Raw genomic sequence first — 144,179 nt, forward strand, 5'->3', positions numbered from 1 at the left:
TCTACTAAGATATGTTCCTAGAGAAAATTTAGTTGAAAGTTGATAGTAGCAATTATGTAGACTGGGTCCGTAAACTGAGGATTGTCCTCATTGCTGCACAGAAGGCTTATGTCCTTAATGCACCGCTCGGTGTGCTGAACCTCGAGCGTCGTTTGTGGATGTTGCGAACATCTGACATACACGTTTTGATGACTACGTGATAGTTCAGTGCGTAATGTTGAACGGTTTAAAATTGTGGCACCAAAGACGGTTTTAAAACGTCGCAGAACATATGAGATGTTCCAAAGACTAAAATTGGGATTTCAGACTAGTGCCCATGTCAAGAGGTATGAGACCTCTGACAAGTTTCTTAAGCCTGCAAACTAAGGGAGAAAAGCTCAATCGTTGAGCATGTGCTCAGATTGTCTGAGTACTACAATCACTTGAATCGAGTGGGAGTTAATCTTCCAGATGAGATAGTGATGGTTCTCCATAGTCACTGCCACCAATCTATTAGAGCTTCGTGATGAACTATAACATATCAGGGATAGACATGATGATCCTTGATCAACTCGCGATGTTTGACACCGCGAAAGTAGAAATCAAGTAGGAGCATCAATTGTTGATGGTTAGTAAAACCACTAGTTTCTAGAAGGGCAAGGGCAAGAAGGGATACTTCATGAAACGGCAAATCAGTTGCTGCTCTAGTGAAGAAACCCAAGGTTGAACCCAAACCCGAGACTAAGTGCTTCTGAAATGAGGGGAACGGTCACTGAAGCAGAACTACCCTAGATACTTCGTAGATGAGAAGGCTGGCAAGGTCGACAGAAGTATATTGGATATACATTATATTAATGTGTACTTTACTAGTACTCCTAGTAGCACCAGGGTATTAGATACCAGTTCGGTTGCTAAGTGTTAGTAACTCGAAATAAAAGCCGCGGAATAAACGGAGACTAGCTAAAGGTGAGATGACGATATGTGTTGGAAGTGTTTCCAAGGTTGATGTGATCAAGCATCGCATGCTCCCTCTACCATCGAGATTGGGGTTAAACCTGAATAATTGTTATTTGGTGTTTGCGTTGAGCATAGACATGATTGGATTATGTTTATCGCAATACGGTTATTCATTAAAGGAGAATAATGGTTACTCTGTCTATTTGAATAATACCTTCAATGGTCTTGCACCTAAAATGAATGGTTTATTGAATCTCGATCGTAGTGATACACATGTTCATGCCAAAAGATATAAGATAGTAATGATAGTACCACATACTTGTGGCACTGCCACTTGAGTCATATTGGTATAAAACGCATGAAGAAGCTCCATGTTGATGGATCTTTGGACTCACTCGTTTTTGAAAAGATTGAGACATGCGAACCATGTCTATTAGTATATATGCATGAATAAAGTCCATACAGATGGATCATTTGGACTCACTTGATTTTGAATCACTTGAGACATGCAAATCATACCACATGGGCAAGATGACTGAAAGGCCTCATTTTCAGTAAGATGGAACAAGAGAGCAACTTGTTGGAAGTAATACATTTGATGTGTGCAGTCCAATGAGTGCTGAGGCACGCAGTGGATATCGTTATGTTCTTACTTCACAGATGATTTGAGTAGATGCTGAGAATATTTACTTGATGAAACACAAGTCTGAATTATTGAAAGGTTCAAGTAATTTCAGAGTGAAGTTGAAGATCGTCGAGACAAGAGGATAAAATGTCTGTGATATGATAATAGAGATGAATATCTGAGTTACGAGTTTGGCACACAATTAAGAAATTGTGGAAATGGTTTCACGACTAATACCGCCTGGAACACCATATTGTGATGGTGTGTCCGAACATCATAACTGCACCCTATTGGATATGATGCATACCATGATGTCTCTTATCGAATTACAACTATCGTTTATGGGTTAGGCATTAGAGACAACCGCATTCACTTTAAATAGGGCACCACGCAATTCCGTTGAGACGACACCGTATGAACTATGGTTTAGAGAAACCTAAGCTGTCGTCTCTTAAAAGTTTGGGGCTGCGACGCTTATGTGAAAAAGTTTCAGGCTGATAAGCTCGAACCCAAAGCGGATAAATGCATCTTCATAGAATACCCAAAACAGTTGGGTATACCTCCTATTTCAGATCTGGAAGCAAAAGTGATTGTTTCTAGAAACGGGTCCTTTCTCGAGGAAAAGTTTCTTTCGAAAGAATTGAGTGGGAGGATGGTGGAGACTTGATGAGGTCATTGAACCGTCACTTCAACTAATGTGTAGCAGGGCACAGGAAGTTGTTCCTGTGGCACCTACACCAATTGAAGTGGAAGCTTTTGATAGTGATCATGAAACTTCAGATCAAGTCACTACCAAACCTTATAGGACGACAAGGATGCGTACTACTTCAGAGTGGTACGTAATCCTATCTTGGAAGTCATGTTGCTAGACAACAATGAACCTACGAGCTATGGAGAAGCGATGGTGGGCCCGGATTCCGACGAATGGCTTGAGGCCATAAAATCTGAGAGGATCCATGTATGAAAACAAAGTATAGACTTTGAAAGAACTACTTGATGGTCGTAAGGCTGTTGGGTACAGATGGATTTTAAAGGGAAGACAGACAATGATGGTAAGTGTCACCATTAAGAAAGCTCGACTTGTCGTTAAGATGTTTTCCGGCAAGTTCAAGGAGTTGACTGCGATGAGACTTTCTCACTCATAGCGATGCTAAGAGTCAGTTAGAATTATAGTAGCAGTTACTGCATTATTTATGAAATCTTGCAGATAGGATGTCAAAACATTGTTTCCTCGACGATTTTCTTGAGGAAAGGTTGTATGTGATACAACCAGAAGGTTTTGTCAATCCTGAAAGATGCTAACAAGTATGCAAAGCTCCAGCAATCCTTCTAAGGATTGGAGTAAGCATCTCGGAGTTGGAATGAACGCTTTGATGAGATGATCAAAGATTTTGGGTTTATACAAGGTTCATGAGAAACTTGTATTTCCAAAGAAGTGAGTGGGGGCACTATAGAATTTTTGATGAGTGTATGTTGTTAACATATTGTTGATCAGAAATGATGTAGAATTTCTTGAAAGCATCCAGGGTTATTTGAAAAGTGTTTTTAATGGAAAACCTGGATTAAGCTACTTGAACATTGAGCATCAAGATCTATAAGGATAGATAAAAAACGCTTAATAGTACTTTCAAATGAATACATACCGTGACAAGATTTTGAAGGAGTTCAAAATAGATCAGCAAAGAAGGAGTTCTTGGCTGTGTTACAAGGTGTGAGTATTGAGTAAGACTCAAGACCTGACCACGGCAGAAGAGAGAGAAAGGACGAAGGTCGTCCCCTATGCTTTAGACGTAGGCTCTACAGTATGCTATGCTATGTACCGCACCTGAAGTGTGCCTTGCCATGAGTTAGTCAAGGGGTACAATAGTGATCCGGGAATGGATCACATGACAGCGGTCGAACTTATCCTTAGTATCTAGTGGACTAAGGAATTTTCTCGATTATGGAGGTGGTAAAACAGTTCGTCGTAAAGGGTTACGTCAATGCAAACTTTGGCACTAATCCGGATGACTCTGAGTAGTAAACCGGATTCGTATAGTAGAGCAGTTATTTGGAATAGCTCCAAGTAGCGCGTGGTAGCTACATCCACAAGATGACATAGAGATTTGTAAAGCACACACGGATCTGAATGTTGCAGACCCGTTGACTAAAACCTCTCTCGTAAGCATAACATGATCAAACCATAGAACTCATTGAGTGTTAATCACATGGTGATGTGGACTAGATTATTGACTCTAGTGAACTTTGAGTGTTAATCACATGGTGATGTGAACTAGATTATTGACTCTAGTGCAAGTGGGAGACTGTTGGAAATATGCCCTAGAGGCAATAATAAAATGGTTATTATTGTATTTCCTTGTTCATGATAATTGTCTATTGTTCATGCTATAATTGTATTAACTGGAAACCGTAATACATGTGTGAATACATAGACCACAACATGTCCCTAGTAAGCCTCTAGTTGACTAGCTCGTTGATCAATAGATGGTTATGGTTTCCTGACCATGGACATTTGATGTCATTGATAACGGGATCACATCATTAGGAGAATGATGTGATGGACAAGACCCAATCCTAAGCATAGCACAAGATCGTGTAGTTCGTTTGCTAGAGCTTTTCTAATGTCAAGTATCATTTCCTTAGACCATGAGATTGTGCAACTCCCGGATACCGTAGGAATGCTTTGGGTGTACCAAACGTCACAACGTAACTGGGTGGCTATAAAGGTGCACTACAGGTATCTCCGAAAGTGTCTGTTGGGTTGGCACGAATCGAGACTGGGATTTGTCACTCCGTATGACGGAGAGGTATCTCTGGGCCCACTCGGTAATGCATCATCATAATGAGCTCAATGTGACCAAGTGTTTGGTCACGGGATCATGCATTACGGTATGAGTAAAGTGACTTGCCGGTAACGAGATTGAACAAGGTATTGGGATACCGACGATCGAATCTCGGGCAAGTAACGTACCGATTGACAAAGGGAATTGTATACGGGATTGATTGAATCCTCGACATCGTGGTTCATCCGATGAGATCATCGTGGAACATGTGGGAGCCAACATGGGTATCCAGATCCCGCTGTTGGTTATTGACCGGAGAGTCGTCTCGGTCATGTCTGCATGTCTCCCGAACCCGTAGGGTCTACACACTTAAGGTTCGGTGACGCTAGGGTTGTAGAGATATTAGCATGCAGAAATCCGAAAGTTGTTCGGAGTCCCGGATGAGATCCCGGACGTCACGAGGAGTTCCGGAATGGTCCGGAGGTAAAGATTTATATATGGGAAGTCCTATTTTGGCCACCGGAAAATGTTCGGGATTTTTCGGTATTGTACCGGGAAGGTTCTAGAAGGTTCCGAAGTGGGGCGCACCTGCATGGGGGGACCCACATGAACGTGGGTAGTGGGGGCAAGGCCCCACACCCCTGGTCAAGGCACACCAAGATCCCACCTTAGAAGGAATAAGATCATATCCCGAAGGGATAAGATCAAGATCCCTAAAAAAGGGGGATAACAATCGGTGGGGAAGGGAAATGATGGGATTTCTTTCCCCCACCTTTGCCAACGCCCCAATGGACTTGGAGGGCAAGAAACCAGCCCCCTCCACCCCTATATATAGTGGGGAGGCGCATGGGAGCAGCACCCCAAGCCCTGGCGCCTCCCTCCCTCCCGTGACACCTCTTCCTCCCCGCTTGCGCTTGGCGAAGCCCTGCCGGGATACCGCTACTTCCACCACCACACCGTCGTGCTGCTGGATCTCCATCAACTTCTCCTCCCCCCTTGTTGGATCAAGAAGGAGGAGACGTCCCCGCTCCGTACGTGTGTTGAACGCGGAGGTGCCGTCCGTTCGGCGCTAGGATCATCAGTGATTTGGATCACGACGTGTACGACTCCATCAACCCCGTTCTCTTGAACGCTTCCGCGCGCGATCTACAAGGGTATGTAGATGCACTCCCCTCTCTCTCGTTGCTAGATGACTCCATAGATTGATCTTGGTGATACGTAGAAAATTTTAAATTTCTGCTACGTTCCCCAACAAACATCCCTCCGGGGGGGGGGGGGGGGGAATCATCACCGTCGCCATCACCATCGATCCTCTCATCGGGAGGGGGTCAATCTCCATCAACATCTTCACCAGCACCATCTCATCTCAAACCCTAGTTCATCTCTTGTATCCAATGTTTGTCTCAAAGCCTCAGATTGGTACCTGTGGGTTGCTAGTAGTGTTGATTACTCCTTGTAGTTGATACTAGTTGGTTTATTCGGTGGAAGATTATATGTTCAGATCCTTTATGCATATTAATACCCCTCTGATTATGAACATGAATATGATTTGTGAGTAGTTACATTTGTTCCTGAGGACATGGGAGAATTCTTGCTATAAGTAGTCATGTGAATTTGGTATTCGTTCAATGTTTTGATGAGATGTATCTTGTCTCTCCTGTAGTGGTGTTATGTGAACGTCGACTACATGACACTTCACCATTATTTGGTCCTAGGGGAAGGTATTGGGGAGTAATAAGTAGATGATGGGTTGCTAGAGTGACAGAAGATTAAACCCTAGTTTATGCGTTGCTTCGTAAGGGGCTGATTTGGATCCACATGTTTCATGCTATGGTTAGGTTTACCTTAATACTTCTTTTGTAGTTGCGGATGCTTGCAAGAGTGGTTAATCATAAGTGGGATGCTTGTCCAAGGAAGGGAAGTACCCAAGCACCGGTCCACCCACGTATCAAATTATCAAAGTAACAAACGCGAATCATATGAGCGTGATGAAAACTAGCTTGACGATAATTCCCATGTGTCCTCGGGAGCGTTTTCCTTTATATAAGAGTTTGTCCAGGCTTTTCTTTTGCTACAAAAAGGATTGGGCCACCTTGCTGCACTTTATTTACTCTTGTTACTTGTTACCCGTTAACAATTACCTTATCACAAAACTATCTGTTACCGATAATTTCAGTGCTTGCAGAGAATACCTTACTGAAAACCGCTTGTCATTTCCTTCTGCTCCTCGTTGGGTTCAACACTCTTACTTATCAAAAGGACTACGATAGATCCCTATACTTGTGGGTCATCAAGACTCTTTTCTGGCACCGTTGCCGGGGAGTGAAGCGCCTTTGGTAAGGGAAAATGTATATAGTGTGCTGAAATTTACTGTCACTCGTTACTATGGAAAGTAATGCTTTGAGGGGCTTGTTCGGGGTATCTTCACCCCGACCAGTAGAGGAAAGAGTTGCTCCTCAACCTACTGAACCTACTGAAAATGTTTACTTTGAAATTCCTTCAGGTATGATAGAGAAACTGCTAGCTAATCCTTTTATAGGAGATGGGACATTGCATCTCGATTTGCACCGAATCTATGTGGATGAAGTTTGTGGATTATTTAAGCTTGCAGGTATGCCCAAGGATGTTATCAAGAAGAAGGTCTTCCCTTTATCTTTGAAGGGAAAGGCATTGACATGGTTTAGGCTATGTGATGACATGGCATCATGGAACTACAACCGATTGAAATTGGAATTTCATCAGAAGTTTTATCCTATGCATCTTGTTCATCGAGATCATAATTATATATATATATATATATAATTTTTGGCCTCGCAAAGGAGAAAGCATCGCTCAAGCTTGGGGGAGGCTTAAGTCAATGTTATATTCATGCCCCAATCATGAGCTCTCAAGAGAAATTATTATTCAAATTTTTTATGCTCGGCTTCCTCTCACAATCGCTCCATGCTCGATACTTCTTGTACTGGCTCTTTTATGATGAAGAATATTTAATTCAAATGGGATTTATTGAAAAGAATTAAATGCAACTCTGAAGATTGGGATCTCGACGAAGGTAAGGAGTCAGGTATAACACCTAAGTTTGATTGTGTTAAATCTTTTATGGATACCGATGCTTTCCGTGAATTTAGCACTAAATATGAACTTGACTCTGAGATAGTAGCTTCTTTCTGTGAATCCTTTGCTACTCATGTTGATCTCCCTAAGGAGAAGTGGTTTAAATATAATCCTCCCATCGAAGTAAAAGTAGTTGCACCTATTAAAGTTGAAGAAAAGACTATCACTTATAATGTTGATCCTATTGTTCCTACTGCTTATATTGAGAAACCACCTTTTCCTGTTAGAATAAAGGATCATGCTATAGCTTCAACTATGGTTCTTAAGAGTGATACTAGAACACCTACACCCCCTGAGCAAATTAAAGTTGAACCTAGTATTGCTATGGTTAAAGATCTCTTGGCCGATAATATTGATGGGCATGTTATTTACTTCTGTGATGAAGCTGCTAGAATTGCTAGACCCGATACTAAGGGTAAACATATACCTGTTGTTGGCATGCTTGTTATTTCTGTTAAAATAGGAGATCATTGTTATCATGGCTTGTGTGATATGGGGCTAGTGCAAGTGCAATACCTCATTCCTTATACAAAGAAATTATGCATGATATTGCACCTGGTGGGATAGAAGAAATTGATGTTACAATTAAGCTTGCTAATAGAGACACTATTTCACGAGTTGGGATTGTTAGGGATGTTGAAGTCTTGTGTGGGAAAGTTAAATATCCTGCTGATTTTCCTGTTCTTGGTTCCCCACAAGATGACTTTTGTCCCATTACATTTGGTAGACCCTTCTTGAATACTGTTAATGCTAAGATAGATTGCAAAAAGGATGTTGTTACTATTGGACTCAGGGATATGTCTCCTGAGTTTAATTTTGCTAAATTTCGTAGACAACCCCACGATAAAGAATTGCCTAGTAAAGATGAAATTATTGGTCTTGCTTCTATTGCCGTGCCTCCTAATGATACTTTAGAACAATATTTGCTAGACCATGAAAATGGTATGTTTATGAATGAAAGAAGGGAAATAGATGAAGTATTCTTTAAACAGGGACCTATTTTGAAACACAACTTGCCTGTTGAAATTCTAGGGGATCCTCCTCCACCCAAGGGTGATCCCGTGTTTGAGCTTAAACCATTACCTGATACTCTTAAATATGCATATCTTGATGAAAAGAAGATATATCCTGTTATTATTAGTGCTAACCTTTCAGAGAAGGAAGAACAGAAATTATTGAAAACTCTGAAGAAGCACCGTGCTGCTATTGGATATACTCTTGATGATCTTAAGGGCATTAGTCCCACTCTATGCCAACACAAAACAAAATTGGAGAAAGACGCTAAACCGGTTGTTGATCACCAACGAAGGTTAAATCCTAAGATGAAAGAAGTGGTAAGAAATGAAATACTAAATCTTCTGGAGGCAGGTATAATTTATCCTATTGCTGATAGTTAGTGGGTAAGTCCTGTCCATTGTGTCCCTAAGAAGGGAGGTATTACTCTTGTTCCTAATGATAAAGATTGACCCCACAAAGAATTGTTACAGGTTATAGAATGGTAATTGATTTCTGTAAACTAAATAAAGCTACTGAAAAGGATCATTACCCTTTACCTTTTATTGATCAAATGCTAGAAAGATTATCCAAACATGCACATTTTTGCTTTCTAGATGGTTATTCTGGTTTCTCTCAAATACCTGTGTCAAAGAGGATCAAGAAAAGACCACTTTTACTTGCCCTTTCGGTACCTTTGCTTATAGACGTATGCCTTTTGGTTTATGCAATGCACCTGCTACCTTTCAAAGATGTATGCTGGCTATATTCTCTTAGTTTTGTGAAAAGATTGTTGAGGTTTTCATGGATGATTTCTCCGTATATGGAACTTCTTTTGATGATTGCTTAAGCAACCTTGATCGAGTTTTGCAGAGATGTGCAGAAACTAATCTTGTCTTGAATTGGGAGAAGTGCCACTTTATGGTTAATGATGGTATTGTCTTGGGGCACAAAATTTCTGAAAGAGGTATTGAAGTTGATAAAGCTAAAGTTGATGCTATTGAAAAGATGTCGTGTCCTAAGGACATCAAAGGTATAAGAAGTTTCCTTGGTCATGCCAGTTTTTATAGGAGGTTCATTAAAGACTTCTCAAAAATTTCTAGGCCTCTAACCAATTTCTTACAAAAAGATGTTCCTTTTATCTTTGATGATGATTGTGTAGAAGCGTTTGAAATACTTAAGAAAGCCTTGATTTCTGCACCTATTGTTCAGCCACTGTAACATCCCAAAATTCTAAATTTTGGAATTTTATATTAAATAAATATTTATGATTTTTTGTTTGATTGTTGTGTGATTGATTGACTGAAAGTGAGTGAAATTTGAAAGTTTTTGAAAGTTGAATGAGAGGGAATAAAAGGACTTTCCCAAAACTTTCATCTTTGCATTATGATCTTCATGAATTCAAATTCATTTCATCACAAAATCCTAGAGTGAGGATAATATGACTTCTTCCATTTAAATAAATGAAAAGGGTTTTGAAAAGATTTGAATTTTCCATTTGGAAATATTTCAAATCTAGAGACTTTATGCAACTCAAGGATTTTCATGAGAGAGGATAAAATGACTTCTTCAAATTATGTGAAATATGAGTTGGAAGTCTAAAAAGAAATCAAATTGAAAGTCATTTGGAAGTATTTTGAAACCCACTTTCAATTTTGAGTTATTAGGTTTTAGTCAAATTATTTTTCTCCAAAAATAAACTATATGGAAAATAGGGTGAAATGATTCCCTACAATAGAAAAATGGAGAGAAATTAATTTGAAATGATTTTGGTCTTTTAACATATTTTTATTTGATTTTAAAATGCAACAATAGCATTGTTTGCTTTTTTTTTACTTTTTGTATAGTTTATTTGTACATGAAAATATGTTCATGTTTTAGGATTTCTTTTTCTGAAAATATCTATATATTATATGCCTATATTAACGTGTCATTTAGTTTGTTTTCTTTGAGTTTACCCTTTGTCTTTATATTAAAAAAAAGGAGCCCGCCAGGCCAGGCCAGGCACACCGGCCGGCCCAGCGCTGGCACTAGGGCTAGCGCTCGCACGGGAGGGACTCCCCAGGAGCCGCCGCCACGGATCCCTCTCACGATCGCTCCCTCCCTCGTTTTTTTCTCTCTTCTCTAGCGCTGGGACCCACCCTTCTATTTCTTCTTCTCCACATACGCGTACTACCTGGATCGCTCCCGCCGCCGCCGCCGCACCCGATCTTCATGGAAACCCTACCCCGAGTTCACCCGTTCCCCAAACCTCATGTCCTATAAATACCCGAGGTCATCCTCTTCCAATTCCCTTTGAAAACCCACACCCCAAACCCACCATACCACGGACCGTCTTTGTTCCGATCTCGGCCACCGAAGTTTTTTTCGTCGGACGAGTGCATCGTCGATGAGCCTCCTCGAGATCCCTCCCTCTGTTCTTTGATTCCCCTCGCCTTTACGCATCTCTTTGACATGATTTCGGCACCCAGGTTCAACCGGAGCCACCACCTCAAGCTCGCAACGCCGCCGGAGTTCACGCAGAGCACGAGAGTTTACACGACGCCCGCACGACCCCGACGTCTCCTTGCCTCACCATCAACAGAAAATCGGACGCCCTCCCCTCTCTGTATCGCCTGGACATTACCGTCAACGCCGTCCTCGACCGGAGCTGCCGCCATGCCGAAGCCCTCTTCCCTGCCACGTCTGTTTCTTCTCTGTAAGCACGAACGCACTTCTTCTGTTCGCTTATATTTTTTTGATCGAATCGTTAAGTTGGATTAGATCGGTTAATAGATCATTTTATTTTTCATTAGATCGATTTTTTTAGCGGTTTAGTACAGTTCAGATCAAACCAGTAGATTGGTCTTAGTCTATAAAATATGCACGTGTACGTTCTGTTAAGTTACGCCCGAGCGAAATATAGTTGCGGATCGCACACCTTTCGGCCCAGTAGCGCCCGTTTGTTTATTTTAGTATTTTTTGTTTCTGTTTTTAAAACAGAAAAGTTTCAGTTTCGTAAATTCTACATATCTTAGGTTATTTAGAGTTTTTGATTTATTCTTTTTGCTCTAGTCTATAAATTACCTAAAGTTTCTGTATAAAATAGTTTCGGCCATGTTTTAGTTTTTAAAAATTGTTTTATATGGGTTTTAGTCAGATTAGTATTTCTGCTATAATATGAGGTAGAATTAATATTTTTAGGCGATTCTTTTTGCTGCTGCTTTGTTTTGACCTTGCCTAGCAGTAGGATTAATTTGGGTATTTATAGATTTTTTAAAATTAGTTTTTGACGAAAACAACACTGCACTAGTTATTTTTAACTTGTTGTTTTCTGTTGTTTTAATTATTTTTAAATTTATTTTCACCTCTGTTATAATTTATTTCAGATTTGTTTCTATAGTCATAGATGGTGAACTTTTATTTATAGAAAAATAAAATGTTTATTTCTTTTTCCTACTAGTTTTGTTTTAAGCATAATTAGAGTTTTAATTTAGCTTTTTATGTGTTTCCTTTTGCTAGTAAAACTTTATGAAAAATACTTTCTGTTAACTTAGTTGATTTAAATTTTATTTTCTGTTAAAATTATTAGTTTAGTATTTTCTTTGTTAAGTTTACTTAAGACAAAACTATTTTTGTAGTTAAGGCAAAAGGTTTTCTTAGTAGGTTCTTTATAGTTTTCCCCTATTAGTTCTTTCGATGTGTTATTTGTTCTGTATTGGGTTTTATTATTGAGTTTTTTTATTGTTAGATTTGCTTGCTAGAATGCTTGCTTATGTGAATGTCATGTTTGTTATGATAGATTTCATTGGAGAGTTTCGTAGCGTTGTTATCTTCATCAACTAACCAGGCAAGTTCACTTTGACCATGTTTTTCATACCTATGTTTTATTTGCATGTAGTAGCACCCTTTCAATAATCCCTCCAGTAGTCTTGTAGTTGAGTAGAATGCATGAGGTAGGAACCCATCTCCCTGTTATCAAAGCCCGGGACGTTATATAGTTTTAATGTTACGCTATAGTAGACGGGGTTTGGTATGAGTGCTCGGGAGTGGTGTGAAGGACTCTACGTCAATGACGACAACTCCATGATGGCATCTGCAAGGACTGCATCTCAAGACCTCAAGATTTTGAGACTCAAGACAAGAATTCAATACACACTACTGGGTGAAGGACGGTTGACGAGCACCCTGGAGAAACCAGTGGATGGCCGGGATGCATGGAGAAGCGCCATGACATCTTGCGGAAAGCTTCACCCAGACTCAAAGAGACGGAAGAATACTTCATGCCCGGAAGCTTACCTGTGCAACCGCAAGTCACTATGGCTCTAGCTTGGTTGACCTTAGTGGTGACTCTGGCTGGGACGGTGCTAGCAGATGTAGAACTACGGTAGGATTGGATGAGCACCAGACAGTGGTCAGAGGAACTCTTCGGAAGACCATGTTTCGATCGTCCTCTTCTCAAACATCATGAAGTGCGAGGACGAAAGGGGAGGGATCGAATCTTGCGGGTAAAGTGTACAAACCTCTGCAGAGGGTTAAAACCTAATCGATTAGCCGTGTCCCTGGTTACGGACAATTTGAGCCTCTGGACTTGGATCTATCTCGGAACTCTCAACACCGGACTGATAACATAATTGTGGGCAACTTATGATGATTTGGGCTATGAGACATCGGTTGGCGGAACCATGTCATTGTACATAACTCTATAGTGAAGACTCCTTATATTCCTTTGATGTAGAAAAATAAAACCAGCTTTTACGCAAACAAAACTCAGATACAGAGCCACAAAGCCATATTGCATATAGTATAGTTTATCATCTGTTTTTCTTACAATGATCTTGCCGGTACATTCAATGTACTGACCTACACAGCTGCAATGTATCATGTTGCAGGATTATTTCTTACGACGAGTGATTTTCGTTGTTGGGTTACGGTCTACACTCAACCTGCCGATGACGTTGATGGGACTCCACACCCGATTTAATGTTTCCGCTGAGATGTGGTATATATCAGTTTTACGTTATTTATACATGTGATTGCACTTTGATATATACATTGATGTACTGTGTGTGCCAGCATACTGATCCAGGGATGGCACAGATACGTAGAGACTTGACCGTCTGAGGTCGGGTCGCTACAGCCACCTGATTGGAATTTACCCTTTGAAATTATGTGTGATGCTAGTGATTATGCTGTAGGTGCTGTTCTAGGACAAAGAGTTGATAAGAAATTAAATGTTATTCAATATGCCAGTAAAACTCTAGACAGTGCCCAGAGAAATTATGCTACTACTGAAAAAGAATTTTTAGCAGTTGTATTCGCTTGTGATAAGTTCAGACCTTATATTGTTGATTCTAAAGTAACTATTCACACTGATCATTCTGCTATTAAATATCTTATGGAAAAGAAAGATGCTAAACCTAGACTTATTAGATGGGTTCTCTTACTACAAGAATTGATAGAAAGGGAGCTGAGAACCCCGTTGCACAGAACTTGTCTAGGTTAGAGTATGTTCTTGATGACCCACTACCTATTGATGATAGCTTTCCCGATGAACAATTACCTGTCATAAATGCTTCTTGCACTGCTCCATGGTATGCTGATTATGCTAATTACATTGTTGCTAAATTTATACCACCTAGTTTCACATACCAGCAAAAGAAAAAGTTTTTCTATGATTTAAGACATTACTTCTAGGATGATCCACACCTTTATAAAGAGGGAGTAGATGGTGTTATTAGACGTTGTGTACTTGAGCATGAACAGGAACAAATCCTATGCAAGTGTCACTCCGAGGCTTATGGAGGACACCACGCTGGAGATAGAACTGCACATAAGGTATTGCAATCCGGTTTTTATTGGCCTACTCTATTCAAAGATGCCCGTAAGTTTGTCTTGTCTTGTGATGAATGCCAAAGAATTGGTAATATTAGTAGACGTCAAGAAAAGCCTATGAACTATTCACTTATTATCGAACCATTTGATGTTTGGGGCTTTGATTATATGGGACCGTTTCCTTCCTCTAATGGCTATACACATATTTTAGTTGCTGTTGATTACGTTACTAAGTGGGTAGAAGCTATTCCAACTAGTAGTGCTGATCATAACATATCTATTAAGATGCTTAAAGAAGTTATTTTTCCGAGGTTTGGAGTCCCTAGATACTTAATGACTGATGGTGGTTCACATTTTATTCATGGTGCTTTTCGTAAAATGCTTGCTAAGTATGACATTAATCATAGAATTGCATCTCCATACCACCCACAGTTTAGTGGTCAAGTAGAACTGAGTAATAGAGAGCTCAAATTAATTTTGCAAAAGACCATTAATAGATCTAGAAAGAATTGGTCCAAGACACTTGATGATGCATTATGGGCCTACAGAACTGCATATAAAAATCCTATGGGTATGTCTCTGTATAAAATGGTTTATGGAAAAGCATGTCACTTACCTCTCGAACTAGAACATAAGGCATATTGGGCCATTAAAGAGCTCAATTATGATTTCAAACTTGCCGGTGAGAAGAGGCTATTTGACATTAGCTCACTTGATGAATGGAGAAGTCAAGCCTATGAGAATGCCAAACTGTTTAAAGAAAAAGTTAAACGATGGCATGGCAAAAGGATACAAAAGCGTGAATTTAATGTAGGTGATTATGTGTTGCTATTCAACTCTCGTTTAAAAATTTTTGCAGGAAAACTTCTCTCTAAATGGGAAGGGCCTTGCGTTATCGAAGAAGTCTATCGTTCCGGTGCCATAAAAATCAACAACTTCGAAGGCACAAATCCGAAAGTGGTGAACGGTCAAAGAATCAAGCATTATATCTCAGGAAATCCCATAAATGTTGAAACTAATTTTATTGACACCGTAACCCCGGAGGAATACATAAGGGACACTTTCCAGAACGTTTCAGACTCCAAAAAGGAATAGGTATGTGGTACGGTAAGTAAACCGACTCCAAAACAGTCATAATAGTAATTTTTCTCTGTTTTGGAATATTTAAGAAAATAGGAAAATAAGAAGTAGTCCGGGAAGGACACGAGGCGTCCACGAGGGTGGAGGGTGCGCCCCCTGCCTCGTGGGCACCTCGTGTGCTCTCTGGACTCCGTTTTCTTGCACGATACTTCTTTTGGTCGGTAAAAATTCATTATATAATCTCCCAAAGGTTTTGACCCTCGTATCAGCTAATATCCTCTATTTTTGTTTCGAGCTGTTTTCTGTCAGAATTGTCAAGGCCAGGCATCAAGTCGTCCCCCTTCTCCAACAATGAGGGCAACGATGCTTGGCTAATGAAGATAGAGCTGAAGAGAGAAGAACCCGGGGAGATCAACAAGGATGATAGGATCAAGAAGGCCATGGAGGATCAAGCTCCGGCAGCAGAAGAAGAAGACATCCTTCCACCTCATCACAATCTTCTTACCCCAACTGAGATTGAAGCTTTCAAGATGATTGAGTTAGCTCGCATACAAAACAAGTATCTCACACGTGAAAATATTTTGTTGAAGGAGCATATCACTGCACTCAAGGGCATTATCCGCAAATTGGAGGATCTCCTACGCTCGATGTGCGACACTCCATCATCACCACCATCTTCTTCACCACCAAAGGATAACTGAGTATCGGGTATGGGCACTCCCCTTGGCAACTGCCAAGCTTGGGGGAGGTGCCCAGGTATCGTATCACCATCACACTCCTATCTTTACCGTTTTTCTTAGTTCGATCCTTTTAGTAATATCTTGATCTAGTAGAATAAAAGTTTTAGTATGATTTAGTTTTGAGTTTTGATTTATGATCCCTCTATGTAATCGAGTCCGTGAGCTATATATATAATAAAGATTAGTTTTGAGTCAAGGGCTTGATTACCTTGCTATGATCGTGAGGGAATAAAAGAAAAAGAAAGAATAAAAGGAAATAAAGAGATCATATTGATCTTATGGGGAGTAATGACTTCACATATAAAGAGTATGATGAATAAAAGTTGTTGAGAGTTGACAAACATAGTTTTGGTCATCGTTGCAATTAATAGGAAGTAATAAAGAAAGAGAGGTTCTCACATATAAATATACTATCTTGGACATCTTTTATGATTGTGAGCACTCATCAAAATATGACATGTTAAAGAGTTGATGTTGGACAAGGAAGACAATGTAATGGGTTATGTTTTCTTATATCCGAAATAAAGTATATTGTCATGGAACATCCAACATGTCGAGCTTGCCTTTCCCCCTCATGCTAGCCAAATTCTTTGCACCAAGTAGAGATACTACTTGTGCTTCCTAATAACCTTAAACCCAGTTTTGCCATGAGAGTCCACCATACCTACCTATGGATTGAGTAAGATCCTTCAAGTAAGTTGTCATTGTTGCATGCAATAAAAATTGCTCTCTAAATATGTATGATTTATTAGTGTGGAGAAAATAAGCTTTATACGATCTTGTGATGTGGAAGAAATAAAAGCAAAGGACTGCATAATAAAGGTCTATATCAGAAGTGGCAATATAAAGTGACGTTCTTTCGCATTAAGATTTTTTGCATCCAACCATAAAAGCATATGACAACCTCTGCTTCCCTCTGCGAAGGGCCTATCTTTTATTCTTGTCTTATACCTTATACAAGAGTCGTGGTGATCTTCACCTTTCCTTTTTACATTTTATCCTTTGGCAAGCACATTGTGTTGGAAAGTTTCTGATATATATATCCAAATGGATGTAAGTTATCATGAACTATTATTGTTGACATTACCCTTGAGGTAAAAGGTTGGGAGGCAACACTATAAGCCCCTATCTTTCTCTGTGTCCGATTAAAACTCCATACCCATAAGTATTGCGTGAGTGTTAGCAATTGTGAAAGACTAAATGATAGTTGAGTATGTGGACTTGCTGAAAAGCTCTTATATTGACTCTTTCCGATGTTATGACAAATTGCAATTGCTTCAATGACTGAGATTATAGTTTGTTAGTTTTCAATGAAGTTTCTGATTCATACTTGACATTGTGAATAGATTGTTACTTTAGCATAAGAAATCATATGACAATATATAGGGTGGGTCTATTATGATAACACCCCTTAAGACCTTATTCTGCACATCAGTTTCTTATTCTGATAACACTCCCACCTCACCGGCCCACCCCACCCACTCTTCCTCTCCTCCCCCGACCTCACTTCTCTCCACTTTCCCCCCTCCCCCGCGTAGAACCACCTCCATCCTCCCCCGTCGCCCGCTTCCTCCGACCCAGCCGCGCGCCACCGCGCCAACCACCTTCCTCCCCCACCTACCTCCCACGGCCGGCGCGCCGCCCAACCACCGCGCCCCACCGTGTCGGTGGCCTTCCTCCCATCGCCGGCGAGCCACCCCTCCCCTGACCGCTTCCCAGCACGAACCGGCGCCTGATCCAGGCCTCGGCGGGCCCCCGCGATGTCCCGGCGCCGGATCCAGGCCATGGCGGGCCCCCCGCGCCGCCGCCCAACCTGCTTCCCTCGTCTGACCCCGCCCGACGCCACCTCCATACGCGGCTACCACCCTGCGCGATGTGCTGCCATGAAACCTCCCGCATGTGGCCGCCGGCACCAGATCCGGCCACCACGGCCCCCAGGGAGGTTGGGGAAGCAACCAGGCTCCACCTGGACCTCGGCGACCGGCCGATCTGAGGCACCCTGCCTTCCCGCGCCTTCTTCATCGCCTCCTCCCTGAAGGTGGCCGCGCTCATCAAGCTCGACCTTGTTGGAGCCGCAGTCCATCCCGGCGGCGTTGCCGTCCACACGGCGCGGAACTGCAGTCCCCTCCCTTCCATCCCCTACTTCTACCTCTGATCTCCCTCCGTCGCCGGTCGGTGCGGCCTCGGCTGACCGCGCCACCAGCCCAACTCCCCGCGTTGTCTCTTTTCGCGCCTGCACAGGTCCCTGCGCCGCCCTTCTCTAACGCGCCATGGTTCGGCCGCCGCCTCCTCTCTGTTCTCGACGTGGATCGGTCGATTCAGTGCAGCTCCCTGCACGTGGGCAGCTCCAGCCGCGGCGTGCAGTCCTAGCAAAGTTTGTTAGCGCTGGTGCTGGGGTCAACAAGGGACCCGAGTGCTTTGTATTTTTGGTGTTTTTGATGCAGTGCGTTGTCCTCTCGGCGCAGTACATAAGCATTTTTTTTAGATTTGGCCGTGTGTTGAATCTCTAGTTCGGTGGAGTAGAGTTTCTAGTAGTGCAGTTTTGCACATAAAATGGTGACCAACCTCAGATTACATAGGCACACTCCCAAATCGCCAGTTGCGGGCGAATGCACGTCAAGCAGTACTTTAGTGTGTGAGTGTGCAGTGCAGTGTGCCCCCCGGGACCCCGTGCAGCTCGGTTGCTGCCCCCATCTAGTTTAGTTGAGTCGCTCCTGCAGCATGTCACCAGCTCGATTGCAGCACGTTTGTAAGGGAGCATTCATTCTCTCTTAAAAATAAATTAAAAAATCTTCAATGTGGCTCATTGTTATTGTAGTTCAGCTTGCCGTTTTGCAGTGGGAAAACACAAAAAAAGAGAAAAGTGCACTGCATGTACAGATGTTCGCATGCAATTTTGTATTTTCAACGACTACAATAATAATTATTTACTTTGCAAGGACGTAAGTGTGTCAGACTGCTTCCCTAATCCAAGATTGGAGAAAGAAGATCTAAGAGGGACCTATGGAGAATGTAGTCAGAAATCCATAATAGAGTCCGACCACAACGAGTGAGTAAACAGAATTCCATACTCGATCTCCAAGAATGTGAGACCATTAACACGGTTAAAGCTAAACTGCTTGAAGCGCTTTCATTACATCAATGTGGATTACCTCTAGAGATAGCAATAAAGCTTTTTCAACTATTTGTAATTCGCGATTTAATCACGAAACGCGCCACTTCTAATGTAAGGATTGCCGTGCCTAAGGGCATATCGGTTGAAGTAGATTCTTCTTTTCTCGAAGATAGAAGAGCCCAGATTCCAAATGAAGAAATGGAAACTCGAAAAGGTAGGTTTGGCTATTCCTTTCTATTGAAAAGGAGTCAGCTGTCTCATATGGGTAGAACTTCTAAAAGGTTCTCGAAAAAGGGGTAATTTTTTCTGGGCCTGATACTTTTATATTTTGGCTTCCTTATTGCTTATGCTGTCAAATTGCCAAGAATTCAAAATGACAAGTTCCTCTTTACCCAGAAAAAAAGAACCACTTAACCCGCTTGGATCACGGCGAGACAGATAGAAGCATGTTCTATAATTTTGAAAGAGAAAAAATGATGTGGTTCATTTTGTAGTGGTGGTGTGGTTCACTTTGTAGTGCACTGCATGAAGTTTGTTTCGTTCCAGGATGATTGAAAAAAAAACATTTTGAAGTTCACTAGCAAAAAACAATGTGGTTCAGTTTCGAAAGTGTTGCGGTTCATTTTTGGTACTGTTGTGGTTCTCTTACACCAGGTATGAAGTGCAAAAAGAATGTTAGAAAAACAACAAAAAAATAATGAGGTTCACTTCTCGATACTGTTGCGGTTCACTTATGTTCGACGTGAAGCGCGATTCACTCGCTCGTCTTGAAATAATTTACGTCCAGCAAAAGAAATCATGAAGTGCGCTTGCTCGTCCGATGCAGTGTGGTTTTCCGTCTGAAGCAGTACGGTCGGCCGTATGATGTTATTCATCCCGTAAGTGCAAAAAAATTGTTATGGAAGCCAAAAAAAGTAATGCGATTCACTTCTTGATAGTGTTGTGGTTCATTTACACCCAATGTGAAGTGCACTCTACTTTCTCGTCCTTGAAAAAATTACGTTTGAATAAAAGAAACCATGCAGTTCTCTTACCCGTCTGATGCAATGCGGCTTTTCGTCCGATGCAGTGCGGTTTTCAGTCGGATGAAGTACCCACGTCGATTTAGGTGTCACGAAAAACAAAGTGTCCGCATTTCGGTAAATTTGAAATTCCTCTTAAACCGTAAAGAATTACAGAGAGTGTTCTACATGAAAAAGTTGCGCCTCGTCGATATCTTTCCAATAGCGTATCATTTGAATCATTCCGATCAGCGATTTGTAAAAATTTCATGAAAAACGGCCGCTGCCACTCGTCGTCCGCCGCATGATTTTCAAAATTAACTTAAAACCATAAGGAATCTCAAAAACATTTCAACATATGAAAGTTGTGCCTCGTCCATAGCTTTTCAACGGTATAGCACACGCCTTATTTTGACAAACGGTTAAAAAACTGGAGCGAAAACAGTACCAAAAATTTGAATTTTTTTGAAAAACAGAATTCCGCGATTTAGTAAATTTGAAACTGCTCTTAAACCATAACGAATTAGAGAAAACAATAGTTATGAAAAAGATGCGCCTCAACGATATCTATCCAACGGTGTATCATTTGCCTCATTCCGACGAGCGATTTAGAAAAAAAGTGAAAAAACGCTTGCTGCCACTCTTTGTGGGCCACACCGTTTTTGAAACTGCTCTTAAACCGCGGGGAATCTCGAAAAGTGTTCAACATAGTGAAGTTGCGCCTAATCCCTAGCTTTCCAACGGTATATTACATGTCTCGTTCCGATAAACTGTTAAAAAATTAAAGCAAAAACAGTACCGAAAAAACACTACGCGCAGTTTTTTCTGACACGAAGTTCACTAGTCTCGGTAATGCAGTGCTCTCGCTAAAGAAAGTGCAGTGCCCTCGCGTTGAGCATGCAGTGCGGAAGTATTATCAGAATAACTATTCTGATAATATTATCAGAATAGACGGGCTATATATATATTGCTGTTATAAGAATGATCATGATGCCCTCATGTCCGTATTTTATTTTATCGACACCTCTACCTCTAAACATGTGGACATATTTTTCGTTATCGGCTTCAACTTGAGGACAAGCGAGGTCTAAGCTTGGGGGAGTTGATACGTCCATTTTGCATCATTCTTTTATATCGATATTCATTGCATTATGGGCTGTTATTACACATTATGTCACAATACTTATGCCTATTCTCTCTTATTTTACAAGGTTTACACGAAGAGAGAGAAGGCCGACAGCTCGAATTCTGGGCTGGAGAAGAAGCAAATATTAGAGACATATTCTGCACAACTCCAAAAGTCCTGAAACTTCACGGAGGCACATTTTGAAATTTTAAAAAATACAGGCGAAAGAATCAACCAGAGGGGGCCCACACCCTGGCCACGAGGGTGGGGGCGCGCCCCCCTGTCTTGTGGGCCCCCTAGCAGGCCTCCGATGCCCATCTTTGGCTATATGAAGTCTTTGGTCCCAGAAAAAATCAGAAGGAAGCTTTCGGGACGAAGCGCCGCCGTCTCAAGGCGGAACCTTGGCAGAACTAATCTAGGGCTCCGGCGGAGCCGTTCAGTCGGGGAAACATCCCTCCGGGAGGGGGAAATCATCACCGTCGCCATCACCATCGATCCTCTCATCGGGAGCGGGTCAATCCCCATCAACATCTTCACCAACACAATCTCATCTCAAACCCTAGTTCATCTCTTGTATCCAATCTTTGTCTCAAAGCCTCAGATTGGTACCTGTGGGTTGCTAGTAGTGTTGATTACTCCTTGTAGTTGATGCTAGTTGGTTTATTCGGTGGAAGATTATATGTTTAGATCCTTTATGCATATTAATACCCCTCTGATTCTGAACATGAAAATGTTTGTGAGTAGTTACGTTTGTTCCTGAGGATATGGGAGAAGTCTTGCTATAAGTAGTCATGCGAATTTGGTATTCGTTCGATATTTTGATGAGATGTATGTCCGTAAATAGTCATACGTGCTTTATTAAAAGAACTTGCATGACATCTTTTGTCCTACCCTCCCGTGGCAGCGGGGTCCATATTGGAAACTAAGGGATATTAAGGCCTCCTTTTAATAGAGAACCGGAACAGAGCATTAACACATAGTGAATACATGAACTCCTCAAACTACGGTCATCACCGAGAGTGGGCCCGATTGTGGTCACTCCGGGGTTGTCGGATCATAACCGTAGTAGGTGACTATAACTTGCAAGATCGGATCTAAAACATGGATATAATGATGAATTCATAAACGGTTCAGATCTGAGTTCATGGCACCCGGCCCAAAGTGACAAGCATTAAGCATAGCAAAGTCATAGCAACATCAATCTAAGAACATAGTGGATACTAGGGATCAGTCCCTAACAAAACTAACTCGATTACATGATGAATCTCATACAACTCCTCACCGACGCCTACGAAGGAATTACTCACTCCCGGCGGGGAGCATCATGGAATTTGCGATGGAGACTGGTTGGTGATGATGAAGAACGAAGATCCCCTCTCCGGAGCCCCAAACGGACTCCAGATCTGCCCTCCCGAGGAAGAACAGGGCTTGGCGGCGGCTCCTTCTCATGGATCACGATAATTCTTTCTCCCTGATTTTTTTCTGGAAATATGTGAATTTATAGTATCAGGGGGTCGTCAGCGGGGCCACCAGGTGGGTACAACCCACCAGGGCGCGCCCTGGTGGGTTGTGCCCAACCAGGGCCCCCTCTCTGGTGGGTCTTGGCTCTAGAAATTCTTATTATTGATATAAAAAATCCTCACAAAGTTTCGTTCCATTCCGATAACTTTTATTTCTGCACAAAAAGAACACCATGGTAGTTCTGCTGAATACAGCGTCAGTCCGGGGTTAGTTTCATTCAAATCATGCAAATTAGAGTCCAAAACAAGAGGAAAAGCATGAGAAAAAGTAGATACGTTGGAGACGTATCAACTCCCGCAAGCTTAAACCTTTTGTTGTCCTCAAGCAATTCAGTTGATAAACTAAAAGTGAGAAAGAAAAACTTTTACGAACTCTTTTGCTCTTGTTTTCATAAATAATCTTAAACAGCACCCAAGTTTTCAGCCAACATTATAACTAACCATGTCGACAATAACTCTTAAAGATTATAATGACTCATATCAATGACATAATCAGCTAGTGAGCAATAATAAGATATCTCAAACAGCAACACGTTGTCAAAACAACCATGATATAATATGACAATAATGGTATCTCACTAGCCCTTTCTGAGACCACAAAACATGAATGCATAGCACCTCCAAAGTTCAAGCATCGACTAAACATTGTAATTCATGGTAGAAAATATCCAGTCATGATGCACCCAACATTAGCTATACACAATGCATAAATCATGACAGTTGTACTCTACTTAGTTTCTGGCGCTTGTTTTAGAAGGTGGTGACACAACATGAAAGTAAATAGAAAGTCCCTTCGCAGAGGGAAGAAGTGATTTGCAGAGGTGCTAGAGCTCATTTTTTTAAAACAGAGATAAATGATAATTTTGAGACATGCACCCTTCTTATTCACTTCACGACCATCAGTTATCAACATCTTCCATGCTAAGCACGCTAGTGGCGGTTCCCAAGCGATAAAAGTACAGGTTTACTCCCCCTCCACCATGAATCACACTCCACGACATGTCTGAAACAACGGGTGCCGTCCATACCAACATCAGTCCCGGGGGATTTTTGTTTAATTATTTGCATTTTGAGTTCGGGACTGGGAATCCCTATTTCCGCCCATTTTCTCGTGCGATAGCGAGTGAATAAACACTCGACCTGAGAATAACCCGCTTAGCATGGAAGATATCGACCACCTCCTGTCGTTCCATGAACGATCCAGGCACACAAAAAGGATAATTTTTAGAAGTTTTTAGAGGTGGCACATGCAAATTTACTTAGGACGGCATGGTAATACCGTATATAGGTAGGTATGGTGGACTCGTCTGGAATAACTTTGGGTTCAAGGTTTTGGATGTACAAGCAGAATTCCCACTTAGTACAGGCGAAGGCTAGCAATTAGATTGAGAAGCGGATTGCTAGAGAGCAACAACGATCATAACCATGCATTATGCATAAGTAACATTGTACACTAGTATGAGTAGGATATGAACACCATGAACATAAATATCATAGAGGCTATGTTGGTTTTGATTCAACTACATGCATAAACATGTGCCAAGTCGAGCCACTCGAACATTCAGAGGAGGATACCATATCATCATACTACATCACAATCATTTTAACGCTATGTTGATATCCAAGATAAATCATTGTCAACTCCCAGCTACTTATGCATGTCATGAGAAACTATAATCTCTAATTGTCATTGCAAACATGTTTAATCATAATGGGCTGAAGCCTGGATACTAGGTTAAACATATTTACACAAACAGAACAAGTCGAGTTCATACCAGTTTCTCGTTGCCACGTCCAGTTCATCGAATATCGTCATTATCGCCTTTCACTTGCACGATCGAATGATATGAAAATAATAGTGCAAGAGTGACGCGGACTAAGCTGGAATCTGCAAAACATTTTATTCAACATGAGAAGACAAGGTAAATGTGCTCTTTATTAGTTCAACAATTATTCATATGAGAGCCACTCAACATTTTCATCATGATCTTCTCCTCGGTACAACTCGAATAAAAGGAAAAGAAATTCAGAGAAACACACTGAAATATTTTTGGAGTTTTTGGTTTTCTTCAACAAGCAAATAAAAAGCAAAAACGAGAAAAACTATTTACACGGGAAAGCTCCCAACAAGCAAAAGAAGAACAAGGAAATCCTTTTGGATTTTCTTTTTAGTGCTACTACTAAGCGTGCATAGAAAGTAAATTACTACAACTAATTTTTTTGGGTTTTCTAAAGTTCTTCAAACACACAAGAAGAAAGCAAGAAAAATAAATCTAAGCATGGATGATACAATGAAAAAGTGTGAACACCGACAAACAGAATGATATGTGAACATGAATATAATGTCGGTGAGAAACACGTACTCCCCAAGCTTAGGCTTTTGGCCTAAGTTGGTAATCGATCAGTAGCCTGGAGGGTACTAGGGATCCTGAGGAGTGGGCATCCACTCATCCCACTACTGAGGTGCCTGTGCAGCCTTTGCAACAGCATGAGCATTCCAGTAGGCGAGGATGTCTGTAGGCAAAATCCGGTATCCGCCCCTGGCAACAGAATCAAACAAAGCAGGTGCAGGCAAGGGGATAACATCATGAGTATCAACGCTATAAACCAAGTTATAAGGAATGGCAATGTTAGGACAATCATGTGCAAGAAAGTGATGGTGATGCATGGCTGCCTGGTCTAGGTAAACCTTGGTCAGAGGGAAATCATGAGGGCGTATCTCAACCTCGAAGTGAGCCGCCAAACGAGTAGCAAAAATCCCACCATGTATTTTACCCTGAGATTTATTAAGATGGAGGTGACGAGCCACAATAGCTCCCAAGCTATAAGTGTTGTCGCCCTCTATTGCATGACGTAAAATAGCAACGTCTGGTGAACTAAGTGCACCCACCTTCTCCCTAGCAAGCAAGCACTTGGTAATGAAATATGCAAAGTAACGAACAGCAGGAAAATGTAAACCACCGGTAGTGATGGCTGACACTCTCCTCTCATCACCCACTGTTAAAGTGTGATAGAAGTCCTCAAACTCAGCCGGCCTAGGCTCAGCTAAGCTCCCATCAGAAGGGATCATGCATATGTTACAAAACTCAGTAAGTGGTATTTGATGGTTTTCAGCATATAAGTCAAAGCTCACTTCAGGAGGATTATTTCTAGGCAGGAAAGTAAAACTTTGAACATACATGTTTGTGAGGATTTGGTGTTGGTGACACTCATTTGCGATGAAGTCGGTGAGACCGGCATTGGCAATAAATTGCATGAACTCCTCATGAATTCCAGCCGCTTGCAGGAATGGGGTGTGCGGCCATTCGCACGACCGTACTTCCGCCAACCTCCGAGGGCGGAGATCACTGTCAGAAGACTCCCCAATAACACCCTTGGAGTTCTTCTTAGAGCCATATTTCCTGAAGATATTCATGTCCGCGTAAAATTTTTCCTATGGACAAAAATCTGAATTTTTAGTCCACAAAATTTTTCCAACAAAACTAATAGCAACTACTCATAGGGATACATAGAGGCCACAGCAAGCATTCAAACTACTTAGAACACTAAGAATTGAACATGCAAGCACATCTACAGCAGCACCAAGAGTAGCTATTTATTCAAAATATAAACTACTAGAACAAAAACTAATTGGACAAATGATGGAGTCACATACCAAGCAACAAATACCCGAAACAATTTCGGAAACGGAGCTTCAAGCAAAGAGATCGAAATCCGCGGGTTTGAGCTCAAGAACACGGGAGAGAGAGAGGAAGAGTGATTTTTTCTGGAGGTAGGTGACAATGTGGGCTAACACTACAAAAAAAAGACACATCCGTGACATTTTGGGCCGAACGAATTTTTTTCTGTCATACTTATGACACTTCTATGACGATAATTGTGACAAAACCCGGTATCATCATAGATGTGGTGGGGTCCTACTTCTATGACAAAAAATCATGACATAAACTGGGCTTTTCGTCCTGGGCGGGCCGGAGACGCAACTGCATGACATTCTTTGGGCCGTCCATGACGGAAAAAACCATGGTAGAAGCAAGGGCGAGGAAAATATCAGGGTGTTCCCGGTTACGGTGGGTGGTCGGGGCCGAGCGATGCGCGTTTCTCTCATACACGCACGCGCGTGGGTGCGAGGCGTTGGGCTCTAACTGAACCCGAGCGAGGCGTTGGGCTCTAACTGAACCCATGCGATTGCACTACAGGCTACGCGTTACTGAACTCGAGCGATCGATCGATGGCTGTTAACTGAACCCGATCGAGCGATTCCTTCGCTACTGCTACTAACTGAAGCCGATCGATGCTGCCTCTGGATGAACAGTGAGTGTTGCTGGGGCGGGGGGGTTTGGATGAAGACTTCCCGGTTGGGGTGGATGAACAGGACCCCGTGGTGTTGCCTCTGGATGAACAAGACCCCGATCGATCGAGCCGGTTGGGGCTGGATGAACAGGACCTCGTGGAGGGCTGGATGAACAGGACCACCTCGTGGAGGGCTGGATGAATAGTAGACGATGTAGGGCTGGATGAACAGTAGCCCGTGGAGGGGTGGTTGAACAAGAGCCCGTGGAGAGGGCTGGTTGGATAGTAGCCGGTGGAGTAGCACGCGGCGGAGGCTGGATGAACAGGAGCCCGTGGATGAACAGTCGTAGGTGGAGGCTACAGGAGGTCATTGGTGGATGAACAGTAGCCCGTGGAGGCTGGAGGGGGTCGACGATGGAGATGAACAGTATCCCGTGGAGTCCTGTTTTGCGGTACGCCCCACCCCTCCCGATGAACAGGACCACCGTTTCGATCGTAGCGCTCCAACACAAGTCCATTTCCTCCGTTTTGCGGTACGCCACACCCCTCCCGATCAACAGGACCCCCGTTTCGACCGTAGGAGGTCCGTTTCCTCCGTTTTGCGGTACGCCAGACCCCTCCCGATGAACAGGATCCCGTTTCGAATGTGGCCGGTCGAACAGAAGGCCGTTTCCTCCGTTCTGCGGTACGCCAGGCCTTGTTTCCATCGGTTGTTCCGTCCAAGCCCTCTCGATGAACACGACGACGCATTCCGTTCCGACCCAGCCGGTTGGCTCCCCATGAACACGAGACGACGCAGTTTTTCCGTTCCGACCCAGCCATGTACACGAGCCCTGGCCGTACGTATGCGCGAGTAGGCGTTCGAGACCCCGCCAGTATGTACGTACGTGTCCGTATTTTCTTTCTTGCACACTGGCTGCTGTACGTACATGTACATGCTACGTGTGCGCCTCTACATCAACCAGTATGTACGTACACGTTCGCGACCAGAATGACAATGCTACGTACGCTTCGACTAGGTGGGTCCCGACTGTCAGGCACTTCCTTGCATGCGAAGATGTAGCTGGTTGGTCCCAACAGTCAGGGGCGAATCGTTTTTTTGGCCCGGACGCACTTCATTGCGTGCGAAGATGTAGCTGGTGGGTCCTAGCAGTCAGGGGGAAACGTTTTTTTCGCGAAATACGGTTGCCCGTCCGGTGGGTCCCCGCTGTAGTGTGAGGCTGCCGTCCCCGCAGAATAACAGGGGGTGTGGGTGAGTACAGGGATGGCCTGGCCAGCGGTGGGAGTAGTAGGGGCGGTGAGGCCTCCGCCGCATCGCAGCCGGCCACGGGAGGCAGGAGCACGAGGCACGACCGACGCTGGTTTGGGCGGCTGGAGCAAGAAGACTAGAGGTTGAAGAAGCACTACGGCCGTTGGATGGACATCGTACGGTCACTAGAGCTAGAATCGTGCATATTGACTAAGTTGACAAAGCCCTCCGTCCCCGTCAACTTAGTAGGCCCACAAGTCAACCTGCCACTATACTAGGTCCTAGCTAGCAGGGGGATGATAACCCACAAGTATAGGGGATCGCAACAGTTTTCGAGGGTAGAGTATTCAACCCAAATTTATTGATTCGACACAAGGGGAGCCAAAGAATATTCTCAAGTATTAGCAGTTGAGTTGTCAATTCAACCACACCTGGATAACTTAATATCTGCAGCAAAGTATTTAGTAGCAAAGCAATATGATAGTAGTGGTAACGGTAACAAAAGTAATGGTACTAAGGTTTGTCTCCTAACACAACACTCCTAAGAATACTAAGGTCAGGGACACACATATGACATGCTTCATCTTTACCATTTATGCACCTACCTATGAAGAGAGCAAAATAATGTATAGCAGGAAAATGAATGCTCCCTATGGTAGCTTGTGCTATATCTTTAGATTCCCCCACAGTTATACTAGCAAGAAAATTTCTAAATTCAGATTTGCGGGGTTCACTAGCACTACCCCATTGTGGAAGTTTGCAAGCAGTAGTAAAATCCTCTGAGTCCATGGTATAAGATTTTTCATAAATATCAAACAGGACCGTTGGAGAATTACGTGAAGACGAAAATTCAAACCTCCTCACAAAGGAACTAGTGAGATAGTGGTACTGGCGGCATTTGTCTGCCTCGAAGCTCACAAGATCAGCGTTACGCAAATATGCGTTAAATTCTTCCTTGATTCCCGCTCGATCCATAAAGTTTTCTGAAGACCATTCACAAGGCCGCACTGGAGCATCCCTTGGTGGTTCATCATCAGCATCACGCATTGCAAGTCTGGGTCCTTGCTTCCTTGAAGAACCACCTTGGAACATTTTCCTAAGCATATTTCTTCCTCTAAAAAATTTCTGAAATTTTTAGTAACTTCAAATAAAAGTGAGCCAAGCTCAACAAAATTGATAGCAACTACTCCTACAAGTGACTAGAGCCTATATCAAGCATTAGAACTACTTGGAACCATATAAATTTGACATGCAAGCTCAAGAACATGGTCACCTAGGCAGCACAAATTTGCAATGAATAAAGCACTAGAACAAAAACTAATTGGACCAATGGAGGAGTCACATACCAAGGAACAATCCCCCCCCAAGCAGTTTTGTGAGAGGTGCTTTGAGCAAGGAGATCGAAAATCGCAGCAAAATGAGCTAGAACTCAGGCTTGAGCTGGATATTGGTGTTTGTGGGAGGAAGAAGGAGTGTGTGGGTGCAGGAATAAGTGGAGGGGGGCCACCGTTGGCCCACGAGGCAGGGGGTGCGCCCTGGGGGGTAGGGCGCGCCCTCCACCCTCGTGGCCAGGTGCTTGCCCCTCCTGCTGTGTTCTCAGTGCCAGATATTCTCAAATATTCCAGAAAAAATCATATTCCATTTTCAGGGCATTTGGAAAACTTTTATTTTCGGGGTATTTTTATATTGCATGGATAAATCAGAAAACAGACAGAAAAATACTATTTTTACTTTATTTCAACTAAATAACAGAATGTAGAAAGAGGGTACAAAAGGTTGTGCCTTCTAGTTTCATCCATCTCATGCTCATCAAAAGGAATCCACTAACAAGGTTGATCAAGTCTGTTAACAAACTCATTCCGAATAACATGGAACCGGAGAAATTTCGAATAACACTATGTTACCTCAACGGGGATATGCACATCCCCTATAATAAGAATATCATATTTCTTCTTGACAGTAGGTAGAGGAAATTCAAAACCTCCAAAAATAATCGATGGAATTTTTCCAATAGAATTGATACTGTGGACCTGAGGTTGTTTCCTCGGAAAGTGTACCGTATGCTCATTACCATTAACATGAAAAGTGACATTGCCTTTGTTGCAATCGATAACAGCCCCTGCAGTATTCAAAAAAGGTCTTCCAAGAATAATAGACATACTATCGTCCTCGGGAATATCAAGAATAACAAAGTCCGTTAAAATAGTAACGTTTGCAACCACAACAGGCACGTCCTCACAAATACTGACAGGTATAGCAGTTGATTTATCAGCCATTTGCCAAGATATTTCAGTAGGTGTCAACTTATTCAAATCAAGTCTACGATATAAAGACAGAGGCATAACACTAACATTGGCTCCAAGATCACATAAAGCAGTTTTAACATAGTTTCTTTTAATGGAGCATGGTATAGTGGGTACTCCTGGATCTCCAAGTTTCTTTGGTATTCCACCCTTAAAAGTATAATTAGCAAGCATGGTGGAAATTTCAGCTTCCGGTATCTTTCTTTTATTAGTGACAATTTCTTTCATATACTTAGCATAAGGATTCATTTTGAGCATATCAGTTAATCGCATACGCAAAAAGATAGGTCTAATCATTTCAGCAAAGTGCTCAAAATCCTCATCATCCTTTTTCTTGGATGGTTTAGGAGGAAAAGGCATGGGTTTCTGAACCCATGGTTCCCTTTCTTTACCATGCTTCCTAGCAACAAAGTCTCTCTTATCATAACATTGATTCTTTAATTGTGGGTTATCAAGATCAACAGCAGGTTCAATTTCTACATCATTATCATTGCTAGGTTGAGCATCATCATGAACATCTTCATTAATATTATTGCTAGGTTCATGTTCATTACCAGATTGTGTTTCAGCATCAGAAATAGAAATATCATTTGGATTCTCAGGTGTTTCAGCAATAGGTTCACTAGAAGCATGCAAAGTCCTATCATTTTTCTTTTTCTTCTTTTTAGAAGAACTAGGTGCATCCATATTATTTCTCTGAGAATCTTGTTCAATTCTCTTAGGGTGGCCTTCAGGATACAAAGGTTCCTGAGTCATGCTAGCAGTTCTACTAGCAACTCTAACAGCATAGTCATTATTCTTACTATTCAATTCATTGAGCAAATCATTTTGAGCTTTAAGTACTTGTTCTACTTGAGTGGTAACCATAGAAGCATGTTTAGTAATGCGTTTAAGTTCACCTTTAACATTGGCCATATAATCACCCAAGTGTTCAATCATATAAGCATTTTGTTTTAATTGTCTACCAAAATAAGCATTGAAATCTTCTTGCTTAACCATAAAGTTATCAAACTCATCCAAGCATTGGCTAGCAATTTTAGTAGGAGGAATTTCAGCTTTATCATATCTATAGAGAGAATTTACCTTTACTACCTGTGTCGGGTTATCAAGACCATGAGTTTCTTCAATAGGTGGAGGATTAAGATCATATGTTTCTTCAACAGGCGGTAAATTAAGACCATGTATTTCTTCAATAGGAGGTAAATTCTTAACATCTTCAGCTTTGATACCTTTTTCTTTCATAGATTTCTTTGCCTCTTGCATATCTTCAGGACTGAGAAATAGAACACCTCATTTCTTCGGAGTTGGTTTAGGAATAGGCTCAGGAAGTGTCCAATTATTTTCATTTGTCAACATATTATTCAATAAAATTTCAGCTTCATCCGGTGTTCTTTCCCTGAAAACAGAACCAGCACAACTATCCAGGTAATATCTGGAAGCATCGGTTAGTCCATTATAAAAGATATCAAGTATTTCATTTTTCTTGAGAGGATGATCAGGCAAAGCATTAAGTAACTTGAGAAGCCTCCCCCAAGCTTGTGGGAGACTCTCTTCTTCAATTTGTACAAAATTGTATATTTCCCTCAAAGCAGCTTGTTTCTTATGAGCAGAGAAATATTATCAGAGAAGTAATAAATCATATCCTGGGGACTACACACACAACCAGGATCAAGAGAGTTGAACCATATCTTAGCATAACCCTTTAGTGAGAACGGAAATATTTTAAGGATATAAAGATAGCGAGATTTCTCATCATTAGTGAACAGGGTGGCTATATCATTTAATTTAGTAAGATGTGCCACAACAGTTTCAGATTCATAGCCATGAAAAGGATCAGATTCAACCAAAGTAATTATATCATGATCAACAGAGAATTCATAATCCTTATCAGTAACACAGATAGGTGAAGTAGCAAAAGCAGGGCCAGGTTTCATTCTAGCATTAAGAGATTGCTGCTTCCATTTAGCTAATAACCTCTTGAGCTCATATCTATCTTTGCGAGCTAAAATAGCTAAAGTAGCTTCTTTTTCAAAAACATAACCCTCAGGAATAACAGACGAGTCTTCATCATCACTTTCATCTATATAATCAGTTTCAATAATTTCTTTCTCTCTAACCCTAGCAATTTGTTCAGCAAGAAATTCACTGAGTGGCACAGTAGTATCAAGCGTAGAAATAGTTTCATCATAAGTATCATGCATAGCAGAAGTGGCATCATCAATAACATGCGACATATCAGAACGAATAGCAGAAGCAGGTTTAGGTGTCGCAAGCTTACTCAAAACAGAAGGTGAATCAAGTGCAGAGCTAGATGGCAGTTCCTTATCTCCCCTCGTAGTTGAGGGATAAATTGTTTTCTTAGCGTCTTTCAAGTTCTTCATAGTGACCAGCAGATATAAATCCCAAGTGACTCAAAGAATAGAGCTATGCTCCCCGGCAACGGCGCCAGAAAATAGTCTTGATAACCCACAAGTATAGGGGATCGCAACATTTTTCGAGGGTAGAGTATTCAACCCAAATTTATTGATTCGACACAAGGGGAGCCAAAGAATATTCTCAAGTATTAGCAGTTGAGTTGTCAATTCAACCACACCTGGATAACTTAATATCTGCAGCAAAGTATTTAGTAGCAAAGTAATATGATAGTAGTGGTAACGGTAACAAAAGTAATGGTAGCAAAAGTAATATTTTTTGGTGTTTTGTAGTGATTGTAATAGTAGCAACGGAAAAGTAAATAAGCGAAGAACAATATGTGAAAAGCTCGTAGGCATTGGATCGGTGATGGAGAATTATGCCGGATGCGGTTCATCATGTAACAATCATAACATAGGGTGACACAGAACTAGCTCCAATTCATCAATGTAATGTAGGCATGTATTCCGAATATAGTCATACATGCTTATGGAAAAGAACTTGCATGACATCTTTTGTCCTACCCTCCCGTGGCAGCGGGGTCCTAATGGAAACTAAGGGATATTAAGGCCTCCTTTTAATAGAGTACCGGACCAAATCATTAACACATAGTGAATACATGAACTCCTCAAACTATGGTCATCACCAGGAGTGGTCCCGATTATTGTCACTTCGGGGTTGTCGGATCATAACACATAGTAGGTGACTATAGACTTGCAAGATAGGATCAAGAACTCACATATATTCATGAAAACATAATAGGTTCAGATCTGAAATCATGGCACTCGGGCCCTAGTGACAAGCATTAAGCATAGCAAAGTCATAACAACATCAATCTCAGAACATAGTGGATACTAGGGATCAAACCCTAACAAAACTAACTCAATTACATGATACATCTCATCCAACCCATCACCGTCCAGCAAGCCTACGATGGAATTACTCACGCACGGCGGTGAGCATCATGAAATTGGTGATGGAGGATGGTTGATGACGACGACGGCGACGAATCCCCCTCTCCGAAGCCCCGAACGGACTCCAGATCAGCCCTCCCGAGAGGTTTTAGGGCTTGGCGGCGGCTCTGTATCGTAAAACGCGATGAATCCTTCTCTCTGATTTTTTTCTCCCCGAAAGTGAATATATGGAGTTGGAGTTGAGGTCGGTGGAGCGTTAGGGGGCCCACGAGGTAGGGGGCGCGCCCTAGGGGGTAGGCGCGCCCCCACCCTCTTGGACAGGGTGTGGGCCCCCTGACGTGGATTTTTCTTCCAGTATTTTTCTTATTTTCCAAATAGATGTTCCGTGGAGTTTCAGGTCATTCCGAGAACTTTTGTTTCTGCACATAAATAACACCATGGAAAGTCTGCTGAAAACAGCGTCAGTCCGGGTTAGTTCCATTCAAATCATGCAAGTTAGAGTCCAAAACAAGGGCAAAAGTGTTTGGAAAAGTAGATACGACGGAGACGTATCAGGGGAGTATTCATTTTTTTGCTTAATAAGGAGGCACTTCCTTGCGTGCGAAGATATAGCTCGTGGGTCCGAGCTGTCAGCAGCGGTAACGTTTTTTTGGCGAAATACAGAGGCCCTTTCGGTGGGTCCCAGATGTCAGGTGGAGGAATCATTATTTTGCGCATAATAAGGAGGCATTTCCTTGCGTGCGGCCATGGACCCAGCTGTCAGCCTCTCCACGTACAGTTCACTTCAGATGGATGTCGGTCGTTGAGCACGTTAACCAGGCCGCGCCGAGAGCACCAGGGCGGTGGACGACGGCGAGGCCTAGGAAGGGAACCACACGGAGCCAGGGAAGACTCGACAGTTGTTTCCCACGCAGAGGGGAGTACGACTGTACGAGGGTTTACTGGTTCGTCTGCCGTCGCCGGAGAATAACAGCAGGTGTGGTGAGTAGAGGGATGGCTAGGCCAGCGATGGGAGTATAGTGGGGCGGTGAGGCCTGCGCGGCAGCACAGCCGGCCGCGGGGAGGAGGGAGCAGGCAATCCCGCCGGCGCTTGTTTGAGCGGCTGGAGCAGGAAGAGCAGAGATTGAAGAAGCACGACGGCCGTTGGATGGACATCCAACAGTCACTGCTTGTGCGTCAACCTTTTTTTAAGGAAAGCCTCAAATCTGTGGAAAACAGCATACAACCCATCTGCCATTATTTCTAATAATTTACAGCCCATTTTCTAATTGTTAAGGTTTTTTTGGAGCCCATATTCTTTTTGTTAGCATTACAACCCATATCGTGGCCACGGTTAAAAAATTATAAGAAATTTTGCTTATTTCGGTGCTGTCGAAACTGTTTTTAATCCCGAAATTTTGAGTCACATTCAAACTGATTTTAAAAATAATTGTATATCAATATAAAATCCAACATATTGTCCACGCATAAAAATCAATGCAATTTAAAATCTCGAAATGAAAAAAAGAAATTTGAAACTAATTGCCGGTTTGATGTGTTTTAAAAATGTACATCCCATTTCTCATTACTGATAGGCCATTTTCTCGGCCAGTCGAATGAAGCTCTCCTTGTCTTGAAGATTTCCAGCCCAACAGGCCTGACAAAGCGACTTACTTGGCAAATGACAAAAAAACTGGGTTGTGGCCGTGGACCCAACTGTCAGCCTCTCCACGTACAGTACTCTTCCGATGGAAGTCGGTCGTTGACCATATTGACCACGCCGCACCGAGAGCACCAAGGTGGTGGACGACGGCGAGGCCTAGGAAGGGGACAACGCGGAGCCGGGGAAGACGCAGCAGTGGATGCCCACACGGAGAGGAGTACGAGGGTTCACTGGTTCGACTGCAGTGTGAGGCTGCCGTCGCCGCAGAATAACAGGGGGTGTGGGTGAGTGGAGGGATGGCCTGGCCAGCGGTGGGAGTAGTATGGGGGCGGTGAGGCCTCCGCGGCACCACAGCCGGCCATGAGAGGCAGGAGTAGGCGGCATGACCGGCGCTGCTTTGGGTGGCTGGAGCAAGAAGACCAGAGGTTGAAGAAGCACTATGGCCGTTGGATGGACATCGTATGGTCACTGGAGCTAGAATCGTTCATATTGACTAAGTTGACAAAGCCCTCCATCCCCGTCAACTTAGTAGACCCACAAGTCAGCCACCCACTATGGTGGGTCCCAGCTAGCAGGGGGTACTCATTTTTTTGTGCGTAATAAGGAGGCACTTCCTTGCGTGCGAAGATATAGCTGGTGGGTCCGACCTGTCAGCGGGGGGAACGTTTTTTTCGCGAAATACAGAAGCCCTTCCCGTGGGTCCTAGCTGTCAGGTGGAGGAATCATTATTTTGCGCGTAATAAGGAGGCATTTCCTTGCGTGCGGCCGTGGACCCAGCTGTCAGCTTCTCCACGTACAGTCCACTTCCGATGGATGTCGTTCATTGACCACGTTGACCAGGCCGCGCTGAGAGCACCAGGGCGGTGGACGACGACGAGGCCTAGGAAGGGAACGACACGGAGCCAGGGAAGACTCGGCAGTTGTTTCCCACACGGAGGAGTACGCGGTTTTACTGGTTCATCTGCCATCCCCAGAGAATAACAGCAGGTGTGGGTGAGTAGAAGGATGGCTAGGCCAGCGATGGGAGTACGGGGGGGGGGGGGGGGGGGCGGTGAGGCCTGCGCGGCAGCATAGCCGGCCGCGGGAGGAGGGAGCAGGCAGTCCCGCCAGCGCTTTGATGTCTACTACGCAACCTTCTTCTTGTAGACGTTGTTGGGCCTCCAAGTGCAGAGGTTTGTAGGACAGTAGCAAATTTCCCTCAAGTGGATGACCTAAGGTTTATCAATCCGTGGGAGGCGTAGGTTGAAGATGGTCTCTCTCAAACAACCCCGCAACCAAATAACAAAGAGTCTCTTGTGTCCCCAACACACCCAATACAATGGTAAATTGTATAGGTGCACTAGTTCGGCGAAGAGATGGTGATACAAGTGCAATATGGATGGTAGATATAGGTTTTTGTAATCTGAAAATATAAAAACAGCAAGGTAACTAATGATAAAAGTGAGCACAAATGGTATTGCAATGCGCTAAAACAAGGCATAGGGTTCATACTTTCACTAGTGAAAGTTCTCTCAACAACAATAGCATAATTGGATCATATAACTATCCCTCAACATGCAACAAAGAGTCACTCCAAAGTCACTAATAGCGGAGAACAAACGAAGAGATTATTGTAGGGTACGAAACAACCTCAAAGTTATCCTTTCTGACCAATCTATTCAAGAGTCCGTAGTGAAATAACACGAAGCTATTCTTTCCGTTCGATCTATCATAGAGTTCGCACTAGAATAACACCTTAAGATACAAATCAACCAAAACCCTAATGTCACCTAGATACTCCAATGTCACCTCAAGTATCCGTGGGTATGATTATACGATATGCATCACACAATCTCAGATGCATCTATTCAACCATCACATATAACTTCAAAGAGTGCCCCAAAGTTTCTACTGGAGAGTCAAGACGAAAACGTGTGCCAACCCCTATGCAAAGTTCACAAATGGAACCCGCAAGTTGATCACCAAAACGTACATCAAGTAGATCACGTGATATCCCATTGTCACCACAGATAAGCACATGCAAGAGATACATCAAGTGTTCTCAAATCCTTAAAGACTCAATCCGATAAAATAACTTCAAAGGGAAAACTCAATCCATTACAAGAGAGTAGAGGGGGAGAAACATCATAAGATCCAACTATAATAGAAAAGCTCGCGATACATCAAGATCATACCATCTCAAGAACACGAGAGAAAGAGAGAGAGAGAGAGATCAAACACATAGCCACCGGTGAGGGTTCCCCCCTCCGGCAGGGTGCCAGAACAGGGTCCCGATTTGTTTTCGGTGGCTACAGAGGCTTGCGGTGGCGGCACTCCTGATCTATATGTTTCTCGATGTTTTTAGGGTATATGGACATATATAGGCGAAAGAAGTCGGTCAGGGGAGCCACGAGGGGCCCACGAGGGTGGGGGACGCGCCTAGGGGGGCAGGCGGGCCTCCCTGCTTCGTGGCCACCTCGAAGCTTCCCTGACGTCTACTCCAAGTCTCCTGGTTTGCTTCCGTTCCAAAAATAACTCTCCCGAAGGTTTCACTCCGTTTGGACTCCGTTTGATATTCTTTTTCTTCGAAACACTGAAATAGGCAAGAAAACAACAATTTGGGCTGGGCCTCCGGTTAATAGGTTAGTCCCAAAAATAATATAAAAGTGTATAATAAAGCCCATAAACATCCAAAACAGATAATATAATAGCATGAATACTTCAAAAATTATAGATACGTTGGAGACGTATCAGCATCCCCAAGCTTAATTCCTGCTCGTCCTCGAGTAGGTAAATGATAAAATAGATAATTTATGAAGTGTGAATGCTGGCAGGTGCACAAGTTTGATCAATGATAATTTCAATCACCTTTTCTAGCATCATCATATGTCATAACAGTATCTCATCTCATAAAACTTTTCATGATCAAGTAACAAACTATTCACATGTTAAAGTATAGATCATAAACTTTCTTGAAAACTAACAAACCGTGTTATTAGTCATCAAAGAATTACAATTCATCTTATTTTCAGGAAGAGTCTATGTCAGAGCTTTGATTCAGCAAACTTCACATACTCAACTATCATTTAGTCTTTCACAATTGCTAACACTCACACGATATTTATGGGTTCAAAGTTTTAATCAGACACAGAGAAAGATAGGGGCTTATAGATTCACCTCCCAACCTTTTACCTCAAGGGTAATGTCAACAATAATAGTTCATGATACCTTACATCCAATTGGATATATATATAAGGATCTTTCCAACACAATGTGCTTGCCAAAGGATAAAATGTAAAAAGGAAAGGTGAAGATCACCATGACTCTTGCATAAGGTATGAGACAAGAATAAAAGATAGGCCCTTCGCAGAGGGAAGCAGAGGTTGTCATGCGCTTTTATAGTTGAATGCACAAAATCTTCATGCGAAATAACGTCGCTTTATATTGCCACTTGTGATAGGGACCTTTATTATGCAGTCCGTCGCTTTTATTGCTTCCACATCACAAGATCGTATAAAGCTTATTTTCTCCACACTAATAGATCATACATATTTAGAGAGCAATTTTTATTGCATGCACCGATGACAACTTACTTGAAGGATCTTACTCAATCCATAGGTAGGTATGGTGGACTCTCATGGCAATACTGTTTTAAGGGATGTTTGGAAGCACAAGTAGTATCTCTACTTGGTGCAAAGAATTTGGCTAGCATGAGGGGGAAAGGCAAGCTCAGCATGTTGAATGATCCATGACAATATACTTTATTTCAGATATAAGAAAACATAACCCATTACGTTGTCTTCCTTGTCCAACATCAACCTTTTAGCATGTCATATTTTAATGAGTGCACACAATCATAAAAGATGTCCAAGATAGTATATTTATATGTGAAACCTCTCTTCCCTCAATATTCTTTCATGAATTGTTCAAGTGACCAATACAATGTTTGCTAACGTTCAATAAATTTACCACCTCTACTTCTTATATGTGAAGGCATTACTCCCCATGGGAAAGGCATATGAAACATATATAATTTCAGATTTATGACATTGAATCATTCAACCATTTACTCATAGGATATAAGTGAAGCACGCGAGTAAATGACAAACTACTCCAAAAAGATATAAGTGAAGATTTATGTAGCTATGTGAAGACTCTCTCTCATTTAATAATTTCAGATCTTGGGATATTATTCAAACAACAAGCAAAACAAAATAAAACGACATTTCAAGGATAGCACTCATCATGTGAAGAAGCAAAAACTTAGGCTCAAACGATACTAACCGATAATTGTTGAAGAAGAAAGGTGGGATGCCTACCGGGGCATCCCCAAGCTTAGATGCTTGAGACTTCTTGATTCCTCTCATATCACGGTTTCCTAAATCTCGAAAGCTTCATCCACACCAAACTCAACAAGAACTCGTGAGATAAGTTAGTATAAACCAATGCAAAAACCTTATCATTTTCTACTGTAACAAATCACTAAAATTATTATTCAACATTGCATACTAAATGCCTCTGCATATTTAATACTCCTATCCTCAAATAGAATCATTAAACAAGCAAACATATGCAAACATAACAGCAATCTGCCAAAACAGTACAGCCTGTAAAGAATGCAAGATTCATCATACTTCCCTAACTCCAAACGTTATGAAATTCTACCACACTATAGAAATTTATCAGAGCTCAATATTCAAAAAAGTTTCAACATTTTATCATATTCTGACTTTTCTAGGGAATTTTTGCAACAGTGGTAAACTTTCTGTTTTGAAACAGCAACATGTATACTTGCAAAATAAGCATGGTAACAGCTATCCTTGACATTTTTATTGAAACTAGAGATGCAAAACATTATTATAAATAACAGCAAGCAAATACTAAGAAAAATAAAATGACACTCCAAGCAAAACACATATCATGTGGTGAATAAAAATATAGCTCCAAGTAAAGTTACCGATGAACGAAGACGAAAGAGGGGATGCCATCCGCGGCATCCCCAAGCTTAGGCTCTTGGTTGTCCTTGAATATTAACTTGGGGTGCCTTGTGCATCCCCAATCTTAGGCTCTTGCCACTCCTTATTCCATAGTCCATCAAATCCTTACCCAAAACTTGAAAAATTCACAACACAAAACTCAACAGAAAACTCGTAAGCTCTGTTAGTATAAGAAAATAAATTACCACTTAGGTACTGCTGTGAACTCATTCTAAATTCATATTGGTGTAATATCTACTGTATTCCAACTTCTATATGGTTCATACCCTCCGATACTACTCATAGATTCATCAAAATAAGCAAACAACACATAGAAAACAGAATCTGTCAAAAACAGAACAGTCTGTAGTAATCTGCATCAAACGCAAACTTCTGGAACTCAGAAAAATCTGCCAAAATAGGAAGACCTATATAATTTGATTATTGATCTACTTCAATTGGAATCAGTATTTTATCACCTTCTGGTGATTTTTAACAATTGTTTTCGTGAGCAAAAAGTTTCTGTATTTTTCAGCAAGATCAAATAATTATCATCCAAGAAGACCTATAGGTCTTACTTGGCACAAACACTAATTAAAACATAAAACCACATCTAACCAGAGGCTAAATAAATTATTTATTACTAAACAGGAGCAAAAACAAATAACAAAAATAAAGTTGGGTTGCCTCCCAACAAGCGCTATCGTTTAACGCCCCTAGCTAGGCATGATGATTTCAATGATGCTCACATAAAAGATAAGAATTGAAACATAAAGAGAGCATCATGAAGAATATGACTAGCACATTTAAGTCTAACCCACTTCCTATGCATAGGGATTTTGTGAGAAAACAACTTATGGGAACAATAATCAACTAGCATAGGAAGGCAAAACAAGCATAACTTCAAAACTTTAAGAACATAGAGAGGAAACTTGCAATTATTGCAATTCCTACAAGCATATATTCCTCCCTCATAATAATTTTCAGTAGCATCATGAATGAATTCAACAATATAACCAGCACCTAAAGCATTATTTTCATGATCTACATGCATAGAAATTTTACTACTCTCCACATAAGCAAATTTATTCTCATCAATAGTAGTGGGAGCAACTCAACAAAATTACTATCATGTGAAGCATAATCCAATTGAAAATTAAAATCATGATGACAAGTTTCATGGTTATATTTATTCTTTATAGCATATGTGTCATCACAATAATCATCATAAATAGGAGGCATGCTTTCATCATGCTCATCAAAACTGGGGGGACAAAAAATATCATCTTCATCAAACATAGCATCCCCAAGCTTGTGGCTTTGCATATCATTAGCATCATGGGTATTCAAAGAATTCATACGAACAACATTGCAATCATGCTCATCATTCACATATTTTATGCCAAGCATTCTATGTAATTCTTCTTCTAGTACTTGAGCACAATTTTCCTTCCCATCATTTTCACGAAAGACATTAAAAAGATGAAGCATACGAGGCACCCTCAATTCCATTTTTTGTAGTTTTCTTTTATAAACTAAACTAGTGATAAAACAAGAAACTAAAAGATTCGATTGCAAGATCTAAAGATATACCTTCAAGCACTCACCTCCCCGGCAACGGCGCCAGAAAAGAGCTTGATGTCTACTACACAACCTTCTTCTTGTAGACGTTGTTGGGCCTCCAAGTGCAGAGGTTTGTAGGACAGTAGCAAATTTCCCTCAAGTGGATGACCTAAGGTTTATCAATCCGTGGGAGGCGTAGGTTAAAGATGGTCTCTCTCAAACAACCCTGCAACCAAATAACAAAGAGTCTCTTGTGTCCCCAACACACCCAATACAATGGTAAATTGTATAGGTGCACTAGTTCGGCGAAGAGATGGTGATACAAGTGCAATATGGATGGTAGATATAGGTTTTTGTAATCTGACAATATAAAAACAGCAAAGTAACTAATGATAAAAGTGAGCACAAACGGTATTGCAATGCGCTAAAACAAGGCCTAGGGTTCATACTTTCACTAGTGCTAGTTCTCTCAACAATAATGACATAATTGGATCATATAACTATCCCTCAACATGCAACAAAGAGTCACTCCAAAGTCACTAATAGCGGAGAACAAACAAAGAGATTATTGTAGGGTACGAAACAACCTCAAAGTTATCCTTTCTGATCGATCTATTCAAGAGTCCGTAGTGAAATAACACGAAGCTATTCTTTCCGTTCGATCTATCATAGAGTTCGTACTAGAATAACACCTTAAGATACAAATCAACCAAAACCCTAATGTCACCTAGATACTCCAATGTCACGTCAAGTATCCGTGGGTATGATTATACGATATGCATCACACAATCTCAGATTCATCTATTCAACCAACACATAGAACTTCAAAGAGTGCCCCAAAGTTTCTATCGGAGAGTCAAGACGAAAACGTGTGCCAATGCATAAGTTCACAAACGGAACCCGGAAGTTGATCACCAAAACATACATCAAGTAGATCACGTGATATCCCATTGTCACCACAGATAAGCACATGCAAGACATACATCAAGTGTTCTCAAATCCTTAAAGACTCAATCCGAAAAAATAACTTCAAAGGGAAAACTCAATTCATTACAAGAGAGTAGAGGAGGAGAAACATCATAAGATCCAACTATAATAGCAAAGCTCGCGATACATCAAGATCATACCATCTCAAGAACACGAGAGAGAGAGATCAAACACATAGCTACTAGTACATACCCTCAGCCCCGAGGGTGAACTACTCCCTCCTCGTCATGGAGAGCGCCGGGATGATGAAGATGGCCACTGGTGAGGGCCCCCCCTCCGGCAGGGTGCCAGAATAGGGTCCCGATTGGTTTTCGGTGGCTACAGAGGCTTGCGGCGGCGAAACTCCCGATCTATATGTTTCTCGATGTTTTTAGGGTATATGGACATATATAGGCGAAAGAAGTCGGTCAGGGGAGCCACGAGGGGCCCACGAGGGTGAGGGGCGCGCCCAGGGGGGCAGGCTTCCCCTACGTCTACTCCAAGTCTCCTGGTTTGCTTCCGTTCCAAAAATAACTCTCCCGAAGGTTTCATTCCGTTTGGACTCCATTTGATATTCCTTTTCTTTGAAACACTGAAATAGGCAAGAAAACAACAATTTGGGCTGGGCCTGGGGGTTAATAGGTTAGTCCCAAAACTAATATAAAAGTGTATAATAAAGCCCATAAACATCCAAAACAGATAATATAATAGCATGAATACTTCATAAATTATAGATACGTTGGAGACGTATCACACTTGTTTGAGCAGCTGGAGCAGGAAGAGCAGAGATTGAAGAAGCACGACATCCGTTGGATGGGCATCCAATAGTCACTGCTCTCATGTGCATTATTTCTAATAATGTACAGCCCATTTGCTAATTCTTAAGATTTTTTTGGAGCCCATCTTCTTTTTTAGCATTACACCCCATATTGTGGCCACGGTTAAAAAGTATATGAAATTTTGCATATTTCGGTGCGGTCAACTGTTTTTAATCCCGAAATATCGATTCACATTCAAACTATTTTGAAAAATAATTTATATAAATATGAAATCCAAATAATTGTCCACGCATAAAAATCAATGGAATTTAAAATCTTGTAATGAAAAAAATTGAAACTAATTCCCGGTTTGATGTGTTTTAAAAATGTACAACCCATTTCTGGGCAAACCAAATGAAACTCTCCTCGTCTTGAAAGATTTGCAGCCCAGCAGGGTTGATAAAGCAAGTAGGACTCGTTTGGGTATTTCTAAAAAAAATAGAACTGGGCTAGCCATTTTCAGCAAGAAAAAAACACAACTGGGCTCATGATGTGGTAAACATAAATAAAACCCTGGCTACACGGGCCATAGCTCCCGCACAGCCCCATTGTTACCCTGATCCGTCACTAAAACTCGTATAAATAACAACTGCTTGTTCCTCAAAAAAAAAGTTGCGACCTGCTGGGTCCCTGGTGTCAGCCGCTCGTAGTGTAATTCTCTCGTTTATTGACTACGTTGACAATGGCGTGAGCCCCATATGTCCAACCATTAGGAGGAACCATATTTTTGGGCTTGTAATATAGAGGCACTTGCTTGCGTACTGCCATGACGCTGGTGGGTCCCTACTGTCATCCTCTCCACGTACATTCATCTCCTTGTTCCTCTCGGTTGTTGACGACGTTGACAACGCAAGAGGGCGGTGCACCGCGCATGGCAAGCGAACCAAGGCCGCAAGGCGGAGGACGACGGTGAGGCCTTGGACGGAACAAACAGGAGCTGTGGAAGATGCGCCGGTCCAGTCGTAGGCGGAGGGGAGTACGAGGGCTGACTGGTTCGGGTGCGGGTGCGTGTTGGGGCTGACGTCGCCGGAGAATAATAGGACGTGTGGGGGAATAGAGGGAGGGACTGGCCAACGTTGGAGGGTACGTACGGTAGGGCGGCGGAGGCGCAGCCAGCCATGGGAGGCGAGAGCAGGCGGAGCCGACGGGGTGGTTTGGTTTGGGTGGCTGGAGGAAGAAGAAGACAAGAGATATAAGATACACAACAGATGTTGGATGTCAATCCAACGGCTGGTAAGCAGAATCGTTTGCTGATTGGCTAGTAAGTCGACACCACCTTGGATAGGCTATTTCCTCGCGGGTCCCAAATGTCAAAATCCAAATCTGTCACGGTCATGCAGCCTTTCCTATGAAAAGTTACAGCCCATTTGATGTGCTAGTTCGAAATAAGTTTGTGGGAGCTGGTGGGGGCTAATCACTTGGCTTCTGTAATGCACAGTGAGCTCAAGCAGCCGGCAAGAGTGATGTTATTTCCCTTGGTTGGGATTTGTTAGTTGTTACAATATTTCACTCTAAATTAAACGACTGGCAAGCCATTTGCCTTGCTTCAAAGAAAATATGACAGTCACAGCCGAGTTGAAAAGGGCAAGAACATGTAACTCCAGCTTACAAACTATATAAAAGCACGAGGGTTAATTGTTCATCAGGTTTACAAAAAAACCCAGGTTGAAAAGGGCAACAACATCTAACTCCAGCACTGTTTTCGGCAGTCACAGTCAAATGGATCGGTCAGGTCCATAGAATGAACATCCTGGGTCGTAAAATTTACCGGATTATGACCACAATATGTTGTAAATAGAATCCCGGCACATTTAGAAGCTCTTTTGCCCACCTGAAACTCCTTTTTTGCTCTTCCACATACCCATCTGTCAAAACCACGCTGCTGATAAACTTAAGCCTGATGGACAATAGTAACCTCGCATTCAGCAGGAAGAATGTGACAAATCTAGTGTTTGCACGGTTGGCTACATATCGTTCTAGCGTTATTGTCTTCAATCGTATCTCATGAGAAGTGAGAAAATCCCGATGCTTACGAATCCACCGATTGGTTATAACTTTCTTACCCCGTCCTGTTGCCTAAATAGACATGAAGATTGAAAACAGTTGAGGTCCAAAAAAAGAGTGTCGAAAGAGCAACAGCTGAACGGTTATTTCTAGTACACTATATGCGGGCTTCCAATGTGCGTGAAATTATCACCTTTATATACAACTTCTCCAGACATGGAAAGCATTGCAGCAAGCCAATAATCTTGTTCAGATCAAAATTATTCATTTGGATATATAAGATCTTGACAGAATCCAGCACCATTGATAGGCCATCCATGGAGAAACTCTTCATTGAGCATAGAACATAATATTAGTACAAAATGTGTACTCCAAGATGACATATAACTTATGCGCAGAAATTTAAAATGCAGCTTATGGTTACAAGTGTAGATGATAATATAAAGTACCTGAAGAACTGTGGAGCCAAACACCATATTGAAATGAGCACATAGATCATGTATTACACCCAAGGTCTCCAGTTTAGGCATAGAGAGGACGGTTATTTGCAACGGTGAATAACTAGGATCAAGGATCAATCTTTGAAGTGAAGGGGCATCTTGGATGATGAGCTGCCTTCCGTCAAAAGAAATTCCAATTCTTACAAGGTTAGGCGACTTTATTTGGAGACAACCGATTCTAACTATGAAAACAAGCACCAAGCACTCCAGGGCAGGGCAACTGGAGTAGATGATGCTGTGCAATGAGGCCTCCAATATACGAACCCGCACAAGTGAAAGTTTCTTGAGAAATGGGAGTCGAAGGTTTAGTACCAGATTGTCTGGTAGGTCGCACAGCGCAAAGGTGGCATTGTGGAGATAGGAGGAAAACCGTGAGATGGACATCAGTGCTGAGGGCACAGGTAGATGGCGTTCGGTATCTGGTAGGTGATTTCCAGAGGAATAGTAGAACTCAAGCAACTATAGTTCTGTGAATTCAGGGGATTTCAGCCAGACGTCCACCGTACAGGGCATGGTATGCTTGCTCAGGTAGCATGACAGGATGCAGAGGCTTTGAACGGAGCCCTGGTGGGAGGAGATGATGGCTCTGGGGATTTCAAAATCATTGAAGAGAGATAGCTGACGACAATCGAGATTAAGGGACACGGCGCGCCATAGAGGGCACCACCGAATTGAGAGGACTTGGGTGTGGCAGCAATCCTTGGTGGGGAGAAGCGAGATGATCTCCCCAAGGACGGTGTCCGGGAGATCGCTGATGCGGTCCACCCGAGATTCTATGGGTTCCTGGGATCCGGTGGGGGCGGGGTTGCCGCTTCTCCCCGCGCTGCTGGGTGCGGGATCTACAACAGGCGTCGCCGCTGGTGGGAGCCTCATCTTCTTGGCGCTGGGGTCAGCCGACTCCATTTTCCTCGAGGGCGTTGCGTCACGCTCATGGATTTGAGCAGAGTAACGAATGACGAGCCTAGTTGTAGTGCGAGTGAAGAAGAAGGGGAGCTGGGGTTTTTCTGTAGTAGTGAGGAAGAAGGGGAGCTGGGGTTTTCTGTAGGAGTGAGGTGAGGAATTTGGAGGTACAAGTGGAGCAAGCTGACGTGAGGTGGGTGGGAGTGAGGAGGAAGAAGAACACCCAGGTTTTTTGGGGGGCGGTGTGCTGGGTGTGGGTAGCGCCTCTCATTCAGTAAATATATGGACTTTTGAATTGATTTTACTATTTACTAGGGTGGATGGGCTGTTTTGTCTTGGGCCCAAAGAAACAATTACTACTAGTATAGTGGAGACACTCTACAGCTACCGAGAAAAACAATTACTACTAGTACAGTGGATACAATACCGCTTCTGGCTCCTCCTAGGTCATCGAAACGTCTCCCTCTATTGAATGCCGTTATACTTTTGTTCACCGACATGCGGGCCATGCAGCGCGCGGGCCCAAATGCCATCCACCAAATTAGAAGGCAGTATGCAGGCGGAGAGTCACCCCGGTCGTAGCACAACAGTAACGAGCCGGCGTATCACAAAACCCCACCTCCCCGCAGTCTAAGTTTGACGGACGAAGCAACCATCATTTCACTCTTCGCTGAATCCCCTTCTCCCTCGTCGTCTTCAAGAAAGGCAACACTCGCATCTGCCACTGTTCTTCTCTCCCAACGAAGGGAAGGTAAGCGGATCCGTGATGTTGGTATATTTTCGTTCAGAGAAAAAAAGAACTTTTGCAAAGCAGTAACCGATCCTCACTCTCTTTTTTGTTTCATTGTCATTGTGATTGTGTTTTCCTTTCAGTGGTCTCCTAGTATTCGTCAGTTTCATGATGGACCAAGGAGAACCAGGCAAAGATCTGCCGATATTGGAGCAGACGCGGGAGGCTGATCCCCACGAGACAGAGAGCTCCAAGAAGATGGAGGCAGCCACCGAGTCGACCCCAGATATGCTCACGGCCACTACTGAGATGGTCAACGCCCCGTTTGGGGTTACAGCCCCCGTGGCACTACAGGAGCAGTTTTTCCCCTTCGAGGATGTGTTCCCCCCCGCTGAGCTACCCAAGGTGATTTTCTTCTTTGCCGATCTCGATTGTGGTTTTTCATCTAAGTATATGGTGATGAATAATGCAAAATTTTATTAGCTTCGATGCCATGCTATACATAGTGGTTTAAATAACTTGTGTTTCTTATACTGGAAAGTAATTCAGAATTTGTTTCTATTTCAATTAGAGCCCTGATGCAGACAAGGATTGTGTGGTTGTACATGTCACTCGCTATGAGGTGGATGACCTGATTATACGCACTGGGAAAACAGAGTTTTTAGGTTGTTGGATCCTGGAAGCCATTTGCGCTTATACAAATGAAGAGTTGTATTCCAGGCTCATTGTTGTCAGGCGTGTTGTCCAGGGTGTACTGAAGCACAAGAAGTTCAAAGCTACTCCTTCGTTTGTGAGGCATACTGTTCTTGTCAAGCTTACGCAGGAAGATGACGTGGCATGCCTCCACAAACAAGTTTATGAGTGGCAAGGCCACAAGTTTGTCTTCATGAAGGTTCACAGGATTGAGCTGCTGCCGGACGTCCTCGATGATGTTCATGGCAAGGTCCGTCTTGTGTCCAGCCCAAATTAGATCGAGGCATGAAATAGTTGCCCCAGCTAGTGTTTAATAGTAGTTTGGATTGTGTCTAATTATCCGAACCTTGCCTGTTATCGAGCCCTCTGGGGCTAGTACTCTGTTTGAATCCGTCTATGGGAACTACTGCTACTTTTGTGTGCTCGTGAATCATGTGAGAACCATCGTAATTGTTGCCGAAACAGATGCGTCCTCACTAGTTTTTTCATGAATATGGCATGGTAAGACATAAGTTGTCACGGTTTATCATACGAGTAGTGTGTGTTTTGATGAAATAGAGTACTCGTTCGAGAACTATGCGCTGACATATACATAAGTACTTGTAAACACTATTGGTGCTACCCCACTTGTAAGCAGTTGTGCAAAACACGGCACATTGGCTCAGCTTGCTTCAACACTAGGCTATCGACCAGCTAACAATCAACAATCTGCTATCTGACATATAAGCAATTATGTATCTTGTTACAGTGGTTCATGCAGTTAACTAAGGCCACAATGTAAATTCCAAATGTTCACACGCTAGTCCAGCGTTCATGGAACACTCACATTAAACTCGTCTTCATAAAAAACTTGAAAAGCATAAGTTAAGCAATTTTATACATCTCAATGATTCATAGAACATAACAAACATCTACTAGTTCACAGCAAAAGACAAAGTTGTGAGAAGGTTTACAAATCAGGAAAAAAACAAGCAAGGCTTCTCTGAGCAAAGGGCCTCCCGGCAGGCTTAAATTTCCTGGAGTTCACTCTGGTTTTTTCTTGTTGCCACCATCCAGGGTTAGGTTCTCTCATTCCAGAATAACCAATTATAATTGTGTTCTCAGCTGGAATGCTGAACTGAACCATGTAGTGTACTGAGCAGCTGAAAGTCTTGTGCATTCCACTAAATTTAAGCACCGCTATTTGCAGAAATAAGCAGACCACAATGCCTCTTGTCCGTGCACCTGTCCAAAAAACTGCCAAGCAGCCGTGCCAGCTAGTCCTCGGTCCATGGATGAACTGGTAGAAAGTGCATTCCGGACTAGGATGCAGTTGTTTTCGCTCGTCCCTACACTGCAACCAGGAAGTAAAACATACGAATCAACTTCTTTTATATTGCGTTGGTCATTCTACCTAGTAACTACCAATGTAGGAATACCTAGAAGACGGGTGGTTAGACGACGACAACGAGGGATAGCCATCTCATTTTGCACAGTTCTATTAAAACTGAGGTGTGTGCTTTTGATTGCGCGGATAGAAACGATACGGAGACAGACATCCCGAAACGATATGGAGACAGACATCCCTGTTTGCGCAAATACAAAATACGGTTATTTAAACAGTGACAGATATTTGCAGTGGCGTATGATTAACAGCAGCATCTATTGTGTTATAATTGGCACTAGATTGACAGTACGAAAGTGTCCTTAAGTAAGTAGCATCACACCACATCAACACTGCCAATAGATTAACATGCAAAACAATAGCATTAGTATTACTGTCATGAGAGTAGCACATGGTCAGTAAATGTGCAATCAAATTTGTGCAGTTCCACTGGGATGAAGCAATGTTAGCGGTGTGAGATTTAAGTGTAACTGCAAAAACACAATTCATTGGAAATAAAGCAAGACGGAAGCACTTCATAAAATGGTGGTGGCATTGCTTCAATTTATCGACGGCACTAGACCATTACTTATAGTGACATTAGGTGGCATTGCTTAATGCTTCATGTGATTTTACATTAACGGTAGCGATATGGGCGTAGGGACATCAGGGGCATAAAGTGGTGAGGCAGATGTGGTTGCCGAGAGCGGCAAACACTCAGGCAACATGTCTGCATTTGTCCCATTTTTTATCTCCTCGGCGACATTTTCCTATGTGAGCGCAGGAAATCTAGACCTGCTCATTCTCATTTGCGTTGTCCCCCAACACCCGTCACTTTCTTTCCTTTTTCAACCAAGAGATAGGTCCACTTCCCCCACCCTTCGCCATCCACCATGCTTTCTTCGTCTTTTCAACCAAGAGACCGGTTGGGTAGCCAGTATCTACTACTTTCCCCCGTTTCCTCTTAGAACCAAGTCCTAGATTCATGCTACAGCTTTCCCACTTTCTTCCCTGTTTGAACCAACTCTTAGAGTAGACTGTATGAACTAGCTTTACCTCTAATAATAGTAAAAGTCTAGGTGGCTTTGGAGCAGCGGACGGAAGTAGAAAAAGATCCACACGAAGCCAAGTGGGGACCTGGGGCAGTAGAGCAAGGCAGGTTTCGAAGGAATATATACCTGAGGGTCGTCGGCATGTGGCAAAGACGGCGTCGGGAGGGCGCATCTTGGCCATAATACCGCAGGGAGGAAGAAGGGGTCGGAGGACCTCCCGAGCCGGCGCTCTCTCGGAGAGAACAGCACGGCCGCCGATCGGGACGCGCGGGCAGCCGTTGGTCTCCTCGCTCGCTGCTGACGACAGCGTGAACGATGCACCTACACCCCTGCCCTGGTCAAGGTTGTCCGACCGGATTTGTGACCAGCCGTGAGCTGAGAGAGAGAGTGTGGCCACCTATGTCTTGCTTAGATCTGGAGAGAATGAGAGAGTGAACGAGAGGAACCCTAGTAAAGCAAACGCTAAGGCTCCTGCTTATATATATAGTGGAGTGATTTTGTTGTACCAGCTTCAAAACATTGCGCTCCTACGTGTACCCGCGAGTGGGTGTGAGAGAACTAGTGTGTGCGTGCACCGCTTCTCTTCGTGAGAGTACAATATACTATGCCCAAAGAACGTTCGCCACAAGAGTAATAGTATAAGTGTGTGACGTGTGAGCTAAAATAAAATGTGCGCGACGTCTTCTGTTTTTTAGAAGTTCTGAGGGTAGGGTGTGAAGAGCACATATGTGTGTGACGTCTACCTACAGATAGATGGTGGGTGCGAGAGGACTCGGGAGGGTGCGTGTGCGTGAGAGAGAGGGGGCACGTATCAATGCAATGCATGTGTCCGTAAATCATTATCCGACAAATGTTCGCCACAAGCCTTTTCCTGACGAACGCTGTAAGAACCGTTAGATCGGCATCCGACAATGTCAGTTTTGCCATGTCATTTAACAGAACAGCCACTCCTCCTACACACAAATCTTCCACGTGAGTGTTAGCAACTGTCGTATGCTCCCTCCGTTCCAAAATGCAGTGCATATAGCTTTATTGAAAATTTGAACCTCGCAAACTTTTACCGAGTTTTCGTGTACCAAATTGCACATGTAGAATACCCTGTATATATCATTTCATTCATCTTCGAGAGGTAACTATAAAGATGGGGGAGGAGTCTACAAAGAAAGACCATCGTATCACCTGCAGCAATTTCAACCATCCTTTGGTGTGGAGGAATATCATAGGAACTCTATATGATATGATTTTTATAGGATTTTTTCCTTTAGAGCCAATTGGTTCATAGGAATAGATTCATATACTCCACATTTCAAAGGAAATAAACATGATATCATTTCTATAGCTTTAGAGCCACTTGGTTCATATGAATGGATTCCTCTACTCCCATAATTTCAAAGGAAAATAAACATTAGCGTATATGCAATAGAAAAGTTCCTATGATATGAACCAAATTACATCTCTTTTCTAATCCCTCCTCATAGGAATTGAGATACATGTCATCTCTAGATTCAATAGAAAAGTTCCTATGATGTGAACCAAATGACATCTCTTTTCCAATCCCTACTCATAGGAATTGAGATACTCCATGTCATCTCTTTCCCTACAAATTCCATGTGTACATCTTCTATTCCTAAATAGCTAGTACAACCAACTAGTAGCTTTTTTCCAAGACATGGAACTATGGCACAAGAACTATATAGTGTGCGAATAACTTGAAAGATGGTCGCTGGATGAAGCTAATACGACAGTGCAGAAATGGCAAATCTAAGCACTACTGGCCGTTGGATATCATCAACATTCCACCAGATCTGCCACATGTATAATTTAGAAGACTCCATGGTTGAACTTAAGCATAATGCACAAACCTCAAAACACAAGCACTTCTCCTTTGTTCTAGAATCTTCCGTATCATAATTGATTTTTTTTAAATGAATTGCCATTATTAGTTTTTTACTTTATGCTTTACAATGCACAACCCCATGAATCTTAACATTTTTATAAAACTAATTGATTTTGAATGAGATGAACTATAAGAACTAAACGAACATCTACATCATGCATATATGACTCAAAGCTTTACATGCTATAGTGTGTATTTATTCATAATTTGGTTTCGAAATCTCATGCGTTCAATGCATGTGTACCTTACTAGTTTTGAGTAGAGTAGAAAATTTCACGCGGCCCCGGGTATCTCAAAATGGACGGCCCATGCATCATTGCCTTTCGGTCGAACCTACGTCGACAATTTTTTGTACGTACTATATCTCCACTGGTCCCCGAACCAAAAATGCTGCCTCGTTCCCCTAAAACCAAGCGGTCCACACATATTTAAGGCATCGACTCGAACTCAATCCCTCTCCCGTTTACTATGACGTGGCCCCGCACGCCGTAGTAGTACTCCTACAAACCCTACCGCCGCACGCATCATCGGTTTTCTTCAAGAGGACGAGGGAGAAGCCGATTTGTAGTGGCGGCGCTCTAAAAAAATGATCTATAGTGGAGACCCCTACCCTAGGGTGCCCTAGGTAGCTGCTGCACACATCATTGGTTTTCTCTTTTCTTTATGCTCATGCGCCCTAGAGTGAAATGATGGTCGCTTCGTCCGTCCAGCTTAATGCCGGAAAGCTGGGGATTTGTGATTTGACCCCTCATCGCTCATTTTCTACTACTACGGCGCTACGACCGGGGTGCCTCCAATTCCAACCGCTGCTCCGAACTGTAAATTGGTGCATCACACGTGGAACATGACGGTGGATGAGCCACATGTCAGCCAAAGGGGTCCTGTTAAGTGTGTCGCCATTTGGTGTGCGGACTGGCCCTGCTTGAGTCGCTACGCCAACACGACAGGTGCAGCTGTAACATCCCAAATTTTCAATTTGGAATGTTATACATTAGATCATCATTGCATAGCATATTTTATTGCATTTTGGCAAATCCTCGAAAATCCTAAGCAACTCAAGGACCCTCGGAGAGAGTTGGGGAATTTTCGCGGTTTTCATATTTGATTTTTATCAAATAATGAAACGAGGATTTTTGGTTTAATTTATTTTTCTCTCCGAAAAATATTTCATATTAAAATATATGAGAGGAGAAAATATGAATTCTCCAAAATAATTGAAATATTGGAGGAAAAATATTAAAATCAAATATTTGATTTTATTCGGATTTTATTTGCAATTTTATTTGCATTAGAAAAATTGCATGTTTTCAAAACTGCATTTTTGGGCCAAGAAAATGTTCATCTCATTTTAATTATTTTAATTAGATGGTGAAAATTTGTTTTGGCATTTTTGGATTTTTATTTATTTTTCTACGATTTTTCTTAGGTTCGACGAAATTATTTAAAAAAAATCCCGCGCGCGCCGACTGGGCCGAAGCCCAGCCGACGGCCCAGCCCACCGCCCGAGTCGTCTCCCTCCCGAAGACCTAGCTCCCGCCGCTGTCCGAGTCCCGGTCGGGGACGACGCCGCCGCCGCCTTACCCCTTCCCCACGGCACCCCCCCTCTTTAAGTACCCCAGCCCCGCCGCCCTCTCCTCACCTCGTCCCGACCCCGCCCCGCACTCGACGCCGCCCGGAGGAGCCGCGCCGGAGCCGCCTATCGCCGCCGCCTCGGGAAGCCCCGACGCCGTCGCCCGCCGTCCCTCGACGTCGCCCGTCGCCTCCCCGAGCCCCGCCGCCCCTCGCCGCACCCCTCGAGCCCCGCCGGAGCCCGTCCCGAGCCCCGCCGGAGTTGCCCCGACGAGGTAGCCGCAGCCGCCGCCGACCGTCCGTTTAAAAAAAACGCCTCGGTTTATTTTTTTCGAAACCCTAGGTTTATTTAGATTGGTTTATTTTTTTCGGTTTAGTTAGTTAGTGAACGTTCACCGATCCGTTCATTTTAACGAACGTGTTCGCCGGTTAGCCGCAGTTAACGAACGTCCGTTCGTTTGACTGTTCGTCAGTTTGCTTTTTCATCGGATTTTCCGCGATTTCCCAGATCGCGATTTCTGATGTGTTTTTCGTTTTAGTTTATCTTTTAGCTCGTTTATCGGAATCAGGCGTATCAAGCGCCTAGAGTTTCGTCTCGAAATTCTCTTTCCGTTTAACCTATTCAAACAAGTTTTTTCTACTGTAAAATTTGACTTAGATCCAGATTAGTAAACGAAGCTTGTTTCTTTCGCCGTTTGACTTTCGTTGCTTCGTTTGATTCGATTCTTTTTGCAAACCGGAGTTCTTAAGTTGAACTTTCTGGTTAGATCTTTATTTGAGTTTTACCTGTGCATTAGATGAGTGCTTATTGTTTGCTTGTTTGTTTGCGATAGAGTACCCAGAGTGCGCCGCTTGCTACTTCGAATCTCTAGGTTTCACGGATCATCAGCAAGGCAAGTAACACTTTGATCATACCTCTTTTACTACCTAGTTTTATTGCATTAGACCAATCCTCAAACAATTGCATGATTAGGCTCTAATTAAATTGTGGGTATTGGGAAGTAGTTGAGGTAGTACCTATTACCTGTTTTGTTATCAAACCTTGGGAGTTACTTCTACGTTTGCTCATATTGCTATGGTATGCTAGTAGACGTGGATTGGGTTTGAGTGTTACCATGACAGATGTGAGATTGTTAATTAATGGTCAACCTTAAGGTGGCAACTAAAGCTCACATCTGGGTGGATTGAGGTACCTGGGTATTCCAGGATTGCCTGTTTTTCTTTTGGACCGCCACCCAGGTTCAAAGGGATCATGAGATTATTCATGCTAGAAACTTCCGTGTGCAGCCACAAGCTATTATGGGATCTAGCATAGTTGAGTAGGTTACATGATCTCTTGAAGAGGTGGGCTAGCAGATGTAGGGGAAAGTAGGTGTAACTGTCCACCCGGAGTAAAGAGTTATTGTTTGAAAGACTGTGTCTCGGTCATCCGTTTCTCAAACATCATGTAGTGCGAGAATCAAGCGGAGGCGATCGAGTCTTGTGGGGAAAAGTGCACAAACCTCTGCAGAGTGTACAAACTAATCATGATTAGCCGTGTCCCCGGTTATGGATATCTTGAGTATCTAGTATTTGGATTATCATGTGAATCTCATCATGTTACTTTAATTAATTTTGTTGGGTTAATGATGATACTTAATTGGGATTGAGATGCTGTCAACCATCTCAATGTTTAACAACCACCATGATAGTTAAATAAAATTTATTCCTTTGCAGTAGGGAAAAATTGGCTTTTCGCAAAACCGTAACCATAGAGCCTTCTACCAGCCATATATGCATCTAGTATAGCATTATTATATTCATTACTCTCTATGTGTTACTTTGCCAGCATATTCCATGTGCTGACCCATTTTCGGGCTGCAACGTTTCATGTTGCAGACTTTTCAGACGACGAGTAAGGTGCCTTAGGTCGTGGTCTTATACTCAGTGATGCTGTTGGAGTTGATGGACTCACTTATCTTCCAAGTCTTCCGTTGTTATCGTTTTTAGATGGCCTTAAGCCATATTTGTCATACTTATTTCTCTCTTGAGATACTCGTTGTAATAAGTGTGTGATTGCTACTCTGTTATAAATCCTCCATTTGTACTGTGCATGTCAGCATTACTGATCCAGGGATGACACTGGTGCACAGCAGCGCAGACTATTTGAGGTCTGGTCGCTACAAAGGTGGTATCAGAGCACACGCTGACTGTAGGACACGACCACTAAGCTTAAACCCTAGAACACTACTCTCTTCTTATTTCTGACTCCTCTCCACTTTCTACTCTTTTAGGAATGGCGGATGGAAGGAACAAGTTCATGCAACCGGGTGAAGATACACCTTTTGGACGACACTTGAAGGAGGTCACTAAGTACCTGAACATCAGAATACCAAGCTTCACCGGGACTTACAAAGCCACACTACCAGAAGAGGAGCGCTGGAAGATTCAAGTTCAAGTTCCAGGAAGGACGTTTACGCCAGTCACTGAGCCTATAGAGTTTTCCTTTGATGCACCAACCTGGAGTTTAGGGAAGAGCATGGCAGCCCACATCTCTATGGGACGCATTGGAGAAGTCTACCACAGGGAGCTTAAGGATACTATTTATTAGATTTGTGGACGCCGAGATGAGCAATGGGAGATGATCAGCACCAAGAAGGATGGATCAATTGCAGCTTTCATCCAGGAGCAAAACCAACACATTCGTCGCCAAGAGAACCAGATTTGCGCAGACATGATAGATCTGAAGAAGGCATTGACCAAGATCACAGAGTTGGAGGAAGAACTCAAGTCTACGCGCGATGGATATGAGGAGGAGATCGCCACGTTGTTGGAAAAGAATGACGACCTGATAAAGAAGATCGGAGTATTCATGGGAGACCCATACCAGGAGGAGAAGATGACAATTCTACTTGCCCGGATAACTACATCATCATCGACGACACTGACTCGGACCCCAATGAAGATGACTTTGTTGATGAAGCTGGAGCAGATATCATGGAGTTTTTGACCGATCAAAATTTCTAGTAGACCCCCATAATCAGTAGTAGTATTTCCCCCATGTATATAGTATAGTCCGAGCACTTTGTAATGATAGTTAGATCGATTGTATGCCTTGTTTGATTGAGTGATATTGTTTGTGTTTGTCTCATGTGCATATGGGTAGTGTTTTCCCTCTAGACCTCATTCTATTCTAAATTCTCATCCTTTCTAAACCTATCAGATGCCTCCGAGACGCGACACCGGATTTGTTTTCCCACCGGAGATCACTCAGTTGATCCAGCAGCAGAATGCCCTGATGCAAGTATTAGTACAGAACCAAGGCAACAACAACAACAATCCACCACCACCTGTTGATCACTTAGCCCGTTTCTTGAGGCTAAATCCGCCGGTGTTTTCCAGCAGCACCGAGCCAATTGTTGCAGATGATTGGCTCCGCAAAGTTGGAAGGGAGTTGACCACTTCAGGATGCACAGATGCGGAGAGAGTTCGATTTGCCGCACATCAGCTTGATGGACCCGCAGCATCATGGTGGGAGAATTACACAGCCACACACCCTATTGACACTGTCACATGGGACCAGTTTCAGCAAGCTTTCCGTACTGCCCATGTTTCAGCAGGAGCTATGGCCATGAAGAAGCGTGAGTTTCGCAACCTACGCCAAGGAGGACGCACCGTAGGCCAGTATGTGGAGGACTTTAGTAAGTTAGCACGTTATGCTCCAGATGACGTTGCTACAGATGCAGCCAAGCAGGAGAAGTTTCTGGAAGGACTGAATGATGAGCTGAGTATGCAGTTGATGGTAGCAACCTTCAACAACTACCATGAGTTGGTAGATAGAGCTCTCATGATTGAAGGGAAGCAACAGCAGATTGAAAACCGTAAGAGGAAGTATGGACAAGGGAAGTACAATTCTGGAGCTCACCAGAAGCCACGTTTTATCCCGAAATCGGGAGGACAGTTTCAGCATACCCATGGAGGAGGTAGTTCGCACAACCATAATGGCCCCAAGAATGGTAATGGGAATGGAGGAAGCAACGGCCAGAACCGTACCAACCCTTCAACCCCAGCTAAGAGAGACCTGAGCCAAGTCACTTGCTTTAAGTGCCAGAAGACTGGACATTATGCCAATGAATGTCCTGAAGCCCAGAATGGAAATGGCAATGGAAGCTCTGGGAAGAAGCCGAACCCTTTCAACAAAGGACATGTGAACCACGTTAGCGTGGAGGAGGTTGAAGCTCAGCCAGATGCAGTAATAGGTAAGTTTTTGGTTAAGTCATTTACTGCAATCGTTCTTTTGATACTGGTGCATCGCATTCATACATATCAAGGGGATTTGTGGATAAGTTTAAGTTGCCCACCAAAGTTCTCAGAACACCTATGTTAGTAACCTCGCCAGGAGCAGAGTATATGGCAAGCCAAGGATGTTTTCAGATGCCATTGGCCATAGGTAGGCATGTTTTCCCCTCAGACCTAATAGTTTTGGAGTCGCAAGGTTTGGACGTAATATTGGGTATGGATTGGCTATCGATGTATGGGGGAAACATCGATTGCGCCAGTAAGACGATTTTGCTTATCACCCCAGAAGGGAGAAGGATTAAGTATGTATCCCGGCATGTGCCGAAGAGGACTCAAGTAAATTCCTTATCAGGAGTTGTACAGGAAGAAGTACCAGTGGTGAAGGATTACCTGGATGTATTTCCAGAAGAGTTGCCAGGCATGCCACCAGATAGAGACATAGAGTTTTTGATTGAACTTTTGCCAGGCACAGGGCCGATATCTAAGAGACCGTACAGGATGCCCGCTAAGGATTTGGAAGAAATTAAGAAGCAGATTAAGGAGTTACTGGATAAAGGCTATATTCGCCCAAGTTCTTCACCTTGGGGATCACCCGTACTTCTAGTGGGGAAGAAAGATGGATCGTTGAGGATGGTTGTTGATTATCGAGGATTGAATGAAGTGACCATCAAAAATAAGTACCCACTGCCGATGATCAATGATTTGTTTGACCGATTACAAGGAGCTAAGGTATTTTCCAAGATCGATCTACGATCAGGATACCATTAGTTAAAGATTCGAGAGCAGGATATACCTAAGATGGCTTTTACCACCAGGTATGGGCTATATGAGTATACCGTTATGTCATTTGGTCTGACTAACGCACCTGCCTATTTCATGAACCTGATGAACAAAGTGTTTATGGAGTTTTTGGATAAGTTCGTCATAGTGTTCATTGATGATATTTTGGTCTACTCAAAGAATGAAGAGGAGCATAAGGAACATTTACGTTTGGTACTTGAGAAGCTCAGAGAACATCAGTTATACGCCAAGTTCAGCAAATGTGAGTTTTGGTTGAAGGAAGTTGGATTCCTCGGACATGTTATATCCGGAGAAGGAATAGCAGTAGACCCCACCAAAGTCGACACTGTGACAAACTGGGAATCACCCGCATCAGTTGGAGAGATCCGGAGTTTTCTTGGACTTGCAGGATACTACCGGAGGTTCATTGAGAATTTCTCGAGGATTGCTAAGCCCATGACAGAGCTGTTAAAGAAGGACACCAAATTCAATTGGACTGAGGAATGCGAAGCTAGTTTCCAAGAGTTGAATAAACGTTTGGTTACATCACCAGTGTTGATTCTGCCAGATCAACGCAAGGATTATGAAGTATATTGCGACGCTTCACGTCGAGAACTTGGGGCAGTGCTAATGCAGAAGGGAAGAGTTGTTTCGTATGCTTCACGACAACTTAAACCCCATGAGAAGAATTATGCCACCCATGATTTGGAGTTAGCAGCCGTAGTGCATGCGTTGAAGACATGGAGACATTTTCTCATCAGAAATCACTGTGAGGTGTACACGGATCACAAGAGTTTGAAGTACATTTTCACGCAGAAGGAGTTGAATCTCAGGCAAAGGAGATGGTTGGAGCTCATTAAGGATTATGATATGAGATTGCATTATCACCCAGGGAAGGCTAACGTAGTAGCAGATGCGTTGAGCCGCAAGAGCCATGTCAACACACTCATGACCGGAGAGTTACCGAAATTATTAGCCAAGGATCTTCGCGAGCTATGTTTGGAGATAGTTCCAAGAGGCTATTTAGCAACGTTGGAGATTCAGTCTACCTTGATGGAAAAGATCAGAAAAGCTCAGAAGACAGACAAGGAGATTGACGAGATAAAGGAAAGGATGAGCAAAGGAAAAGCCAAGGGATTTCGTGAGGATGAGCACGATACCTTATGGTTTGAGGACCGCGTTTATGTGCCCAATGATCCGGAGATCAGGAAGTTGATCTTGCAAGAGGCCCATGATTCACCGTATTCGATTCACCCAGGAAATACCAACATGTATTTGGATTTGAAGGATATTTTCTGGTGGACCGGAATGAAGAAAGATATTGCAGAGTATGTAGCAGTTTGCGATGTATGTCAGAGAGTGAAGGCAGAGCATCAGAAGCCAGCAGGATTGCTACAGCCATTGCCGATACCCGAATGGAAATGGGATAAACTAGGCATGGATTTTATCACAGGATTGCCCAGGACTCGTTCAGGCTATGACTCGATATGGGTTGTAGTCGATCATTTGACGAAAGTAGCTCATTTCATCCCAGTGAAGACCACTTACACCAGTGCTAAGTTGGCAAAGATATACATGACCAGGATCGTATGTCTACATGGAGTTTCGAGGACCATTGTATCAGATAGAGGAATCCAGTTTACTTCAAAGTTTTGGAATCAGTTACATGAAACTTTGGGTACCAGGCTAGAGTTCAGCACAGCCTTTCATCCACAGACAGACGGACAGACCGAGAGAGTCAATCAGATTTTGGAAGATATGCTGAGAGCTTGTGCGCTAGATTATGGATCTAGTTGGGACGACAATTTGCCGTATGCAGAGTTTTCTTACAACAACAGATACCAATCCAGTTTGAAGATGGCCCCTTTCGAAGCTTTGTACGGAAGGAGGTGCAGAACACCCTTGTTGTGGAACGAAGTTGGAGACCGCCAGTTGTTTGGACCAGATTTGATTAAAGAGTCTGAATGGAAAGTGAAGTTGATTCGCGATAGGCTCAAGGTAGCCCAGTCCAGGCAGAAGAGTTATGCGGATTCTAAACGCAAGGAGACAGTTCACGAAGTCGGAGACAGAGTTTACCTACGAGTATCACCACTTCGAGGAGTTAAGCGCTTTGGAGTTAAAGGAAAGTTAGCGCCACGTTTTGTAGGACCATACAAAATTTTGGAGCGTATGGGAGAAGTTGCTTACAAACTGGAATTGCCTGAAGGATTGTCAGGAGTTCATGATGTATTTCACGTTTCCCAGTTGAAGAAGTGCCACGCAGGGATGGCTGAGATACCACTGAGAGATACGGTGCCATTGGAAGCGATTCAGCTGGATAGTGACTTGACCTATGAGGAGAAACCAGTTAAGATTCTTGAGTATGCCAGCCGAGTCACCCGCAGCAAGGTTATCAAGTTTTGCAAAGTTCAATGGAGTCACCATACCGAGGACGAAGCCACCTGGGAGCGAGAGGAAGATCTACGGAAGAACCACTCTCACCTATTTTCTAGCCAACCCGAATCTCGAGGGCGAGATTCATCTTAAGGGGGGTAGGTTTGTAACATCCCAAATTTTCAATTTGGAATGTTATACATTAGATCATCATTGCATAGCATATTTTATTGCATTTTGGCAAATCCTCAAAAATCCTAAGCAACTCAAGGACCCTCGGAGAGAGTTGGGGAATTTTTTGCGGTTTTCATATTTGATTTTTATCAAATAATGAAACGAGGATTTTTGGTTTAATTTATTTTTTTCTCCGAAAAATATTTCATATTAAAATATTTGAGAGGAGAAAATATGAATTCTCCAAAATAATTGAAATATTGGAGGAAAAATATTAAAATCAAATATTTGATTTTATTCGGATTTTATTTGCAATAGAAAAATTGCACGTCTTCAAAACTGCATTTTTGGGCCAAGAAAATGTTCATCTCATTCTAATTATTTTAATTAGACGGTGAAAATTTGTGTTAGCATTTTTGGATTTTTATTTATTTTTCTACGATTTTTCTTAGGTTTGACGAAATTATTTAAAAAAAATCCCGAGCGCGCCGACTGGGCCGAAGCCCAGCCGACGGCCCAGCCCACCGCCCGAGTCGTCTCCCTCCCGGAGACCTAGCTCCCGCCGCCACCCGAGTCCCGGTCGGGGACGACGCCGCCGCCGACTTACCCCTTCCCCACGGCACACCCCCTCTTTAAGTACCCCAGCCCCGCCGCCCTCTCCTCACCTCGTCCCAACCCCGCCTCGCACCCGACGCCGCCCGGAGGAGCCGCGCCAGAGCCGCCTATCGCCGCCGCCTCGGGAAGCCCCGACGCCGTCGCCCGCCGCCCCTCGACGTCGCCCGTCGCCTCCCCGAGCCCCGCCGCCCCTCGCCGCACCCCCCGAGCCCCGCCGGAGCCCGTCCCGAGCCCCGCCGGAGTTGCCCCGACGAGGTACCGCAGCCGCCACCGACCGTCTGGTTTTAAAAAAAAAACAGCCTCGGTTTATTTTTTTTCAAAACCCTAGGTTTTTTTAGATTGGTTTATTTTTTCGTTTTAGTTAGTTAGTGAATGTTCACCGATCTGTTCGTTTTAACGAACGTGTTCACCAGTTAGCCGCAGTTAACGAACGTCCGTTCGTTTGACTGTTCGTCAGTTTTCTTTTTCGTCGGATTTTCCGCGATTTCCTAGATCGCGATTTCTGATGTGTTTTTTGTTTTAGTTTATCTTTTGGCTCGTTTATCGGAATCAGGTGATTCAAGCGCCTAGAGTCTCGTCTCAAAATTCTCTTTCCGTTTAACCTATTCAAACAAGATTTTTCTACTGTAAAATTTGACTTAGATCCAGATTAGTAAACGAAGCTTGTTTCTTTCGCCGTTTGACTTTCGTTGCTTCGTTTGATTCGATTCTTTTTGCAAACCGGAGTTATTAAGTTGAACTTTCTGGTTAGATCTTTATTTGAGTTTTACCTGTGCATTAGATGAGTGCTTATTGTTTGCTTGTTTGTTTGCGATAGAGTACCCGGAGTGCGCCGCTTGCTACTTCGAATCTCTAGGTTTCACGGATCATCAGCAAGGCAAGTAACACTTTGATCATACCTCTTTTACTACCCAGTTTTATTGCATTAGACCAATCCTCAAACAATTGCATGATTAGGCTCTAATTAAATTGTGGGTATTGGGAAGTAGTTGAGGTAGTACCTATTACCTGTTTTGTTATCAAACCTTGGGAGTTACTTCTACGTTTGCTCATATTGCTATGCTATGACGTGGATTGGGTTTGAGTGTTACCATGACAGATGTGAGATTGTTAATTAATGGTCAACCTTAAGGTGGCAACTAAAGCTCACATCTGGGTGGATTGAGGTACCTGGGTATTCCAGGATTGCCTGTTTTTCTTTTGGACCGCCACCCAGGTTCAAAGGGATCATGAGATTATTCATGCTAGAAACTTTCGTGTGCAGCCACAAGCTATTATGGGCTCTAGCATAGTTGAGTAGGTTACATGATCTCTTGAAGAGGTGGGCTAGCAGATGTAGGGGAAAGTAGGTGTAACTGTCCACCCGGAGTAAAGAGTTATTGTTTCTGAAAGACTGTGTCTCGGTCATCCGTTTCTCAAACATCATGTAGTTCGAGAATCAAGCGGAGGCGATCGAGTCTTGTGGGGAAAAGTGCACAAACCTCTGCAGAGTGTACAAACTAATCATGATTAGCCGTGTCCCCGGTTATGGATATCTTGAGTATCTAGTATTTGGATTATCATGTGAATGTCATCATGTTACTTTAATTAATTTTGTTGGGTTAATGATGATACTTAATTGGGATTGAGATGCTGTCAACCATCTCAATGTTTAACAACCACCACTATAGTTAAATAAAATTTATTCCTTTGCAGTAGGGAAAATTTGGCTTTTCGCAAAACTGTAACCATAGAGCCTTCTACCAGCCATATATGCATGTAGTATAGCATTATTATATTCATTACTCTCTATGTGTTACATTGCCAGCATATTCCATGTGCTGACCCGTTTTCGGGCTGCAACGTTTCATGTTGCAGACTTTTCAGACGACGAGTAAGGTGCCTTAGGTCGTGGTCTTATACTCAGTGATGCCGTTGGAGTTGATGGACTCACTTATCTTCCAAGTCTTCCGCTGTTATCGTTTTTAGATGGCCTTAAGCCATATTTGTCATACTTATTTCTCTCTTGAGATACTCGTTGTAATAAGTGTGTGATTGCTACTCTGTTATAAATCCTCCATTTGTACTGTGCGTGTCAGCATTACTGATCCAGGGATGACACTGGTGCACAGCAGCACAGACTATTTGAGGTCTGGTCGCTACAGCAGCCTACTAGTTGGTTTTGCTCCTTGGTGAGTCCCGACTATATTGATCTAAAAAGATATGTACTGAACTTCCCTCTCCGTCTCGTTTTTTTAGGCATCTTGGTTTATAGGGCTTGCACGTAGTTCTAGGTCATCCATTTGACTAACTAAATATGAGTTACTACGTCACAAAAAGTATATCATTGGATTATTAAGCGGATGTGGTTTCTAAACATATACTGTTCATCACATATATAGCCAGTTAAATTCTCAACCTAGAACGACGTGCATGCCATGTAAACTGATACGGAGGAAGTATAGTAGTAAAAATGAGGTGATTTTACCGAGCGATCTGCGGGGGAGCATGGCCTGTCATGCGGTCCCATGTGTCATGATGTACCAAGGCGATGCGCGTGTCCCTCTTGAGGCAGAAGCAATACTACGTGGTTTGAGATGATGGTGAACCGAAGTGTGAAATAATGGTTGCTTCGTCCATCTGGGAAGGTGCGGCATTGTGATTTGACGTCTCATTGCTCATTACTACTACTACTGGGGCGGTACGACTGGGGTGCGTCCCTCCTTGTGCAAACTAGGAGTATGAAATTAATTCGACCACTCACCGTCTACCTTGGTTGGAGAGATTTTGAAATTGAGCCATAAACTGGAAAGGAGGGAGTAGTAACTTTTGTATCGATTACTATTTGTGGCCTTGTATAGATGCAAAATGTATTTTTTTATAGTGGCCTTGTATAAGTAAATGGAGGGAGTACTAAAGGACATATATATTCCAAACAATATGATAATCTCTCTAACCAAGGTAGTAGGGACGAGGAGTAAACGGAGGGAGTAGTAAATTTTTCTCCTCGTCCTGTGAGCCACCGCGCGCGTGGGCGAGGGAGCGGGCATAAGGCGTACAGTACTACTACTACTACTACTACTACTACTAAGCAAGTTTCACCTCATCCTGCGAGCCACCGCGCCCGTGGGCGGGGGAGACGGCGTACTAAGCAAGCTTCTCCTCATTCTGCGAGTTGACGGGACACATCAAAAGTACTCTAGTGTATAGAGCCTTGCCTCTAAGGTAGGCCCCACATGGTTTGCCTCTTTTTTAACATAACACGTCACGTCGCAATTTGTTTGTTCACCCGTGGTAGACGATCCTCCCTCCACCAAGTGGACAACCAGTACACGGTCAAATTACCATGTGGGCTGCCTTTTCGTACAGAAATGAGCTCCACCGTGTACCCGCGCGGGTGTGGTTGGGAAAGAGACGAGAGTACGTGCGCCGTGCGTGCACCTCTTCTCTTCATGCACGTCCCCCACCTACGTGGGTGTGTGTGAGAGATACAAACCTAGACAAATGGCTTGTGCGGAATAACTACTCTTCGTAAGCCATTGTAAGAGTGGACAAAATGGTGAAGGAGGAGATAGTGGAGCGGCGGAGGTGTGCGATTCTTGGCCGGCGTTTGGCCTTGTTTAAATAGGAGATTAAATAGACGGTGGACGGGGGGAGCTCGGCCGGCGTTGCGTTTAATGCCGGCCCGGTCATGAACAGACGTGTGTCCAGAGTGGGTTTCTCGGCTTCCACACGGGCGGGTTTCATGGAGGCGTTTGAATGCGGCAAGGAGGCGTGTTCAGCCGGGCGTGCAGCGAGTGGCGCCCTCGACTCTGACGTAGGACACCACGCTGTTCTTCCACTGACGTGTGGGCTCTTTGGGTACATGGCCTGCATGTCAGTGACCCAACGCAGGCAGCGCACAACAGAGGAACCTTTGGTGGGACAGGGCGGTCAAAAGCGGGCATTTCATAAACCGATGATTGTTCATTGAGTGTGACGTCATCCTTTTCATGTAGATAAGCCTACTATGTTGATAGCCCGTTCGATATGTTGTGATTCATAAAGACCGCTGCAAACATCAATGTTCTGATTATCACAGATAAGATTGATTAATACCCGTAACAATCGATGTCCTTAACAAAGGGTGCATGCACGTATAGGTTGAGCGTGTGTCTTGCGTCGTGTGTTGTGTGCATGCAGGCATGCGAGTGTTGCGTGCGTGCAAGGGTACGTTTCAGTGTTGCATGCATGTGTGCGTACGTGCGTGTGTTCGTGAGTGCATGTGTACGTGTCAGTGTTGCACGCCTGCATGCGTGCGTGTGTTCGTTATGTGTACGTGTCAGTGTTGCACGCCTGCATGCTTGCGTGTCTTGCGTGCGTGCATGTGTACGTGCGGGGTGAGGCTACACGTCAGTCGAATGACTTTTTCATCTCTGGTCATTAGATTTTCCAGCCGTTGGATATGAAATCTAGGGCCTGCAGTTTATCATCAAACCCCACCCCCTGAGCCGCCAGTCACCACCGGCCGAACCGCCGGCCCCCGCCGCCCGCGGCCGGCCCGCGCCGCCACACCGCCCCAAAACCACTCCCCACCGCCGGTCCACCGCCGCACCGGCCATCCCTCTAGCCCCCCTCGCACCGAGCTTTTTCTCCGGCGATCCCCACCCCACCGCCCAATCAACGCGCCCCCACCGCTGGCGACTGCCAACCAGAGGTCTCACGACTTCGAATACCCACCGACCACTAATTTATTACCATTTTGGTCCTTCATATACGGGCTGACGGTGGGCCCTATGGTAATGTGCGCTGCTGAATGTGGACCGTTTGACTGGTCAATTGATCGTGTCATCAACAAATTACGGAGTTGTATGGTGAGCCAGTGACCGTATGATCACCCTAAAATGTATTTTATTAACACAGTACAGACTCAAACTACCATTTCTTTCTTTCATATACGGGCTGACAGGTGGGCCCCATGGTTATGCGCCCCGATGGTGCAACACAAGTTGCGCCACATGGAACATTTGACTGGTCAATTGATTGTGTCATCAAGAAAATACGAAGTTGTACGGGTGAGCCAGTGAGCGTATAATCATGACATGTATTTTTTAACACGGTACAGATGCAAGGGCTCATATATACGCGCAAGCACTCACCGCTATAAGCGCACACATGCAAACCCTACCCCTATGAGCACCTTCGAGAGAGTGAGCCAGCATATGATCTTGAGATTTTACGAAGTCACCATAGGTGCCTCGTAGTCGAGTGGAACGTCTCCTCCCACTGAATGCACATCGCCGGAAAATACTGAAATTAACCCAGGATAAATGCGAGCACCGGGACTTTAACCCTGGTGGGCTCGAGAAACCACTGTCCTCCTAACCATCCAACCACATGTTGGTTAGCACGACAAAATGTATGTGGTGACCGTGATGAGCTTATTCTGAAGTCCAATGACCATATCGTGCTTTCACTTCAAATACAATGACCGTAAGTGTCGTCAACAAAATACGGAGCACGCATCAAATGCAAAGTCCGTCGGTGTCATCAAGAAAATACGGAGACGTATCATGAGCTAGATACCGTATGATCACCATGAGAATGTATATGGCGATCGTAATGAGCATATTCTGAAGTCCAGTGACCGTATAGTGCTTTAGCTTGAAATACAGTGACCGTCACGCGTGAATGTGTCGTGGGCATGCATACTTTTAGAGGGCCGAGAGATAGTTTGTGTGCGTACGTGAAAGTGGTGTAGAAAGAGGGTATGTCCGGTGGAGACAAGGAGAGATATGCCCTTCGTTTCCCTTTCCCGTGACTAATATTTTAGGAGAATATATAAACATTCACAATGCAGAACAAATATTTTTGGATGCACCATGCAATTAAGTTTCATGTATAACATTGTACTATTGTATATGCTTATTTTCTTAGTGGCCGATTGCATGTGTGGTGTGGTGGGCACATCATTTCTAGTTGTGGTGGGTCAACATGAGGACTCATGGGTCGGTTCCATCCTGCGCCACATAGGTTGGATCGAGACGCGTTATACAAAGACCCATGTGGAGGACTCGGCGTACAACACGAAGCTAGCTACCAGAGTCGCGGAGGACTCTATCCCCACTGGTGATAAGCCGACTATATATGATTTGTAACCCTAGGCCCCCAGTATGTTATAGAAGCTTGGGGGCTAGTTCGTCGATAGTATACACACACACAATGCCTGGTATTCTCGTGTACTTTGTACACACCCCTATCACTAATATACAGTACCAGGAGTAGGCTTTTTCCTCAACTGCAAGGGTCCGAACTAGAGTAAAACTTTGCCTCGTATTACCATCCAGCCTAACAGTCAGGGATATCCTACCGAATGATATGATGGAATCATATCTGCCAACTACTAAGAGAGAGGTGTGTCTGGGGGGCAATGTGTGCGAGAGAGGCCTAAAGATAATGTGCGTGCGGGAGACACGTAGGCACATATATGTGCGTATAGAGGGCTACTAGAGACCATGCGTGTGTATATATGCATGTGAGAGAAATAGTGTTTTCCAACTGAGATTAGTGAAAAGAGTGGTACATAGTAGTCAGAAAGAGAGAGAGAGAGATACAGAGAGAGCATGTGCGTGAGACTCCCCGACACCCCGAGAGAGATTGTGAGCATGTGTGAAAGAGAAATGCCAATGCATATAAAGTGTGTGCACTTATGCGGTAGATAGAGAGATATATAGCGCGTTTGTGAGAACGGGCCGAGGCATAGTGCATCTACGTGTAAAAGGCGGTTCTACGCATTAAATTAAAATATAAATGGAATTATTATTTTTGGATGAGATCATGAATTTTGCAAATTGCGTATGGACGAAAATCGGTCTATCAGACACCCATACTCTATTGAATTCTAGCATGTGCATGTGTTTATTTCATATTATCGATCCGTAGAGTGAGAGCGGTTTGAAATACATGAAATGGATGCTTTTGCAATTCATATATAAACATTAATTAGTGCACTCCATGTTGTTAGTGTGAAGCACTTTATACATTTGTCACTTGCATGGATACATTCCAAATTGCAGCTACGAAATAGAATACATGTCAAATTCAACATAAAGGGGGTTTCGAAGATTCGAATTCATAGGAAGTGCATTCATCTATTTGAACCCGAGATAATGGCATTTGTAAATTAGATGTAAAAGGGGGCATCAATCTTTGTTGTGCGTTTGAACATGCTATATATATTCATACGCATGTCTAACTTTTCTTTTTGCAACCAAGGAGATTATATCTGGAACCATGCATGAACTGAGGTAAGTTGCATATTTTTTAATATATACTCGTGTACAATGTATATTCAAATGTACCCCCTCCATTCCAAAATAATTGTAGCTTTAGGATTTTCAAGAGTAAATATTTGTGAAGTTTGACAAATCCTGAAAGTTCAATTCAAGAGAACCGAAAACGTTAATGCTTCTACTCCCAAATATTGAACGAAGTGTCAAATAGGCCTCTGGTCACCCGAAACCGCGCGAGACTAATGTTTGGTGGTAGGAAATTACTGTCCTGACTCTGGCCCATGTAGCCTATCGGCCCGATGTCCAAAGGTCTAAACCGGGGTAGGTTTGTAACTTCACCAAGACGCCAGTCTCAACCGCCACCGAGAAGCATTCATACGCCGTGGGCGCCTAAACACCCATGCGCTTGGCCGAAATCTATCCCGCCCACATTTGGGACACCTGAGATTACTGTCCTACCCCCAACCCGCAATATGTCCGAAATTTTAGATGGGGGCAAAGTTTGTAACTTCCCCCAAATTTCAAACAAGCGCGTCCCAAACCGAAACATTGTTCCCCCTTAGTTCCCCACCTCCCTCCGTTTCCCCATTCATACTCCGTGGGCACCAAAACACCCTCTCCACCAGCCACGAAAGCCAACCTCCTCCGTCCTCCACCCCATAGCGCCCAATCCACCGCCGCCCTCCTCCATCACGCCGGAGCCAGTACCCCGACGTCGTCGTCCAACGCAACCGCAAGCGCAACGACCTCAAGGACTTAGCAGCTGAAGCCGAGGTAGAGCTGCCTCCATGACGCTGACGCCGACGTGCGCCGTACCAGAACCACTCCGACCACGCCGCGCCTCACTGCTGCCGCTCCACTATCGCAATCGTCCACCGCGCCAAAGCTGTTCCCGCTATGCCATCATTCGCGGCCTCGGATCTAGTTCCCCGCCGCCGACAGACGTCCACCGCACCACACTCAACAACTTGGCCATGGGTTCGTCCAAGGCTCCACTGTCCTCCACAACTTCTCGTTTCCAGCGAACCACAAGAAGATCGTTGGAAAAACAGAAGGAGGACACAACAGTGCCAGCAGAAAGAGGTACTCCTCTTCCCTTATTCGTGCAAACCTTACGTCTCTGCTCACACCGTATTCATCCCACGAAAGAAACTAGTTGAGCGCTTCTTACTGCATCTTCTTCGTGATACTAAATGCACACGGTTTCCTCCCTTTACTATTTCACCTTTGCTAGAGGTCAGTAGCCCGCCTGGATTTCAATTCAGGGTCAGTCGAACCGCAATTAAAAGAAGCAGCACCCGCTTAGGCGCGCGGAGCACCTAGTCCGCCTGTTCGCCGGGGAAGCGGTGCATCGATGTCTATCATAGGTGTGTGGGGCGCAGGAGCTGCTTGCGCTCGATCTGGAGGTCGGCGGGGCTTGAATGGATGGCCGGGGGGCGGTGCCAAGCACGGCGGTGCGGTGAGGTCGAGGGGAGGGCGCATGCAGGGGACTGGGCCGGTGGTCGCTGCCGTTTCGAGGAAGATCGTCAACACTGACTGGCTGGAGGTAGATGAAGGCGATCTGCCCGTTCTTTGTACATCTGACGGTGCAGAAAAAATGGACTGACCTATTTGTTTTCAGTCGAATGTTATTTTCATAGAATCCTATAGTAATTTAGTGTGCCATGCATGTTGTAGAGCTATCATATGTCTCCCATCATTTATTTCTCACTGACCTGCTATCTGCTACCTTTACACTGTACTAATTGTGCACACACTTCACCCATACTCACACTATTGTTTTTTATGCATGGGTATTTCAGACTCTGAGGTAGTGTTGATGAATGCTGAAAAGAAAAGACAGTAGTCACTCCAGTGTAATTCAAAGATAAGAACTAAGCGTTTCAGCGCTCTAAAGGGTGCAGTGTCTGCAGTTGGAGACAGTAAATGTAGCTCTGCAGTTGATGATCTCAATTGCCACACACAACCATCCCAGGTGCTTGCTTTAACTTCGCGCTGACAAATGTGGTTGCATGTTGCATATGGTGTCTAGCTTGTATTGCTTCCAATTTGGTTAAATTGCATCTGCTTACTTTACACATTATACCTTTGATAATGACATGCCTTCCTGTTTTTGATACATACTACATATGTCTATTAACCATGTTCGTACATCAAACTAATGCTCTTTTGTATCCCTCGTCAATCACTTATGATGAGACAGTCAGGCAAGTGGGTTGCTGTGAGACGCCATACTCGTTTAAAGAGTGCAGTGTCATCCTGCCCACATGATACTCAAGAAACAGCAAGGCTAAATGAAGATAGTCAACGTAGCTCTCTAGTTGATGACCGCAATTCCCCCACACCACCATCACAGGTGCTTTCTCTAACTTCGCAGTGTGATATGTGGTTGCATGTTGCATACGGTGTCTAGCTTGTAATGCTTCTAATTAGGGTAAATTGCATCTGCTTAGTTTACACATTATACCTGTGAATATGACATGCCTTCCTATTTTTGGTACACACTACATCTATGTGTTCACCTTGTTCTTACATGAAACTACCTCTCTTCTGTATCCTACATCAATCACTTACGATGAGTCACCTTTATTCATTGCATATTGCATATTATTTCTAGCCTATTGCCATGTATTGCTTCTAATTTGGTCAAATACATTTGTTAGGGCACCCTTTTAATTTGGCAGAGTGATATTGGTTTCATCTTTCATATGGTTTCTATCTTCCATTGATTCTAACAAGTTCAAGCACCTTGTGCTTAGTTTACACTTTACACTTCATACATGTCAATATGTCACGCCGTCCTGTTTTTCATACATATTCCATCCTCCTATCATGCGGCTGCCTTACATGAAAGTAGTGTTCGTCAGTATCATGCATCAATGAGTTCTGAAGAGCAAATTTTATTCCTTTTTCTTGTGGGTTTGACTTGACAAGGCAAAATCAAGAAAGAGGAAGGAAAAGAGTAAGGAAGGCGATGATGGTGGTCCTCTGCAGCAACGTAAACGGAGCATCTGTACCGATTCTCCTTGTACTAGTGTATTACAAGGTCCAAGTCTCCGCTCCCCTACTCCACCATCCAAGGTGCTTGCTCTAACTTGGCAGTGTGATATCTGGTTGCATGTTGCATATGGTGTCTAGCTTGTATTGCTCCTAATTAGTGTAAACTGCATCTGCTTAGCTTACACATGATACGTGTGAATATGACACGCTTTCTTGTTTTGGTACATACTATATCTATCTATCACACCATGTTCTTACATGAAACTACTCTTCTTGTGTATCCTGCATCAGTCACTTATGATGGGACACCTTTAAGTTGGCAGTGTGATATTGGTTTGTGTCTTGAATATGATTTCTAGCATGTATTGCTTCTAGTTTGATGAACGCCACCTATGACGAGATAGTTTTAACTTGGCAGAGTGATATTGATTGCACCTTTCATATGGTGTCTAGTTTGCAGTGCTTCTAATTTGTTGAAGTGCCTTCTGCTTAGTTTCCACATCATAGGTGTTAATATGTCAAGCCGTCCATTTTTTCGTACATATTCCATCCTCGTATCATGACTCTGCCTTTCATCAGAGTAGTGTTCGTCAATATCATGCATGAATGACTTCTGAAGAGCGAATTATATTCCTTTTTCTTGTCGGTTTGACCTCACAATGCAAAATCAATAAAGCTGAAGGAAATTGGCAAGGCATTGGATGGTGGTGGTTCTTCCGAGCAACTGAAACGGAGGTTCTCTACAGATTCTACTCCGCCATCCTCCCAACAAGATTCGCAAGACAACGCAAGGCTAGACAGTTAACGTAGCTGTGTAGATGATGATCGCATCTCCCCTACTCCACCATCAAAGGTGCTTGCTCTAACTTGGCACTATTATATGTGGTTGCATGTTGCGTATGATGTCTAGCTTGTATTGCTTCTAACTTTGTTGAATTGCATCTGCTTACTTTACACATAATGCCTGTGAATATGACACATGTTCCTGTTTCTAGAACATACGTGTACATGATGAGCACATCTCCCCTACTCCACTATCACAGGTGCTTGCTCTAACTTGAAACTGTTATATGTGATTGTGTTTTCCGTATGATGTCTAGTTTGTATTGCTTCTGATTATCTTGAATTGCATCTGCGTAGCTTACAACTTATACCTGCAACGATCACTTACCCATAAGACACATTTAACTTGGGACTGTGATGTAGGTTGCATCTTGCATTGTCTTCTAGCTTGTACTGCTTCTAATTTCTTGAAATGGCACTTACGACGAGACACTTTTTACCTGATAGAGTGATATTGGTTGCATGTTCATATGGTGCCTAGCTTTCATTTCTTCTAATTTTGTTGAAATGCCTTCTGCTTACTGTTTTTTCATACATATTCCATCCTCCTATCGTACGTGTGAATATGAAACACTGTCTTTTCTTGTATATATCCCATCCTCCTATCCTGCGCTTGCCTTACAACAAAGTAGTGTTCGTCTGTATCATGCATCAACCAGTTATGCAGAGCTAATTTTATTCATCTTCTTGTGGTTTTGACTTCATAAGGCAATATCAGAAAATAGGAAGGAAAAGAGTAAGTTAGGGGATGTTGGTGGTCCTCCGCAGCGATGCAAACAGAGACTCTCTAGATTTGCCACTGCTACTACTAATGAAGTTGAAGTCCCAAGTCTACATGATGAGTTCATCTCCCGTACTCCACCATCGCAGGTGCTTGCTCTAAGTTGACAGTGTGATAATTGGTTTAATGTTGCATATGTTTTCTAGCCTGTATTTCTTCTATTTTGATTAAATTGCATCTGCTGAGTTCATACGTTATACATGTGCATATGACATGGCGTTCTGTGTCTAGAATACACTGCATCTATCTATCATACCATGTTCTTACATCAAAGTACTGCTATTGTGTATCCCGCATCAGTCACTCATGATTGGACGCTTTTAACATGGCAGTTTGATAGTGGTTGCATCTTGCATTGATTTCTACGTTGTACTGCTTCTAATTTTTTGAATTGCCACTTATGACAAGACACTTTTAACTTGACAGAGTAATATTGGTTGCATCTTTCATATGGTGTCTAGCTTGCATTACTTCTATTTTCTTGAAAATCCTTTTGCTTAGTTTACACATCGTAGCTGTGAATATGTCATGCCGTCCTATTTTTCTTACATATTCCATCCTCATACGGTTGTCTTACATCAAAGTATTGCTTGTCTGTATCATGCATCAATGAGTTCTGAAGAGCGATTTTATTATTTTGTGTTGTGGGTACGGCTTGACATGGCAAAGTCAAAAAAGAGCAAGGAAAATAATATAGTAGGGAGTGGTGTTACTCGTCGGGTGAAACGGAAAAGGATCTGCCGTCCAGATTCTGCTGGTACTTATAGTGCAGTAGAAGGTCCAAGTCCACCGGCTAAATCTACAAACACAGTATCACCTGCTCCACCAGCTGCAGCATCCGCTTCAACTGTACCAGCATCTCAATGAGTTACTCGTTTGTTTGCTCCGGAACTGGCCAGTTCCCAAGCTGCCTTCACACCTAACACTACTTCCGAAGCACTGCTGACACAACAGGACTTGGCAAGATCAGATGAACCTCATGAGCATCAACACCAAGACGGTACCTGACCGAGTCAAGTTGCAGTTGCATGCTCCTTTATATGTACTCTCACAGTTTGATGTACACTAACACTTTCCATATTCGTTGTTGAACTAGCACCACGGCGCAAGCAGAAATAGACATCAGGGATAATGCTTGACAGATTAACAAAATCTAAAGGAGGAAGAATGGAGATCCATTTCGAGGCAGGTTTAAAAAGGCCACGTGATGCTACAGAGTCATTCAAGTTAGTATCAGAGGCAGCCGTTGCCGTTAGGTGTCATGCACATATCCCCCCAACGTGGATCCAATACAGGAATGAGAAAGACAATACCCAGTTTAACACCTTCCTTGACCATTTATCCGTAAGTAATGTTATTCATCGCAATTAGTAATATTGTCTTGCTCTGTCCCATACTTTCTAGCTTCCTCCTAATAAGACTCACATTCTTTTTTCAACAGATGAGGTTCAAGTTGGATCCGAAAGATGACGCAACTAAACAAGCATGAACTCATGTTTTTCAGTCTGCTCTGCGACAGTATCGGTACCACCTTAGAAAATCTCACTTTGAAGGCAAGGCTAACAATGAAATCGCCCAAACATCTCCAGTGGAATATATTAAAGATGAAGACTGGACAACCCTCGCTAAACACAGGTCTGATCCAAAGTATCAGGTAGGCTATATGTATTTGATCAGACCACATATTGAACTTGTATTTATGTATGTGCCTTACAAGTGTATCTTCTTCTAGGCTAACTGTTTGAAGAACAAGACCAACCGTTCTAAAGTGAAATTCCAACAGACAATAGGATCTCGTAGCTACATTGCACACTTCTAGGCTCTTGTAAATAGCTGCTACTTCCTTCTTTTTTCTGTGCCATATTATCGTATCTATATTGACTTGTTCCAAATACAGAGGAAAACTTTGCGGACCAAAAAGAACCTGAACCGAATGCAGTGCAAATCTTCAAGGATTGCCACACCAGCAAGATGAAGGGCATGAGCACACCAGTTCAAGCCGCTGTTGTAAGTCCTTACTCCTCCTGCCTTTGAACTGATTGGTACTATGATGTGTTCATTTAACTACTTGGTTTGCAGCCAATGTCAGTTACTTTGTTCACTTTTATACACAGTTGTCTTAACGTATCATTTCACCTTACATGGTTTAAAAGAGATGAAGGATATTCTTTTGGTCTTGATCTGTAATCTAATTGTTATGTTCATGTGCGCACACAATGATAAAATAGCCTGTTTGTTTTATATCTGTTTGCTCATGATATGAATGATGTCATACTATGTTCATCCTACTTTAAACCATGTCTCTTTATCCTTAGATGTCAACGAATGTGAGGAAATAGACAATACAGTAGGCATGCTACATGGACATATGTTCCGAAAGTGATTTTATTATGTAGTTGGCACTACAATACATGCTAATGTATTACATTAGTTCACCAAAATAAGTTATGTATAAACGTGTAACCTACTTTGTTTGTTTTTGTCTCATTAGTAACTTATCTGGTACACTAATCTACAATTTCAAACTTTTAGGAAGCTATGGAACAAATGATTGAACAGCCACAACCACCTGAAGGTGACGAGGCTACCACAGGCACAATGTCACCTCTTGCTGCAGTGCGTCAGTATCTCTCCACTAACGGTGCAAAAAGCACCTTCCTGCGTAATTCTGGGTTGGTTGTCAAGGTAACCTCGTCCAAATTGCCTACTGAACAAAATCTTCCTGCTAGACAGAGTGATATATCTATGCTCCAGACACAAGTCCAATCCCTAATGGACGTCGTTTTGGAAACAAGAATAGTGGTTGACAAATGTCGTCAAGATATGAATGGTTTTGAAACCAGACTATCAGACATTCGCTTCGTTGTTCAAGAGCAATGGTGCAAAAAAGGTGAAGATCGTGCTGCTCCATCAGATTCTACAGCCTGAAACATTAGCACTCAGGTCAAATGATCTGTGCTTCTATACATCTGATGGTGCTTTTATCTGCAAGGACTGTAAACTTTATGCCAACAGGCCTTTTGTTGTATGGTTGGAATTTATTTTGTTGTGATACAACATTTATGATGCTGCCAAAGGCTGCCATAATTACGACGCTATTTTTGTATAGTGTAGGTGTAAGGGCATATTTATCCCTAAGATGTTTTGGTGATTGATGTCAATGCTTTTGCGGTCTAATCGTGTGCGTTGAGTGTTTTTCAGAGATTCATTCTTTTGGGCACGAGACGATTTCCTCCCCTCGGAGCTTAAAGCGAAGACGGTGTAGTCCTTTCGGATTAGTTTGGTGGACTAGGTTCATAGGGATCACCGTGCTATCAAGAGGGGGTCCGTTTTGGAAAGGCTAGGGCGGAATCATCACGTACACTTCCTTTGCCCCTCCCTCCGAGCCTTTCCGTTTCGATGATGGGCTTGGTTCTCCTTTCGTTGTGGCCTCTCTGGTCCCAGCGGTAGTACCGCGGGCCAGAGCGGTAGTACCGCTTAGGTGGTACAAGCGGTAGTACCGCTCCTGAGCGGTAGTACCGCCCAGAGCAGTAGTACCGCTAGTAGCTCCGTGTGTGTGCTATCTCTGGTCCCAGCGGTAGTACCGCGGGACGGAGCGGTAGTACCGCTTGGGTGCCACAAGCGGTAGTACCGCTCTGGGCGCGGTAGTACCGCTCCAGAGCAGTAGTACCGCTGGTGGCCCTAAGCCGTAGTACCGCTCTGGTCTCGTGCTAGTACCGCCTTGATTCGAGGGCTCTTTTTTCGTGTCGGGTTTTACGGTATTGGCCGCGGCTATGGGGGGCCGTAGTACCGCTCCTGTGCGGTAGTACCGCCCTCCCTCCGCGGTAGTACCGCTGTGGACCAAGCGGTAGTACCGCGCTCTTGGGCGGTAGTACCGCTTATTGTTGCAAGCGGTAGTACCGCTGGCGGAGCGGTACTACCGCTCTCTTCGGGGCAGAGGGGGGGTAACGGTTGGTTTGTTCCCCCCACTATATAAAGGGGTCTTCTTCCCCAAAGTTGACTTACCTCTTCCCCCAAAAGCTCCATTGTTCCTCCAAGCTTCATTTTCGCCCGATCTCTCTCCCTAGCCAATCAAACTTGTTGATTTGCTCGGGATTGGTTGAGAAGGCCACGATCTACACTTCCACCAAGAGAAATTTGATTCCCCCCACTTATCCCTAGCGTATCTTGTTACTCTTGGGTGTTTGAGCACCCTAGACGGTTGAGGTCACCGCGAAGCCATAGTCCATTGTGGTGAAGCTTTGTGGTGTCGTTGGGAGCCTCCAATTAAGTTGTGGAGATTGCCCCAACCTTGTTTGTAAAGGTTCGGTCGCCGCCTTCAAGGGCACCAATAGTGGAATCACGGCATCTCGCATTGTGTGAGGGCGTGAGGAGAATACGGTGGCCCTAGTGGCTTCTTGGGGAGCATTGTGCCTCCACACCGCTCCAACGGAGACGTACTTCCCCTCAAAAGGAAGGAACTTCGGTAACACATCCTCGTCTCCACCGGCTCCACTCTTGGTTATCTTGTTCCTTTACTTTCGCTAGTTTACTTGTGTTATTTCTCTTACTTGCTTGCGTGCTTGTTGTCGTTGCATCATATAGGTTGCTCACTTAGTTGCATATCTAGACAACCTATTTTGATGCAAAGTTTAATTTGGTAAAGAAAAGCTAAAAATTGTTAGTTGACTATTCACCCCCCCCTCTAGTCAACTATATCGATCCTTTCAATTGGTATTAGAGCCTCGTCTCTTTATTAAGGACTTTACCGTCCAAAGAGTATGGTTGACGTCGTAGACGGTGCGGAGGAGCACTCCGGTGAAAATCCTGTCTCGTCTACGGGAGATGGGGGAACCGCGGTCTCTCGTGAGGAATTCAATGTGGCCTTGGACACATTGAAAACCTCCATGACGACCAAGGTCGAAAGCATGTTGAATAAATTCTTAGAAGGGCTTAAACTTACAACCGCACCGTTGAAAGTGGGTAATCCCGCTAACAAGGTGACGGATGCTACCTCCGACAAGGGGGAAGCTTCGAGCGAGAAGGCTCCTTGTTCTAGTGATAAAAATGGGACCGGCATCTTTGCCCATGTGGAACCTCCACCCGTCTATGGTGGACCGCTTCCTTCCACTCATTTGAATCATGCCGGCCCGGCCCCTAAGATTGAGAAGAATGTAGATTTTGATTCTTGGGTCTATCGTTTTAAGCGTCATTTAAATCATGTGAACACTAACCTTTGGAGAATCATTGAAGAAGGCTTTTATCCGCATGACCGAAGCAACTTCACTCCTAGAGAAGTGGTGGATCATCAATTCAATGAGAATGCTCTCTTCATCATCCAAGAAGCAATCCCGCCCGAAGATCTTCCTCATCTCCGGCCTTACACCGTGGCCAAAGATGCTTGGCTCCAAGTTGTTTCCCTCTATCGGGGAAGCGCAAGCATTCAACGTTCCAACTATGAAGTGGTGCAAGATGAAGCCGACGAGTTTGCAATGAAAGAAGATGAAGAACCTCGTGAGCTTTTTTGGAGAGTGACCAAACTTGCGATCTCTCTCCGAGATCATGGAAGTAAGGACACGGATGACAATTGGATCAAGCGCAAATTCCTCAAGGCAATGATGCCCTACCACAAAGCCATGTCCTCTGTAATTCGTCAAAGGCCGGACTTCCACACTTTGTCATCAAGTGAAGTGTTGGATGAGTTTGTTGCTATGAGCATCTTGGACAAGACCGCCGACAATGCGGTTCTTCGCTCTCAAAGAGTAAAGAAGCCCAACCTTGCTCTAAAGGCCAAGGCTAGTATGGAGGAAGAGGATGAAGAGGAAGAAGAGGAGGGCAACCTCGAAGATACGAAGTATGCCTATCATGAACACATGGCTCTTGCGTCAAGGCAATTTTGGAGCAAGAAGAACACGAGGCCAAACTTCAACAAAAGCAACTCAAGTGGCGCAAAGGGCAAGCAACGGATGAGGACTTGCTTCAATTGTGGCAATGTGAGCCACTTTGTTGCGGAATGCCCTTACGAGAAGAGGGAAGATAATGGTGGCAAGCTCATTAGAAAAGACAAGGCCAAGTCGTTCCCCAACAAGAGCAACTTCACCAAGAAGACTCCCTTCAAGGTGTTGGTGGTTCAAGAAGAGTACAATGAGGATGATGACGATGATGAAGATAGTGAGTCGGTTGCCATGGCCTCCGTTGCCGTTGCCAAGACTCCACGGGTGTCTCTCTTCGACTCACCCAATGAGAACATCTCCGCCAAGTGCCTCATGGCTAAAGCCACCAATAAGGTAACCTCCAACATCAAAACTACCATCATTAATCATCCTTCTTCGACGGATAGTATTGATGAACATGAGGGAACAAATGTGGAGGAAAATGAGTTTGAGATCTTTATGAGTAAACTCAAGGGAAAATCCAAGAAGCACTTCGTTGCTCTCTTGGAACAACTTGGTGAAGCCAATGACATGATCGAGGCTCACGAAGATACCATCTCTAAGATGGAGGGGCATAGTCGTGACTATGCCGATGAGATTTCGGATCTTTCCAATGCTCTTGACGAAGAGCGTGGTCTTCGTTTGGCTCTTGAGGAGTCATACAACGATGATCATGCTAAGTTAAAGAAGGATCTTGATCATGCTCTTGTTGTGTCTCGTGTGCTAAAATCTGAGAAGGCAAAACTTGGGGTTGATCTTGCTAGACTCAAAGAGGAGTTTGGCATTCTCGACAAGGCTCACAAAGTCTTGAAGGGTGTTCATGCTAGCCTCAAGGAGTCTCATGATCAACTCCAAGTGAAGCTAACAAAGGAGAAAGCCACCTTTCCTCATATGGTGTTAATTGATAATGCAAATGCTACTAACCCGTGTTGTGAGCATGTGCATCTTGTTGAGGAGAATGCTAAGCTAAAGGAGCAACTTGAGAAAGGCCTCATGTCATGCATACAAGGCGAGAAGAACCTCAACGACCTCTTGAGCAATCAAAAGGAAGTTGTGGCCAAGGAGGGGATTGGGTTCGCACCCAACCCCAAGAACAAGAAGAAGAATGACAAGACCAAGCGACCTCCTCCTCTCAAGCAAACTTTTGTGAAGGAGGGAGAGGGTGCTTCCAAGGAGAAGAAGAACAATGCAAAGGGTGGAGGTGTCAAGAAGAGCAATGCCACTCCTTCCAACAAAGCCGGCGACTTTAATCCTTCTTATGTGTTATGCCGTGCTAGTGATGGGCATGTTTATGCCAAATTCGTTGGTTCTCCTCATGAGTACATTGAATGGTCTATTTGGGTTCCTAAGACCCTTGTTGCTAACATCAAAGGACCCATTACAAAATGGGTACCTAAAACCAAGCATTGATCTCTTGTAGGTGTTTGCTTCCGGTGGGGGATCATGGTTGCTCGATAGTGGAGCTACAAATCATATGACCGGAAGCAAGGACTTGGTGGGGGACGTGCACAAGAATCCATCTATGCCCACCAATGTCGAGTGGGGTGATGCCTCGTCTTCTAAGGTACTGGGACTCGGCAAAGTTGCCATTTCTCATGATCTCACGATCGAGAAGGTCATGCTAGTTGAGTCCCTTGCATACAATTTACTTTCCGTTCGTCAACTTGCTATCATGGGCTTTGCCACCTTCTTTGATATTGATACCGTGGCCCTCTTGTGGAGCAAGACTCTTAAAGTAGCCTTTGTTGGGCATGTCGAGAACGGTCTCTATGTGATTAACTTTTCGGAGCAACCCACTAAGACCGCGACATGCCTAATGGCTAAAGTTGACGTGGGGTGGCTGGGGCATCGCCGTTTAGCCCATGTCAATATGAGATCTTTGCAAAGTCTTCTCAAGGGGGACCATGTCCGTGGACTAACGAACGTTAGTTTTGCCAAAGATCGTGCTTGCAGTGCTTGTATCGAAGGAAAGCTTCATGAGAAGGCTCACCCTCCCACGACTCTCATTTACTCGAAGAGGCCGTTGGAGCTCCTTCATTTGGATCTCTTTGGGCCTCCATCCTTTGATAGTCTTGGGGATAGAAAGTACTGCTTGGTAATTGTGGATGACTATTCTAGATACATGTGGGTGTATTTCTTCAAGAGGAAGAGTGAGACCCAACAAACAGTCATTGACTTTGCAAATGAAGCCCAACGTTAACACAATACAAAGATCTTGACAATAAGAAGTGACAACGGCACCGAGTTCAAGAACTACACCTTGGATGAGTTTCTCAGTGATGAGGGGATCAAGCATCAATATTCCGCACCTTACACCCCTCAACAAAATGGTGTTGCGGAGAGGAAGAATCGGACGTTGATGGATGCGGCAAGGACCATGATGGCGGAGTTCAAGTCTCCATACAACTTTTGGGCCAAAGCCATCAACACCGCGTGTCATGCTTCAAATCGGCTCTATCTTCGCAAAGGCTTGAACAAGACTCCATATGAGATCCTCACCGGTAACAAGCCCAACCTCAAGTACTTTCGGGTGTTCGGGTGTAAGTGTTTCATTCTCAAGAAAGGTGTTCGTTTGTCTAAATTTGAGACTAGAGCTCATGAGGGCATATTTGTTGGTTATGCTACAAACTCCCATGCTTACCGTGTTCTCAATAAGTCCACGGGACTTATTGAGGAGACGTGTAACGTGGAGTTTGATGAAAATAACGGCTCCCAAGTGGAGCAAAGTGGTACTTGTGATGTAGGTGATGAAATTCCTCCCCAAGACATAAGAAGAATGGGTATTGGTTATATCCTACCCGTTGAGGAACCCCTTGTGGCCGAAGGAGAAGGACAATGCTCCACTCAAGTGGAGCCATCACCAACCCAAGACCCACACGCTTCCGAAGAACAAAGTGAAGGCCCTCAACCTCATGAACAAGATCAAGGGCAAGATCAACCTCAAGATGGTGGTGATCCACCAAATGATGCCCAAGGTCAAGTTCTTCCCCTCGAGCTAGTTCAAGATCAAGAACAAGCTCAAGACGATGCTCAAGATGATCAAGTTACCCCTCCTCACTTCACTTCCGAGGAGGAATTGGAGCGTCGTGCCGCTAAGATCGCTTCCAAGATCACCACCAAAGGTCATCCGATGGAGAATGTGGTTGGAAGCCTAAGAAAGGGGGTAAGCACTCGTAGACAATTAGCAAACTATTGTGAACATCATGCGTTTGTTTCTTGTGTCGAACCCCAAAAGGTTTATGAAGTGCTTGAGGACCCGGATTGGCTCAACGCCATGCATGAAGAACTCAACAACTTCGAACATAACCAAGTGTGGAAGTTAGTGCCAAGGCCAACCGGGAATCATAATGTCATTCGAACCAAGTGGATATTCAAGAACAAGCAAGACGCTCATGGAATCATTGTTCGCAACAAGGCTCGTCTAGTGGCACAAGGCTACTCCCAAGTCGAGGGTATCGACTATGGTGAAACCTTTGCCCCCGTTGCTCGTCTTGAATCTATTCGTTTGTTGATTGCTTATGCTTCTCATCATAATTTCACTTTGCAACAAATGGATGAAGAGTGCCTTTCTTAATGGTCCCATAAATGAGTTGGTATATGTCAAACAACCCCCCGGGTTCGAAGATCCCTATTTCCCCGATCATGTGTATCAACTCCACAAGGCGCTCTATGGCCTTAAACAAGCCCCACGTGCGTGGTATGAGCATCTTACGGAGTTGTTACAAGATCGTGGATTCGAAATCGGGAAAATCGACCCCACTCTTTTTACTAAGAAGGTCAAAGGGGAGTTGTTTGTGTGCCAACTATATGTTGATGATATTATTTTTGGTTCCCGTAACAAAGCTTTCAATGAAGAATTTGCCGCTCTCATGACCTCAAAGTTCAAGATGTCTATGATGGGAGAGTTGAAGTTCTTTCTCGGATTCGAAATCAAACAAAGAAGAGAAGGAACCTTCATCAACCAAGCCAAATACACTCAAGACATGCTAAAGAGATTCAAGCTAAGTGACGTCAAGCCGGCTTCCACTCCAATGCCCACCAAGTGCCAACTTGACATTGATCCCAATGGTAAAGCGGTGGATCAAAAGGCATATCGCTCTATGATTGGATCCTTGCTTTACCTTTGTGCATCTAGACCGGATATCATGTTGAGTGTGGGAATATGTGCACGGTTTCAAGACGCACCTAAGGAAAGCCACTTTGTGGCGGTCAAGCGAATCTTTCGATATTTGGCTCATACCCCAAACTTTGGCCTATGGTACCCAAGAGGAGCAAACTTCAAGCTTGTAGGTTTTTCGGACTCCGATTGGGCGGGAGACAAAGTGGATAGGAAGTCCACTTTCGGAGGGTGCCAATTTCTTGGTTGCTCTTTGGTAAGTTGGTCTTCCAAAAAGCAAAGTTGTGTGTCTCTCTCGTCCACCGAAGCGGAGTATGTGGCGGCCGGAAGTTGTTGTGCACAACTCTTATGGATGAGGCAAACTTTAAAGGATTACGGTGTCATTTGTGACAAAGTGCCTCTTTGGTGTGACAATGAAAGTGCTATCAAGATTTCTCTCAACCCGGTGCAACACTTCAAGACAAAGCATATTGAGATTCGGTATCACTTCATCCGGGATCATATTAGGCGAGGGGAGATCGAGCTCAACTATGTCAACACTCATGATCGCGAGTTAAGGCATGAGGTAAATATCATTGATTCGAGCAATGTGGTTTGAACCTTTGCACACCCCTCACATTCATTGTGCTTTCTTGTCTAGGTGTAGGCATGGACGTAGGGGGAGTGTTGTTCTCTCAATGAACTTTCCCTCCCCCCACCATGCATAAACTGATCTCACTCTTTCACATTAGCCATTTTTGATGGTACTTGTGCTTCAAAGACGAGCTTTGGTCATGGGCCCAAGGATAATTCTTCGCGGTGCCATACCAAGTGACTCAAACATAGGTGGCCTCGGCCACCCCCCTCTCGTATAGAGGCGTGTGACTCTTGTTCTCTTGCTAGTGCTCTTGTTGGTCTTCTTGCCGTTGTTTCCCGTCTTTCGTTTGGCACCATATGTGTTGAGTCTGGTTTATGTTGCGCTGGGCGGTACTACCGTTGTGCAAGAGCGGTACTACCGCTCCACGGAGCGGTACTACCGCTTATGTGGCTAAGCGGTACTACCGCCCCTCACCACGGTACTACCGCTGAGGGGCGGGGCCAGGGGGTTAAGTCGTGGGCAGGGGTGGTTTCCTCCACCCCATACCCATTTGCTTCGTCCCCTGGTTCCTCTTCCTCTCTCCAGCGCCATCTCGTCGCGGGAAGGCTCCAGCGGCCCTCCGTCTCCGGACCATTCCTCTCCATTTCCTTCGGTGGAGTCGATCCCCACCTCGTCCTCTTGCCATGGATGCCGGTATTGCCCCCGTTCCTCTTCTCTTCGTGTCTAGTTTTCAGATCTTGCGTTTTAGGGGCAATAGTAGTTGCATCTCTAGATTTTTGGCCAAATCTAGGCTTGAGTAGGTTGGAGAAGGCAACTAGACTCTTTGGATTGATGTTTGGTAGGTTTATTTTTGAATTTGGCATCCCCGGTAGTGCCGGATCTGACCACGGCAGTAGGGATCCGCCGTGCCCCGTCTCGAGCGGTACTACCGCCCATATGGCGCGGTACTACCGCTGGAGCGGTACTACCGCTCCGAGGAGCGGTACTACCGCTTATGAGGATAAGCGGTACTACCGCTGAGCAGGCACGGTACTACCGCTGGATGCCCAGTTCCATTGTTTCCTACCACATGTTGATCCATCTTTGTTGTGTTTATTTGGTTTTGATCGTTTCTACTGGTTGTTTCTTGTGTCCGTGTGTTTGGTTCCAGGTGATGAACATCCTGAGCAGCAAGTCCGTCGTGTCAACCCCGGGCGTTCAATGTCGAAGAGGTACCGCTCATCTGAGCCTGCAGGTGGTTCTTCCAGTGCTCCACAGCCGGCAGGGGGTGCTTCCTCAAGTGCTAATCCTCCTCGCACGAAGAAGATTGCCAGCCGACCAAAGCCAAGTGGCAGGAAAGTGACTGAGATGTCTAGCAGGGAATTCTGGGACAAGCGTAGGCGCAACCCCTATGAGGAAGAACAAGAACCCAATCTTGTCAACCGCCCGTTCTGGAACCGGTTTCAGTATTCCACATACTTTGATGTGATCAAAGCCAAGAAGAATCTCTATGTCAATGTTCATTCCATCAACACGGATGCCATGGAGAAGGACCCTGAGTACTTTGGTGATGCTCTACAGATGTGCTCTCAGTTGAACATTCTCAGGATCATGCAGTTCAACAAAGACTTTGATGCAGATTTGCTGGCACAGTTCTTTGCCACTGTTCACCTAGGGACTGACGCAGACAGGACTCTGACTTGGATGACAAATGGAAAGGTGCTAGCTGTCAAGTGGCAGACCTTCATGGGGCTGCTTGAGGTGGAAGATCAAGGGCTTGAGACTCCAGTTGGTTTTCGTCCTCACCAGAATACCACCTCCACTCACAAGCAAGCCCTCTGGCCCTACTGTACTCGGAAGGTCCACCCTGAGACCAGGAAGGAAACCTATGAGTTGTCTACCTATTTGGACATCCTTCACCGCATCTTCCGCGAGACTCTCTTCCCTCGCATTGGGAATCTGGACATGGTGCACTCTTACCTTGTGGACATGCTTCTCTTCTGCCAGCGTGAGAAGGACGCAAACACCGGCGAGTCTCTGGACATCTCTCATGTCATGTGGTCTGAGCTTTTGGCGGCTGTCTCTGAGCGCAAGTGCCCAATTTATGGTCCGTTCATCATGTTCCTTATTGAGAGGGCCTGGAGACGTACCTATCCTGATGAGCAGCTGGAGACTGGAGAGTTGGTCTCTCATGAGATCAAGCGTCTGAGGAAGAAGGATAACTGGGGTAGATCTGGAGCTCCATCTTCTGCTGCTGCCATGGAGACCGAGGACGAGGCTGATGCCGGGGATGATGATGAGGAGTATGTGCCACCTGGGACAGAGCCTTCTGCAGCAGAGCCCTCATGGGCAAAGAAGCTGAAACACAAGATGAAGAAGCTGTTCTGCATGGAGTCTCATGGTCAGTACATGACTCATGTGGCTGAGAAGAAGGCAAGAGGACGACACAAGGAGCTGATGCGTCAGATGGGTGCGACAGTCACCAGCGGCTCAGAGGGTCAGATTACTGAGGAGGAGGAGTGGATCCAGCAGCACTGTCCATGGACCGACTCAGATGCCGAGCAGTTTCCGGGCGCGGACGGCAGTGCAGATGATCACGCAGAGTCCTGATGTTCGAGATCCTCATCATGCTCTCACCTGGAGCCGTAGGTTAGCTCTTTGCCCCTTTTGGTGTCTCGATGCCAAAGGGGGAGAGAGTTTAGGGATTTGCGTCGTCGTTGTGTTGCGAGTGTTGCGAGTGTGTCTTTGCCTTTGTGCTTTCGTTATGTGCTACTTTGTGCTTTGTTTGGAACTTGCGTTTGCTTGGTTTTGTGTTCAGTAAGACTTTCGTTCGCGTCATATGGTGTGAGACATATGCTACCCTATCATTATAATATCTTTATCTTTGTCTCTAGTCAGTTGATATCTCTTGAGTTATATGCTTCATTATGTTATATATCCTGCTATCTTGTTTCTCGCTTAGGTTGTTGGTCTCTAAAATACAGGGGGAGTGTTGATCCTAGTATGTGTGTCGTGCAGCTCAAAGCACCTATCTTGATGGCACACATCTAGGGGGAGCCCGTCTATATTTTAGAGACTTGGGGTTTGCTTATGCCATTTGTTTTTCCCAATTGTGCAAATCCCGTATTGTCATCAATCCACCAAAAGGGGGAGATTGTAAGGGCATATTTATCCCTAAGATGTTTTGGTGATTGATGTCAATGCTTTTGCGGTCTAATCGTGTGCGTTGAGTGTTTTTCAGAGATTCATTCTTTTGGGCACGAGACGATTTCCTCCCCTCGGAGCTTAAAGCGAAGACGGTGTAGTCCTTTCGGATTAGTTTGGTGGACTAGGTTCATAGGGATCACCGTACTATCAAGAGGGGGTCCGTTTTGGAAAGGCTAGGGCGGAATCATCACGTACACTTCCTTTGCCCCTCCCTCCGAGCCTTTCCGTTTCGATGATGGGCTTGGTTCTCCTTTCGTTGTGGCCTCTCTGGTCCCAGCGGTAGTACCGCGGGCCAGAGCGGTAGTACCGCTTAGGTGGTACAAGCGGTAGTACCGCTCCTGAGCGGTAGTACTGCCCAGAGCAGTAGTACCGCTAGTAGCTCCGTGTGTGTGCTATCTCTGGTCCCAGCGGTAGTACCGCTCTGGGCGCGGTAGTACCACTCCAGAGCAGTAGTACCGCTGGTGGCCCTAAGCCGTAGTACCGCTCTGGTCTCGTGCTAGTACCGCCTCGATTCGAGGGCTCTTTTTTCGTGTCGGGTTTTACGGTACTGGCCGCGGCTGTGGGGGGCCGTAGTACCGCTCCTGTGCGGTAGTACCGCCCTCCCTCCGCGGTAGTACCGCTGTGGACCAAGCGGTAGTACCGCGCTCTTGGGCGGTAGTACCGCTTATTGTTGCAAGCGGTAGTACCGCTGGCGGAGCGGTACTACCGCTCTCTTCGGGGCAGAGGGGGGGTAACGGTTGGTTTGTTCCCCCCACTATATAAAGGGGTCTTCTTCCCCAAAGTTGACTTACCTCTTCCCCCAAAAGCTCCATTGTTCCTCCAAGCTTCATTTTCGCCCGATCTCTCTCCCTAGCCAATCAAACTTGTTGATTTGCTCGGGATTGGTTGAGAAGGCCACGATCTACACTTCCACCAAGAGAAATTTGATTCCCCCCACTTATCCCTAGCGGATCTTGTTACTCTTGGGTGTTTGAGCACCCTAGACGGTTGAGGTCACCGCGAAGCCATAGTCCATTGTGGTGAAGCTTTGTGGTGTCGTTGGGAGCCTCCAATTAAGTTGTGGAGATTGCCCCAACCTTGTTTGTAAAGGTTCGGTCGCCGCCTTCAAGGGCACCAATAGTGGAATCACGGCATCTCGCATTGTGTGAGGGCGTGAGGAGAATACGGTGGCCCTAGTGGCTTCTTGGGGAGCATTGTGCCTCCACACCGCTCCAACGGAGACGTACTTCCCCTCAAAAGGAAGGAACTTCGGTAACACATCCTCGTCTCCACCGGCTCCACTCTTGGTTATCTTGTTCCTTTACTTTCGCTAGTTTACTTGTGTTATTTCTCTTACTTGCTTGCGTGCTTGTTGTCGTTGCATCATATAGGTTGCTCACTTAGTTGCATATCTAGACAACCTATTTTGATGCAAAGTTTAATTTGGTAAAGAAAAGTTAAAAATTGTTAGTTGCCTATTCACCCCCCTTCTAGTCAACTATATCGATCCTTTCAGTAGGTTTATCTTAGTAATGTATTCGGCCGAAAGCTTCGTAGGAGCCCAACATGCCAACATTCGTCGGGCCCATTCCAATTAGGCTAAAAACGATTATGGGCCGAAATTTGCATGTAGCCCACTAAAAATATCTGGGCCTGAATCAGCATAAGCTTTCATATTTTTCTGGTAGGCCTGTGCCCATAGTGGGCCTTTAACAGGCCTAAACATAATCTGGGCCTTCAGTAACAATAGGCCCCATAAAAAACATGGACCTTTAATAGACCGAATGTGAGATTGGGCCCTGATTGTGCCAAATAACCCACTGGTCTTAGCAGGCCGAAATGGTGGCCCATTTACGATGCGGATCTTTCACAGGCCGAAATTCGGACGGGCCGTAAATGCGCCGACCTAATACACGGACCTTTAACAGGCTAGAAGTTCGGTCGGGCTAGATTATCGTCATTTTTATATGGGCCATTAATGGGCCCGATGTGACGTTGGGCCACATATGGCCCATGGATTTCGTCCGACGTTAACAGGCCGAAAATCACAACAGGACGAAAGTGGCCCAAATCTATAGTGGGCCTCTAACAGGCCGAATGTCAGACATGGCCGAATATGACCCAAATCCTTCACGGTCGTTCATGGGCCGAAAGTTTCAATAGCCTGTAAATGGGCCCAAATGAAGCAGGACCTTTAACAGGCCGGAAATACACCGGGCCGTAATTCGGCCCATATACTTAGCGGACTGTTAACGGGCCAGAAGTGACCATGGGCCGCGATGATGACAAGTTTAGGACAGGCCGTTGACGGGCCGATTTGACACTAGCCGTACGGGCCTTAACTGAGAATGTTGGGCCTTTAGCTGGGCCGGCCCATTATGGTCTGCAAAATCTTGTGGGCCTTTAGCTGGGCTGGCCCATTGTGGTCCGCTAAATCTTGTGGGCCTTTAGCTGGGCCAACCCATTATGGTCTGCAAAATCTTGTTGGCCTTTAGCTGGGCCGGCCCATTATGGTCCGCTAAATCTTGTGGGCCTTTAGTTGGGCCGGCCCATTTAAACTTTATGGGCCACTTTTGGGCCCGTCCACGTGTCAACATATCATAGGCCCATCTCGACCGTCGGATGAGTGACACCTGTGCCAACGCGGAGCTGACGCGTGGTTCCGTCGGCCAGTGGGAATTTTACACGTGGAAAATCGGCATTGGTCGTGGCTGTTAATGGGTTATCGGATCCAAAACCGGACCCGGTAGCTTAACGGCGTCCCGTTACGGTGGATGCCACGTGTCGGTCACCCTTGACGAAAGCACTTATATGACGCACAATTTATCGTCATGGAAGTGGACACTTCCGTGATGATAATTTTGGTAATGTCATGGAACACTTCTACGACAGCACATGTATGACTATCTTCATTCTGTCATAAATTTGTCATGGATGTACATGCATGACAAAAAACGTGACCTACTGTGACAAACACATATCATCACGAAATGTATTTTTTTGTAGTGTAAAGAGATAAGTGAGGGGCCCACGTAGGGACCACAACCCCCCAGGGCGCTAGGGAGTGCTGGTGCGCCCTGGTGGGTTGTGCCCACCAGGTGCACCCCCTCTGGTAGTTTTTGCACCAAAAATTCTTAAATATTCAGGAAAAAATCATATAAAATTTTCAGGGCATTCTGAGAACTTTTATTTTTGGGTCATTTTTTGTTGCATGGGAAAATCAGAAAACAGACAAAGCATGGCATTTATTTTATTTAACTAATAAGAACAGAGAATAAAAAGTAGGGACAGAAAGTAGTGCTTACTAAATTCATCAACTTCACACCGTTCAAAAATGATGCATTAATAAGGTTGATCAGGTCTTATTAACAACCACTTTCGATTAGCATGAACAGAAGAACTTTCGTAAATCACCAAGTTACCTCAATGGGGATATGCATTTCCCCAACAATAAGCATTTCATATTTCTTTTTGACAGTAGTAGAGGTATTTTAAAACTTCCAATAATGATTGTCAGAGATTTTTCAATAACGTTAATACCATTCACTTGGAATTGTTTCTTCGGAAAGTGCACCGTATGCTCATTACCATCAATATGAAAAGTGACCTTGCTTTTATTGCAATCAATAACAGCCCCTGCAGTATTCAAGAAGGGTCTACCAAGGATAATCGACATGTTGTCGTCCTCGGGCATCTCAAGTATAACAAAGTCAGTCAAAATAGTAACATTAGCAACAACAACGGGCACATCCTCACAGATACCGATAGGTATGGCAGCTGACTTGTCAGCCATTTGCAAAGATATTTCAGTAGGTGCGAGTTTATTCAAGTCAAGTCTTTTGTATAAAGAGAAAGGCATAACACTAACACCAGCTCCTAAATCACACAAAGCAGTTTTCACATAATTCTTTTTGATAGAGCAAGGTATAGTTGGTATTCCCGGATCTCCAAGTTTTTAGGTACTCCATCTTTGAAAGTATAATTAGCAAGCATAGTTGAGATTTCAGCTTCCGGTATTTTTCTCTTATTTGTGATGATGTCTTTCATATACTTTGCATAAGGAGGCATTTTCAAGATGTTAGTCAAGCGAGTACGCAAAAAGACTGGCCTCAGCATTTCAGCAAAGCGTTCAAATTCTGCATCATCATTCTTTTTAGTTGACTTGGGTAGAAAAGGCATAGGTTTTTGAACCCACGGTTCTCTTTCTTTACTATGTTTTCTAGCAACAAAGTCTCTTTTATCATACCTTTTATTCTTAGGTTGTGGGTTATCAAGATCAACTGGTGGTTCTATCTCAACATCATTATCTGGTTCTTTTTCATAATTTGGTTCAGTGTCTTCATGAACCTCATCATTATCTTTTCATTATCACTAGGTGAGTGTTCTTTACCAGATTGAGTTTCAGCATCAGAGGTAGAAGTTTCATTTTCATTATCAGGAGGTTTCTCTATTTCAGGTTCACTAGAAGTGTGCAAAGTCCTATCATTTTTCTTTTTCTTTTCCTTTTTAGAAGGACTAGGTGCACTAGTGTTATTTCTTTGTGAATCTTGTTCTATTCTTTTTGGGTGTCCCTCAGGATAAAGTGGTTCCTGAGTCATTTTACCTCCTCTGGTTCCAACTCTAACAGCAAAGTCATGCATATTATGATTCATTTCATCAAGTAATTCTCTTTGTGATTTAGCAACTTGTTCTAATTGAGTTTGAACCATAGAAGCATGTTTTCCAACACCTCTAACATCATTTGAGATTCTAAATAACAAGTCCCTCAAACGAGCAATCATATCAGAATTGTATTTCAATTGTTTCATAACATTTGCATTGAAGTGATCTTGTTTTCTAATGTAGTTTTCAAACCCATAAAGGCATATTGTGAGGATTATCGTTTTCACTGAACTTCATAAGAGAATTTACCTCTACCACCTTAGGCAGTGGTGGTATATTAAGCCCATGTATTTCTTCAATAGGAGGTAAATTTGTAACATCTTCAGCTTTAATACCCTTTTCCTTCATAGATTTCTTTGCATCTTGCATATCTTCAGGACTCAGATATAATATACCCCTCTTCTTTGGAGTGGGTTTAGGCGTTGGTTCGGGAATAGTCCAATCATCATAATTCAATATGTTATTCAATAATTCTTTAGCTTGAGCAATAGTTCATTCCTGAAAACACAACCAACACAACTATCTAGGAAGTCCCTAGAAGCATCAGTTAGTCCATTATACAAGATATCAAGTATTTCATTTTTCTTAAGAGGATCATCAGGCAAAGCATTAAGTAGCTGGCAAAGCCTCCCCCAAGCTTGTGGGAGACTCTCTTCTTTAGTTTGCACAAAGTTAAATATTTCCTGTAAGGCAGCCTGTTTCTTATGAGCAGAAAAATATTTTTCCAGAGAAGTAATAAATCATATCCTGGGGACTACACACACAACCAGGAGCAAGAGTATTGTACCAAGCTTTAGCATCACCCTTTAATGAGAAAGGAAATAATTTGAGAATAAAGTAATAGCGAGTTTTCTCATCATGAGTAAAAAGGGTGGCTATATCATTCAACTTAGTAAGATGTGCCACAACAGTTTCAGTTTCATAACCATGGAAAGGATCAGATTCAACCAAAGTAATTAACTCTGGGTTGACAGAGAATTCATAATCCTTATCAGCAATACAGATAGGTGAAGTAGCAAACTTAGGATCACATTTCATTCTAGCATTTAGAGATTTTTCTTTATACTTTTGTGGTAATTTCTCTAGATCATCTCTATCATTGCAAGCAAGAATATCTCTAGTGGCTTCTTCACTCATAACATAACCTTCCGATACCTTAGCATTTCATATCTAGGAAGGCTAGTTCTAGCAGGTGTTTCAGGAGTTTCAGTTTCAAGCTCATCATCGGATTCAACAACATCATGTTGTATTACTCTAGCAATTTGTTCATCAAGAAAATCACCAAGTGGCACATCATCATTATCAAGCAAGGTACTAGCATCATCATTAGCACCATTCATAGTAGAAGTAGCATCATCAAATAACTTGCGACATATTAGAATTGATAGCATGTGGTGTTGTTGCAAGTTTACTCATAATAGAAGGTGAATCTAAAGCAGAACTGGATGGCAGTTTCTTACCTCCCCTCATACTTGAGGGGAGTATCCTAGGCTTAGGGTCCTTCAGATTCTTCATAGTGATAATATGATAATAATCCCAAGTGACTCAACAAATATAGCTATGCTCCCCGGCAACGGCGCCAGAAAAAGGTCTTGATAACCCACAAGTATAGGGGATCGCAACAGTTTTCGAGGGTAGAGCATTCAACCCAAATTTATAGATTCGACACAAGGGGAGCCAAAGAATATTTGAAGGTATTAGCAGCTGAGTTGTCAATTCAACCACACCTGGATATTAATTATCTGCAGCAAGTAATTAGTAGCACAGTAATATGATAGTTTTGATAATAGTGACAGCAGCAACGGTAATAGTAACAGTGATAGCAGTATTTTTGTAGCAAGTGTAACAGTTATGACAACAATAGTAACTTAGCAGAAACAATATAAGATAAATTCGTAGACATTGGATCGGTGACTTGTTGGATGATATTCCTCATGTGACAGTTATAATCTAGGGCGATACGACACTAGCTCCAGTTCATCAATATAATGTAGGCATGTGTTCCGTAAATAGTCATATGTGCTTTATTAAAAGAACTTACATGACATCTTTTGTCCTACCCTCCCGTGGCAGCGGGGTCCATATTGGAAACTAAGGGATATTAAGGCCTCCTTTTAATAGAGAACCGAAACAAAGCATTAACACATAGTGAATACATGAACTCCTCAAACTACGTTCATCACCGAGAGTGGGCCCAGTTGTTGTCACTCCGGGGTTGTCAGATCATAACCATAGTAGGTGACTATAACTTGCAAGATCGGATCTAAAACATGGATATAATGATGAATTCATAAATGGTTCAGATCCGAGTTCATGGCACCCGGGCCAAAGTGTCAAGCATTAAGCATAGCAAAGTCATAGCAACATCAATCTAAGAACATAGTGGATACTAGGGACCAGGGCCTAACAAAACTAACTCGATTACATGATGAATCTCATCCAAGTCCTCACCGACCAGCGAGCCTACGAAGGAATTACTCACTCCCGGTGGGAAGCATCATGGAATTGGCGATGGAGATTGGTTGGTGATGACGAAGAACGAAGATCCCCCTCTCGAGAGCCCCAAACGGACTCCAGATCTGCCCTCCCGAGGAAGAATAGGGCTTGGCGGCGGCTCCGTCTCATGGATCACCATAATTCTTTCTCCCTAATTATTTTCTGGAAATATATGAATTTATAGTATCAGGGGGGTCGTCAGTAGGGCCACCAGGTGGGTACAACCCACCTGGGCGCGCCAGGAGAGTGGGGCGCGCCCTGGTGGGTTGTGCCCAACCAGTGGCCCCTCTCTGGTGGGTCTTGGCTCCAGAAATTCTTATTATTGATATAAAAAATCCTCGCAAAGTTTCGTTCCATTCCGAGAACTTTTATTTCTGCACAAAAACAACACCATGGTAGTTCTACTGAAAACAGCGTCTGTCCGGGGTTAGTTTCACTCAAATCATGCAAATTAGAGTCCAAAACAAGAGGAAAAGAGTGAGAAAAAGTAGATACGTTGGAGACGTATCACCCGTCAACTCGCAGAGTGAGGAGAAGCTTGCAGGACAAGGTGAAGCTCGCTTACGCCCTCTCCATCTACCTCAAGCCTGGTGGCTCGCAGGACGAGGAGAAGCTTTTGACTAATGCAACCTACCCTCGCCCAGGCGGTGGACGTGCAACAGTTCATTCGGTGTCATATTGCCAGAGGCATACACTGTAGTACCATCATTGTTCGGCTTCACGAAGAGGCGAAGAGCCAAGCGCAAGGTTTAGTAGTACGAGTAGTACTACTACTAGTATACAGGTACTAGGAACCGCATGGTGGAGCATATGTACTCTTATTTTATTTTAATCTCTAATAAAGTACACATTTATTCGGGAGAAGTGCGGAAAACGACAGCCCAATAGTACTATTAAAAAACATCGAACATGTAATGATGATATCGATCAACCATTCTCGAATATATCTTGGCCTCCGTGCGAGCCTGTCTGTGTGTTCTCGCTCCTCGTCTCTCTCAAGGAATGGCGGGTTGGCCATTTTGCCGTCAATTGAGATCGGTTTGCTCACACTCCGGTCCCACATGTCAGTGATATGCCAAGAGGAAGTGCGTTGACTGACTAGCCATACGCGTACTTGGTTTTGCACCTTCATACTACTCCTCCCTCCATCACAGTTTACAGGGCGCGCTTCATTCTCATGCATTTCTCTCCATGCATTTCCACCACCAGAGAGACTTTAGACACGTTTGGTTTAATGCTCAATTAATTAGGGCGTGGTAACCGCAATCAAGTCCACAATTTTCTCTTGATGTACTAGGTGTGTACGCGGAGTGGAGTAAGTGCATGCATGTGTGTACCCGGGGTGGAGCACTGCATGCATGTGTGTATGCATTATTTCCTCTAGTAATAGACGCTATGCTATAACTATCAAAATTATTTTTTTAGGTCGATCGCTAGTCGCCTTGGTCCCAGAGATTGTTGAAGCGCGCTATATAAATAGTGATGGAGGGAGTAGTATGAGCGAATTCAAAGAAGAGTGTATTGATGGTTGCTTCTTCCGAGCAACTTACAGTGGGAAAGGTGGGGCTTATGATTTGACTGCTCATTACTCACTATTAGTGCAGCGCAACGGCCGGGCTAAGTCTCCAATGCGGTTGTGCACTACTCCCTCCATTCTTAAATATTTGTTCTTTCTAGAGATTTCAACGAGTGACTACTCCCTCTTTCCCATAATATAAGAACGTTTTTGACACTACACTAGTGTAAAAAACGTTCTTATATTATGGGACGGAGGGAGTACATACGAAGCAAAATGAGTGAATCTACACTCTAAAATATGTCAATTTGAAATTTCTAAAAAGACAAATATTTAGGAACGGAGGGAGTATAATTTTGTGCATGGCACATGGACCCGGATGCTGAAGAGGCTTCTGGCAATGCTATCAAGCTTCCAACATTTGTTTACATAATTGACGTACTATGCAAATAATTTTCTAGCGACATGAAATTGTACAATGCTCTGAGCTTTCAGCTTATGTTTCGTGTGTTTTGCCATCCATGCTCTTTGGAAAAAATAAAAAACTAACTTCCTTGCTAATGCATCTCAATGATTAGCAGATCAGAGCTAATATTTACATCATAACTGAAGACAAAGTTGTGAGAAGGTGTTAAATTAAAATTGACCCATGCTTCCATTGGCAGCAACTTCCCCCCAGCTCTGTCTAAATCAGCAAGGCATGTGGGGAAAAAGTAGTTGTCTGGAGCATGCAACATTCTGATCATTTTGTGCAGTTCCACTAAAATAGAGCTGAGCGTCCCTGTTCCAAAGATATTAAGTGTGATTACAATAACAGAGGACTGTTGATGAAACAATAAACACACAAATAGAAGCTGGTCACCTTTGTAGTCTCTCTTAGGACTAACTAGTTGGAGAAGATTAAGCAAATAGTTGGAGAAGATTAGGCTCGGAGTTGGATGAGGAGGATAGAGCAAAACCAATCTCCCTTTGTGCAGTTGCACTGAAATGCAGAGACGTTCCCCGTGTGACATTTTAGTACAACTGCACAAAACACTCTTAAGGAAAAAGTGATTTGTCTAGTTCACCAAAAGGTCGCAATAGCAACGAGGTGAAATGGATAGCCCTGTTTGCAAAAAAGAGGTAGAAAGGAAACAATTACTGGCCAATAACGGTTGATGACACATACAATGACAAAAAAGAAGCATATTCCTTGTCCTAAGGGAAGATAACAACACAGTTGTGTTTGTCTAAAATGGTGTGAGGACGAGGTTGCAATATGGAAAGTACGCCGGACGAGCTACGTTTTGGGCAAAGAACTATGGAAGATCCACATGCAAGATTTTCCACATGCAGCGACGTGGGAAGACGGGAAGTGGAGCAAGGCCGGAGGGGATACCTGGGGGTCGTCGGAATGTAACTAGGAGAGCGGCGACGGGCAGGATCTGCCCATACTGCGACAGCGAGCAAGTGGCGTAGGCCCTACCGCGCCGGAGCTTGGTCAGAGAGAACGGTGGGTACCGCAGATCGGGACGTGCTGCCTCGGCGCCATCGAATGGAGAAACGATGCACATCCTCCCTTTCCGCCGGCGGACGGGATGCGGCCGGATCAGTGACCAACGATGAGATAGAGAGAGGCCACCGCCACCTTGTGTGATATACTCTGAAGAGAGACAAACCCCAGCAGGTAGGCTCCATTGTATATAGTGGAGTGGACTACCTTTTTCTCCATAAAAATCGTTTTATATTCTATGTACGTGCCATTGAGTGATATAACTTTATTTAAAAATAACACGCCAACGCATCAAGTCGAACTTTGTTTCGTGCACGCGTGGTACACGACCTCCGTAGGTAAACAACCACTACACGCACTCAAATTAGCACGTGGGCTGCCATTTCGTACAGAAATGAGCTCCACTGTGTACCTGCGCGGGTGTGGCTGGGCACGAAGCGGGAGTACGTGCACCTATTCTCTTCGTGTACGTACACCACCCATGTGGGGTTGTGTGAGAGAGATATAAACGTAGAGAGATATAGTGTGTGGGTTTGCGAGTGTTTTGGGGGGCGTGAGAGATAGACAGGGAATATGTTTCGATGATATTTCAATCAAAAAAATGTAACATATGCATGCAATGTGTGTGAAATAGAGGCCTGGATATATCATATATATAGAGGGGGCGATCCACAAGAAGAGAGTGGAGGTATCATCGACGTGAGGTATCCATAGAATCGAAGAGAGGGGTGCTGTGTGTGTGCGCGCGCGATCGATAAATAGTGCCATCGAATTTGTGTGTGCCCACGTCAAAGATATAGGGTGACTGGCCTACTGGAACGTGAGAGGGCACAAGTGTAGTTTGTCTCTGTGGCATGGATACCTACCTACAACGCTCGAATATCGGTGTGGGGGGGGGTGGGGGAGAGACCTAACTATATATAGAGGTACAATGGCTGGTATATGTGTGGAGGAGGAGATAGACCTACCTTATGCATTGAGGGAGATCGATCGGCATCCATGCATATGTGTAGGAGAGGAATGAGGTTGGGAGAGAGACAGAGCTAGAGTGTCGGAGGGGTTGGTGGTGGAGTTGCTTCTAACAAATGGTGGGAGAGGCTTGCTAGACAAATGGAGGGCACGCCTGCAATATCAATAAGAGAGGGGATGCCTGCCTATCTGTGCACGTGCGTGTGACAGTGTGAGAGACGAGTCAGGAGGCATGCACGAATGATGAGGGGGGACGATATGGCTGTGGTAAGCAGACGTAACTACATAGGAAGATCAATCGTCCTTTGTCGAAGAAAGGAGAGACATAACTTGTGAGGTACGTCGATCGATCGGTGGGTGTCGGTGGGAAACGACACCTATGGGATCACAAGAATCCCTTCTACGGTTGCCGGGGCGCAGGGTTGTGAGAAGAGTAGGACTAGTAATCAGCGCAAGGATCGTTTACCCAGATTCGGGCCGCGAGGATGCGTAAAACCCTAGTCCTGCTTTGGTGGATGTATTGGGTGTTCTTGAGCTCCTGAACTAGCTGCGGTGGTCGCGTGGTTCAAAAGAGCCGAATCCCCCTCCAGTATGCCATGGGCCTCCTTTTATAGTCGAAAGGGGCTGCCACAGTGGCACGCAGGAGGTGGAAAGGCGTACAGTGCTATGAGCTTATCGCTCGTATTACAGGACAAGACGCATTTAATGTGTAGCTTAGGTGTCCCCTTGCTTTATCGGGGGCGGGAGCGAGGCCCGTCCCGTCCGTCGCCGCTCCTCCTCGCTTCGACACGCGCCCTAGCCAGCTACGCATGTGGCGCCATGTAGGCAGGCACGCAGCTGAGGTGGCGCGGTGGTGGAGCCTTCACGAAGATCTGCATGCCGCCACGCAGGCGTGTGCTGAGTTGGCCTGGAAGCTGCATGTTGCCACGCAGGTGCCTACCTAGCTGGTTGGGCTGGCAGCTTCATGCGAACGGCGATGGAGACTTGGTTGGTGCGGGCCTGGCAGTGGCCCCGCTGACGCCCTTGGTGAGGGCCTTGTTGGGTGGCCCGGCAAGGGTCTTGCCGTGGCACGCCATCGTCCCCGGCAAGGATCTTGCCGGGGGTCTTGTGGTCTTTCCTCGGCAAGGATCTTGCTGAGGATCGTTGTCTTCCAATCCCCATCTGATCTTGAGTGTTCCTTGTCTTCACAAAGATCTGCATGCCACCATGGAGGCGCCTCCCGAGCCCTGGCCCAACGCGGTTGATGGTGTGGGTGACCAAGGGCTCAAGGGTGGTGCGCTCCGCTGGTGTTGGACGACCCGCCCCGGCAAGGGCCTTGCCGGGGCCGCGGAGGCTGCCCCGGCAAGGGTCTTGCCGGGGAAACCTGCTTCGTCCCTCTGCTCTCTGTGGTTTTAGCCTTGGCGTTGTCTTGTTTGTCTTGGGCTTCGATTTTACCTTAGTTCACCTCCCCTGTTCTGCTTGGTGCGGCCGTGGGCGTGGCTCCGACTGTCCGCGCACATGTTAAGGGGTACAAAGGTGCGCCCCTCTTTTGTACACCGACAGGAGCCCCCGGGCCTGGGCCACACATAAGCACGACACGTTGTTGGGCCAGGCCCAAAACGGTGCGCGAGCAGGAGGGGCGGTTTTTACCGCGGTAATTTTCCGTCCGCCGCGCTTCTCCACGACCCGCGTTGAACGCGCGACGTGGGGAGGGGGCGTGTGTGATGTGGGCGGCATGCGTGGGGCGGTTTCCGCATGCATGCATCACATCGTGGTAAAGAGGCGGCTCGCGCCTTCCCCATAAAAAGGGGGAGGCGTGGAGGCGCAGCTCATTTACTGCACGGGGCCGGGTCATGGTCTTCAAGGCGTCCACACCCCACGATCACGGGGTGGGGAGAGGTCGCTTCACCCGTCCCCTCAGTTCTGCATGTTCGCCACGCATCCTCCATGCACTTGAGGTGGCGAGCGGTGGAGCCGGGAAACCGGGCCGTTGCTGGTTGGGGCAGCGGGTCGGTCTCGATTCCCTGCGCCTCCGGATTTCTGGATTGGCCAAGCGGGGCGGCCGAGCCCCGGCCCCGTCCCTTTATAAGGAGAGGGAAGGGGAGGATGGCATCCCGCACTCTTCTGTCATCAATCTCCTCCTGCTTCTGCTTCTTCCTTTCACCCGCCATGGAGAAGGGGAATCCCAATCCCTCAACGGTTGCGGCGAGGGTCGCCGCTCGACAGTGCGTCCCTCCCCCTCCTGAGCCCGTGGTGGTGGAGCTGGCCGCAAGGGGAAGGGGGAGGGGGCGACGCCGTGGCAGAGGTCGTGGTGCTCGGGGAAGAGGAGGATGGGGCCGCGCGCCGGCCTCGCCCCCGCCAATGATGCCTTTCCTGATGGAGGGCAATGTTGGAGACCAGCCCCGCGAGTTCTTCATCAGGCTGCGCCGGCCTCCGCGTCGCCGTCTTCGCCTTCCCGCCCCGTTTGCTCGGGAGATGGAGTGTGACCTGCCCCAGACCCTTAGATTGCACATGAGGGGCTGTTGGAATGGGGGCACGCGGGTCGACGTCGACTTCCCGGCTCCTCGGGTCATGTACCTCCGTCGTGGATGGAAGACGTTCGCTCGCATCCACAGCCTGACGGCGGGGCTCGTCCTCTACTTCAAATTAATGGAGGGCGGCCTGCTCTCCGCCAAGGTCTTCGGAGACTTTGGGACTTGCCTGAAGTGCTGCGTGGAGAGCTCCTCCGATAGAGACTCCGACGATGGAAGATATTCCTCGAGCGAAAGTGATGAGGAGGACAGCAGGGCAGATGACGGGGACGAGTCCGACTAGGCGTCGGACGTCCCGCGCCTGGGCGGGTGCGGCAGCAGCAGCATCTGCACCTGGCCGCTCCTCTGGCAGAGTTTTGTCGGGGGAGGGGCCAGCTCCTTGAACTTCTCGGGGCCGTCTCCTTGGGCGGCTGGCGCCGGGAGGCTGCGGAAGAGGAAGAGGGTGGGCGGCAATGCCGTCAACTCGGAGTAGGCGGACACCAACACCTTCATCGCGTGTCCGGCATCCTGCCGCCTCATCTTCCAGCTCCTTTCCCGGCACCGTCATTACCGGCCTGCCCTTGGGTAGCCACCGAGGTGTCCTCTTGGTGCTTTCTGCTGCTCGTAGCTCGCCTAGGCGCCCCATTTGCCCTTTCGTCTCCTTGACCTGCCTCCTGAGGAGAGGGACAAGAAAGGGATTACAGGCATCTCTTTTTTAGTTTGTAGGCCTTCGGGTCTTCGTTAAATTTAGAACTTGTAATCCCCTTGCTCATGTTTTTCATTTCGTATGAACTGTACCTGTAGGGGATGTTTTTAATGAAAAAGGGGTGTTTGCCGGGGTTTTCGTTCGTGGGTGGAACCCGCGACAAGGAGTGAATCCTTGTTATTACTTAAAATAAACGTTTTATGCCCGGCAACAGGCCTTGTCGTCCCCCTACTTCGCTCGACCATTCTCGCGCCCTTGGCGGAGGCAGGGATGAAGCGGGCTTAGGCTCCTCGTTCTATTTCTTTGCCGCCGCGACTATGACCAAATCCGGGCTCAGGAGATAATCCTTGGGTATAGAAAAGGGGAGCACGGTGGCCTAGAAATAAAATGAGGTTTCATATATCCTAGTTCCATATCAAAATGCATGACAGATGATCAAAGACTTATCTGGATCTGCAGCCCCCGGCAACCTCATCTTGCCGCGGTTGGATCCTTGTATTTGTAGCCCCCGGCAACTTTGGCTTGCCGGGGTTAGGACGCCGGTCCATGCCCTTTCTTCCAAGTAGCTCAGCAGAAGTGCTCATGTGCCCCGCGAACCAAAAGAGGACAGGAAAAAGACAGAGAGACGCGCACTTGACCTCTAGGCTAGGGGTTAGTTGTCGCTAAGCACTATCAACCCTAACCAAGGAAGATACTCGACCTAGCATGCATGCTATAACTTAGGGCGCCAGCGCTTCATTTATTTATGCTCAGGGTCTGCGCCTGGCTTTGTACAAAGGGTTACATGCCTTGCCGGCAAAGCTTGTACAAAAAGGTGGCTTGCCGGGAGGCCCGGCAAACCGCACCTTATGGGTAAAACTTGCGAAGATGCTCGATGTTCCAGGAGTTGCTCACTGGGACAACATCTTCGGTCTCCAGGCGGACTGCACCAGGCCTGGTGACTCGTATTACCCGATAAGGGCCTTCCCACTTCGGCGTCAGGTTGTTGGAATTCTTGGCCGACTGAACGCGCCGAAGAACAAGGTCGCCTTCCTCAAAGCTTCGGGCATGAACCTTGCTGCTATGATAGCGGCGCAAGGCTTGCTAGTAGCGGGCTGCTCTCACAGCCGCCCGAAGACGATCTTCCTCAAGGAGCGTCGCGTCATCTTGCCGCAACTGCTCTTGCTCAAGCTCATCATAAGCGAGCACTCGAGGTGACCCGTATATGAGTTCCGTGGGGAGAACTTCCTCCACCCCATATACTAGGGCAAAGGGTGTCTGACCGGTGGCTCGATTTGGCGTCGTCCTGATCGACCAAAGAACCGCCGGCAACTCATCAATCCAGCGCCTTCCGCTCTTGTGCAGCCTATCAAAGGTCTTCGTTCTCAGGCCTCGCAACACTTCAGCATTCGCCCTCTCTGCTTGGCCGTTGCTCTGGGGGTGTGCCACGGAGGCAAAACAGACCTTGCTACCGAGGTCTTGAATGTACTGCATGAAGGTGTGGCTTGTGACCTGCGTGCCGTTGTCCGTGATGACTCTGTTCGGCACACCAAAACGGCAGACTAGTCCCTTGAAGAACTTGACGGCTGACTGTGCTGTCACCTTCCTCACTGGCTCCACCTCTGGCCACTTTGTGAACTTGTCGATTGCAACGTACAAGTACTCAAAGCCCCCGACAGCACGGGGGAAAGGGCCCAGTATGTCGAGCCCCCAAACCGAGAATGGCCAGGAGAGAGGGATCGTTTGAAGGGCTTGAGCTGGTTGATGAAACTTCTTTGAATGGAACTGACACGCTTCACACTTGGTTACTAGTGTCGTCGCATCCTGGAGGGCGGTGGGCCAGAAGAAACCTTGCCGGCAAGGGCCCTCGACCCTATGTGGGAGCCATATATGCCTCCATGTATCTCCGCCAACAGCTCTAGTCCTTCCTCCTGGGGGATGCACTTCAATTTCACACCATTCGGCCTTCTCCTGTACAGGGCGTCATCGACGAACTGGTACAGGGCAGACCAATGGGCTACTTTTTCCGCTTCTTCCTGCTCCTCAGGAAGTTCCCCTGTTTGGAGGAATCAGACAGTATGCTGCGCCCACGCCGGAGCCTGGGGCTCGACGGAAAGGACCAAAGGCATTTCCTCTGCCATGGGTGCGGCTGTCTCCACGGCCAGGGCTTGACGCCCTGCCGGAGCCAGTTGCTCTTTGGCAGGCTCAGCGTCCACGGCAGCATCCTTGCCGGCAGCCCCAGGGGGCTCGGTAGGAAAGTACTTGCCGGGACCTGATTTCCTTCGCTTGTTCCGCCCCGTTGATGGTTCGACGGATGGCTGAGTTAACCGGAGCAAAAAGGTACCTGGTTCCACAGGTAGCTTGAATGCAGCACGCTTCGACAGGTAATCAGCGATGTTGTTCTCCGCTCGGGGAACGTGCTCCGCTTGGATACCGTCAAAGCGCTCCTCCAGCTTCCTCACTTCATCTACATAGGCGTCCATCAATGGGCTCTAGTAATCCTTGTTGACTTGTCTGACGACTAGCTGCGAGTCACCCCTGATGATGAGCCTCTTCACCCCAAGGTCTGCCGCGATCCTGAGACCGGCAAGCAGCCCCTCGTACTCAGCAGTGTTGTTTGTGGACATTTCCCTGGGAAAGTGCATCTGGACCACGTGCTTGAGGTGCTCTCCGGTGGGTGCGACAAGCAGCACACCGGCACCGGCGCCTTGCAGCGAGAAAGCCCCGTCAAAGTACATGATCCAGTCGCAGTCCACTTCCTTGCCGGGGAGAGCGGTCTCTTGGATTTCTTCGTCAGGTGTTGAGGTCCATTCTGCAATGAACTCCACCAAGATTCTGCTCTGGATTGTTGAGGTACTTTCAAACTTCAACCCAAAGCTCGACAACTCCAAGGCCCATTCCACAATCCTTCCGGTTGCATCTGGGTTGTGCAGTATCCGTTGTAACGGGAGGCGGGTGACGACAGTGATTTCGTGGGCTTGGAAGTAATGACGCAGCTTCCTCGAGGCCATAAGGAGGCCGAAGAGCAATTTCTGCACACCGGAGTACCTTGACCTAGCCCCCTGCAAGAGGGAGCAGACAAAGTAAACCGGGTGCTGCATCATCTTCTTCTTCTGCACCGCTTCGCTTGACAGTGCGGGTGTTGCCCCGATGGCGTCAGACTCTGCCAGGGGCCTTGCCTTGCCGGCACCAGGTCCTGCCAGGGGAATCTTTAGCCTGCCGTCCGCTGGTTCTGCCGTCGCCACTGCCTCCTTGTCGACCTCCCTCTGTGCCACTAGCGCGGCGCTAACCACTTGATTCGTTCCCGCTAGATACAGCAGCTACGGTTCTCGTGGTTTAGGCGCAGCCAGTATTGGCGCGGAGGAAAGGTATTTCTTCAGATCCTGCAACGCTGCTTCGGCTTCTGGGGTCGACTCCATCGGGCCTGCCTTCTTCAAGATTTTGAAGAAGGGAAGGGCGCGCTCTGCGGACTTGGAGATGAATCGGCTCATGGCGGCGACGCAGCCGGTGAGCCGACGTACATCCTTGATCCGCTTGGGCGCCTCGATCTGTTCAATAGCCTTGATTTTGTCTGGGTTTGCCTCGATCCCGCGCTGCGACACAAAGAATCTGAGAAGCTACTCCTAGTTGGACTAGGAAAGAGGGAGTCCTACTCCTACTAGGAGGAGGACTCCTCCCCTCCTTGGCGCGCCGTAGGGCCGGCCGGCCTCCCCCTTGCTCCTTTATATACGGGGGCAAGGGGCACCCTAGAACACACAACAGAAGTTGATCATTAATCTCTTAGCCATGTGTGGTGCCCCCTCCACCATAATCCACCTCGGCCATATCATTGTAGTTCTTAGGCGAAGCCCTGTGCTGGTAGCTTCATCATCACCGTCATCATGCCGTCGTGCTGACAAAGCTCTCCCTCGACACTCAGCTGGATCGAGAGTTCGTGGGACGTCACCGAGCCAAACGTGTACGTTCCCCAACAAGATCATGGGGATGCATAGCAATGAGAGGGGAGAGTGTAGTCCACGACGCACTAAACTATCAAGTCATCATATCGAGCTTGCCAAATGTTCATAACGTCTGCATCTGCTCCTGCAATAGGTCTGTCACCTAGCGGTGCATCAACGACATAATTCTTCTAAAGGAAATATGCCCTAGAGGCAATAATAAAGTTGTTATTTATATTTCCTTATATCATGATAAATGTTTATTATTCATGCTAGAATTGTATTAATCGGAAACTTAGTACATGTGTGAATACATAGACAAACAAAGTATCCCTAGTATGCCTCTACTTAACTAGCTCGTTAATCAAAGATGTTTAAGTTTCCTGACCATAGACATGTGTTGTCATTTGATGAACGGGATCACATCATTAGAGAATGATGTGATGGACAAGACCCATCCGTTAGCTTAGCATAATGATCGTTTAGTTATATTGCTATTGCTTTCATCATGACTTATTGATACGTCTCCAACGTATCTATAATTTATGAAGTATTCATGCTGGTATTTCATCATTCTTGGATGTTTTACAATCATTTTATAGCAACTTTATATCATTTTTTGGGACGAACCTATTGACCGAGTGCCCAGTGCTAGTTGCTGTTTTTTGCTTGTTTTTTACATCGCAGGAAATCAATACCAAACGGAGTCCAAACGCAACGAAACTCCACGGGGATTTATTATGGACCAGAAGGAACCCAATGGGCTAGAGCTACACCTGGGGGGTGCCTCGAGGGGGGCACAACCCACCAGGGCGCGCCAGGGCCCCCTGGCGCGCCCAGGTGGGTTGTGACCACCTCGGTTGCCTCCCGCACCCCCTCTTTGCACTATAAATTCCCAAATATTCCGAAACCCTTCAGGGTTAACCTAGAGCAGAAGTTCCGCCGCCGCATGGCTCCATAGCCATCGAAAACCAATCTAGATCCATTCTGGCACCCTGCCGGAGGGGGGGAATCATCTCCGGTGGCCATCTTCATCATCCCGGCGGTCACCACGATGAGGAGGGAGTAGTCCACCCTCGGGGCTGAGGGTTTGTACCAGTAGCTATGTGTTTAATATCTCTTTCTCGTGATCTATATCATGGGCTTTGTTAATATAGTCGGATCATATGAAGTTTCTCCACTCTATATTCTACTTATGATGAATTGAATCTTTACCCTTCAAAGTTTTGTCTTGTCGGATTGAATATTCAGAGATGAGAACACATGATATATGTCTTGCAATATGAATACTTGAGGTGACAATGAGGTATCCTATTGATTCAGTTCATATGTGTTATGGAATTCAACTCGCGGATTCCCGCGGTGATATTGGGGTAATCTATGCATAGGGGTTGATGCACGTTTTTCTCTGACAGAAACTTCGGGGGTCTCTTTGTAGTTCTTTGTGTGGATTGGGTATTATGAATATGAATTTGCTTTGGTGTTATCTTAGTACGAACTCTTGATTAGATCGATCGGAAAGAATAGCTTGCGTTATTCTAGTACGAACTCTAGGATGGATCGAACGGAAAGAATAGCTTTGAGATGGTTTTGTACCCTACAAACAATTTCTATCTTTTGTTCTCCGCTAATAGGAAATCAGGAGTGATTCTTTATTACACTTTGAGGGATAATCATATGATCCAACTATGTTAGCACTGTTGGGAGATTGCACTAGCAACAGTATGAACCCTAGGCCTCATTTTTAAGCATTGCAATACCGTTTTTGTGCCCGTTTACTATTTGCTACCTTGCTGTTTTTATTTATTCAGATTATAAAATTATATTTCTGCCATCCATATTACACTTTTATCACCATCTCTTCGTCGAACTAGTGCACCTATACAATTTGTCATTTTATTGGGTGTGTTGGGGACACAAGAGATTTCTTGTATTTGGTTGCAAGGACGTTTGAGAGAGACCACCTTCATCCTAAACCTCTCATGGATTGATAAACCTTAGGTCATCCACTTGAGGGAAAATTGCTACTATCCTACAAAACTCTGCGCTTGGAGGCCCAACACGTGTCTACAAGAATAAAGTTGCGTAGTAGACATCAAGCTCTTTTCTGGTGCCGTTGCCGGGGAGGTGAGTGCTTGAAGGTATATCTTTAGATCTTGCAATTGAATCTTTTAGTTTCTTGTTTATCACTAGTTCAGTTTATAAAATAAAAGTACAAATAAATGGAATTGAGGTTGCATCATATTATTGATCATCTTTATAATATCTTTCTTGAAAATGATGGTTCGGAAAATTGTGCTCAATTGTTAGAAGAAGAAGTCAATAAAATGCTTGGCACAAAATATTTGAATGATGACCATGATTGCAATGTTGTTAGTATAAATTCTTTGAATATCCAAAATGCTAATGATGATTGCACAAGTCATGACAAAAATGTTTCTTATAAGCATGTCACTTTTTGCAGAGTGAATTGGGAGTGCCTTTGCACACCAAAAAGGGAAGATAGATTTTGCAAGAAGCATAAATATTTAGAAACGAGAAAGTTGCAAGAGAGGCTAGATGATTGTGCTGAAAGATTTAATTTTTTCGCATCCTTGTGAACTTTGCAATGAATGTGGTCATTTAAATCTCCAATGCAATTTTTTCATGATCAATTCTGCCGGTGTACAAAAGTAGGGGCTCTCGTTTTAACCCCTTTACTTGTGCACGGACAGTCGGAGCCGCGCCGGCGGCCACATTTAGCAGGGCAGAGGAGGGAAGACGGAGCACAAGACGGTCAAGGCAACGCCAAGACCAGAAACACCAAAGAGCAAGAGGGCGAGGTGGACTCCCCCGGCAAGGCCCTTGCCGGGGCGGCCTCCGCGACCCCGGCACGAGCCTTGCCGGGGCAACTTGCCCAGTACCAGCAGAGCGAGCCACCCTCGAGCCCAAGAGTTCCAAACGCCGCCAACGACTACGTTGGAACCAAGGCTCGGGAGGCACCTCTGTGGTGGCATGCAGATCTTTGTCAAGATCATAAAAACACGAGATCAGATGAGGACCATAAGACGACGACCCTCGGCGGGATTCTAGCCGAGGAAATCCACAAGACCCCCGGCAAGATCCTTGTTGGGGACGACCACGACACCACGGCAAGACCCTTGCCGGGGCCCCCGGCAAGACCCTTGCCGAGGGCATCAGTGGGGCCCGCGCCTGCCAAGACACCACCGCCGTCCCCATGCAGCTGCCAGCTCAACCAGCTGGGCAGGCACCTGCATGGCGACGAGGAGCCTATACACCGACCCAGCAAGCACTTGCGTCGAGGCATGCAGATCTTCGTGAAGACCCTACCACCGCGCCACCTCAGCTGCCTGCCTGCCTACATGGCACCGCATGCATCGCTGGCCTGGGCGCGTGTCGAAGTGAGGCGGGATGGCGACGGACAGGACGGACCTCGTTCCCGTCTCCGATAAAGCTAATGGACACCTAAGTAGCGCATTTAATGTGCTTTGTCCCGTAATGCCGGGCGATAAGCTCGCGCACTGTACACCTTTCCACCTCCTGTGTGCCACTGTGGCAACCCCTTTTCGACTATAAAAGGAGGCCTGAGGCATACTGGAGAGGGATTCAGCTCTTTGGAACTACGCAGCCACCGTAGCTAGTTCGAGAGCTCAAGAACACTCTGAAATACACACCAAAGCAGGACTAGGGTATTACGCATCCTCGCGGCCCGAACCTGGGTAAACGATCTTTGTGCTGGCTCCTAAACCTGCTCTTCTCACAACCGCACGCCCGCCAACCGTAGAAGGGATTCCAGTGATCCCATAGGTGTCGTTTCCCCGACATCTTTGGCACACCAGGTAGGGGGCGCAGTTGTGAGAATATGGTCGAGCAGTTAGCCTAGCAGTTCTTCATCGCCATGGCTCCCAAGAAGAAGACGATCACGGCGATCGGCTCGTCGGGAGCCGAATGGCCCATGCTAGTGCAGACGAGCAGCGGGCCGGTCGCGGACAGAACCCGAGCCGTAGCCCGCAAGCACCAGCATCGCTCTGGCAGTCAGAGCCTGGCGAGCGGCATCGTTTGAAGGAAATATGCCCTAGAGGCAATAATAAAGTTATTATTTATTTCCTTATATCATGATAAATGTTTATTATTCATGCTAGAATTGTATTAACCGGAAACATAATACATGTGTGAATACATAGACAAACAGAGTGTCACTAGTATGCCTCTACTTGACTAGCTCGTTGAATCAAAGATGGTTATGTTTCCTAGCCATAGACATGAGTTGTCATTTGAATAACGGGATCACATCATTAGGAGAATGATGTGATTGACTTGACCCATTCCGTTAGCTTAGCACTTGATCGTTTAGTATGTTGCTATTGCTTTCTTCATGACTTATACATGTTCCTATGACTATGAGATTATGCAACTCCCGTTTACCGGAGGAACACTTTGTGTGCTACCAAACGTCACAACGTAACTGGGTGATTATAAGGGTGCTCTACAGGTATCTCCAAAGGTACTTGTTGGGTTGGCGTATTTCGAGATTAGGATTTGTCACTCCGATTGTCGGAGAGGTATCTCTGGGCCCACTCAGTAATACACATCACTATAAGCCTTGCAAGCATTGTGACTAATGAGTTAGTTGCGGGATGATGTATTACGGAACGAGTAAAGAGACTTGCCGGTAACAAGATAGAACTAGGTATAGAGATACCAACGATCGAATCTCGGGCAAGTAACATACCGATGACAAAGGGAACAACGTATGTTGTTATGCGGTCTGACCGATAAAGATCTTCGTAGAATATGTAGGAACCAATATGAGCATCCAGGTTCGGCTATTGGTTATTGACCGGAGAGGTGTCTCGGTCATGTCTACATAGTTCTCGCACCCGTAGGGTCCGCACGCTTAACGTTACGATGACAGTTATATTATGAGTTTATATGTTTTGATGTACCGAAGGTTGTTCGGAGTCCCTGATGTGATCACGGACATGACGAGGAGTCTCAAAATGGTCGAGACATAAAGATTGATATATTGGAAGCCTATGTTTGGACATCGGAAGTGTTCCGGGTGAAATCGGGATTTTTCTGGAGTACCGGGAGGTTACCGGAACCCCCCGGTAACTTAATGGGCCTTAGTGGGCCTAGGTGGAAGAGAGGAGAGGAGACCAGGGCAGGGCCGCGCGCCCCTCCCCCCCAGTCCGAATAGGACAAGGAGAGGGGGGCGGCGCCCCCCCTTCCTTCCTCCCCTCCATCTCTTCCCCCTTCCTCTCCTAGTCCAACATGGAAAGGGGGGGAGTCCTACTCCCGGTAGGAGTAGGACTCCTCCTGGCACGCCTCTCCTCCCTTGGCCGCCGGTCTCCCCCTTGCTCCTTTATATACGGGGGCAGGGGGCACCTCTTTACACACAATTGATCAACGATCTTTTAGCCGTGTGCGGTGCCCCCCTCCACCATATTACACATCGATAATATCGTAGCGGAGCTTAGGCGAAGCCCTGCGTCGGTAGAACATCATCATTGTCACCACGCCGTCGTGCTGACGAAACTCTCCCTCAACACTCGGCTGGATCGGAGTTCGAGGGACGTCATCGAGCTGAACGTGTGCTGAACTCGGAGGTGCCGTGCGTTCGGTACTTGATCGGTCGGATCTTGAAGACGTACGACTACATCAACCGCGTTGTGTTAACGCTTCCGCTTTCGGTCTACGAGGGTACGTGGACAACACTCTCCCCTCTTGTTGCTATGCATCACCATGATCTTGCGTGTGCGTAGGAATTTTTTTGAAATTACTACGTTCCCCAACATCGTTCGTGCGCCAGACGGCGGGCCGCACATCGCCAAATCCAAAGACGGGGCTGGGCCCCCCGCAGGCGGCGCGGGGTCCTCCAGGGGTGTCGCTGTGCCCCCTATGGGCGGCGCAACAACCTCCAAGACGCCTACGCCAGCGCCCGCAGCGCGCTCTTCCCAGGGTGCGCGCGACAAGCAGCGCCACCACGTTGGAGACCCCGGACACCACCATGGGAAGAGTCCTGTGCATCATCTGCGGGACGAAGGAGTCCAGCATGCCCACCGAAGTGCTGGTGAAAATGGCACGCAGCCGCTGGGCCATGATAGAGCTCCTTCTAACGTGGTTAGAAGTAGAAGCGCGCCACGGTCCACGCAGCTCTCGCCGCCACCCACGCCAGCAGAAGCTTTGGCGCGCGCGCAACTATTCCTCGACTTCCCTCCTACTGCGAAAAAGCTCGATGAGTGGAGGGCCACCATCCGGAGCCTTGTCGGCGTCACCAACCAAGACGAGCCACGACCAGCGGGGCCCTCAGGCCAGCGCTCCGTCGAACCACCGCATGCCAGCGGTGGAGGGGCCGGAGGTGCTGCGGCCACGGTGGACTCTCCTCCTCCACGCCAGCCACCGCGGGTGTCGATCCGTTGTGATGGCGCTTGTGATAACATTTCCATAACGTCGTCCGACCCACGGACCCACCGCGACTAGCGCCAAGTTCTTCGGGAGCGAGCCCATGAAGATGTTGGAACCACCATCGAGCGCCGGCGTGATACACGCCACCAGTCAGATAGGCGGGCGGGGCCTGCTATGGACCACCCAGCACCGGGAGGCTCCGGCGGCCTACCTTACGAGGTGTGTTGCCCGGCCTTTACCCGTGAGCTGCGGCAGTTCCAGTGGCCGTCCCACCGTATGTTCAAGCCCGATGTCGGCGAGAAGTACAACGGCAAGACCCACCCGTCGGAGTTCCTCAGCATCTACACCATCGCGATGCGAGCCGCTGGAGCTCGCGACGACAAGGTGCTTGCCAATTACTTCCCGTTGGCCCTGAAACCCAATGTCATGTCTTGGTTGATGCACTTGCTGGCGCATTCCATTTCTTCTTGGTCGGATCTGTGTCATGAGTTCGTTGGTGCCTTCACCGGAGGCCACCAAGCTCATGGCCAGGCGAGTGATTTGCATACCATTCCCCAGAAGGAAGGTCAAAACCTGCACAAGTACATACAGAGGTTCAGCCGGGTGCAATACAACATCCAAGATGTTCATCTTGCCGCCGTGATCAGCGCGTTCCATCAGAATGTGCGCAACTGCAAGATGCGTGAAGAGCTAGCAATGAACAAGGTCAGGGATGTGGGCGAACTCTATGTTCTGGCCGATAGATGCGCTCGGGCTGAAGAGGGAAGGAAGTACCCCGGTGAAGATGCCGGCGTGGAAACCGACTCCTCATACGAAGACGTTGCCTCCCCGGCAAAGAAGGGTCGGCACCGCAATAGGAAGCGCAAGGGCAAGACTGTGCTTGCCGTCGAGGGATCCAACGACACCGGTGTTGCCAAGAAAGCCAAGGCAGACGACTCCGGCAAGGAAATTGCCGGGTGCGCCGCCTGCTGGGCCTTGGCGGCTGCTGAGAAGCCAGGAGGCTCCGACAAGCAGTATTGCAAGATCCATCGCACCAAAGGCCACGACCTCCAGAACTGCCGACAAGTCGAGCTGCTTGCTGAGAAGCAAAAGGCCGAGTATGAGAGGCGGGACAAGGAGAAGCGTCAGGATGGTGCCGAGGGATCCGGCAAGAAGCGTGGTGGCCAAGGAGTTCGCCGCGGCTAGGATATCCAACATGAGAGGCCCGCTCGGGGCCGCGACAAGAAGCAGGAAGACAACGATCATGACGAGGACGACGAGTCCGGCGATCATGGCTACAGAGGCCATGTGCGTCGATGGTGGCGCCTCGCTGCACACTTCTCACCGCCAGCTCAAGCAGTGGGCGTGTGAGATCACATCAGCGAAGCCATCGTTCGACGCTCAAAGGCCGCTGAAGTGGTCCAGCACGCCCATCATTTTTGACGCTGAGGATCACCCTGATCGCACAACTGCGGTTGGGTGTTTGCCGTTGTTGGTTTCACCAACGATACGCAACCTCAAGGTGAACAAGATGCTAGTTGACGGTGGGGCTTGTCTGAACTTGATCTCACCTGTTGTGATCAAAAGGCTGCAAATTCCTGACGGAGACCTCGAGGAGATGGGCACGTTTCAAGTCAACCTGGGAAGGAGCCAGCCGAAGGGGAAGGTCACGTTGCCCGTGACGTTTGGAGGCGAGTTGAACTACAGGACGGAGAGGATTGTCTTCGATGTAGCCGAGATCCCTTTGCGCTACAATGGGATCCTCGGCCGCCCGACACTAGCCAAGTTTATGGCGGCGTCGCATTATGCCTACAACACGTTGAAGATGCCTGGGCCGATGACCATCATCGCTGTTCCCTGTGACAAGAAGGATGCGTTGATCTGCGCCGACCTACTCTACCGGGAAGCAGTTGCAGCAATTTCCGCCAAGGCACTTGCTCCCACCGCTGAAGTGCCGGGAGGGAAGAAGAATACCGGCAAGACCTCTCGCGCCCACTCCGGCAAGCGCACCTCTCCGGAGTGTTGTGCTACAATCGAGGACATGCCAGAGAGATCCACCGGCAAGAGCAAGAAATCCAGAGCTACGCCACCAGAGACCAAGAAGGTGTCCGTCAAGGAGGATGGCACGGGAGGGGCTTTCACCATAAGCTCCACCCTCGACAGCAAATAGGAAAGCACACTCGTCACTTTCCTACAAGCGAATGTCGATGTGTTTGCATGGCAAGCATCCGACATCCCCGGCGTTCCTAGGGAAGTGATTGAGCACCATCTTGCTGTCTGCCCCCATGCGCGACCCGTCAAGCAGAAGGTGAGGAAGCAAGCTTTGGAATGGCAGGAGTTCATCACAGAGGAGATCAGGAAGTTGGAAGCAGCATGCTTGGTGAGGGGAGTGCTCCATCCGACGTGGTTGGCCAATCCGGTGGTGGTGCGCAAGGCAAACGGGAAGTGGAGGCTGTGTATTGACTAAACAGATATCGTAACAGATATCAATAAGGCTTGTCCTAAGGACCCCTTCCCGTTGCCGCGCATCGACCAGATTTTTGACTCCACGGCCGGGTGTGATCTGTTATCATTCCTCGATGCCTACTCGGGCTACCACCAGATCTTCATGACAAGAGAAGACGAAGAGAAGACAACATTCATCACCCCATGTGGTACGTATTGCTTTTTACGGATGCCTTTCGGGTTGAAGAGTGCTGGCTCGACATTCGCGAGGGCGGTCCAAATTGGTTTTGAGCCCCAGCTACGTAGAAATATGGAAGCTTACATGGATGACATAGTGGTCAAAACCAAGGACAAGGCAACTCTCGTACAAGACTTAGAAGTGACGTTTGTCAACCTGCGCAAGATCAACCTCAAGCTGAACCCTGAGAAGTGTTTCTTCGGCGTTCTGTCCGGAAAACTTCTTGGGTTCTTTGTGTCGCAGCATGGGATCAAGGCAAACCCAGACAAGATCAAGGCTATCGAGCAGATTGAGGCGCCCAAGAAGATCAAGGATGTGCATCGGCTCACTGGCTGCGTTGCCGCCATGAGCCGATTCATCTCCATGTCCGCCGAGCGTGCCCTTCCCTTTTTCAATATTTTGAAAAAGGCGGGCCCAATGGAGTGGACCCCGGAGGCCGAAGCCGCACTGCAGGATCTAAAGAAATACCTCTCTTCTACACCAGTACTGGTGGCGCCTAAACCATAAGAGTCGTTGCTGCTGTATCTGGTGGCGACGAATCGAGTGGTCAGCGCCGCGCTGGTGGCGCAGAGGGAGGTCGACGAAGAGGCAGTGGCAATGGCAGGACCGGCGGATGGCAAGTCAGAGATTCCCCCGACAGGGCCTGGTGCCGGCAAGGCAAGGCCCCCGGCAGAGTCCGACGCCATCGGGACAAGGCCCGCGCAGCCAAATGAAGTAGTGCAGAAGAAGAAGATGATGTAGCACCCGGTTTACTTTGTCAGCTCCCTCTTGCAGGGGGCTAGGTCAAGGTACTCCGGTGTGTAGAAATTGCTCTTCGGCCTCCTTATGGCCTCGAGGAAGATGCGTCATTACTTCCAAGCCCACGAGATCACTGTCGTCACCCGCCTCCCGTTGCAACGGATACTGCACAACCCAGACGCAACCGGAAGGATTGTGGAGTGGGCCTTGGAGTTATCAAGCTTTGCGTTGAGGTTTGAAAGTACTTCAACAATCCAGAGTAGAGTCCTGGCAGAGTTCATTGCAGAGTGGACCTCAACGCCTGATGAAGAGATCCAGGAGACCACTCTCCCCGGCAAGGAAACAGCTCGCGACTGGATTATGTACTTTAACAGGGCTTTCTCGCTGCAAGGCGCCGGTGCTGGTGTGCTGCTCGTCGCACCCACCAGAGAGCACCTCAAGTATGTAATCCAGATGCACTTTCCCAGGGAGATGTCCACCAACAACACTGCTGAGTACGAGGGGTTGATTGCTGGTCTCAGGATCGCGGCAGACCTCGGGGTTAAGAAGCTCATCGTCAGGGGTGATTCGCAGCTTGTCATCAGACAAGTCAACAAAGATTATCAGAGCCCATTGATGGAGGCCTACATAGATGAGGTGAGGAAGCTGGAGGAGTGCTTTGATGGTATACAAGCGGAGCACGTTCCCCGAGCGGAGAACGACATCGCCGATTACCTGCCAAAGCGCGCTGCATTCAAGCTACCTGTGGAACCAGGTGCTTTTTTGCTTCGGTTAACTCAACCATCCGTCGAACCATCAACGGAGCAGAACAAACGGAGCAAATCAGGCCCCGGCAAGTACTTTCCCGCTGAGCCCCCGGGGGCCGCCGGCAAGGGTGTTGCCGTGGATTCTAAGCCTGCCGAGGAGCGACTGACTCCGGCAGGCCGTCAAGCCCTAGCCGTAGAGACGGCCGCTCCCATGGCAGAAGAAATGCCTTTGGTCCTTGCCGTCGAGCCCCAGGCTCCGGCATGGGCACAGCATACCGTTCGATTCCTCCAAACAGGGGAGCTTCCTGAGGAGGAGGAAGAAACGGAGAAAGTAGCCCGTCGGTCTGCTATGTATCAGTTCGTCGATGACGTCCTGTACAGGAAGAGACCAAACGGTGTGAAATTGAAGTGCATTCCCCGGGAGGAAGGACTGGAGCTGTTGGCGGAGATACATGGAGGCATATGTGGCTCCCACATAGGGTCGAGGGCCCTTGCCGGCAAGGCGTTCTGGCAGGGTTTCTTCTGGCCCACTGCCCTCCAGGATGCAACGGCACTAGTAACCATGTGTGAAGCGCGTCAGTTCCATTCGAGGAAGCTTCATCAACCAACTCAAGCCCTTCAAACAATTTCTCTTTCCTGGCCATTCTCGGTCTGGGGGCTCGACATCCTGGGCCCTTTCCCCTGCGCTGTCGGGGGCTTTGAGTACTTGTATGTTGCGATCGACAAGTTCACAAAGTGGCCGTAGGTGGAAGCAGTGAGGAAGGTGACAACACAGTCAGCCGTCAAGTTCTTCAAGGGGCTAGTTTGCCGTTTTGGTGTGCCAAACAGAGTCATCACCGACAACGGCACGCAGTTCATAAGCCACACCTTCATACAATACATCCAAGACCTCGGCAGCAAGGTCTGTTTCGCTTCCGTGGCACACCCACGGAGCAACGGCCAGGTGGAGAGGGCAAATGCTGAAGTGTTGCGAGGCCTGAGGACAAAGACTTTTGACAGGCTGCACAAGAGCAGAAGGCGCTGGATTGATGAGTTGCCGGCGGTTCTTTGGTCGATTAGGACAACGCCAAATCGAGCCACCGGCCAGACACCCTTTATTTGCCTTGGAATACGGGGCAGAAGCAGTTCTCCCCACAGAACTCATATATGGGTCACCTCGAGTGCTCGCTTACGACGAGCTTGAGCAAGAGCAATTGCGGCAAGATGACGCAACACTCCTTGAGGAAGATCGTCTTCGGGCGGCCGTGTGAGCAGCACGCTACCAGCAAGCCTTGCGCCGCTACCATAGCCGCAAGGTTCATGCCCGAAGCTTTGAGGAAGGCGACCTTGTTCTTCGGCGCGTTCAATCGGCCAAGAATTCCAACAAGTTGACGTCAAAGTGGGAAGGCCCTTATCGGGTAATACGAGTCACCAGGCCCGGCACAATCCGCCTGGAGACCGAAGATGCTATTCCAGTGAGCAACTCCTGGAACATTGAACATCTTCGCCAGTTTTACCCATAAGGCACGGTTGCCGGGCCCCTCGGCAAACCACCTTTTGTACAAGCCTTGCCGACAAGGCATGTAACCCTCTGTACAAAGCCAGGCGCAGACCCTGAGCATAAATGAATGAAGCACTGGCGCCCTAAGTTATAGCATGCATGCTAGGTTAAGTCTCTCCCTCGGTTAGGGTTGATAGTGCTTAGCGGCGACTAACCCCTAGCCTAGAGGTCGAGTGTGCGTCTTTCTGTCTTCTTTGGTTCGCAGGGCACGTGGACACTTCTGCTGAGCCACTTGGAAGAAAGAGAACGAACCGGTGCTCCGGCCCCAGCAAGCCAAGACTGCCGGGGGCTGAAGACATAAGGATCCAACCACGGCAAGCCAAGGTTGCCGGGGGCTGCGGATTCAGATAAGTCTTTCATCCCCTGTTATGCATTTCCGTATGGAACTGGGACATGTGAAACCTCGTTTATATTCTTAAACCACCGTGCTCCCCTTTTCCTCTACCCAAGAGCTATCACCTGGGTCGGAACTTGGTCGTAGTCGCGGTGGCAAGAAAAGGAACGAGGGGCCTAACTCTACTTCGCCCCTGCCTCTGCCAAGAGCGTGAGAATGGTCGACTAAAGTGGGGGGACGGCAAGGCCTGTTGCCGGGCGATAATGTTTATCTTAAAAATAACATGGATTCACTCCCTGGCATGGTCCTCACTCAAGCACAAAGAACCCGGCAAGCACCCTTTTTCATTAAAAACGTCCCATACAGGTACAGTTCATACGAGATGAAAACATGAGCAAGGGGATTACAAGTTTTAAATCTAACAAGTGCCCGCAGGCTTACAAACTAAAAAAAGATAAGATGCGCGTAATCCCTTTCTTGTCCCTCTCCTCAGAAGATGGAACAAGGTAGCTGGAGGGCGAAAGGAGCGCCTAGGCAAGGTGCGAGAAGACAGAAGACACCAAGAGAGCATCCCGGTGCCGGGAGAGGAGCTGGAAGATGAGGCAGCGGCCCGACAATACGCGACGAAGGCGTCGGTGCCCGCGTACTCTGAATTGACAGCCGCTGCCCGCCTTCTTCGCCTTCTCCGGCCCTCCTACGCCAGCCGCCCAAGGAGGCGATGGGGAACGCACCGATGGAGAGCTTGACGAGGAAGGCCCTCGGCAGGGCGCGTGGCCGAGGGAGGGGCGACGCGGTCAGTCAAAGTTGGGGTCGGAGTCCCGCCGCTCGACACCCTCGTCGTCGCTGTCGCTATCCTCCTCGTCACTCCCGCTCGAGGAGGAATCTTCATTGTCGGAGGAGCTTTCCATGCAGCACTTTAGGCGAGTTCCAAGATCTCCAAAGACCTTGATGGAGAGCAGGCCGTTCTCCATTAACTTGAAGTAGAGAACGAGCCCCGCCGTCAGGCTGTGGACGCGAGCGAACGTTTTCCATCCGCGACGGAGGTACATGACGTGAGGAGCGGGGAAGTCGACGTCAACCCGCGTGCCGCTGTTCCCGCAGCCCCTCATGTGCAGCCTGAGGGTCTGGGGTGGATCGAGCTCCATCTCCCGAGCAAATGGGGTAGGGAGACAGAGGCGGCGACGAGGTGGCCGGCGCAGCCTGATGAAGAACTCGTGGGGCTGGTCCCCGACGTGGCCCTCCATCAGGGGAGGCATCGCTGGCGGGGGTGAGGCCGGAGCGCCGCCCCGTCCCCCTCTTCCCCAAGCGCCACGGCGACCTTGGCCTCGCCCCCTCCCCCATCCTCTCGTGGCCGGCTCCGCCGCCACGAGTTCTTGGGAAGGAGGGACGCGCTGTCAGGCAGTGACCCTCGCCGCTACCGTTGAAGGGCCGACGCCTCCTCTCGCCATGGCAGATGGAAGAAAGAAGCCGAAGTGAATGGGGATGGATGATGAAAGGATGTGGGATGCCGTCTCCCTCCACCTTCTTATAAAGGGGCGGGGTCGGGACTCGGACGCCCCGCTCGGCCAACCCAGCCATCGGGGGCGCAGGGAATCGAGACCAACCCGCTGCCCCAATCAGCGATGGCCCGGTTTCCCGCCTCCACCGCCTGCCACCTGCATGGGGGACACGTGGCGAGCAAGCAGAATTGACAGGACGGGTGAGGCGACCGTTCCCCACCCCGTGATCGTGGGGCACGGGCCTTGAAGGCCACGACCCGAGTCCGCCCGAGTAAATGAGCCGCGCCTCTGCACCTCCCTCTTTTTTGGGGAAGGCACGAGCCGCCTCTTTACCACGATGTGACACATGCATGCGGGAATCACCCCACGCATGACCCCCATGTCGCGCGCGACCCTCCGCGTCGCGCGTTCAACGCAGGTCATGGGGAAGCGCAGCGGCCGAAAAAGTTACTGCGGTAAAATCCGCCCCACCTGCCCGCGCACCGTTCTGGGCCTAGCCCAACAATGCGTCGCACTTATGTATGGCCCAGGCCCGAGGGCTCCTGTCGGTGTACAAAAGTAGGGGCTCTCCTTTTAACCCCTTTACTTGTGCACGGGCAGTCGGATCCGCGCCGACGGCCACACTTAGCAGGGCAGAGGAGGAAAGCCGGAGCACAAGACGGTCAAGGCAACACCAAGACCAGAAACACCAAAGAGCAAGAGGGCGAGGTGGACTCCCCCGGCAAGGCCCTTGCCGGGGCAGCCTCCGCGGCCCCGGCAAGAGCCTTGCCGGGGCAACTTGCCCAGTACTAGCAGAGCGAGCCACCCTCGAGCCATAGAGTTCCTAACGCCGCCAACGACTATGTTGGAACCAAGGCTCGGGAGGCACCTCTGTGGTGGCATGCAGATCTTTGTCAAGATCATAAACACACGAGATCAGATGAGGACCAGAAGACGACGACCCTCGGCGGGATCCTAGCCGAGGAAATCCACAAGACCCCCGGCAAGATCCTTGTCGGGGACGACCACGACGCCACGGCAAGACCCTTGCCGGGGCCCCGGCAATACCCTTGCCGAGGGCATCAGCGGGGCCACAGCCAGGCCCGCGCCTGCCAAGACACCACCACCGTCCCCATGCAGCTGCCAGCTCAACCAGCTGGGCAGGCACCTGCATGGCGACGAGCAGCCTCTACACCGACCCAGCAAGCACATGCGTGGTGGCATGCAGATCTTCGTGAAGACCCTACCACCGCGCCACCTCAGCTGCCTGCCTGCCTACATGGCACCGCACGCATCGCTGGCCTAGGCGCGTGTCGAAGCGAGGCAGGGCGGCGAAGGACGGGACGGGCCTCGTTCCCGTCTCCGATAAAGCTAATGGACACCTAAGTAGCGCATTTAATGCGCTTTGTCCCATAATGCCAGGCGATAAGCTCGCGCACTATACACCTTTCCACCTCCTATCTGCCACTGTGGCAACCCCTTTTCGACTATAAAAGGAGGCCCGAGGCATACTGGAGAGGGATTCGGCTCTTTGGAACTACGCAGCCACCGTAGCTAGTTTGAGAGCTCAAGAACACTCTGAAATACACACCAAAGCAGTACTAGGGTATTACGCATCCTCGCGGCCCGAACCTGGGTAAACGATCTTTGTGCTGGCTCCTAAACCTGCTCTTCTCACAACCCCGCGCCCGCCAACCGTAGAAGGGATTCCAGTGATCCCATAGGTGTCGTTTCCCCGACAAATTCGTGTCCAAACATTGTGATAACTAGATTACCTTTGAGCATCATAAAGATCTTAGTCTTCTTTTGGGGTATGAAGAAATGAAACGTATAACTAAGGGTATTCCAAAATTTAATTTTGAGAGATTTCTTGATTTTGATCTAGAGGAAATTTATATGTTTTGTGCGGTGAATTGCATTGAGAATCCTTATATTGCCAACTATCTAAAGTCAAGAAAACAAATAGAATATGAAGAGAGTACTAATGAAAGGGAAAATATTTCCCTATACCCTCCTAGTGTTTATTATGATGAATCAGGTAATGAGGAGGAGCTTCCTATCCAACCAATCTCATCAATAAGAAGCTTGAAAAGATTAATTAAACCCACACATGATGTGGTGAAGAAGAAGAAAAGAAGAAAGAAGAGAGGTAAAAAGGTATCTCTCCCAAATAATGTTGCTCCTATTATTGTTGTGCCTCATGAAAATGAATCAAAAATAATTGTGGAAGATGATACACTTGATGATGATTTTGTTATGCCTATTGCTTGTTGTGATGATTATGATTGGGAAGATATTGATACTTCTTATAATATTGGAAATTTTTTTGGCACCAACTTTGGAAAGTATGATGATAGCAACTGTTATACCATTGGTGCCATTCATTCTATTAATGATGAGAATGATTATGCTTATGATATGCCAAGCCACAAACTTGGGGATGCTATGTTTGATGAGAATGACATGTTTGAGAATTTATTTACTACAATTAATGTTTGTCCCAATCTTGGGGAGGATATGTTTAATGAAGATGATCTTTTTAGTCCCCCTACTTTGAATGATCAAACTTATTTTGATGATAGTGTGCCTCCTATTTATGATGATTACATTGATAAAAGTGGGTTTGGAAGAGTGTCATCTCTAGGTAGTAGTGATCCCACTATTTTGGAGGGTGTTGAATCTCATTACAATATTGATGAAAGTGGATTTGGAGAGGTCATGACTTTATTTAGTGATACATCCACTATTTTGGAAGAGGTTTCAACTGACTATGGCAATAAAGTTGCTTTCTATGATGATTATTATGATGACATGTATGCCATAGAGAGTAATGAATTTTCTATGCTTGTGAATCATGAAAAGAATGCTTTATGTAATGGTTATATTGATGAATCTATTCATTATGCTACTGAAAATTATTATGAGAGAGGAACTTATGATGCATGATGCTCTCTTTATGTTTCAATTCTTATCTTTTATGCGAGCATCATTGAAATCATCTTGCCTAGCTAAAAGGCATTAAAGAAAAGCGCTTGTTGGGATACAACCCAACACTTTTACCTACTGTTTTTGCATGTTCACATGATTATGATACTGTATTGATCATGTTTTATTGCTTTTGTTTCAATAAAGTGCCAAGTAAAGCCTTTGGGACCATGTTGGGTGATAGTTGATTTGACCCTGCTGAAAAACAGAAACTTTTGCGCACAAAAAAATAAGTCCCATTTTTAAAAGAAGAGTGATTTTGAGTTGATTATTGTTGAAGAAGTTCAATATACAAATTTCTCACGTGGTCCAATTTGTTTCATAATTTTTGGAGTAGCAAAAGTATGGTAGTTATCCAGATCATTACAGACTGTTCTGTTTTTGACAGATTCTGTTTTCAATGCATAGTTTGCTTGTTCTCTAGTTTCTATGGCTTATATTGCTCAATACAAATTGTGGAAATGATATGCTACAGTAGGAATTGTGTGGAAAAAATTATGAATCTTGTGTTTGACAGTACCAAAGTGAAATGGTTTGCTCTTTATCATACTAACCTATCTCATGAAGTTTTGTTAAGTTTTGTGTGGTTGAAGTTTCCAAGTTTTGGGTGAGATATCGATATGAGGAGAATAAGGAGTGAAAAGACTCTAAGCTTGGGGATGCTCAAGGCACCCCAAGTTAATATCCAAGAAACTAAGCTTGGGGATGCCCCGGAAGGCATCCCCTCTTTCATCTCCAACATTATCGGTAACCTCACTTGGAGCTATGTTTTCATTCGTCACATGATATGTGTTTTGCTTGGAGCATCATTTTATTTTGTTAGGATTTGTTTTCTGTTATTTAGAATAATGTTTTTCATCTTTTATTTCAATAAAAGTGGCGTTGATAGCCATTGCCATGCTTATCTTGCAAGCATACATGTTGCTGTTTGAAAACAGAAAGTTTATCGATGTTGCAAAAATTCCCGAGGAAAGTCAGAATGTGATAAAATGTTGAAACTTTTGCATAATAAGTTCTGATAAATTTTCTACAGTGTGGTAGAATTTCATAATATTTGGAGTTGAATAATTATTGATACTTTTGTATTCTTTACAGACTGTACTGTTTTGGCAGATTGCTGTTATGTTTGCATTGTTTGCATATGCTTGCTTGTTTAATGAATCTATTTGAGGATAGGAGTATTAAATATGCAGAGGCATTTAGCATTCAATGTTGAATAATAATTTTTGTGATTTGCTACAGTAGAGTATGATAAGGTTTTTGCATTAGTTTATACTAACTTATCTCACGAGTTCCTGTTGAGTTTTATGTGGATGAAGCTTTTGAGATTTAGGAAAACCGTGATACGAGAATAATTAAGGAGACACAAAAGCTCAAGCTTGGGCTGCCCAAGGCACCCCAAGAAAATATTTCAAGAAGTCTCAAGCATCTAAGCTTGGGATGCCTCGGTAGGCATCCCACCTTTCTTCTTCAATAATTATCGGTTAGTATCGGTTGAGCCTAAGTTTTTGCTTCTTCACATGATGTGTGCTATCCTTGAAATGTTATTTTGTTTTGTTTTGCTTGCTGTTTTAATAAATTACTTAGATCTGAAAGTTTTTAACAAGAGAGAGTCCTCAAATAGCTACCTATTTATTTAACTACTCGCATGATCTTCACTTATATCTTTTTGGAGTAGTTTGTCATTTACTCTTGTGCTTCACTTTTATCCAATGAGTAAATTGTTGAATAAATTGAATCTCATGAAGTTGAAATTATATCATGCCTAGTGGTAGCTTCACATTAGGTTTAGAAAGTGAAATCTTTTGAGGCTTGACAATCACAATATTGGTCATACAAGCAATTCATGAATAATTAGTATAAGGAAGAGAACTTTCACATGCAAATAGACTATCTTGGAAACCTTTTGTGATTGTGAGCCCCCATCAAAATATTATATGCCAAAATTGTTGACGTTGGACAAGGAAGACAACGTAATGATTTATGTTTGCTCATATTCACATAGAAGTCATATTGTCATAGATCCTTTAACATGTGGTGCTTACCCCCCATCTTTGCTAGCCATAAAATTCCTCACCAAGTAGAGATACTACTTGTGCATCCAAAAACCCTTAAACCCAAATCTTATTTTCAAGAGTCCACCATACCTACCTATATGCGGTATTTCCATGCCGTTCTAAGCAAATTTGTATGTGCCATCTCTAATTTTCAAAAATAAATTTCTCTTTTGTGTGCCCGTGCCGCTCGCGAGGCGGTGAGGGATGGCCAATATTTTCCATGCTAGATGTGTTATTATCACGATGAGTGTTTATTCACTTGTCATTGCATGAGAGTAAGGCAAAGGTATTAGGGATGCCCAGTCCCGAAATGAAAAATGAATTTACTTTATGTTGTCAAATAATAAATTCCTTGGAAAGTGTTGGTATGGAGGGCACCAGTGGATACGGCTAGCCATGAAAAGTGAAAGTATGGTGGAAAAAGGAATAAACTTTATTTTCTGTTTGGGAACCGCCTATGATATATCTAGCATGGAAAGTGTTGGGAGCTCTAAGTCGTTTTCGTTGGTGGGAAAAGTATACCTCTCAAAATGTTTTTATCTCTCAATTTTCGCTTTGAGCTCTGGCACCTCTACAAATCGCTACTTCCCTCTGCGAAGGGCCTATCTTTTACTTTTCAGTATTTACTTTTATGCAAAGAGTCAAAGTTTTTCTCCCTATTCCTTTTTATTTTTCTCTTTTGCCAAGCATCATGTGGTGAGGAAAGATCTAGGCACATATGTCCAGTTGAATATGGGCAACATGAGTTATTATTGTTGAGATCACCCTCGAGGTGAATACGTTGGGAGGCAAAACAATAAGCCCCTATGTTTCTATGTGTCCGGTTGAAATGTTTTGCTCATGTGTACGCGGTGAGTGTTAACAATCATAGAAGACTATATGATGGTTGAGTATGTGGAGCTCTTACTTAGACTCCGTTGAATAAGGTGAATTGCAATTGCGTGGTGACTAAGAACATAGGTTGTTGGGTTTCAAGAGAGTTCATTGTTTAAACCTTAACATTTGAATTGGTTGCCACTACAACATGAGAAGTTTCATAAGAAAGAATTGCTGTTATGATGCTAGGAAAAGTGATTGAAATTTTCATTGATCAAACTTATGCACTTTGCTAGCATTCCCACTTCATAAATTATTTCTTTTATCATTTACCTACTCGTCCTTGGGGATGTTGATACGTCTCCAACGTATCTATAATTTATGAAGTATTCATGCTGTTATTTCATCATTCTTGGATGTTCATAATCATTTTATAGCAAATTTATATCAATTTTTGGGACTAACCTATTGACCCAGTGCCAGTTGTTGTTTTTTGCTTGTTTTTTACATCGCGGGAAATCAATACCAAACGGAGTCCAAATGCAACGAAACTCCACGGGGATTTTTTATGGACCAGAAGGAACCCAATGGACCAGAGCTGCACCTTGGGGTGCCCCGAGGGGGGCACAACCCACCAGGGCACGCCAGGGCCCCCTGGCGCGCCCAGGTCCGTTGTGCCCACCTCGGTGGCCTCCCGCACCCCCTCTTTGCACTATCAATTCCCAAATATTCCGAAACCCTCCGGGGTTAACCTAGATCAGAAGTTCCGCCGCCGTAGGGCTCCATAGCCACCGAAAACCAATCTAGACCCATTCCGGCACCCTGCCGGAGGGGGGAAATCATCTCCGCTGGCCATCTTCATCATCCGGGTGGCCACCACGATGAGGAGGGAGTAGTCCACCCTCGGGGCTGAGGGTTTGTACCAGTAGCTATGTGTTTAATCTCTCTCTCTCGTGATCTATATCATGGGCTTTGTTAATATAGTCGGATCACATGATGTTTCTCCCCTCTATATTCTTGTTATGATGAATTGAATCTTTACCCTTCAAAGTTTTGTCTTGTCAGATTGAATATTCAGAGATGAGAACACATGATATATGTCTTGCAATATGAATACTTGAGGTGACAATGAGGTATCCTATTGATTCACTTGATATGTGTTATGGCATTCAACTCGCGGATTCCCGCGGTGATATTGGGGTAATCTATGCATAGGGGTTGATGCACGTTTTTCTTTGACAGAAACTTCGGGGTCTCTTTGTAGTTCTTTGTGTGGATTGGGTATTATGAATATGAATTTGCTTTGGTGTTATCTTAGTACGAACTCTTGATTAGATCAATTGGAAAGAATAGCTTGCATTATTCTAGTACGGACTCTAGGATAGATCTAATGAAAAGAATAGCTTTCACTACTACAGGATGCTGCTAACCCGACACTACGATCAGAGACCCTTCCAGAAATTGTGTGCGATGCCATAATCGCAAATGGTGCTGTATGAAAACCGTCAGAAATGTGTAAAATGTTCGCGATGACGGATGCATCAAACACGGTTCAGGTTTTAGTTGCGTGTGCGATGAAGGGCATACGGTTCAGTTCAATGAACTGTTTGCGATGAGGAGGAACAAAAGAAACGGGCAGCCAGATGGAGGCGTGTGCGATACACAGCATACGGTTCACTCGGATGAACTGTTTGTGATTAGACAACACAAAAGAAACGGTCAGCCATATCAAAGGTGTGTGCGATATATGGCTTGCGGTTCACTCGGATGAACTGTTTGTGATTAGGCAACACAAAAGAAACGGTCAGCCAGATCAAGGTGTCTATGATTGAGGGTATACGCTTCAGAAGGATTCATTGTTTGCAATTAGGCAACAAAACAGAAACGGGTAAGCCAGATCAAAGTGTTTGCGATTGATGGCATACACTTCACATGGATGAACTGTTTGCGGTTAGCCACAACAAACTGAAACAGTTAGATAGATCAACGTGTGTGCGCTAGACGGGCACACCCATTCTAATTAAAAGACGTGTGCTCACATTGCCTATTGCGGTGCACCCTATGGTGCAAACGCCACGCACGTGGCCGAGAAGGCGTACGTACCCACGTTACGCCTTCCGGGAATAGTGCCGCACTTATAACCGTCAGTAAATTTTGAGCATGCGTCCCGTCACATTCCAAATTGCAAACATGTTCACACCGATCAAAACCTAAACGGTTTCCCGCTAAGGAGCGTATTACTACGCGGTTATAAATACTACTACTCCAAGATGACTGCACATTCCTCCTCAACTCCTCATCCACAAAAAGTCAAAAACAAACAAGTCATTCATCATCGTTCCCTTGCGTCCGCCATGGCCAGCGTGAGTTCTGGGTCAAGAGATTGCCACCAGGGAGAGGCGAGCCTGGAAGCGGGAGCACAAGAGATGTCCCGCCTCGCCGTGATAGCAGCCAACATGTCCCGCCGCACGGCCGTAGCAGCAGAGAGGTCCTGCCGCACCGCCGAAGCAGCACGAAGGGCCCGCCGTGCCGTCGATGCAGCAGACTGGTCCGGCCGCGCCGCGAAAGCAGAAGAGATGTCCCGCCGCGCCGCGAATGCAGCAAAGATGTCCTCCCTTGCCCCGGCGGCCTGGGAAAATGCCTCGCGGGCAGGCAAAGACTCTTACAGGCGCATGCGTGCCCTCGTCCATAGGCAGATGGATCAGATCTCCAGGTGGGCGAGGTTGCAGGATGACCTGCAAGCCTCGTTTGAACGGTCTACCGACGTCATCCGGCAACTAAATGAGAGCAATGCGAAGCTCCGGGCCAAGCGCGACCCGTTGAGGGCGAAGATCGTTGGAAGTGCGGAGCAGCAGGAGCAGACCACTGCCTTGTTGAAGAGGACCGGTGTCATCGTCGAGAAACTTATGGACGAGAATAACAAGCTGCGCATCGAGTGCAGAAGGCTGGTGGAGGAATCCGTGGATGCTCTGAAGCAGCATCTTGAGGACAAGAAAGAGCTCGTCGCCGCTCGCCGCGGAGACTAGTTCCTGCGGCCTACAGCAACACATCAAGAAAGTAGAGATCAGCGAGCCAGATCGTTGTCTTCCTTCTTCTTTTGCCCTTATGTATTTCGGGCGTTGCCGCATGTGGCTTTTTTAATTATGTTTCTAATATGTAAGACAATTATTATCCACTGTCATCGTCCTTATTCATCATGCTTGCTATAAGTCGCAGTCGATGCTATATAGGTCCGTCGGATCTTACATCAAGATCCGTGCAAAACTTTCTTTTCAGATTTTTATTTTTCTCTCTTAAATCTCAGTCCAGTGAGACATATAGCCACGCCGTAGAACATGTTCTCGGGCGCAATTAATGGAGACGTTGGGAGGGAGGTGCGCTGTGGGTAGCGGTCAAAGGGCTCTCCTCCCGATGAGCACGCGCAGGGGTCTGATCGCATGCATCCCGTACTCAAATAGCTACCCCGCACGGCACCTCCTAGCCAATAAAAAAAGGGGACGCGTGGCCGCATGTAATTGGTAAGTCGAATGCCTATGGTTTCAATAATACTTGTGTTTTCGATTTGTAACGTGACAACACTTGTTCCAAAATAACTTTGTTGATTATTAATGTGTGGGCCTTCGCAAATCAGACAGAAAAGTTACCACAGCATGTTGGTGCCATGTCATGAGACCATGCCAAGTTTCATGATTTTCAGGCATGTTTTGGAATTACAAGAATTTAAAAACCAAGTTTCTCAATCTTTCCGGCCGAGCCATAACGCCCAGATGTTTGAATTTCACGCCCATCTCTTGCATCGGACCTAGAAATTCACCCAAAGACACACATGTGATTTTTCAAACAACTTTGGTGCACTGGAGCATGTGCTTGTAGTTCAAATTTGAATTATGCACATTAAATGCCCAGAAACTCAATTAATGTATGAAAAAGGCCAAACAAACCTGGAATAATTCCAAAATTTAGCACGGTACTTCTATTTGGTCTAATCTGGATGTGTAAAAAAATAAGGCCGGAGAAGGCAGTGTACGCATGTCGTTTCGCACACGGAGGTGACACGTTCCCTCTCGGAACCACGAGCCTTCTTGAGGGAAGCTCCGGTTTGCAAGAAGCTCACACCAAAGCTTGTCCCAATTCGGCCAAAAATATTACCGCAGCATGTTGGTGCCATATCATGACACCATGCCAAGTTTCATGATTTTCAGGCGTGTTTTGGAATTACAGGAATTAAAAAACCAAGTTTCTCAATCTTTTCGACTGAGCCACGACGCCCAGATGTTTGAATTTCACTCCCATCTCTTGCATGGGACCTAGAAATTCACCCTAGGACACACATGTGATTTTTCAAACAACTTTGGTGCACTTGAGCATGTGCTTGTAGTTCAAATTTGAATTATGCACATTAAATGCCCAGAAACTCAATTAATGTATAAAAAAGGCGAAACAAGCCCAGAATAATTCCAAATTTTAGCACGGTACTTCTATTTGGTCTAATCTGGCTGCGTAAAAAAATAAGGCGGGAGAAGGCAGTGTACGTATGTCGTTTCGCACACGGAGGTGACACGTTCCCTCTCGGAACCACGAGCCTTCTTGAGGGAAGCTCCGGTTTGCAAGAAGCTTACACCAAAGCTTGTCACAATTCGGCCAAAAATATTACCGCAGCATGTTGGTGCCATGTCATGACACCATGCCAAGTTTCATGATTTTCAGGTGTGTTTTGGAATTACAGGAATTAAAAAACCAAGTTTCTCAATCTTTCCGGCCGAGCCACGACACCCAGATGTTTGAATTTCACTCTCATCTCTTGCATGGGACCTAGAAATTCACCCAAGGACACACATGTGATTTTTCAAACAACTTTGGTGCACTTGAGCATGTGCTTGTAGTTCAAATTTGAATTATGCACATTAAATGCCCAGAAACTCAATTAATGTATAAAAAAGGCCAAACGAACCCGGAATAATTCCAAAATATAGCACGGTACTTCTATTTGGTCTAATCTGGCTGTGTATAAAAAATAAGGCGGGAGAAGGGAGTGTACGTATGTCGTTTCGCACACGGAGGTGACACGTTCCCTCTCGGAACCACGAGCCTTCTTGAGGGAAGCTCCGGTTTGCAAGAAGCTTACACCAAAACTTGTCCCAATTCGGCCAAAAATATTCCCGCAACATGTTCATGCCATGTCATGACACCATGCCAAGTTTCATGATTTTCAGGTGTGTTTTGGAATTACAGGAATTAAAAAACCAAGTTTCTCAATCTTCCCGGCCGAGCCACGATGCCCAGAAGTTTAAATTTCACTCCAATCTCTTGCATGGGACCTAGAAATTCACCCAAGGACACACATGTGATTTTTCAAACAACTTTGGTGCACTGGAGCCTGTGCTTGTAGTTCAAATTTGAATTATGCACATTAAATGCCCAAAAACTCAATTAATGTATAAAAAAGGCGAAGCAAGCCCGGAATAATTCCAAAATTTAGCACGGTACTTCTATTTGGTCTAATTTGGATGTGCAAAAAAATTAAGGCAGGAGAAGGCAGTGTACGTATGTCGTTTCGCACACGGAGGTGACACGTTCCCTCTCGGAACCACGAGCCTTCTTGAGGGAAGCTCCGGTTTGCAAGAAGCTTACACCAAAGCTTGTCCCAATTCGGCCAAAAAAATTACCGCAGCATGTTTGTGCCATGTCGTGAGACCATGCCAAGTTTCATGATTTTCAGGCGTGTTTTAGAATTACAGGAGTTAAAAAACCAAGTTTCTCAATCTTTCCGGCCGAGCCACGACGCCTAGATGTTTGAATTTCACTCCCATCTCTTGCATGGGACCTAGAAATTCACCCAAGGACACACATGAGATTTTTCAAACAACTATGGTGCACTGGAGCACGTGCTTGTAGTTCAAATTTGAATTATGCACATTAAATGCCTAGAAACTCAATTAATGTATAAAAAGGCCAAATGAACACGGAATAATTCCAAAATTTAGCACGATACTTCTATTTGGTCTAATCTGCCTGTGTAAAAAAATTAAGGCGGGAGAAGGCAGTGTACGTATGTCATTTCGCACACGGAGGTGACATGTTCCGTCTCGGAACCAGGAGCCTTCTTGAGGGAAGCTGCGGTTTGCAAGAAGCTTACACCAAAGCTTGTCCCAATTCGGCCAAAAAAATTACTGCAGCATGCTGGTGCCATGTCATGACACCATGCCAAGTTTCATGATTTTCAGCCATGTTTTGGATTTACGGGAATTTAAAAACCAAGTTTCTCAATCATTCTCGCTGAGCCACGACATCCAGATGTTTGAATTTTATTCCCATTTCTTGCATGGGACCTATAAACTCACCCAAAGACGCACATGTGATTCTTCAGCACACTTTGGTGCATTGGAGCATGTGCTTGTAGTTCAAATTTGAATTATGCACATTAAATGCCCAGAGACTCAACTAATGCATAAAAATGCCAAACGAACCCGGAATAATGCCAAATTTAAACACGACACTCATGTAATAGTTGCATGTTCACTGTACGTAAATGTTCTAGCAATTCAAACACCATCCTTTCCCTCCGTAACACCATTTTGTCTTTCAAAACATAATGAAAAAATCAGGTATACCACAAACAATTTACTAGAAAGAATCGCGTGGGATGCCATATAAAATATCTTGGCGCACCGTCTTGTCTGGCTTACGCAGGAAGCTTTGTCGTCCACAGTCCACCTCCCTCGCTTGAACCACACTTGCGCGCCAGTTTCTCGTGGCACCGAGCAAAATTTTTTTGCCACCACGGAAATATCTATCTCCCCGCCCCTCCCTCCTACCAAAAGCCACATTTCCACTGTTCCTCCTTGCTTTCCAAGTTCAAACCTTCACTGTTGCTTACTGGTAGCTCGGCCTCCTCGCCGGTGACCCTTATTCTTGCAGCACCGCCTCCTCGTCGGCTACCCTTCTTCTTGCAGCGCCGCCTCCTCGCCAGGGACCCTTCTTCTTGCAGCGCCGCCTCCTCGCCGGTGACCCTTCTTCTTGCTGTGCAGCCTCCTCGCCGCCGACCCTTCTTCTTGCTGTGCGGCCTCATCGATATGGTCAGGTAATCCACACCCCACCCACACCATCCTCCTCCTTTCCCGTCCCACATGCCCCGACTGACGGAGCGACACCTTCCACCGAAATCACTGCCCCCTCCTCCAATTAAGCGCCGCCCACAGCCATTTTACATGCAGTATAACGTGGAGCTGAGTAGCATGCGGCCGCACGCGCGAACGAGGTCGCTATGGCTGACATGCGTGTCGACCGCCAGATCTTGGAGGAGCACCTCGTCTTTGAGGCCACCGTCGACACCGCCGCGCGGTTTTCTACTTTAAAATACAATTCGTGATGTTTTCTCGAGGCCACCGCCAGTGCCTTCTAGTGATTTGTCCTCTGTAATGTTAATATGCAATCTGATGTTCAGTTAACAGTTTGGTCCACTGAAATGTAATGTTCAGTTAACACTTTGGTCCAACAATTGCTACATTTGTAGTACTGTTCTCAAGCATTCTTTGTTTTGTTAACTGTCTTATCTTCTAGTACATGTTTCTATTCTACAATGTCGTGCTCAGTTAACTATTTTGGTTCATTTGGTCTGCTGTCCATTTAACTATTTGGTTCAGTTCTGTAATTTGATTTTCATTTGCTGTGGGTACAATTTTGTATTGTTATGCTTGTGACACAAATCGAATTTGGCTGTACTCAATACATATTCTACTGATAGTATGGCAACTCTCAGTTAACCTGATCAAGATCTTCCTTATGTGTGTTGCAGGGAAACAATGGGAGACACTGCAGTTTACCATCGAGGTTTGTTCAAGCAGGGTCCTTTGGCTAATAGCACATTATTGTGCAGTTGCAGGAATCATTCTAATATTTAGGTTTCTTACAATTTGGTCTTGCACATGTAGGTCCTGCTGTCAGAGGCTTACACCCACTGTTCGACCTATTTTGCATATGGGGAAATGAGATGTCCATGAATATCAGTCAAGTCAAGAAACTCAGAGAGATTGTTAGGATGAAGAAACTTGCGACGAATAATAGCAAGATCTTTGTTTGCACAATGAAGAAGACATCAGTCAACTATAGGATGGTACCAACTCTTTTACCTTGTTTTTACCCCTTGCGCCATATCAAAATTTACAGCAACGATTTATGCATAGCTTTGTTTTCAGTACTTTTCAAAGCAGTTCACCGATGATTACCTCTCAAACCACCTGCATGGTCAAGAGGCGAGGAAGGTATTCATTCAACACCCACGGTACAATATTGAAGTCTTGTTGAAGAGGACGAAGGTTGGGCGGGCAATTATCCATAGCCACTGGCCTAAAGTTGCAAGGACATTCAACATCACTGAAGGCTCAATATTTGCCTTCCGCTTCTGCAGTTTCCCAGATGAGATTCATCTGTCTATTTACCGTGTATGATGCTACTTTCCAAAGGTTTTTGATGCTGCATGTGAAACTTGGTGCTGTTGTGTAATGGAGTAACTGAGTGTCGAAGCTATCTGATGTAATTCGATTATGAAATCATGGTTGCTTTTATACGGATATGAAATATCTGGCGTGTTTTATAAGAAATATCAGTTTGATTAGTACATGGATTATCAATAATAGGCTAATTACCCTGCTTATTGGGGTTTTCTATTGCAAATGGTTACTCAGACAGCACCATGGGCGATGAACTCAAACAACCCGCACGGTTTCTAGAAAGTAGGCGTGTTCGATCAACTAACAATCACACACGGCTTCCGGTAGCGAACTGTTTGTGTTAGGCCACCTTACACACACGTTTCCACACAAAGAACTGTGTGGGATGTACATACCTACGGAAATGATTTTCTGGGATTTACCGTGTGGGATGTACATACCTACGGAAATGATTTATGAGATTCACCGTGTGGGATGAACATACCTACGGAAATGATTTCTGGGATTCACCGTGTGGGATGTACATACCTACGGAAATGATTTTCTGGGATTTACCGTGTGGGATGTACATACCTACGGAAATGATTTATGAGATTCACCGTGTGGGATGTACATACCTACGGAAATGATTTCTGGGATTCACCGTGTGGGATGTACATACCTACGGAAATGATTGGGTTTCCATGCCTCGCCCGATCGCACACGGCCCCAGCCTGGGTCCCAGGAGGGCCTATCCCCGACGATTTCTGGGTTGTGTGGGAAGGACCCTGCTATCGCCCACACTCACTTGGCGACGGTTCCAAATGCCGTCGTGGAAAGGGGTTTTAAACCGTTTGTTTAGGACGTCGCTGTACTAGTGTTTGAGATGGTTTCGTACCCTACAAACAATTTCTATCTTTTGTTCTCCGCTAATAGGAACTCAGGAGTGATTCTTTATTACACTCTGAGGGATAATCATATGATCCAACTATGTTAGCACTGTTGGGAGATTGCACTAGCGAAAGTATGGACCCTAGGCCTCATTTTAAGCATTGCAATACCGTTTGTGTGCCCGTTTAATATTTTCTACCTTGCTGTTTTTATTTATTCAGATTATAAAATTATATTTCTACCATCCATATTACACTTTTATCACCATCTCTTCGCCGAACTAGTGCACCTATACAATTTTCCATTGTGTTGGGTGTGTTGAGGACACAAGAGATTTCTCTTATTTGGTTGCAGGGTCGTTTGAGAGAGACCACCTTCATCCTACACCTCTCATGGATTGATAAACCTTAGGTCATCCACTTGAGGGAAAATTGCTACTGTCCTACAAAACTCTGCGCTTGGAGGCCTAACACGTGTCTACAAGAATAAAGTTGCGTAGTAGACATCAGTAACATATGTTCACCGCAGGATAATTTAACATGCATCGTAGTTGCGGTGGATTTGCGGTGTGTGTGTGTGTGTGCGCGCGCGCGTCTGGGGGGTGGCGGGTGGCTCGCAGTACACTACGAGTCGTGAGCCACCGTGTGGGTTGGCCATTTTGTGAGGTAGGTGCCACATCAGAGTCGTGATTTCGTTATTTAAAACATTACACAACCCTTTCATACATACATGTTTTGGCCACAAGCAGATAGATCTTGCGTGATTGTAGGATTTTTTTCCGAAATACTACGTTCCCCAACATCTCCTGTGCAGCAAAGAGGATAATCCTCAGACCACGGACCCAGTCCGCATCATTGCTACTATCATCTTTCAGCTTACTTTTCTCTAGGAACATATCACAAACATAGGGGAGCTACAACGCGAGCTATTGATCTACAGCATAATTTGCAAATACTATCAGGACTAAGTTCATGATAAATTAAGTTCAATTAATCATATTACTTCAGAACTCCCACTTAGATAGACATCGCTCGAGTCATCTAAATGATCACGTGATCCAAATCAACTAAACCATGTACGACCATCACATGAGATGGAGTAGTCATCAATGGTGAACATCTCTATGTTGATCATATCTACTATATGATTCACGTACGACCTTTCGGTCTCCAGTGTTCTGGGGCTATGTCTGAACATGCTAGCCTCATCAAGTTTAACCTGAGTATTCCGCATGTGCAAAACTGTCTTCCATCCATTGTATGTGAACGTACAGCCTATCACACCCGATCATCACGTGGTGTCTCAGCACGACGAACTGTCGCAACGGTGCATACTCAGGGAGAACACTTATACCTTAAAATTTTGTTAAGGGATCATATTATAATGCTACTGCCATACTAAGCAAAATAAGATGCATAAAAGATATACATCACATGCAATCAAAATATGTGACATGATATGGCCGTCATCATCTTGTGCCTTTGATCTCCATCTCCAAAGCACCATCATGATCTTCATCGTCCCCGGGCTTGACACCTTGATCTCCATCGTAGCGTCGTGGTCGTCTCGCCAACTATTGCTTCTACAACTATTGCTAACGCATGGTGATAAAGTAAAGCAATTACATGGCGTTTGCATTTCATACAATAAAGCGACAACCATAAGGCTCCTGCCAGTTGCCGATAACTTTTACAAAACATGATCATCTCATACAATAATGTATATCACATCATGTCTTGACCATATCACATCACAACATGCCTTGCAAAAACAAGTTAGACATCCTCTACTTTGTTGTTGCAAGTTTTACGTGGCTGCTATGGGCTTCTAGCAAGAACCGTTCTTACCTACGCATCAAAACCACAACGGTGATTTATCAAGTGTGTTGTTTTAACCTTCAACAGGGACCGGCCACGGTCAAATTCGATTCAACTAAAGTTGGAGAAACAGACACCCGCCAGCGACCTTTATGCAAAACTAGTTGCATGTCTGTCGGTGGAACCGGTCTCATGAACGTGGTCATGTAAGGTTGGTCCGGGCCGCTTCAACCAACAATACCCCCGAACACTTCGGATGTCCGAATATCATTGTCCTATATATGAATATTTACCTCTCCACCATTTCGAGACTCCTCGTCATGTCCGTGATCTCATCTGGGACTCCGAACAACAGTCGATCACCAAATCACATAACTCATATAATACAAAATCGTCATCGAACGTTAAGCATGCGGACCCTACGGGTTCGAAAACTATGTAGACATGACCGAGACACCTCTTCGGTCAATAACCAACAACGGAATCTGGATGCTCATATTGGTTCCTACATATTCTACGAAGATCTTTATCAGTCGTACCGCAATGACAACATACGTTATTCCCTTTGTCATCGGTATGCTACTTGCCGGAGATCCGATCGTCGGTATCTACATACCTAGTTCAATATCGTTACCGACAAGTCTCTTTACTCATTCTGTAATACATCATCCCGCAAGTAACTCATTAGTAACATTGCTTGCAAAGCTTATTATGATGTGCATTACTGAGAGGGCCTAGAGATACCTCTCCGACAATCGGAGTGACAAATTCCAAATATCGATCTATGCCAACCCAACAAACACCTTTGGAGATACCTTTAGAGCATCTTTATAATCACCTAGTTACGTTGTGATGTTTGATAGCACACAAGGTATTCGTCCGGTATCCGAGAGTTGCATAATCTCATAGTTGAAGGAATATGTATTTAACATGAAGAAAGCAATAGCAATGAAACTGAACGATCAACATGCTAAGCTAACGGATGGGTCTTGTCCATCACATCATTCTCCTAATGATGTGACCCCGTTCATCAAATGACAACACATGTCTATGGTTAGGAAACTTAACCATCTTTGATTAACGAGCTAGTCTAGTAGAGGCTTACTAGGGACATGGTGTTTTGTCTATGTATCCACACATGTATCAAGTTTTCGGTTAATACAATTATAGCATGAATAATAAACATTTATCATGATATAAGGAAATATAAAATAACAACTTTATTATTGCCTCTAGGACATATTTCCTTCAGCGCGCCCCTCCCTTGGCTGGCCGGTCCTATGGGGAAGGAAAGGGGAGGGGTGGCCCCTCATGCCTTTCCCTCCTCAGGAGAGAAAGGAAAGGGGTGGGGCACCTCCTGACGGTGACATGTACCTAGGGTAGGGCAATAGACCTGATCTAAGCACCCTTCCCAAGGTCACTGCCTTACAGTCAAGGACATTCAAAGTACAACAACTTCTACCGACTGGAATCACCCCAAGGTGCAACCCACTCGACCAACGGTTCCACTCGACAGAGATATAATCACTCGACCATATCAGAAACCACTCGAAGTACAGAAGATCTAAGGTCACTCTGAATGACAACGGTCAGGCGTTCACTTCGTAGTCGTAATGGTCATTTATATGACTTCAATGCTGGCATTACCAGTAACATCCCCTCTTTATGTACATTGAACCCTATGTAACGGGGGATGGTTGGGGTCCTGGCGCACTGTATATAAGCCACCCCCTCCTCTGTGACAAGGGTTCGCACCCCTTGTATCTTCATGCATAATCCAATCGACCAAGCCTCCGGGCACCGAGACGTAGGGCTGTTACTTCCTCCGCGAAGGGCCTGAACTCGTAAATCTTGCGTGCACAACATCACCGTAGCAAGGATCTTCCCTCTCCATACATACCCCCTATTCTATTGTCAGGTTTACTCCCACGACAGTTGGCGCCCACCTTGGGGCGGGTGTCTTAGCGACTTTCCGGTGAGGTTGCGATTTTTCCGATTCCCAGCATCATGGTTTCTGGCGGTGGATTGGCTGAGGGCCGCAAGATCCATCTCGGCGCACTCGTTTTCATTGCCGACGACTCCGCCTGGGTCCAGGAGGGCCCCCTCGACGTCGAGACGCTCCCCGTCCATGGGGCGACACACTTTCGTGCATGCGTTCGCGGCGTCCTTCTGCGGCAGCCAACGACCCAGTATCGGTCAGCTCCCGTGATGTCTTCACTCCCCGCTGTTCGCCGGCGCAAGCGATCCGGTCGGTCGCGGCTTTAGCGGTGGGTGAAGCATGCGGTGGCACGTCAATCGGCCACCCCTCAAGTCACGGCAATCGAGCCTAATGAATCTCTCTATGGCCTGTTTGACTGGTTCCGTCGAGACCCTTTCCGAGTGCGACAGCAGCGATCCTGCAGCGGAAGTCTTGGTGGTCGACACGCCGCACAGCCTGCCAGGTTTCCATCGTGGCGATAGCGGCGGCGATCCATCGCGTGTCCACGAGGAATATCATCCCGAAGCCCTCACTTCACAGCAGAGGGAGGAACTTCACCGCCGCAACATGGAGGCGCTCCACACTCCCATCGTCGAAGAAACCTCCGAGGCTCGGGCCTTGGAGGCCGCACGCTTGGCCACTTTGGCTGAGCGCACTCGACTGGAGAATCTTTAGCATGTACTCGATGAACGTGCTTGACGGCAGATCCCTGAGTCCAGTCGACGGCAACGACAATTGTTCCCGCCTGAACCACGGGTATACCGCACTCCGATTCAGAATCTTATAGCCGCAGCCCGTATAGCAGAGTTTATTCAGCCGTCCCAGTCGGAGGCTGGAAGAGGTTTGATGCAAATCAGAGTGTTGCTTCGGGAAGCAGGAGAGCAGAAGACGGCAATATCTCAGTTGCGTAACAGAATACACCGCAGATCTGTGATGGCTGACATAGTTCAGTCGGCTCACAGCCCAAGATCGCCCCTGCGGTGTGAGGGACGTGGGCATCGCCAAGAGCAGTACGTCGATCGGAACCATAAGCAGTATGATCACCGACTCGGCCGGGATGACCGCCGTCGAGTGCCTACACCTCCTCCAAGGAGTGGATCATATGTGCCCCGTCAATATGATGACATGCGCCCACACAGCGGTGAGCGGAGGGTACCAGTCGACCCAAGAGAGCCAGGTTTTGATGCGAGGTCGATCCTCGTTCAAGGTCTGGTCGACACGAACAGAGCACACCGAGAAGGACTTGACAGGGATCGTCCGACTGGCGGTAGAGTTCATGTTTCCGGTCTAGAGTGTTTCAGCAGAGCCATCAGAGCTGCTGAGATTCCCCCCAACTTCAGGTTGGCAATAGGAGTGAGCAAATTTACCGGTGAATCAAAGCCTGCCACTTGGCTGGAGGATTACCGAGTGGCTGTGCAGATCGGTGGTGGTAATGATGAGGTGGCGATGAAGCATCTTCCTCTGATGTTAGAAGGTTCGGCCAGAGCGTGGTTGAATCAGTTGACTCCAAGCAGTATATTCAGCTGGGAAGAGTTAGCCAGAGTGTTTGTCAGAACGTTTGAAGGTACATGCAAGCGACCTGCAGGGTTGGCAGAATTACATCATTGTGCGCAAAAACCGAATGAAACTTTGAGGGATTACATCCAGAGGTGGACTACTTTGCATCACATAGTGGAGAATGTGTCTCAGCATCAAGCAGTTTGCGCCTTCAAGGAGGGCGTTCAGTATCGTGAGCTTAACCTGAAATTCGGTCGGACAGGAGACATCCCTGACCCGAATGATGGAAATAACCACTCGGTACGCAAATGGCGAAGAAGAAGACCGACTCTGTAGCGGCAAGAGCAAACCTGTCGGCCAGGACACTGGAGGAGGTAATTCCAATCGGAAGTAGAAGCGCAAAGCGGAGCCTGCCGGTCCTAGAGAGGTTGCAGTTGCGACCCAAGGAAAATTCAAGGGAAAACCTAAGGGGCCCTGGACCCCCAAGAAGGTAAAAGATCAGGCAGGAAATGATGTGTTAGATTTACCATGTCATATACACACCAAGAAGGATGAAGAGGGAAATCTGATTTATCCCAAACATACCACTCGACAGTGTCGACTCTTTATCCAGCAGTTCCGAGAGAAACAACCCTGTGAAAAAGAGACGGAATCTGATACGGAAGAAGACAAAGAGGAGGATGATGGTTTCCCCAATGCCAATTCCACCTTAGTGATTTTTGTTGACATCGAGAGCAAAAGTCGACTGAAAGTTATCAATAGAGAAGTAAATATGGTCGCTCTGGCAACGACGACATACTTGAAGTGGTCACAAACTGCAATCACATTTGACCAGTCTGATCACCCAGCACGCGTTGCCACTCCAGGGCGGCAAGCATTGGTTGTCGACCCAGTTGTTGGAGGCACCCGACTGACCAAACTATTGATGGATGGTGGCAGTGGTCTGAATATTCTCTACGCTAAGACCCTGAGAGGAATGGGCATTCCGATGTCCAAGCTTAGCGAGAGCAACATGAGGTTCCACGGAGTCATCCCTGGAAAGAAAGCTGATTCACTCGGCCAGATCACTCTTGACGTGGTTTTCGGTGATTCAAAGAATTACCGTAGGGAGAAGTTGACATTTGAAGTTGTGGATTTTCAAAGTGCTTATCATGCTATTCTGGGCAGACCTGCATATGCTCGTTTCATGGATCGACCATGCTACGTGTACCTTAAGCTGAAGATGCCTGGTCCCAGAGGCGTAATCATAGTTACTGGTAATCGGCAGAGAGCAGAAGAGTGCCTCCAGAAGGGATCTAAAATTGCCGATGAACAAATGGCAGCAGTTGAAATGCAAGAATACCAGAAGAATGCAGATCCGAGTGATTTGTTGCGAGCCAAGAAGCCTGCTTTAGATTTTGCATTTCAGTCATCCGGTGAAACAAAGCCAATTCACATTCACCCAACTGACCCCAATGCTGCTCCGACTCATATCTCAACAACGCTCGACAGCAAATAGGAAGAAGCGCTCATCCAGTTCCTCCGTGAGAACTGGGACATCTTTGCATGGAAGCCGGCTGACATGCCGGGTGTACCTAGGGGACTGGCTGAGCACCGTTTGCGAGTCAATCCAAAATCAAAACCTGTCAAAGAGCATCTCCGTCAGTCCGCCGTGGAGAAGAGAAAGGCAATCAGCGAGGAAGTGGCTCGACTTCTGGCAGCTGAGTTCATCCGTGAAATTTACCACTCCGAGTGGCTCACCAATGTTGTCATGGTTCCCAAGAAGGACGATTCACTTCGTATGTGCATTGATTTCAAAAATATCAATCGGGCCTACCTAAAAGATCATTTCCCCCTCCCCCGCATCGACCAAATTGTCGACTCAACTGCGGGGTGTGAGCGCTTGTCTTTTCTGGATGCATATTCTGGGTATCATCAGATCCGACTGTATGGACCCATGAGATAAAAACAGCTTTTATCACCCCCATTCGGGTGCTTTTGCTATGTTACCATGTCGTTCGGTCTCAAGAATGCTGGTGCCACATTTATGAGAATGATTCAGAAGTGCCTGCTCACTCAAATCAATCGGAATGTGGAAGCATACATGGACGACATCATGGTTAAGTCACGTAAAGGTTCCGACCTACTGACTGACCTCGCTGAAACCTTTGCCAACTTGAGGAGATATGATATCAAGCTTAATCCGTCGAAATGCACATTCGGAGTCCCGGGTGGAAAGTTACTCGGTTTCCTTGTTTCTGAACGAGGGATCGATGCAAACCCAGAGAAAGTTGGTGCCATCCTCCGAATGAAACGCCCTGTGCGTGTGCATGATGTTCAGAAGCTCACTGGTTGTTTGGCCGCTTTGAGTCGATTCATCTCTCGTCTCGGTGAAAAGGCATTGCCTCTTTACCGACTGATGAAGAAATCTGGTAAGTTCGAGTGGATTCCTGAAGCTGACGCGGTGTTTGCAGAGCTCAAAGCCCTGCTTTCCACCCAGCCGGTGCTTGCTGCCCCAATCAGCAAAGAGCCTTTACTGCTTTATATTGCAGCCACTGGACAAGTTGTCAGTACAGTGCTCACGGTCGAGTGGGAAGAAGAAGGTAAAGCCTACAAGGTTCAGTGCCCAATGTACTATATTTTTGAAGTCTTGACTCAACCAAGCAGAGATATCCGCATTATCAGAAGCTTGTTTATGGAATTTACTTGATCACGAAGAAGGTTGCACATTATTTCTCAGATCATTCGATTACAGTTGCCAGCGACACTCCATTGTCAGAAATTCTGAACAACAGAGATGCAACTGGTCGAGTGGCAAAATGGGTGATTGAACTCCTTTCATTGGATATCAAGTTTGAGGCAAAGAAAGCAATCAAGTCCCAAGCAATAGCAGACTTCCTCGCCGAGTGGGTTGAGCAGCAACAACCGACTCAGATTCACTCGGAGCATTGGACTATGTTCTTTGATGGATCCAAGATGCTGAATGGTTCTGGTGTTGGGGTAGTTCTGGTATCCCCCTGAGGATAGAAGCTCAGTTATGTT

This window comes from Aegilops tauschii, chromosome 7 (genome assembly GCF_002575655.3).
Source record: "Aegilops tauschii subsp. strangulata cultivar AL8/78 chromosome 7, Aet v6.0, whole genome shotgun sequence".
Taxonomy (NCBI): Eukaryota; Viridiplantae; Streptophyta; class Magnoliopsida; order Poales; family Poaceae; genus Aegilops; species Aegilops tauschii.